The 103,562-nt window shown below is 37.1% G+C and overlaps 1 protein-coding gene across 2 annotated transcripts; it reads right to left on the reverse strand.

Moving 5' to 3' along the window:
• Window positions 1-10,380: 10,380 nt before the first annotated feature.
• Window positions 10,381-94,196, reverse strand: USP12 (ubiquitin specific peptidase 12). 2 transcript variants are annotated; one of them, XM_037527069.2, is made up of 9 exons: window positions 93,984-94,196; window positions 50,591-50,671; window positions 39,715-39,928; window positions 30,699-30,928; window positions 24,580-24,656; window positions 24,380-24,463; window positions 18,282-18,479; window positions 14,770-14,848; window positions 10,381-13,567 (listed from the first exon to the last, which is right to left on the reverse strand). In XM_037527069.2, the coding sequence occupies exons 1-9, from the start codon at window positions 94,029-94,031 to the stop codon at window positions 13,466-13,468; spliced, it is 1,113 nt and encodes a 370-aa protein (XP_037382966.1). In that variant the 5' UTR covers window positions 94,032-94,196; the 3' UTR covers window positions 10,381-13,465. The 2 variants fall into 2 exon arrangements, with proteins under 2 accessions (XP_037382966.1, XP_037382967.1); XM_037527070.2 differs by lacking the exon at window positions 24,380-24,463 and having other exon boundaries at window positions 93,984-94,099.
• Between the last annotated feature and the right edge of the window lie 9,366 nt (window positions 94,197-103,562).

Below are 103,562 nucleotides of genomic sequence, written 5' to 3' on the forward strand. Positions count from 1 at the left end.
TCCACATGTGAATGATGGGCCACGATGGAGCCAGAGAACGCTGTGGAAGGAGAGATCATTACTGGAGCAGGAAGGGGTTGAACAAGTTGTGCCAGACGCATCTGTGGAACATTTGGATGGAGCTTCCCAGGAGACACCTGGACATACAGGCTTGGAAATAAAGGGATCCGAACTAGAGATAAAGATTTGGTAGTCACTGTCATCAGGTGGTCATTTAAGCCATGGGAATGGCCAACGTTGCCCCAGTAGGGTGTGAGGAGTAAATGACTGGAACTAGAACACCAACATTTAGAGGTGGAGTGGAATCCTTCCTCATACCAACCCCCACAGCTAATTCTTCAGTATCTTGTGTTGCAACCCGCCTCCTTGACCCCAGGGCTGTCACAGGTAGTACCTGGGCTCTCTGCCCTTCTCAACTGGATCACTGCAATCTTATCACTGGTCTTCCTCTTCAATCAAGAAGGATCTACTTCCATACTGCTACCAAAATGATCTTCCCCAAACATCTGTGAAACCAGAAACCTTCAGAAGTTCCCTTTGTCCATTTCAGAAAAACCCAAACTCCTTAGCTTGATAGTTTAGACCTTGTGGAATCAGCAGTCTTTCTTGCCACATTTTGCCAAACACACAGTGCTGTAGCCATACTAAAGCCTACATGTCCCAAACATGGAACGCTTCTCTTCTATGTGCTGTCTGTGTCACATACTGTCATTTTTATACCTGGAATGCCTCCCTCTCTACCCATTCTTTAATCTAAACAATAAACTTCTCTTTGAAAGAGCCACTGTAGGGTAAATGAATTATTCAGGCTTTTTATGCCACTAGCCTCTGTAGTGTCAATGGCAGCCTTGATGTTGTTAACACAGAATGTGGGAATGTGGGTGTGGGGCATGTGTGCCTGACTGTGGACTCCTGGAGTATGGGTGTGCACACGTGCCTAAGTGTGCACGCCTCAGCCTAGACGCTGGGATAAAAGGGCAGTGTCACTGAGACAGAAGACAGCTAAGAAAGGAAGAGCAGTGTGACTACAGAAGAGGCAAAACCACAAGACCATGCACAAGAGAGAACACCAGAGAGAGCCTGGGGAAGAGTGTAAAGATCTGTGGGGGCTGAGAGCCTCGGGGGCCTGCCTGCCTCCCTGCCTGGTGTCTGGTGTGCTTGTGTACCTGGTTCACTGAGCGAGCAGTAAAGCCTGAAAAATCAACTGAGGGCTCTGGGACTCTCCTTTATCCATCTGCTGGAATTGATGGTGAGCCTGCCCTGTGTTTGCTGGCACGACAGCCACTCAGTGGCATTTCCTGTGGGAGGCCCATCCTCTGATTTAGATGCTCTTCCTTTGGGTTCCACACTATTTTATGTTCCCATTATGGCTTTCCACACTGTCACTGCAATTAATTATTGATTTTTCTGTTTCCTTCACGGAACTGTACATACAAAGTCTCTTTCAACTTAGTGTTCTTGGTAACTGGCACACAACAGGCACTCAATAAATATGTACTGAATATATAATTATTATTATCTATATTATCTATCGAGCACTTTCAATGTAATTCTCACTCCTGAATCCTTGTAACGCTATGAATTAATAGACATTCGCAGGATCTGTGACACAGACAAGGACCTGAAGCACAGGCATTTTACTCAAGCTCACAAATGGAGGGAGGGGTTGTGCAACCCATAATCTACAGGTTTCCTGGGTGATCTCATGTAAACGAATGGCTTCAAATGGCAATTATATAGACCACCACGTCCACCTCTCTCTCAATCCTCCTCCAAGTTCCAGAACCAGCACTCTTCAAGATACCATTAGGCCAACTCTACTAACTCAGTCTGAACCCATAGAAAATTTTATCATTTTGTCATTCTTTAAAAAATGAATTTCTACATTTAATACCTTGTAACAACTGATATTTTCCACATAATACCTATTCAATAAATATCTCAAAAATGTGTGTTGGGTTTCAGCGTGTTTCTAGACACTTTTTGAAGAACTGTTTTCATGAACTCTACTGGACTTGTTAAATATATCTCAATTCAGTTTCACATCGTTCCTACAAGTGTCACTTTTACCACTTACAGCTGAGGGCAGGGGGCCATGCAGCTTGCTCAGTCCCCAGGCCTTGAAGGGCTGGCTACAGAAAGGAGCGCACAATCAACATAGACACCAAGTGATCACCCATTCAGCTCTAGGGTGGTGCTAGGGAAGGTGCCAAGAGGCCTGTGTCAGAGAAACTTGACACACCGCCAGAGGTCTGACAACACAACTCCCCTGGAGAAGCTGGGAGCAAATCTGACACCAATGAGCCATTCCACAAGGGGTGGGACTGAAGACTGCAGTGGAGCCGTCCTACCTGTTGTGTGATTGCAACACCTGCCCCAAATAGAGCAGCCTCAAGCTCTGAGATGGTGTCATCAGATTTCATTAGGCTGTTTCCATCCATGTAGAAGTAAATTCGCTACACAAAATTTGTCAAGCTGCCCATCAACAGCAATTTTTTTCTTGTTCTAAAACCTCCCAGGGTTCTTAAAATGTATCATCTTTCCATAGATGAAAGGAAACTTATGCTTCAACAAATGACAGTTTCCAATTAAAACTCTCAAAAGGCACCCATCATTTTTTTCAACATGTGGGTGCTAACTTTGACTGTCAATTTGTCCTGGCTTTCTAAATGCTTCAAAATCATTTCAGATTCTGTGATAGTTTACAGGTACACAACACAGAGAAACCATCTTAGCAGGACTATAGTCATTTCAACTCTACCCTCAAGTTCTAATGTCAAAGCTTTGGCTGAGACACAGAGAAGATATGAATTCCGATTACCCACATGCTGTCATGGTGAGATGTCCCCCTACTGCCAGGCAATGTCAGTTTATTAAAAGCAAGTGCTTGTGAACAATTTGTGGTAAATAAAAGCCATGGAATACCGTAATCTACCCCTCACACCTGTTCCTTTTTGTGTCCTCAGCAAAAGGCATTTCTCTATGCAAGCTAGAGGAAACAGAGAGACACTCCTTGATGCCACTCTCCCTCAAACTGCTCTAACCAGCCCTGTCACCCAGAGGCCTCATCACACCTATTCTGACCCACTCCAAACCCTTCTCCAACCCATAACCCAAGATTTTTTTATAAATGTACAAATCTCCCCTTCCCTGCCTACTTTGGCATAGGATTATAACCTTCTCTCAGTCTGTTACTTTACATTTAATAAAGCAAATTATTTTTTTTTATAAATTTTATTTTTATATTCCCCATACAATTGCAACCCCCCATTCTGACCCCAGTCCCTCCCCTCCCGCCCCCCACCCCCCAAAAAGTGTCTCTGGTTCATAGTTTTTTGTTGATTTTGATTTTCACTTTCTTATAGATATTCATTTTCCTGGTCCCTTATTTAAGTTTTCTAGATTCCTGCTATGAGTGAGACCATCCGGTATTTTTCTTTTTCTTTCTGGTAAAGCAAATTATTTTCAAGCCAGTTCTAGTCAATAGTTCAATTCATAGTAAAATGTAATGTATAGAAATCCTGACATTGACCATAATTTGTGTTTACTAGATGAATTTCAAAAAGTACAACAAATGATACTTTTGGAGTAAATATATATAGTACTGGAAAAATATACAAAATGCTTACCTAGGGCCTCCCTGGTGATGCAAAGGGTTAAGTCGCAGCACTATGAAGCCATCAGCAGCCGCTGCAGCAAGAGTTCGATACCCAGCCAGGGAGCTGACCCACATGGTGCAGCAGACCTCTCCTGACTCTCCCGCTGCTCTTCTTTAGCAGTGTATTTCACTCAGTCTGCCAGTTCTGTTCCCCACTCTGTCTCTGGTGAATCCTCTCACCCCCCACACCTCTGGTCTGTACCCAGTTCTTGTATGCATAAATAAATCTTTAAAAAAATGCATACCTATTGCTTTCTGACATTAAATTACATCTAATAATCTAATCCACTGACAAACAATTTTTTAAGTCTACCTTCCTTACCATTCTATCACCAACTCTTTCTCTCAAAATAAATGCAAAACTCTGGAAGGTTATGAAAAAACAGCCTGTGAAAGTTGCGCCAAGAAAACATTCATTTTTATAGCTTCAAATAAAGACCATTTGGACAATGGTTTCTACTTGTAGAAGAAGTTATCAGCAAACAAAAATTTTTGTAAATTGGTTAAAAACAACAATCATTGCAATCATCATACAAATGACTGCACAGACACTATGTTTCTGGGCTTTGCAGTGGATGGACAAAGACTTGGTAATGACATGGCTAAGAACAGTAAGATAAAAATTTTATTTTTGTACAATCTTACTGTGACCGAACATGCACTTTCAAGGATTGCGGGAGAGAGTAATACTAATAGCACAATCATGTAAAGTGAGGTCAGCCCTCAGTTACTTTTTAATGCCTTCTAGTAAACTGGCCATACTTCAGAGGTTCCTAAACCTAAAGAACCTGAATGTCCTTGAAAGGGCCTTATCTGTGCAGGGCGGATTTACCCAAGGTTATCTTTCCTGTTCAAGTTTAAGAAAAACATAGACTCAAATTCTGCTGCCTTTGTAATCTAGAGATGGGTGTGATTTGTTCAGCCTGCCTCTTTTTAAAAATCAGGGACTTATGATGAGGTGCTTCCTATCCCATCAACGAGTAGCAGTTCAGATTCTTTCTACATTCAATTATTTGAAAGGACAAAAGGCAGTGTGATGTAGAAGTATGAATCCTTCAATAGGAAATATGGCTAGATAGATACCAGCTCTCCTGGTCTTCACTGGCTCATCTGGGAAGAAACTTAAGGTTATCCAGCACAACCTCCTAGCCTGCTGAAGAACTCTACTCAGAACAGTCAAAATGCATCAGCTTGATACTTCTCAGTTTGCCAGCTTAGCTCACTGCTGAACAAAAAGGCCTCTCTTTGTACTTGATATGGCTTCTCTGACCTTCAAATGCTGTGTATAAAGACAAGCGATTCAACCTTGTCCCCATACCCTCCTCATTTCTATTCTTTAATAATTTGGGTCTTTGACAAAAATCTCATCAGATCAACTCCAGATGGGCGGTGACCTTAAATCAATATCATATGCAACTTCAGATGAGTTTCAACCCAAGGGAGTCCCAACCTGGATTAGAATTATCTGGGAGCTTTTGACATCTAGATATTTCATCTTCAATGAACCAAAATCTTTGGGAATGGATGTCAGAACTTTGGATATTTTTCAAATTACCCCCATGATACCACTATTCATCCAAATTTGGGAATGACTCATCAAATCATTATACAGGATTACTTGTCTTGATCTTAAAAGTTTTGCTTATTTGACAACAATTATGAGGCATGAAGTTTTCTTAATTGGAATATATGAGCTTTCTTGATTAAATCAGAGTTTAATTACAGGGCAAATCACTGACAATGGGTGAGGACATTTAAGAAAGGAACCAATTACTAAGGTGAGTCTTGATAAATGGCATGTGGTATAGGAAAGAAAATCTTGACTTCTCAGGAATCAGGGATCCACAGTGGTTGCTTGAGTGAGAATGCTTGAGAGTAATTTAGTCTTTGATTACGGAAACAAGAATTTTGAAGCTGGCTTACAAATTCTATTACCAAACACTATCATGAGTTAACATTCTTTAATTCTTGTGATACTAAATATTCCCAGCCCCCTGTGACTGTTTTTGATCTCCAGATTCTCTTTGGGTCTGGGTCAATGACACCTGCCTATAGCTGATTTTCCTAGCAGCTTAATGTTTCCTTTGGATTCCTAAAGGACAAAGAATATGCCCTTGACATTCTTAATAATCACTTACAGTGAGCATACAAATAATAGTTATTTGCAAAATCTTCTGATATTCTCAAACTCTTCCTAAACAGCTGCAGAAGAGGGAACATTTCCTAACTCTTCTATGAGGCCCACATTACCCTGATATCAAAGCCTCAGACTGTAAGAAAACTACAGACCAGCAAATCCCTTTAACATATTCACACAAAAACCACCAATAAAGCAAATCCAGCAATTTTTTTAAAGGATTATCTGTACCATGGTGGAAAAATAATTATTCCCAGAATGTAAAGGTGAAAATATGAATCACTGTAATATACATTAAACAAACAAAAAAAAAAAGTCCACATGATCCTCTCAATAAAGAAAAGTGCTTGATAAAATAGAAACACTTTGATAAAAACAAGAGAGAGAGAAACTTCCTTAATATGATAAAGGTCATACATGAAAAATTCAGCTATCACATACTCAATGGTAAAAGACTGTTCTCTAACGTCAGGTTTAAGGAAAGGATGCCTGATTTAACCACTTTTATTCATATACTGTCAGAAGTTCTAGTCAGAATAATTAAGCAAGAAAAATAAAAGGTTTCTTGGGCCTCCCTGGGGGCACAAAGGGTTAAGCCTCAGCACTATCAAGCTACTGGCAGCCACTGCTGTCTGAGTAGGATTCCTGGCCAGGGAGTTAACTCATATGGCACAGCACACCTCTCCTGTCTTGCCTGCTGCTCCCTTCAGTAGTGTATTTCAGATTTCAGTCAATCCACCTGTTATGCTCCCCACTCTGTCTCTGGTGAATCTTCTCACAGTCCCCCACCCCTGGCCTACACCCCAGTTCTTGTATGCACAAATAAATATTTTTTAAAAAGTTTCTAAATTTGGAAAATAAGTTAAAATTATGTTTGCAAATGACAAGATCTTATATGCATAAAGTCCTAAAGATGCCAACAAAGACTACTAGAAAAAACTCAGCAAAATTGCAGGATACAAAATTAATATACAATCAGTTCCATTTATATATACTAACACCAACCAACCTGAAAATAAAATTAAGAAACCAATCCCATTTATAATAGCATTGGAAAGAATAAAACACTTAGAAAGGTCTCCCTGGTGGCCTAGGGGTTAAGTCTCAGTGCAATCACCCAGTAAGGCCTGAGTTTGACACTCCCCTGGGGAGCTAAACCACATATGGCACAGTAGACCTCTCCTGTCTCACCTGCTGCTCCACTTAGCAACGTATTTCAGTCACTCCACCTGTTCTGCTCCCCACTCTGTCTCAGTTGAGTCCACGCCCACAACTCTGGCCTACACCCCAGTTCTTCTATGCAAAAATAAAATTTAAAAATCTATAAAAAAGAATAAAACACTTTGGAATAACTTAAGCAAGGCAGTAAAAGACTGATATACCTACGACTAGAAAACATTGCTGATATAAGTAAACGACTACACACACCAAAAAAGGAAAGTCATTTCATGTTAATGGACTGGAAGAACCAATATGCTCAAAGGACACTACTCAAAGCAATCTACAGATGTGATGCAACCCCTATCAACAATCCAAAAAGCAATTTTTACATAAACTGAGAAACATTTTAAAATTCATATGGAACCTCAAAGGACCCTGAATAACCAAAACAATCTTAAAAAACGACAACAAAGTTAGAGGCTTCACACTTCCTGTTTTCAAAACTTACTACAAAGCTACAGTTTAGGGCCTTCCCTGGTGGTACAGCAATTGAGCGCTGGGCTGCGAAGCTGCCCGCAGCCTCTGCAGAGCCGGTTCAATCCCCGGCCGCCGGGTGAGGGTCCCACACGGCGCACAGACCTCTCCTGCCACGCCCGCTGCTCCCCTCAGCAGTGTCTTTGGTCCGCCTGCCTGTTCTGCTCCCCACTCTGGCTCTAGTGAATTCTCTCACCCTCCCGTGCTTCTGACGGTACCCAGTGCTTGTATAAATAAATAAATAAATCTAAAAAAATAAAACTAAGTGCACTAATCCATTTAAAAGAAATTAAGCTATATTTTTTAAAAAAGTGGCATTTGCATATGGACAGACATACTGATCAATGAAATAGAGCCCAAAACTAAATCTTGTTCACATGGCCAACTGATTTTTAACAAGGGTGCTGAGATCATTCAATAGGGAAAGAATAGTTTTTTCAACAGTGGTGCTAAAAAACTGGATATCCATATGCAAAAGAATGAAGTTGGACCCTTAACTACACAGCATTCCAAAATTAACCCAATGTTGGTCAAAGACCTAATAAAAGAGTTAAAACTATAAAACTTTTAGAAGAAAAATAAAGGAAAAGCTTCATGACATTGTATTTGGTGATGGTTTCTTGGATATGAAACCAAAGATATAAGCAATAAAAGATAAAATAATTTGGACTGCATCAAAATTAAAAACTTTCGTGCATCAAAGGATACTATCCATCTAATAGTTTAAAAGGCAACCCACAAAATGGGACAAATTACTTGCAAGTTGTGTCTCTGAACAGGGATTAATATCTAAACTGATAAAGAGAATCCCTAAAGCTCAACACCAACAAATCCAATTTTATAAATGGGCAGAAGAATATATAGTCATATCATCATCTCATACAAAAAGCACATAAAAGGTGCTAAGCTTCACTAAATCATTGGGGAAATGCAAATCAAAACCACAGCGAGATATCACATACCAATTGGGATGGCCACTATCAACAAAACAGCGGTGTAGGCAAAGCTGCAGAGAAACTGGAACCCTGGTGGTGCAGTAGGAACGTCAAATGGTGCCGCCTGTGTGGAAACAATAAAGATAGCTCCTAAAACAGTTAAACAGATCACCACCATGTGATCCAGCAATTCTTAGAATATACCTAAAAACTAAAATCAGGGGTTCAAACAGATACTGTTCACAGCAGCATTTTCTCAGTAAACAAAAAGTGAAAACAAAAACCAAAGTCCATCAAGAGACAGACAAAATATCTGTGTAATGGAATACTCAATCCTTAAAAGGAACTAAATTCAGTCATATGCTACAACATGCAAGAACCTTGCAAACATTATATTAAGTGAATTAAGTCAAACACAATAGGACAAATACATAATTCCACTTATATGTAGTACCTAAAGGAGTCAAATCCATAAGATATAAAAGAGGTTACTAGCGGCTGGGGAGTTTACTGCTTAATGCAGAATTTCTGTTTGGGAACATGAAAAAATTAAGGATAGTGTAGTGGAAGCTGTACAATATTGTGAATGTGTCACTAATTGTACACTTTAAAATGGTTAAAAATTTTATGTGTATTTCCCATAGTACATCTTTTGTTAATGACACCCATGGTTAAAACTGTATCTGCTACTTTCCAGTTGACTTTGGGAAAACTTCTGAAGAGTCCTGGTTTCCTCTCTTATAAATTATCACTGCCTCATTAAAGGCTGTCAAGTAAAAAGTCAAATATAAGGCATTCTACTATCAATTCAAAAATGATGGGCTGTTACTTTAGCAGTACTAAAGATGGAAATGCAAAAAGGTAGTAAGATGTCAGGAATATAGGGGAACCAAATAAGACATCAGTGTAAAAAAATAGTAACAGTACAAAGCACAATAAAGCAAAAACAGACAATTATAAATCAGAGACATCCTGCAGGGGAGGAGGAGGGAGAGGGATCATAGTGGGGGAGGGAGGAACACAAGGGACTGAGGTGATGGTGCACGGGTGCATTGGGGAAGGAAACTCTATGGGGACTACACCTGAGGGGGTGGGGGGAAGCAAATATCGCTTAAAAATGAATAATGATGTAAAAAATTTTTAAAAAATTAAAAAAATAAAAGTTAAAAAAAAGAGAGAGAGGTGGGAAAGCTTTAAAATAGCATGTGCAGGTACCAGGTAACAAGGGAACTTGAAATAGAGCAGTCTTGGGTTTTCAAGTTTATAAAAAAATCCTCTTGAATATAGAAAATTTCATTTATTAAAAATTCAGAATGAAGCATGTGATCCAGAAGCATTCTTTTCTAGAGAATACAGTCTTAGGCCCCCACTACCCATGACTGTGTTTATTCCAGGAATACTTTCAGAGATTAATGAATAAACAAGAGTGTCGGCAACACGACTAAGTAACTAAACAACAGGAGCACTCAGGTACAGGCTGATTTTAAGGGGGCACACTGGAAGGGAGAAGCGCTAGGAATAGTGACTTTCAGAGAATTTCCCCCTCTAAGATTTTAGGCATTCAGCAGGAAAGGGGAGGAGGAGGGATGAAGACAGGAGCAGGGAGAGCACGATGGACTATAACGAAGGCTATCAGAAAAGGAGTATAGTGGGATGGGAGTACAGGGGATGGGGGGATCCAATGGAGGAGGATTATAGGGGTTTTGGTGGTGGGTATGGTGAATAACACATCTGCAGAGGTATATATCGATACCCTGAGACGTGTACTGTGATGTAAACCAACATTACCTCAATAAATATACCTTAACCAAAAAAATTAATTGTTAAAAAGTGTTTAAAGGACAGTTTTTAAATTTTTGGATAACAAAAATAACCTTTGAGCAAAAGCTCTAAGACACTTCCAAAATGTACACTTCCAATTTCCAAATACATTTAGGCACAAAGGAAAAAACACACTTTAAAAACACACAAACACAAATAAACCAACTTTAATAGATATTATTTTGTATTTATATAGCGCCTTCTTCAAGAACCTTAGATGCTTTACAGACATTATATCTAATTAATCCCCACAACAACCCTGTGAGGTAGGTATTACTCCCATTTTACAAGATAGGGAGACTGAAGCACAGAGAGGTTAAGTGACTTGCCCAAGGTCACACAGTTAAATTCACCGAAGAGCCAGGACCTGAGCGCCTTAGCCTCCCAGCTCTCAGTTAAATACCTCGAGAGAATCTTTTAATGAAAAGTATCTTTAAAGAAAGTGTCAAGAGTAGTATGTTATGAAAATGAGGTCTTTCTACTGCCATCGAGGAAAGAAAAAAAAACCCTATGCTGATGGATAGAGGCAATAGGACCCATATATTACACATTTGCTTTTTTCCCTTTTCCTGAAGCCCATGGCCTCTGTCTTATGTAATCTTCTATAGGTGAAGTTTCCAAGACAGAAACTATATGACTTCAAAGTGAAATTTAACTTAGAATATTTACTTTCAGTTATGATCATTTATAGAAATTTGTATTCCAACAGACAAAACATGGGATAGCAATCTTAATACAGTTAGAGCACAATCAGTCACCATTTACAACTTAAGCCCGCCCCTCATTTCAACTCACATTCCACCAATAGACAACCTCACACTGCTTTCTATATGGGTCACTCTTCTTTCTTCCTTTATCTGCATTTCCCCCCACAATCCTAGCCCCTATGTTTTTAAAGTATACTGAGTTTCTGATACTCTTTGAAACATTTTACTTAGATGCCACTGCACTAAGAGTAAAAAAGTAAACTGAGAACCATCACCCCACAGTCCCTCCCTTGACAATCATACTATAAAACATGGTGTAGATATGAACAGTGTGTGACTACCATTAACTCAAAAGAATGCTATAACTTGCTTTAACATGAAATTCAACCTTGGCCTTTACTGTATTTTTTAAAATGCAAAATGTAAAATCACAACATAGTATTTCTAATGCTGTACCTTTATGCAAATGACTTCATCTACCTTTCTTATACATATTGTGGCCTAACTTGTGTAAAAACTGATTCAGCTTCATTTTACTTCTCTTCTTTGTACTGAAAGCTGCAGAAATATAGCTTTAAATTCCAAGACAATTTGGTTTAAGCCCTCATAATAAAAAGTATATCCACTTCCACTGCTGTGACCTTCTCCACATTCTTGGTTGTGATTCTCTGTGCAACGCTGGCAGGCTATATAATTTGTACAAAACAATTCCAGTCAGGGTAAGGCTTTAGAAACTATATCTTAAAAAGCAATTTGTCAAAATACATCATAATTTCCTCCCAGCACATCTGTTTAAACAGCCCAATTAGCTAAGTGACCCTGTTAAAGATCTGTTCAGACGAATAGGTGAAGTCATTTCCTGAGCTAAAAGATACAGATAATAAATGTTAATAATAGCAGCAGACAAAAACATTCTTTCAGTTGTTTGTTTTTCATATTCAACAATACTAAGTTTAGAAAATTACAGCAATTAAAAATAAAGATTACTGCCTGAAAAGATTTTCCATAAAGAATCCAAGGTCTGATTGCTATTATTCTGAACTTATATTCAATTATTTTCTGCAAGTTACATTCGGCCACTGTCAGACAACTTACTGTTGCATGGATAAGTGTCAACTGCAATGGTTTACATATATTACATATATTCTTAAAACTCCCAACAGAATGAAGTCTTAACAAACACAGAGTTTAACTTCTGAACACTCTTCCAATAAGATTTGTAAAGGTAGAAGGGGAGGAAAGGGAATTATGTTCTGTATTCCTGATCTAATTCATTAAATTTAATCTTCAATGGGTTTTTTAGCCAGCTATCCAGGCTGCTGGGGTTATACTGAATGGATCACATCTTTCCAAGGTAAAGAATGAAATATGAAAATAACATAACGGCTATAATTTCCCTAACAAACATGGTCTCAACTTGAAATCGTATTTAGAAATTCTAAAGATTGGTACATCACCTCTACACCAGAACTGTTTTTATCATTCCAACAACTACAGAGAATTTTTGATAATTTATTTTACTGAAATTAAACTTTAATAAAATAACTGACTTAAGACTATAAAAAAAGGACAAATATTTAGCCAGAGATATCAGTTCCTCCTGAAAAAAAAATTTCCTCCTCTCATTGCAATTTTTTAAGGTTTTTTACTGATTTAAAATAGTTTAAATTCAACGTAAAAACAGAAACAAACAAAAGGACTAGTTAAACTGACAAAAACTAATAAAAATATCCTTAAATTTCCGGACAGAATCATGGGCACTTCATACAATACTTAAACTCTACCAGTTTTAAGTAAAATAAATAAGGAAAAAAATTATAATTACAAAGCCAGTCTTTCCCCTTGGGGAAACAAAAAGCCACTTTTGACCAATTGTTCCCTACATATACATATATTGTATATTATTATAAGCTTCTTCAGAGAAGCAAAACATATTTGTCTTCCCGACACTGGATTCTAGTATCTGTTAGTTAGGTGTTTTTGTTTGTTTGCTTTTTGTTTTTAACACCAGGAAGGCAACTGCAAGTGTTGGGCCCAAAAGTATTTCTGGTTCATGCCTGAAAAGATCATTGATATTCTTGCTATAATATTCAACACAGACAAATTTACGCAGTGTGTTTAATATTATCTTCTTAAGTTATCAATACAACATAGCACAGATTCCTTATTCTTTCTACTGCACCCCCCAAGGAGTTCAAATGATTATTGGTGCAATTAATAAAGAGAAAATGCATGTTGATTACTGGAAGGCTGTTTTACAAGAGGAGCTGGTATCTCTGATTTCACTTCCTTGTACGGAACTGCACAGACAGCATGATACCTGAGCAAATAAATCAACTACCATGATAGGAAGAGCTTGTTAATCATAGTCTTTGCTTTATTGTGTGCAAAGTGTGCTACTGCCCCCTGAGCTTCCTGCATTTCTCTTTTCTTGAAAAATCAGTGCTTGATCCTTTCCAAAATAACCAGAGAAGAAATGAGGCAGAAAGTATCTCTTCATCACGGTTCTCCCTCAGTCCCGAGACTGATAGAAAAGGATGTAACCAGACTCAGAATTCTTTGAGATATCTGATGTCAACCCGTAGAACTCTTCAATAGCTTGTGCATCTATTTTCTGTGAAGCAAAATGTAAGTATCAGAAAATGCAAAATGTAAATGTAACATCAGAATATAAATGAACTCTCTGGATTTTTTAAATACAGCAAAATCTTCAACGTTTCTAAGAATTATGGCTTTTACTTTCTCATTTATAAAACAGCTCTCTGCACAACCAGAAAGGCTTAAGTTAAAAGGATCAATAATACAAAATACTGGTGAAAATACAGAACAACTACAATTCTCACACACAGCACAAGGAAATGTAAAATGGTACAGACACTTTGGGATATTGTTTAGCATCATTTTCTAAAACTAAATATAGAAGAATCCTTTGTTCCAGCCATTCTACTCCTACATACAGGTTTAACTAGATGAAACCATTAATTGTCAACCATTTGGGACCCATAAAAACAGCAATTTCATGTGATGCAACCTAAAATATACCACCTGAGAACAACAAGAGCATGTGCCCAGCAAGACTGGAACAAGGATAATGAAGGCAGTTTTAGTCATAAGTCAGTAATGGACAAAAAGCCAAGTTTCTAATTTGGTATATTCACACAATGGAAAATTACACAGCAATAAAAAAAAGAACCACAACTATGACAATAACAACGACTGTTGGAGACAAGAATAAATCTCACAGATACAAAGACTGAAAAAAAATCCAGAAAAAGAAGTCCTATTTGATAAGTTCCTCTGAATTCAAACATAAAACTAATTATTGTGATAAAAGTCAAAATAGCAAGTCTGAGGGGATGGTGGGTAGAATGAAGGAAAGCTATGGGTACTGACCAAGGAAATAAAGACACTTGTGGGGGTGCTAAAAATGTACTATTTTGATCTGGATGGTAGTTGCGTGTGCACTCAGAGACGCACATGTCAAAAGTCATTAAGTTACTTGCTGGTTAAGATAGTGTATACTTTATCTTATAGTTCATTTTTTTTTTTTTTAAAGAAGGCAAGGTACTTTTTCAACGAGCTCTCTTTTTGAAAGCTTTGCCTTGTTTTTTTTCTAAGTGTTATAAGGGTTAGCTGATCATTCAAACATTGGGACTGGCATTTTAGGGACTAAGAAGTAGGAATCAAATTATAATTCAAAGACTAGACATTTGGCTAATATCACCCTCATATATGAATGATATACTAAGAGAATAAAGTGAAAAGTAAATTACACAGACAATATTGAAGAAAACAAGAAGTTAACAAACTACTTACTTCTACAATGTCATCATCAAACAACAACCAAAAGTCATGACTCTTAACTATTGCAATATAATGTCCTCGATTGGGACCACTAAAACAAAAAGAAAGAAAAGTTAATCTTAGACAATGTTCATTAATATTACTCCTCTATGCCTTAAAGTTTATGTTCTATAAAGAATGAATTGGATCAAAATACTCTACCTATCCTTTCCCCAAGATGTTGAGCAACATTAATCTAATTAGCATTCAATTTTAATATCAAATAATATTCTACCTTGAAAGACAGCCAGTATTCTACTTATATAAAGGTAGGCTATTCAAATTCTTTATTATCTTTGTAATGATTTTTAAATTATTTTTTGGAAATAATTCTCAAATTTGCTTCTTTGGAAGATTTAAATAAATCTTCCTCGCGTTTTCTTAGGGAAAGAGAGAGAAGAGGTCACAGTCAGAACATACTCAACTAAACTGTGGCAAAGCATGTAGGATTATTTCTAAGTTTTACTCTTTAGCAACAGTTTGCTCTTGAGGATTAGACTATGTGTTCATTGAAAAGGCAAAGACATCAAATCTGTAGTTCTGAAATCAAGCTTGAACTTCATTAACTTCTTTAAACACAAATGCCATTTGGCCAATGGTTAGTACTATAAGGAGTGCTATCTTTAAGTATCTAATTTTTAGCATTATTATAATTATTTTAATTATCTCTTAATCTCATTTAAAACAAATCTAGAATACAGAAATCTAAGTATGTGTAAAAATGAAGGAGGGACTAGTTCTTTTGAAAGAATTTCTTGGCTTTATAAAGGACATGGCAAAGATTTTAACTCCTTTCAGTTTAAATATGATTCATTACATAAGCTTACATCCAATTTTTTATTAAATTGTAATTCTGTAATTTACATTAGAATTTGAAATAATTTTCCACAAATTTTTAAGGAAGTGAAAATAAGGGGAAAAAAATCACAAGAAAGGTTCAGAAACAGAGCCTGGAAAGGAAGGAGATAGGTGGGCTGAAGACTAGCAGATATGAGACTGAAAAGGTGTGGCAGCTTTTGCTTCTGTAAAGCTAGTTTGAAGAGTGGTAGACAATCCCAGAAACTAAAAATAAGGTGAAGGGCTGTGGCTAGTAAACCTGTATTTAGGGAAGTTGTTTATTATGGACTAGTATTGTAAACATAAAATATGCTCCATTCACTATGCATACATGCCTAAGGTACACAAATAACCAGTGCTGACTGCTGTGGGGACTAGAAAGGCTCCAAGAACTAACTACCCGGAAGGCACCACCAGTACAGTAGTGTAACTGCTTCAAAAAGAATATATTAATAGGATATAAAAGTGGGGCCACAAAGGTATAAAATACAGAATTCCTCAACCAGTGAATGGTCGGAGGAAAAGGGCTGAATAATCAAGAAAGACTGGTTGTGTAGCAGAGATGGGGTCTGAGATGGGCTTCAAGGATAATACTGAATAACTTAATAAACATTTATTGGAAATCTCTACACCAGCATTGAGGATAGAGAATAAGTTGAATTGGCACAGAAATACTGAACACGAGATTCCTTAACAGCCAAAGGTCACAGGCAAATGTAATCAAATCCTCTATATTCTCATTTGAACCTATGTAAAAATAAATCTAATAAATTTTAAAAGAACTAAAACTTTAAAATATGATTAGTCTTTTGTCGATAGACAAATTACTTCCTGTTTTAAGAAGCACACATTCTTGTTAGGGAAACAAACTGATAAGTAACACAAAGCAGTAAGTTATACAACGTGCATCTAGAAATATGAATACAGGGGCATGGAAGGAGACTGCAAGTGGCTAGAAGAACACCAGGGAAGACTTCCAGCATGGTTTAAAAGGCACAGGAGGGGACAGGAAAAAGGCGACAAGGTATGAGAAGAGGAAGAATAACAAACAGGTGGGGGAATTTGGAAGAACTGCTATGAAGAATTCAAGCAAGAATGAGTTTCCCACAACAAAGCAAAAACAGACAATTATAAGTCAGAGACATACTGCAAGCGAGGAGTAGAGAGAGGGATCAAAGGGAGGGAGGGAGGGAGGGAGGCGCACAGGGGACTTGAGGTGATGGTACACGGGTGCATTGGTGAAGGAAACTCTATGGGGACTACACCTGAGGGGGTGGGGGAAGCAAATATTGTTTAAAAATGAACAATGATGTAAAAAATTTAAAAAAAAAAAAAAAAGAAGAAGAAGAAGGAGTTTCCACTGCAGTCAGATATCCTGAGAGGGGAGGAAAGTCAATACACATCTCCAGGCAATTTTGTGCAACATTCTGACAGCTGGGATTGAAGAAACAGTGCATGTGAGTGAGAACATACTTTAAATAACTGATTGTAGTGATAAAGTTGGCAGAAACAGTGAGACCCAGGGTTTAAAAAAAAGTCAGGGACTAGAGGCTGTAAGCGGGGAGGGCAGCTGTATTTTAGAAACAGAATGAGTGGGGAAGTGATCCGGGTTATGATTAGAAATCTCGGAGTTCAATATGTGGTGATTAGAGCAATTCCAAAAGATCTAGTACAACTTAAGTAGAGGACAATTCTCAACTGAATTTGAAGCAGAATTAGGGTATTATAGTAGCAGTAGCTAAGTGATTTATATTTCCTTTTTAATCCCTTTTAAACAATATAGAAGTAGTTCATATTATTCACATTTGATTGAAAAGAAAACTAATAATCAGGGAGCTTATTATGAAATCACACTGGCCATAAAAGGCAGAAATAGAACTAAAATCTCAGTTTCTCTGACTGTAAAACTTCTCTGAATCACCACCCCAAGGTTCTCTGCAATCATTTTCCTCCTTCCAGATCTCATCCACTTAACATTGGAAAGAGAATGCACCAAAAATGGCAGAGGAGGATTATTTTTGACAATAAAATGCAGGAGCCAGGCAGACATGGGCAGTGGAGGTTGAAGACTGTTTTATAGAAGACTCACCCCCTCCCAAATGTCATTACATATCTGAGCAGAAAGCTGGAACTGTTTTAGTTGGACAAAACACGCTGTTCAAGTTTTAAGGGGGGGGGGGGACGAGTGCCCTGTTTTAGAACTGTAACAGGAAATTCTAAGTGTTCAAAATACACATTTTGATTATGTGATGCTCTTGTAGCTTGAGAATTTTTGGAACTATTTTATAACTTAAGAGTAAAATATCACACTAAAATGGCTAACTGGAAACAAACACAATGATTGGTAAAATCAGAAAAATGATCTTTGAAGATTTTTTACCAACAATAAAAAAAAAAAAAAGCCTTAAAGTGCTCTTAGATTAATAGTAAAGTAAAATCCAGATAATGATACAAGGTTTTAATATATGCAGTGTAAAGGAGGAAATAATAAAATGTATTACACCTGGAAAATTCATTTTGAATTAACTTATCTTGATACTTAGTCATGAGGGGTGAAGAACCTCTACAAGCTCTATATTCACATCACTCATGAACATGCTGAATGATCCAGTGACGGACTCACTTCCATGTCCCACAGATGCAATTACCTTCCACAGTGAACCACTACGGCAACAAGGTCGTACATTCGGTCAGGATTGGTTGCATCGCCTGAAGTGTTAAATAAACGAAGTTCTAAAGGAAAAACTACTCGGTAAGAAAGTTTTGTATATCGATGAAGTTGATCCATATATTTAAATCTCTTCAGATGTAGAGCTAGAATCATGGGCAGTTTTTTAACTTTCATCCTAATAAAAACAAAAATGAAAACAAATTCTATCAAAGACATTCATCATATCCTTAAAAGAACGATCAAGCTTTGATTCTACTAAGAAACAATGGTGAGCTTTCAGAGTTCAGCACTGCCCACTTTTGCATATTTCTAAAAATTATTTTTACATTGGCAAAGCAACCATCTGATATGTCAAGATTGCCCCACTCCATCCACCATCACCAAACCACATAACTTAACTCAACACAGTTCCAAAACAGATAGAATGACATCGGACCTTTGTTAAGATATCTATATTTCTGAAGTACAGCTCCCTGTGAAAAAGGGACCTATAACATGATGCCTGTAATTGGAGGAGAAAAAGTCATTTCCTGAAAGCTAATTCTTTTGGATGGCTGGAGACTGAAATCCATTTGCTCTATAAATAAATATATATTTATATAAAATAACAGATTGAGAATAAAAGGTAGTGAGAAAGGCTTTAAGACCAATCTACTAAAAGCCGAGATGATAACACCATGTTAAGAATAACAACTTACATGTATACTAGAAAGGGAACAAAATAATGTGAAAATTTGGGAGTTAAGTTTTCAATTGTGAAACACCAGCTAGTCTTCAAATTTAAATAATCTACATTATGCCTTTAAATGCTATTTCTCCCTGCGATTTCTTTGCACTCTAATTCACCTAACAACAGTCTATTCTTTGAAGGGCTTGGCTCAAATTTTATACCCACTGGTACATAAACGGTTTGCTTCAATCCTCCATGGCACTTTACAGATTCACTTGATATATTTACAGTTTATACAGCAGAAAATATTTAGATGACCATGGTCTTTCTCTTCTAGGGTGTAAACTCGGCAAGTAGAAACCATTTCTTTCATTTTATTTCTCTAGACACTTGACAAACACTGCAAAACTGAATTCTCAGTGAAGCAAAAATATTTTATAATTAAAAAATGAATTTTTATTAAGTATTGCATTGAAGTAAAAAATAAAACTGTAGTATAGCATTATAGTAAATCTGTATTCTAGCAATTTCAAATGTGGTGGGCAGCTTATGATTCCAGAAATGCTTACTTTTAACTAATCTAATCCTTTGAAAACCATTAGTGAAAATAAATGTAAATAAATACTTAATCATTCCTGGAAAGCAATCTAGCATTATGAATTAAGAGCCTTTTTGGTCTCTCCCTCCATAATACCATTTCTAATGAAATATATCATGTCAAATATATGACATAAGAGAAAAATTCAGTTCTCAAGTTACCTTATATGTCATGAAAAATAGGGACAATCCTAACTATTCAACAATAGGAAATGTTCAAATAAATTACAATAAAAACAGATTAGATAACCTCAGACAATGCTGATAGAAATTTCTAAAAGGCACGGGAAAATACTGTAAAATTGAGAAAGTCAAGATATAAAGTTAACACATAATAAACAACTATTAAACATCAGATATTTGATTAAATCCATGTAAAGTTGCTAAAACAAACTTTTTTCGAAACAATAAAGTACTCTGAAAATTTCAGTGGAGTATATAGATCCAGAAGAATTTTCTCAGTATTAAATGAATATTAATATAATAGATGGCAGTCAGTCAAAATTAGGAAGAAAAGACAAGACTTGGGCTGATACTTGGGAAAACTGTGCTTTAGGAAATTACGCAAGAACAGAGGGTTAAAAAAAAAAAAGTCCCAATGGAGAAAAGACCAAAAAATCTAAATACTAAAGCTAATAAAATATGTTCAATCAGACATAACATGAAGAATGTGAATCATGACAATCTCCTCCCAGAGGAGACACTGTCAGCTTTCACAAAGAAACCAAAAGCTCATGGGGATAAACATGATCAAGTCAAACATAAATATCTGCAAAGCTGTATTTTAGATGATGAGTCCAGCTTGCAAAATAGTCCTCATTTTAAAGTGGCTCAAGAAGAAAAAAAGAAGGCCTCCCTGGTGGCCTTGACAGATAGCTCTATCAAGATATCCCCACCACTATAGCATGAGTTCATTCCACCTGCCAGCTAGGGAGCAACCCACATGGTGCAGCAGACCTCTCCTGTCTTACACCCGCTGCTCCCTGCAGCAGTGTACTTCAGTTGATCCACCTGTTCTGCTCCCCATTCTGTCTCTGGTGAATCCTCTCACCCTCCACACCTCTGGCCTACACCCCAGCTCTTGTATCATAAATAAATAAATCTTTAAAAAAAAAAAGAAGAAAGAAAATTGCTTGGGCATACATGTAACATGTGTAAAATACATTATGTAAATTTTGCAGCAGAACTAAGAAAACAAAGTTGATTTTCTGCTCAAAACATCAATTCCACCAATACCCCAAAGAATTTGTAGGATTCTGGTTTTCCTTTCATTCAAAACTTGAGTGGAGAAAGGTTTAATTAGGGAGATCTCAATCTCATCATCATTTAAAATCAAACAAGAAAATTGTCTCAGCCATGTTTTCTTTCTTTCTTTCTTCTTTCTTTTTGTGGGAACCTCGCCAGCGGCCGGGGAACAAACCGGTGCTGCAGAGGCTCAACCACTGCGCCACTAGGGAAGGCCCTCAGCCATGTTTTCTTAAAAAAAAAAAAGTTGGAGAAAAACTAGAATAGAGAATTTTTTCCTTTTTAGTTATAAAGTTTTAATTAAACATTGATTTTATCATCTAAAAAGTGACATATTTTCTGTTTGAATTCTTTTATGAAATTTATTCACTACACAAACAACTATTAAAACTTGGGTGATTATAAATTTTCTTGTGTTTACATCTTAAAAACAAGAGGTGTACATCTTGCACACTAACTTAAGAGGTAATCATCTTTAAGGGGTATACATCTTTAATATTTATAATTCTAAACTATCAAAAAAAGAATAGAAAGATGGAAAAAGATAAGCATGTAAACACTAGTAAATTCAGTTGGCTTTGGCTGATAGTAGTAAATAAAGCAGACTTCAAAGCGAGGAATGTTACTGCAGATAAAGAATAACATCCCATAATAAAGAGGGGCTATTAATCAAGACACGATAATCTTTAAAGTACATATATCAAAGCTTCAAATTTAATAAATTAAGGAATAAACAGACAATGCATAAACAGTCATAACAGATTTCTCTGATTAATAAAAAGTTATAGGGAAGATATGAACAAATTATGGATCTAACTGATACTTATTTATGGAATGCTCCATCTCAAATAGCAAACAGTTTTTTTCAAGTACAACTGAGACATTCACAAATGTATTGAACAATGAATGAAAAAAGTCTCAATAAATTCCAAAAGACTGGAATCACAGAATATTTTATCTGACAAAAAAAGAGCAAACAAATACCTTGAAAACCCCTGAAGAATGGAAACTATGCAACATATTCTAAATAATTATGGAATTAAGGAAAGTCATAAGGGAAATTAGAAAATATTTTGAAATGGATGTTAATGAAAATTCATGTCAAAATTTGTGCAAACACAGCCATTAACTATTTAAAGGTAAATGTATAGCTTTAAACACTTCATTTAGAAAAGAAAAAGGACTTAAAATGGATACTCATTTAGATAGATCTTAGAATTATGCTGAGTGAAGAAAGTTGATCTCAAAAGGTCACATATTGCATGATCTCATTTACATAATATTCTCAAAATGACAAAATTATAGAGATGGAGGAAAGACTGGTGGCTGCAGGAGTTAGGAATAGCATCAACAGAGATGGGTATGGGTTTTCTGTGTGACTATACATTAAGGAGTACCACAAGGGAAATAAAGCATAGGGAAGTGGGACAACTCTGTATATTTACTGCTGTGGTGGTTACACGAATCTATGTACAATTACATGGAAATATACCCTTAAACACACACAAATGTGTAAATCTGAACAAAGGTATAGATTGTACCAAAGCTGTTTTCCTGACTTTGATCTTGGGGGAATTCTGAGTGAAGGTGGTACAAGAGACCTCTTCTTACCATTTCTGTTCTAATTTTACAACTTCCTTTGACTCAATATTCATTTGAAATTAAGTTAAAAAAATAAAAAGCAAAAAACATACGGGAACATGATAATATTACACAGAGACATCAGGACTACATCACTGCAGACTTCTCTTGACCACAGCCCAGAAGCTGGGCTTTCATACTCTTCACCACCTGTTCGTTATGGGTCAAGGACTTTGGTAGGTGAATAAATTCGCAGAAATTTCTTTCTGCAATAGCAACCATGCTAACTTTCTGCACATCTCTATGAGAGTCCTGCCCTATATATATATATATATATATATATATATATATATATATATATATATATAACCTGAACCTAATTATGAGAAAACATGAGACAAATCAAAAGAGAGACTTTCAACAAAAATAACAGCTACAATTTTCAAAAGGATCAAGATTATGTAAGTCAAGAAAAGCATAAGGAATTATTCAAATTTAAAATAATTAAAAAAGACATGTATATTAAATGTAATATGTGAATCTGAATGGAATCCTTTTCTCCATAAGGAACCATTACTGAACATCTGGATTCAAAAATAAGGTCAACAGTAACAGTAAATATATCAGTGTTACCTTCCTGATTTGGATGGATAAGATACACAGGAAAACCTCTTTGTTGATAGATAATAATTACATATCAGGGCCTTATTTTTTTTTTTTAATTTTTTTTTTTTTTATAGAGGCATGTGTTTTTTTTTTTTTTTTATTTATTTGTTTGTTTGTTTTGTTTATACATGCACTGGGTACAGTCAGAAGCGCGGGAGGGTGAGAGAATTCACCAGAGCCAGAGCGGGGAGCAGAGCAGGCAGAAGGACCGAAGTACACTGCTGAGGGGAGCAGCGGGCGGCAGGAGATTCTGCGCGCCATGCGGGACCCGCCTCCGGTGGCCGGGGAGCAGCCGGGGATTGAACCAGCGCTGCAGAGGCTGCGGGCAGCTTCGCAACCCAGCGCTCAACCGCTGCGCCACCGGGGAGGCTCAGGGCCTTATTTTTAAATCACTTAGGGTAATAAAAGCATTCTAAGAATTGTTCATACAACTTTTCCCTGAGTTTGAGACTGTTTCAAAATAAAAAAAAAAAAATTGTAAAAATGATGATTCCACTTCTTTTTTTTTTAAAGATTTACTTATCTTTAAAACAAGAACTGGGGTATAGTCAGAGGCGCGGGAGGGTGAGAGAATTCACCAGAGACAGAGTGGGGAACAGAATAGGCAGAAGAACCAAAATACACTGCTGAGGGGAGCAGCAGGCAAGAAAGGAGAGGTCTGCCACACCATGTGGGTCTCTCCCTGGCCGGCCGGGAATTGAACCATGCTGCAGAGGCTGCGGACAGCTCCACGGTGCGGCTCTCAACCCACTGCGCCACCGGGGAGGCCCTGATTCCACTTCTTAATAACAAAATCCAGTCTTTAGTACACTAAGAGAAGGCACAGAATCCTATGTAGGAAGAGCAGAAACTATGGTGGGGATAAGGAAAGTCCTTGAATATTATTTCATTATAATGTTGATAAGAATAAGATTCTGTCTGAAGCTGAACAATTCAGTGGGACCTGCTCAAATTTTATGTTGTTCTGCCTAAAGTCGCAATTTGCAAGTAACTATCCAGACAGCATTAAGTGAGGGCTACGGTCCTTTTTCCCTCACCAAGACAAAAGTTTACATAAATCAGGTAAGCTTCAAAACCAATATTTGTAGCATTAACCGTGCTAGTCTATGATTATTAAACGATAACAAAATGCAAAAAAATCACCTGATGGTACAGAGTTGAATATAGTTTATCTGGTAATTACTTAGTACGAGTGTTAATAAAATGAAGAATCTTTACTTGATGTCAATTTGCATAGATCACTTTCAGATCCAAAAGCCCATCTACAACATCTATTGCCAAAGAATCACTAAAATATTCAAAAGACACTAAATTACCGTTTGTGTGCTTCCTGTTTGCTGCGACATTCTTCACAGTAATATTTATATTCACTGCATAGAGTTTCTGTGTTGCTAAAACCCCTGTATAAAATTCAAAATAAATTTATTTTGTCTATACCAGAAAAATCACAGTCATTTAAAAAGATTCTACACCGAAGATATTCATTAAACTTCAAAATAAGCAACTCTACACTTACCTTAAACAGTGAGTAATTGATGTGTTTTGTTCCACATCAACAGAAAGATCTAAAAAATCTTCATCTTTGCTGCTTATCTGTAAAAATAGGGAGATATCTATGATATCTTCAAATATCAACAAACCGCTGTTCCAAAATCCACTGTATTTATTAGTAATAATTATATGCATAATTCTTTTTCTTAAAGTTCAAAAGAAAACTACCTTATTTGGATTGTTCAAAAGAATACTGAATAAATAACTCAGATGGACAGGCATAACATCAATGTTATGACTATCACTGACTCTTAACTGGTAACACCTAGTATGATGTGAAATTCCATTACTTCTCCAAATCTGGTGTTACTGTAAAATCTATACCATATATACTAATTCTTTTTTTTAAAAAAAAAGGCAAATACTGAATAAGAATGCTTGCAAAGGTCAAGCTATCGATCTTGTTCTAGCATTTAAGAAAATAATTTGATCCAAAATGAAAAATTATAATCATCATTTATGTCTACTTTCAATTCTCAAAAAAACATACAACAGAAAGTTCTGTGTGACTCAGGGTAAACCACCTTAACAAAAAAAATAATAATAATTAGGTTAGGTTACTCTATTCCCCTATGCCTCTCAACCAGGGGAGACTAAATACCCAGGAGAGTAGTACTTTCCTGTTTCAATATTGCATCCATGTTATAAGCTCAGCATCATTAAGTTGTGAAAAATTATGTGGTTAGACAGCTAGACATACACACAGAATATATATTATATAATGAAACAAATATGAGTAAATAGTACTGGGTATACAAGGTATAGTTACACTAAAAGATAACTCATCTGGATCTCAAGAGTCAATGAAAAAAGACAACTCAGAGAGGAGGAAAAAAATCCTAATGTGCTTAAAGAAAACAACCAGCCTAGTTTTCTAGAAAAGTGGGTAAGGTGACAACAGATAGTATAGTAGAAGTAAGCTAAAGCCTGAATTAGCTAGGGCTTTCTTCATATGTAGACTAGAGGGAAAAAAAAGATTAGTAAGTCTGATGTTTCTCAACCTATGATTAGTGATTCTAATACACTTCTCTCAGGGGTCTTCATTTTTAATTTTCATTTTTATAACAAAAAAAATTTAACCTAAAGATATTCTGGATTATCTGGATGTGCCTGAGTTACTATGTTTGTGTTTACAATTGTATTGGTATGAGGTGATCACTAAGTGGGGCAATACGTCGTTGCTGGACTGCCAAGTCCTAATGTCAGGTCACATCCAGTATCTAGGTGGTACAGGTGTAAAACTCAGTGAAAAAAGTATAGGCTAGAGATCTGCACTACTGAGTCATCAGCATAGGTGATAATAAAATGGAACAAGATCCTCCCAATGCAGGGAAGGAATGAAAACCTGGAACACATCCAAATTTCAAGAATAAATGGAAGAAGAAAAGCCAAGAAATGAGGCAAAGAAGGAAAACTCATATAACATAACAGAACACCAGAAGAGAGTCTTATTAATCAGTTTCCTACCAATTATTATATTAACAACTATATTACTAAAATCTGCTATACAAGCACTGTCTCATCCTCAAGCTTTTACAACCCTTCCTGCTCCCATCTGGATTAGGTCTACTATTTTCTGGTTCCCACGGCACCTTAAGTGTACCCACAGCATAACACATTTTACTAGTTTTAGAATTGCCTGACAATTTGCTTTTCAGTCTTCACCACTTTACAAGCATTTTGTGATCAGAAACTATGTCTTACTCATCTTTTTCTAACCTTTACCCATCTTCTTCTATCTGGCACAACTGGTACATAAATATTTTTGTAAAAGTAAGTGAAAACACAATACAAAGTTACTCTTGAGAAATTGTGAATTTTGTTCCTTTAGCTTAGTTTCACAAGGGTGTAGCACTAATGGTCATTTTCTGAATAAGCAAAATGATGGCTTAGATCTTAAAGAAATATTCTCAATTCACCCTCTTAATTCTTGTGATACTATCTGCAAATATATATTGCAGGTCACATGAAGACCTAATGACCAAATGACTGGGAAAAAAAAAAAAAGGCTCATTATCCATCCATTACAAAAGAAATAAATGTTTGAGTGCTAACAAAGATAGCTAATATCACTGTGTACTTCAGAAAGGTTTAATCTTTGTTCCCTATCATTCCCATCTGCAAAATAAACTTCAAAAGGTATTAACACAAAATCCCAAAGAACTCTAGATAGGGCCTCAAATCACCTTCCCCATTGCACCTATCACGTATTTCTCAACATGCTAAGGAAATTCAACTATTTTCTGTTTCACTGAAGGCCAAGTTATACGTGTATCTCCTAATAGAGACCTAATTCCATTATACCAAACATCAAGCAACTGCCAAATCCTGATTACATTTACTATTCCAGTAGAACAGTAACTAGAATTATTCTAATAATTGGGCAATGTCTCTGAAAGCTTGAGATTCAGTTATGATTTTTAAAAAAATTTTAAATAAATCATATCCAAAATACTCATCCTAAAATAACTGGAGTTGATTAGATTGAATTGAGATAAGTACTGAGTCTAATTCCCAACATCAAATATTACAAACTCGACCATTACTGCAATTAACTGACAACTGCAGCAAGGAACAAAGCACACACCAATAATTCAGAAACTTCTTCACAGGCTATTGTTTAATGTATTCAAGCATTCAATGATACCACTTTCACTGGATCTAAGAGAGGCTCATCAATAAAAATTTCTTTAGAAAAGGGAATTTTAATATTGTGTTCATTAATTAAAATTACACTATTGACAATGATAGCTCTGCAAATGCTTGGTTAACATTAAAAAGATCAAGGTATAATCAATAGTCTCAATGGTATGGGTTATCTGTACATTTATTTTTTTATTAATGGTTGAATCCAAAGGATCACCACTTGCTTAAAAAAAAAAAAGAGCGAGAGAAACACAGTACTATTTAAATTAGCACTTCCCACCCTAAAGACAGACTTAGGTATAAATCCAACAGACTATGTATGTAAAAGATTGATTTAAGGAAAACTACAAAACTCGAGTGAAAGAAATCAAGAAGATATAAATAAATGTATAGTCCACGTACTACATGGAATACTGTCAGCTGTCAGTTCTTCCCAACTAGGATCTATAGATTTAACATTATACCATTCAAGTTCACAGCACTTTATTTTATGGATAGTAATCAGCTTCTAAAGTTCTTATGATTTTAAATTTTACATAGGAAGGCAAAAGACCAGAATAACCAACACAGCATTAAAAAACAAAAAGAGACTGACACTATTTAATGTCAAGACTTACCATAATAAGCATCAGATATCAGAACAGTATAGTATTGGGGAAAAAATATACAACTAGGTCAATGGAACAGAACACAGAGCCCAGAGATACACCCAACAAATACAGTTCATTTATTTTTGACCAAAAAAAAAAAGGCAATTCAAAGAAAGGATAGTCTTGATTTGACAAATGGTGCTCGAAAAACGGGATATTCACGCCAAAAAAAAAAAAAAATTGAGACAGACTTTTGTATCTGATAGAGGACATCTAAAATATTCAAAGAACTCTTAAAATTAGACCCAAAAATGACTTTAAAAATGGACAAAAGATATGAACAGACACCTCACCAAAGAAGGTATACGGACAGCAAATAAGCATATAAAAAGATACTCAACATCATATGTCACTAAGGAATTTCAAATTAAAAAAAAGATCTACTTCACACACACTGGACTAGCTAACCACCAACAAAACACTGAGCACCATATGCAGAATGTAGATGTGGAGCAACAGAAACTTTCACTCATTGCTTGTGGGAATTCAAAATGGTAAGACAATTTTGAAAGACAATTTGACAGTTTCTTACAAAATTAAACATATTAATATCACATGATCCAGCAACTGCACTCCTCAGTATTAATCAAAGGAGTCAAAAAATTAGTCCACACAGAAACCTATACAGGGGTCCTTATAGAACCTTTATTCATAATTATCAAAACTTAGATGTAACATTGATGTCATTCAACAAATGAATGGGTAAACTGTGATAAATCCATCCAGTGGAATATAATCCAGTGATTAAAAAAAGAAATGAGGGCCTCCCCTGGTGGCGTAGCGGTTGAGCGCTGGGCTGTGAAGCTGCCCCGCAGCCTCTGCAGCACCTGTTCGATCCCCAGCTGCAGGCGAGGGTCCCACATGGCGCCCAGACCTCTCCTGCCACGCCCGCTGCTCCCCTCAGCAGTGTATTTCGTTGGTCTCCCTGTTCTGTTCCCCACTCTGGCTCTGGTGAATTCTCTCTCCCTCCCGTGCTTCTGACTGTTCCCAGTGCTTGTATAAATAAATAAATAAATCTTTTAAAAAATTAAATTAAATTAAAAAAAAAAAAAACAATTCACAAGAAAGTTAAAAAAAAAAAAATGAGCTATCATGCTTTGAAAAGACCTGGAGAAACATTACTAACATTATATATTACTAAGTGAAAGAAGGCAATCTGAAAGGCTACATACATATCTGATTACAACTATACAACATTCTGGAAAAGGCAAAACTATGGAGACAGTGAAAAGATCATTGGTTCCCAGAGTGCTGAGGAAGAAGGATGAAAACCTGGATCACAGGATCTTCAGGACAGTGAAACTACTCTGCATTATATTGAAATGGCATATACAGTTGTCAAAACAGAGCCAGAGAAAGAACAGACAACACTAAGAGTGAACCCTAATGTCAATCATAGGTTTTGGTTTATAATAAATAATGTATCAATATCAGCCCATCAATCACAACAAATATACTTCACTACAGGAAGATGTTAATTATAGCGGAATGCAGTCAGGAAGAAGTATTTGGGAATTCACTATACTTCCTACTCCATTTTTCTAAGGTCAATTAATAAAAAAATAATAATTAACTATTAGGCTCTGCCAGTGTTAAGTTTATCAGATTTAATCATCCAAGTTGACTACATTATTCCAACTAACAAACATAAAATGCTTCTCTTTTCTTGCTTGTGGACTCTCTTGCTAATAAGAATGACGCTACTTTCCTATGCTATTAAAAATTACTAGAACCATGTAAATAAAGACTGATAAGGCAAAAATCATCAAAGGATGTTTAATCTTGGGGGAAATTTTTATGTGCCCCCCACATACTGCCTACTAATCACAAGAGCATAAAAACCAAATCATCATAATACTGTGAAATGGAACATCTTGAATGGAAGAAAAAATTAATTTCACCAATGAGGGGCAGATGGATGCTGTGTGACTATATGCCATATCCTGAGATCGATCCATTAACAATGAACTGTTCCAGCCAAGAATATGTAACCTAAATCTAACTGGAAGAACATCAGACAAACTCGATATAAGGAATGTTGGATTTAAAAATAAAAAAATTAGGAAGGGACATGTTCTTCAAAAATGTAAACATCATAAAAGATAGAAAACTCTGAAAATGCTCTAGTTTATAAAGGAGGGGAAAGTAAACATGACCACATGCCAAGTCCAACATCTAACGTGGATTCTGTATTGAAGGCGAGAAAAGTCCCTAACAGGTATTATTTGTGAAATTGGATAATGGATGTTTAAGAGTTTGAGCTTTCATTTCATGTGTGAGCAATCAGGTAACAAGGTAAGACTATAACAGTATCTGATCCTATGTGCAATCAATTTTAAGCTTCTCCCCTACTGTTCATCTTTACAAAGTACACACAGGTGAATATTTTCCTCTCCTTGAGTATATACAGTATGTTTTTAAATGAATCATGAAAAATAAAAATAATCGAAGGAAAATAGAATGAAAAATTTAATATACCTCTCCGACCTATAGGTGCATTAATATTCACTATTAATTATTTTAACTAAGAAATATAATTTTAGAACATGATAGTCTCTTATATTGAAACAAAACCAATCTGCAGTAAGTTCTTTCTCAGTCAGTATACATTGTTAATAAGCAGCATTATGAAACCATGTAGATGGTTACCTTTCAACTGACAACTTTTAACTTAAGATCTTTATTATACCTATGCATTACAACTTTCAAGTTCACCTCCTTTACTAGTTCTCCACAAACTTTTAATATATTCACATTTTTTTCTATGAAAAATTGTATATATACTTACAGTTTCACAAGTAAGACATCTGGTTTCATTAGTCAATGTTCCCTGAAAAATCTCATGAACCCATGTTGGGTCTGGTGTGCTGTTATTATTTTCACTGTCAATATTACCATTAGGTAAACGGCCGTTTTGTTTTTCCTGTTTTCTCTCTTCTTGTAAAATATCAGCAATTGTATTTAGTAGATAATTTAAGAATTCATGGGCATCTTGTTGCATGTAGTTGTCAAAAAGTTCTAAAAATAAAAATATATTAGAGAATTATTCCAGAAATAATAACACCATTAAAAAAATAAACTTAAAAAGAATATCTATGCTACAGTACTAAGTTTAAATGTTTGTTATTGTTAGCAATATTATTATATTGTTAATAGTTTTCATAGGTGGCTATCTTTCACACATAAAAATTATGATTGAATTTGGGGAAAATAAAGTTGAGATGAATGAGAATCATTTTTTTAAAATAAAATCAATTCTGATTCATGAGAAAAGGGCAAAGCCTATCCTCATACATTTACATAATGGAAAGGTAAGAAATGAGCCTTTTTTTATTAGATGATCTGACCTATTACCCCACAAACATTACAATTTAACAAGATTTTTGCATATATAGTCATTTTTGTTATAATTCATAAATACATTAGAAATTGACATCTCTAATGAGACCATCTAGGTTCTCACAGGCTTCTGCTTTCCTTTCTTTCAGTTATGTAATGAGAAAATCCAGTTTTCTTGAGAATGGTTTTAAAAAAAGTCAAGTAAAATCTTATCAACATTATGACAAGTTTTTACACTACTGGCACTCTGGAAAACTCCCCCAGGTCTCCCAGATCAAAGGGCCACATGATCTTATGAGATCTGCCCATATCTAGTGTCTCCTAAAATTCCTTAGAAATTTCAACAAACACATGGCCAACAAAACATTCTATTATTCTATATGCTAAGGTGCAGCCCTGGAACGACGCAGAATAACGTGCATTTTAAGTTCTTTTCCCCCTCTGGTTTTTGCTGAAGGGCAGTTTTTAATAGGAGTCAAATGTTCCTGATCTTTCAAACCAACAATATGACATGTTTTATTTTATTTTATTTTTTTAATACGACATGTTTTAAAGCAGATGTTGGGCAACCTTTTGCCAATGCCAAGTGAAATACATAAGGCCCACACAGAAAGTTTATTAAAATTATACATTACTGGGCCATATATCCTAGAAATTCTAATTTAGTAAATCAGAGATAATGTCTACAACCTGGAACTTTTTAAATCTCCTCCACATGACTCTGTATGCAGTCAGGATTAGGAAATAATGGTATTAGGAATTATCTATTTAACCCAGGTCCCGTCCAAATGTGAGACTTTATAACTTCAAGAAATACTGTAAGTTAAACATATTAGTAAATACAGTAGAAAACACTAAGCACTTTCCCCTCTACTTGGCATTGTTCGCCCTAAGGTAGCAGAGTAAGGCATTTGGAGGTAGTATCTCATTTGATTATCAGAACCACCTTGTGATACCATTATTGACTTATTTTAAATGAGGAGATGGGATCAGAGAGGGTAAAGTCACACTATTAAGAAACAGTAGGGTCAGGATTCCAATCAGGCTGTTCAACTCACCAAGCTGTATAAAAAGTACCACGCCAGTGTAGACCTAGCCCCACAAACATGTAGCTAGGGCTTAGTCAACAAAACATTCTCAGAAAAACTACCTAATTAGGAAATTAAACTTTTAGATCCTCAACGCACGTTTAATAAATTCCAGAAAGATTACAGTTTACATTTTTCAAGTGAAAGCACACAAACTTAGAAGAAAATTTAGGTGAAGTCAGATAAAAGGAGTAAGAAAAGCACATTTTAGCTACTGATAGAACTGCATAAAATTAAGTCCTAATGTATCACCAAAAACTGTTCAAAAACAGTTAAACCTGAAAATTAACATCTTCAGCATGCAGTTTATATAAAAGAAAAAATACAAAGGGAGCAAAGAACTTGAAATCAACAATTTATAGAAACAGAATTCATCAATGGCAGAAACATGAGAAAAAGTTCAACACCTTGATAATCAAAGGGCCTTGCTTCAGTTTGTAAAATGGAATACCCTCCATCTTTGCAAATTGTCAGAAAAAGTAAAGCTTTTTGGAGTTATTGACAATGGGGAGGTATGTTAAAAGGAAATAAAGAATGGTTTCAATCTTGATATGAAAAGAAGTATCCCATTTAGGGAGCAGCTGCTAAAGCAATACTGAATTCTTTTTATGGTTATATCTCTAACTGTATATATGTCACAGGTATGTCACTCTCTGATCTCAAATCAATAAGATTGTAACTACATACATATGTTACTTCTCTACTATGCTTGTCCTGGGAGATTTTATTAGTCTTAAACTCCTTTATGTTTTTTTTTATTTAAATATTTTATTTTATATAATTCTTACATCTTTTTTAATCTTCGCACAATGTATGCATTTTCATTTTGGTTATATTCCCCATACAATTGCCCCCCCCCCCACTATTTTGCCGCTAATCTTTCCTTTCCCTGTGCGCCCCCCACCTCCCGCCCCGGGTAGTGTGTCTCTAGTTTATAGATGCTTGTTGATTTTGATTTTTACTTTGTATTGATTAGTCTTTTTCCTGGTTTCTTATTTAGGTTTTCTAAATTCCTGCTATGAGTGAGACCACCCGGTATTTTTCTTTTTCTTTCTGACTTATTTTGCTGAGCATGATCCCTTCTAGCTCCATCCATGTTGCTACAAACTGCATGTGTTTATCTTTTTTGATTGCTGAGTAATATTCCATTATGTATATGTACCACATCTTCTTGATCCAGTCATTTATTTTTGGGCATTTGGGTTGTTTCCATAGCTTAGCTAGTGTAAATAGTGCTGCTATAAACATAGGCATGCAGGTGCCCTTTGGAATTACTGTTTCTGTGTCCTTTGGGTAAATACCTAGGAGTGGAATTGCTGGATCATATGGAAGCTCTGTTTAGGAGGTCAAGAAATCTCCACACAGCTCTCCATAGTGGCTGGACCAGTGTGCACTCCCACCAGCAGTGCAGGAGAGTTCCTTTTTCTCCACAACCTCGCCAACATTTGTTGTTGCTAGTTTCTTTAATATGTGCCATTCTCACTGGTGTGAGATGGTATCTCATTGTAGTTTTGATTTGCATTTCCCTGATGACAAGTGATGTTGAACATTTTTTCATATGCCTGTTGGCCATTTGCATTTCTTCTTCAGAGAAGTTTCTTTTTAGCTCTTCTGCCCATTTTTTGACTGGATTATTTTCTTTGTTTTTGTTGAAACTCCTTTATGTTATTTTTAAGACCAACAAAAGCCCTGCATTCTAAGAGTTACTGCATTAACCTGCCCGGACTTAACATCTCACTGCACTTGAATTTGCTATGCTGTGTCCACTGATTTCTGGCTATGGGAGATAGTAGATTCAAAGCACTGTGACACCATTCTCCATATCCCTGACACTGTGAGATAAACTGAACACCTCCTGGCCATCCATCCACTCTGTCTCTCTGAGTCCATGTCAAGTAATACTTACAACCCTCAGATGGTTCCACCACAGGAGCAATCTATATCTAAGCTGAGATATCTAAAGTTAATTTACTTTTACTCTTGCCTTCCCAGCACAATATCCCCAAGCCTGAAAATAATACTCCTTCCCTTAACCCTACATTCCTATCCTATACTACTCTCATTCATTTATTGTACCTTATTTCTTTCTTGTCCTTCATATTTTCCTGACTCTTCCTACTGTTCCAAGAACCACTTTCTGTTCTCAACTTTCTATTTCTTCAACCTCAGGGAGCATTTTCTAACTCCTTGCTGCTAATTTTCAACCATTACTTTTACTTATATATAAAAACTTACCCTCAATCAAAAAATCTCTGAAGATCTAGTCATACTAACTGTAGTTCTCCTTTCTGTGACAAATATGTCAAGCTCCCCTGACCCACTACCTGATTTACTGTTTCTCTCTCCACCCAAACTCCTAGACATTTTTAGTATCTAGGCAAGTTCCTTAAGTGCATGAAGAACCCCTTAAAAATTAAGGGTTTCATCTCTCATTCACTCACCCTCCCCAGGTGAAAAATCTAGAACCATCCAACTTCAGGAGGGACAAGAGAGGAATTGGAAAATAATTATAGTAGAGTTGATTAGAGGGCTTAAGAAAAATGAAAACAAATGGGGAAAGTTATGGAGAAAACTAAAAAGAATGACAATGGGAGAAGACTCATCAAAAGATTTTATAAACACTGCCAAAGGTGTAGTTGAGAGACGAACAATTCACCACAGTGGACAGCCCCATGATGGCTCAATGCCACAATCTAAAGTAGCCTCATTTTCCATTAAAAAAAATTATTCCAGTATATATGCATTTTCTTAAAGTTAAAATATGTGCATGTTTTTGTTTAAAAAACTGAAATACCTTTTTTGAGATGGTCATTTAACACAGAACAATTTCTTACTGGCAGAAATACCTCAAATTGATTTGAATGCTCTAGAAATGAGATGCAAAATAACCAAAGGAAATACTCTTGTATTTTACTGAAATATTTAAAATAATATATAGTTCAAGTTCTATGCAATACAGTATACTGAACATGCTAGAGTTCTGCAGTGCCTAGAAGCAACTACTACAGGTTTTAAAACAACAACTAGGAATGCATAAACACTGAGAAAACACTGACTAAATGACCTCAAGACAGCCCCATAAGCTGTTTAACATCTGATTTTTTAAATCTTGGTTTTCTTATGCTTTACTTGTGTCTATGCTAAGTAGCATAATGGGAAAGGTGGACTTCTAACTTGTTCTGGAAAATTAAACAAATCCATTCACTCACTCACTCAACAAATATTTAGATTAAGCACCTACTATGTGCCAGGAACTGGATTATGTGCTGGGACTACAATGGTGAGCAAAAACAAATAGGTTCCCTCCATCATGGAACTGACAGTCTAGTGGGAGAGAGACAATTTCATTATTAAATAAATGTATGAGCTACTACAGTCTTGATACAGTAGCAGTATTAATGCAGAAAAAAATGAAAACTTAATCACTGCTTAAAAATAGGTTGTTTTCCTCATAATTCAGAAATAGCTACTGACTTTCAGTACACAAAGTATCTTTCATGCTTTTGGAGAAAAATCACTGAAGTGAATATGGAAAATCACTCACTCAAATCTATTTAAGAGGTGTTAATAGGTGAAAAAGACAAATACTTAAAAATATGTCTTTTTTAATTTGTATTTATATTTACTTTTATATCTCTCCACAGTATCTGAAACATTGCTGTAACATACAGGTTCCTTGAGAACAAGGGTGCTTTCTATCTCATTCAGCGCTGTATCCCCAGCACTTATAACAGTGCCTGCCACGTACCAGATGTACTTGACATTTATGAATTAATGAACGAATGAAAAAATTGGGGACTGAAACTGCTAAGATGACATATGAAGAGTAAATGTGACCCAAACAACAACTGAACTATGGCCACTAAGATTCGGTGAGTGTCAGGGCCCACAGAGCCACAGATGTCAGCTGATCAAACTTCAAGCCCATCTAAAATGATCCCAATTGTATGGGGAATATAAAAATAAAATTTATTATTTAAAAAAGAAAAAAAAAATGATCCCAGGCTCTCTAATTGAGTTACATAATTAGATCACCAGCCTGTGTTTTGTTACTCTAAAATAATAGAGAGTTTACAGGAAATTGCAATAAATGACATCATTTCTTACCTACATTACTAAACTAGCCTCCTATATGGTTTCCTGGTTTTAACTCAAGCTGCACATGCAATTTACCCATGTCCTCCATGCCACTCTGCCTAGTACCCAAAGGGACCTTTTCCCGATCAGTCCAGAACATGCCACCCACCTGCTCACAATCCTCCAATGACAGCTTCCCATTGCTTTCAAAATAAAACAAAGCTCTAACTTCTTGCCTTTCTAACTTTCTCTTGATCTTACCACACTTTTGCCACACTCATTTTCTTGTTGGCCTTCAAGCACTCAGGGCAACTGTAATTTCTGTCCTGTTTGAGACAATTTTGCCTGTGATCTTCAAACAGTTTGTTTTTCACTTCAAATCTCTGACCTAACATCACTCATGGAGACATTAATTACCTATATATCTAGCTCTAAACTAGCAACTGACTCTTTAGCCCATTTCCCTGTTTCATTTTTATTCAAAGCAATGATTATATTACGTTAAGTGTGTGGTTATCTTCTGTACTAGAATGTCAGCCTCCAGAAGGCAGAGACTTTTTGATATCTCTATGCCTAGTTTCTGCATACTAAACAGCACACAGTAGAAACTAAATATATAACTAATCAACTCAAACATACAGCTCGTTTCCCATCATCAAAGGTAATACATTATGGAGCAAGCAAGTATTATCATACTATAGAAGAGCAAAGAAGAGCAATGTACTAGAGTTCTCTTATGCTATGATTAAGTAACACAAATTAAACTTTAAAAACAAAAATTCATTACTAAATAGAAATTAAAATAGGTTCCCTCCAAGGGATATCAAAATGATTAGTAATACAAAACAAGAGTGGTTAAAACAATATGAAGCTAATATCTATTGAGAATATATAGAACATGAAGCTTCTTTTTCAGATGGAATGGAAAGAAATGGGTTTAAGAACAGTCCCACAGTAAAAGTTAATGGAATACTGAAATGGGTATTTTCCAGAGATTTAACATAAACCAGGAAACAAAGTCTCTGAAGGAGAGAAACTAACCTATTAAATCTTTGATTTCTATGCCCTACATAATCATTGGGAAAAAAATTCTAAACTCAAAGATGTATTTCAAAACATACTTTAAAATGCCAGAACCAACAAATAATAAAAATGCTTTTCTATTAAATATTGAAGTATAGAAAAATGAAATGAAAGTTATGAGAAGATTGGTATGGAATATTCATTCTGGAATCAGTCTCATTCGATAAAGTATTTAAGAAAGCTACTATGCATCAAATAGCCCCGCCTAAATACACAAAAATTTCAGAAAACATTGAACTATTGGTAAAAATATCTCAGCCTTGACAAATAAACTTACAAAGCCACTGGTATTTATTTTTTTTGTCACTGGTATTTAACCACACAGAACCTGAAACACAGTAACTTGAGCTCTGTGTTTAGCATGAGAGCCAACCTAAGTATTTTTAAAAAGCACTACACCTTAAAGATCATATTATGGACTGTATATACCCCCCCCTACATACAAAATTCATATGTGAAACCCTAATCCCCAAGTAATGCTATTTGGAGATGGCATCTTTGTTGGGTAATTTAGGTCTTGAGGGCTTATAAAAGGGACATAAGAAAGCTGGCTTTTCTTTCTCTTTCCACCATGCAGGAGAACAGCAAGAAGGAGGCCCTCATCATACAATGAATCTGCTGGCACCTTAACCTCAGAATTCTCAATCTCCAGAACTAAATGATTATTGTTTAAGTCACCTAGTCTGTTACTTTATTACAGCAGCCCAATCTAAAATAAAGCACATACATCATACTGAAGGTGGTCAAGATAAACTATTAAATGAAAAGGGGAATAGTATGTATTCTATGCAAAGTTTATGTTTCTGGTGTTGAATGCTTCTAAAACATTAATAAAATTGCTGAGAAAGGCTAGCACGCTCAATTTCTCTATAAACAAATTTTCTACCAGGACAAAATGTTTAGTTTCATATCATACAGACAAAAATAATGAGAAGACTTGAATCACTCAATTCACAGTGTAACAGAGTTGTATTTGGCTTTTTTTTTCCTTAAAGTTTTTAATTTTCTTACATCAGTGTTCATTTTTATACAGTTTCTCTCCTCAGGTGTAGTATTTAGCTTTCTTATAAACAGAAAATATTTAAAGATCTGTAATCTAAGAACGTAAACATGTTTTAGCTTTCATCAGGAGAAACAAAAAACATGTGTTTTTGCATGCAATTAATGCTCTATATTTGTACGTGGATGAAAAGAACAAATTTTTTAATGTGTGTTAAAGAAAAATAGCCTGTAATCATATTATTATGTTTGACGAAACGTGATCTGACCCAACAATGTCAACCGAGTTAAGGGAAGGACTGCCTTTCAGTGTATTTAATAACGAATCTTAAAAACTGCTCAAATCACAGGTCTGTGGCTATCCTTACTTTCTGCCTGATAAATAAGCAAACTAAAACTACCACTCAGTATTTTTTTACATAATGTTTGAAATGCTTACATTAAATGAAACTCAGAACTCTACATGTTATTAAAATCCCATTTCATTTTTACTGAGGTAGCATATATTATATTAGCGAGAACACTGGGCTTAGTTGTCTGGGAAAAAGAAATGTGGTATCCTCACTTCTCTGTTTCCTCAAGGAAAGTGAAGTAATATGTTCCAAAGCTAAGAGTTTGCTATGAAAATTAAATGGAAAATAATTTCAGAAAAAAAAAGTAAAGTCAGGCTTTCTTAATCACTGTTTTTAAAAGTGTAGGTGGGAATTAAAATTACCTACTCTAAGTCAGAAGGTTTGATTGTCTCTTCCCTTTCCCTAGGGTGTGACTCCTATAAGTCTTTGAGTTTCCCATTTTTCCCCCCAACGGCAAAAATGGGGGAAATAACACACTCTTTACGTGAGGTTATTATAATGATCAAATGAGTTACTATACATAAATGTATTATAAAAATAACAAATGAAAAATAATGTGGGAAAAAACTTCATTTTTGATACGAAAACCACATAAGCCATAAAAGAGTTCTCTTGTCCTGACAGAACTTGATCTTTGTACACCATACTTCAAACATGAATTACAGCTCATATTAATTACTGTTTAAGTACCTCCCCACTAAAGTAGCATTTTCTGAAAGACAAGAACATCGTCTTTGGTTTTACAATGATTAACATACTATCAGGCATAAAGAAGATGCTCAGTCAATGCTTCCTGAATTGTAGTATACTGTAATATTTAACCTTCCTCTTATGTAAGCAATACAGTAAGTAGTAGACAATTTACCATTTTCTTTCCGTAATCTTGTTATGAACTTCTTGGGAGGTATTACTCCAACTTTTTTCTTCTGAGTGGCTATGCTATGGAAGAGATCTGCTAAGCATGTAAGAAGGTTCTCCTTCTTCCTAGGTTGACTCTTGTATGCTAGAACTTTTTCCCGAAATGGACGACAAAAATAAAGTGCTTGAAGAACTGAATTGCAGTAGCACGTATTCCCAAACTAGAATAGAAAAAAAATGTTTTTGGTTAAATTTGGGGCAACACATTTTCAAGAGAAAGAATTTCCATGTGTATACTTGAGAGAACAGAAAGAGAAAAATTTTTATAATTCTCATAAATTGAAGGGTGTCTGAGTGTAGAAATAATTATTTTCACACTTAAATGGATACTTTAGGTATCAGTTTTAGGCTAAAATTGAAAGAAAATGTTTGCAGTAAATTTGGCCTTTATGAAAACTGATGCAAAGAACAATAAAGTATAGTTTGAATAGCAAGAGTACCTAAGATCCAGGATTCTGGATAATTTGTTCTTTTTAAATTCTCTCTCTTATTACAGTACAAGTTACACACTAAACATTCTATATATTTTAACAAATATTCATTTTAAAATATAGCTCAGTATAATTTTTTAAAAAGACAAAGGTGAATTTTTCTATCAGGTTTTTAGATACCATAAAGAAGGAGGGAAAATATCTTCTGAAATGTTAAATTAAAAACCATCAATGTGACAGCATTTCAGTGATTAAAAAATTGTGAAATGCCAGATCACATTATTCTTGATCTATTAGAAAGACAAAGACTTCAGCTACAGAGTTAGAACCTTCTCTCTTACTGGCCATGTGATCTAGAACTTAAAAAGCCTTTCTCTAAGAAGAGGAATAGAACAATGTCCACTTTCACTTATTTTATTCAACATAGTATCAGAAGATCTAGTTAGAGCAATCACACAAGAATAATAATAAAAGGCATACAAATTGAAAAGAAAAAATGTCACTAATTACTGATGACAAAATTTATATACAGAAAACCCTAAAAGATTCCACCAAAAACAATCAGAATAAGTGGATTCAATGAAGCCTAAAGATACACAGTCTAAAAATCTGCAGCATTTTTATACATCGATGACAATCAGAAAGAAATTAAAATAATTCTATTTATAATTGAATCAAAAGGCGTGAAATACGCAGGAATAAATATTAACCAAGGAGGCAAAAGACCTGTACACAAAAAATTACAAGACACTATTGAAAGAAACTGAAGACATAAGAAATGGAGAGATATTCCTTACGTAAGGTTTGAAGGGATTATTGGAACAAAGCAATCTACAGATTCAATGCAATCACTATCAAAATTTCAATGACATTTTTCACAGAAATAGAACAATTCTAAAATTTGTATGGAAGCACAAAAGACCCTGAATAGCCAAATCAATCTTAAGAAAGAACAATGGAGGGCCTCCACAGTGGCACAGTGGGCTGAGAGCTGCGCCATGAAGCTGTCTGCAGCCTCTGTAGTGCAGGTTCGATTCCCAGCCTCCTGGCCGGCCAGGGAGCAACCCACATGGCACCGCAGACCTCTCCTGCCTTGCCCGCTGCTCCCCTCAGCAGTGTCTTTGGTCCGCCTGCCTGTTCTCTTCCCCACTCTGTCTCTGGTGAATTCTCTCACCCTCCTGTACCTCTGGCCTGTACCCCAGTACTTGTATAAATAAATAAATCTTTAAAAAAAAAAAGAACAATGGAGGCATTATGCTCCCTGGCTTCAAACTATATTACAAAGTTAGAGTAATCAAAAGATATGGTATTGGCATAAAAGCAGATACAAAGATCAACAGAACAAAGTCCATAAATAAACCTATGCACATGTGGTCAATTAATTTTTGACAAAGGAGTCAAGAATATACAATGAGGAAAGGGAAAGCAAAAATAAAGAAGTGGAACTACATCAAATTAAAAACCTGCTGCACAAAAGAATACGCAATGTAACACGGACAGTTTGCTCAATAAATGGTGCTGGGAAAACTGGACCATCACATACAAAAAAATGAAACTAGACCACTACCTCTTGCTGTGCACAAAAATCAGCTCAAAATGGATAAAAGAACTGGACGTAAGACCTGAAACCATAAAATATATAGAAGAAAATACAGATAAAACACTATAAGACATACATCGCAATAACATCTTTAGACTTATCACCCAAAGCAAAAAAAGTCAAGGAAAAGATAAACACCTCGGATTACATACAGCAAAAGAGACATTAACCAAAACAGAGAGACACCCCACTGATGGGGAAAAAAATCTTTGCACTGCAGTCAACTGATAAGGGACTGATCACAAAGATATACAAAGAACTCAAATGACTCAACAAAAAACAAAATAAACAATCCAGTCAAGAAATGGGCAGAAGAATTTAAGACATTTCTCCAAAGAGGAAATGCAAATGGCCAACAGGCATATGAAAAAATGTTCACCATCCCTTATAATCAGGGAAATGCAAATCAAAACCACACTGAGATACCACCTTACATCAGTAAGAATGGCACATATCAAAAAAACAAGAAACGACAAATGTTGGCGAGAATGTGGTGAAAAAGGAACTTTCCTACATTGCTGGTGGGAGTGCAAACTGATCCAACCACTATGGAAAGCTGTCTGGAGGTTCCTCTGTCTACTAAAAACGGAGCTACCATATGACCCGGCAATTCCACTCCTGGGGATCTACCCAAAGGACACAAAAACACTAATTCAAAAGAACACCTGTACACCTATGTTTATTGCAGCACTATTCACAATAGGTAAAACCTGGAAACAACCCAAATGCCCAAAAATAGATGACTGGATCAAGATGTGGTATATACATACAATGGAGTATTATTCAGCAATCAAAAAAGATAAATTCATGCCATTCGCAGCAACATGGATGGAACTAAAAGGAATTATGCTCAGTGAAATAAGCCAGAAGGAAAAAAGAAAAATATCGGATGGTTTCACTTACAGCAGGTATGCAGGGGAACCAAATAAGACATCTGTGTAAAAAAATAACAGTACAAAATACAACAAAGCAAAACTAGACAATTATAAATCAGAGACATACTGCAGGGGAGAAGGAGGGAGAGGGATCAGAGGGAAGGAAGGAGGAGCACAGGGGACTGAGGTGATGGTGCACGGGTATGGCATTGGTGAAGGAAACTCTATGGGGACTACACCTTGGGGGGTGGGAAGCAAGTATTATTTAAAAATGAATAATGTGGTCTCACTCATAGCAGGAATCTAGAAAACTTAAATAGCAGGAATCTAGAAATCTTAACTAGCAGGAATCTAGAAATCTTAAATCTTAAATCAGGAATCTTAAATAAGGGACCAAGAAAATGAATAACTATAAGAAAGTGAAAATCAAAATCAACAAACAACCATGAACCAGAGACACTCTATGAGGGGTGGGGAGCAGGGAGGGGAGGGATTGGGGTCAGAATAAGGGGATTGCAATTGTATGGGGAATATAAAAATAAAATTCATAATAAAAAATGAATAATTTAAAAATTAAAAAAAATAAAATGAAAAGCTTAAAAAAATAAAAAGCTTTTGTACAGTAAGGGAAATCAACAAAATGAAAAGGCAACTTAAAAATGGGGAAAATATTTGCAAATGATATAACTGACAAAGAATTAACATCCAAAATATATTAAGAACTCATATAGTTCAAGTGCAAAAACCAAACAATCCAATTTAAAAGTGGGTAAACAATCTGAACAGACATTTTCACAAAGACACATGGCCAAGAGGTACATGAAAAGATGTTCATCACTAACCATCTAAGAAATAAGCATCAAAACCATGTGATATCATCTCACACCTGTTTGGATGATTATTATCAAAACAACAAGAAATTTCATGTTTTGGTGAGGCTATGGAAAAAAAGGGAATCTTTATGTTTTGTTGGTAGGAATGTAAACTGGTGCAGTAACCATGAAAAACACTTTGATTCCACAAAAGTTAAAAACAGAACTACCCATTTTACTTGTGCATAGTTATATCCCTATTTTTTTGTTTTCGCTGAAAAATACTAATATTTAGATGAGTGTAATGAGACTGACTACACCCATCTGCAAACTGTGGGTTATAGATGGAATATAGTGATGTGACACGCTGATTTCTCTTCAGTTATTTGGAGATGTGGTTCTAATAAAAATCAAAGATGTAAAAGACAGTTTTCACAAAGATCCAGATATAGGTCCAAGTGAAAAGTAAAGACAGTCTTTACTTGTTAATTATGGTATTAAGATTATGATCCTTTCTACCCTGTTTGAAGTCACTTAGGAAATTCCTGCCTTGAGAGCAGCACAGCATGGTAACTAAGCATATATCGTCTAAAGCCACACTGTATAGTTCAAAATCTGGTGGTTCAGCTGACTGACATTGGGGAAGTATTGAATCAATCTGTTCATGAGTCTCCTCACCTATAAAACGGGGTTTGTGATAACCCTACCTCTTAGAATCATGTAAAGATTTAACTGAATAATCTGTATGAAGCACTTAGATAGTAAATTATCACTACGTAGTTATTTCTGAAACAATCTTTTAAAATTATTTGTCCACTGAAGAATAAGATTAATTGAAATTAGATGAAATAATCTCTAAATCTACATTTAAATTTTAATAGTTTGCAATAGCATAAATGAATAAAAGAGGATGATAATATCAACTCTTTAGAACTGTGGAACTTGAAGTAACATAGGCCCATTTCACCCATTCAGAGAGTATGGGTGCCAGTATTACCCATTTATTAAGAATGAGCAAAGCTTAATCTAAAATGAAAGCTGTCTTTCATTTTAGATTAGAAAAACACTAGAAATTCTATTATTTTCTTCTCCTAATACCCCAATGGATTATCTTACATATTTCATTCTGAGACTACAGATTTTAACGACCATTATGTCAACAGTTTTGCCTCTTAAAAATGTTTCAAAATACTTAAATACTAGTGCCCTATGTTTCAAAATACTTAAATATTTTGTACCACTACCACAGTTCCTTATCCAATGAATCTCCTCTCCCAAAAGAAGGTCCTTCTCCCCTGACCACAGTTTCTGTTTAGATGGCCCTGTTTAACTACACTGTATTCCACATTACCTATGCCCACCACCCTCACTACAGCAATGTAAACCTAATAAAAAAGCATCCTTCCATTTTTCTACTGGACATCCATTCCTGACCCCATGCCCTTACTCAAACTGCCTGATGCTTCCTTACAGGAAATGACTTCTCTATTACACAAATTCTATAGGATAGTCAATCACAAGACCTTTATATAAGTGGCAACCAAGTCAGAGAGTACATGAGACAGTTATTTTATCAGATTTAATGTGGAAATTCTCTGGGACCTCTGATAATGTAAACCTCAACTAACCTATGGCCATTGGGTTGAGAGAAACTACATGAGAATGAAATAAATGCAAAAGAAAATAGAACCAAGAGATATTTTTATAGTTAACTTTACAACCACAAATGAAGTTTCATTTTTATATCTTTCTCCTCCATAATGGTGCCTGAATCCAGAATTCCAACTAATAAATGCTGGCAATTCATGCTAAACAGTTTTTTTATAAGATGTTCTAGGAACACAATACTAATTTTATAATGAAGATTTTGAGACAATTCACATTCCATAGTAGCCTCACAAATATATATTGAATCCAACATACTGTGTGTTGGGGTTTATATTATAAATTTAATATAGAACCACACAATGAAAAAGGGAAAAGGCTATTAAGAGTATAGGCTGCACAAAAAAAGTAGCAAAAAGATACTACTAGTTTAAATCACTCTCTATTATCAAGTTTAATAATATAAGTACTCATTAGCGCAATATAAAGGAGAAAGGCAATCTGGTTTATCAGATTAAAACAATTTGTTTTTAAAGAATCTAGGTGACTATGAACAACTAACATGTACGTGGGATATTTTACAGCAAAAGCTTCAAAAACCCCACTGCCTGCTCGAGATGGTCTCCAAAAAACTACACCATGTTAGTATTGCTCTGACTTTTATAACATCAAGAATATTAATGGGCCCACAGGAGATAAACCAATAGGCAATCCCCCACTCTACATACTAAACAAATTATAGTAATGGACACCAAAATTATCATTCATTAAGAATAAACTGCCATAAAAGCTATCATTTGTGATACTATTTTTCCAAGATAAAAATATCTGCAACTGAAAATAATGGAAAATAGATTGCCATTAGCAATGCTGAGTCACCACTCTGTTGAATTTCCTGCTAGGTTAATTAAACTGTGGTTATTTTTCTTTTCTCCATTAAAAAAAATAAAAGGCTTATTTTCTAGTCCCTCAAACACATGTATTATTTCCCAATGGCAAGTGCTATCGAGTGATTGTACCACTCAATGGTCGGAAAAAGGGATTCAATCAGGCAGGTCTAACAGGAACTCTTTTCAGCATGTACTTTTCGTAATGAACCTGGAAATGCATACTTAGCTAAGAACAGATTGGTGAAAAAACACAAAATCCAACTGTTTGAAAAAAATAACACAAAGTTTCTGAGAGAAACTTTCATTATTTCATACATTCCAGGGTTGTTTACAACATTTCTTGGCAGACAGGTAGAGGGAAGGAGGAAAAAGTTAAAACGCTGATATGTAAGCGACATTCTCCCACCTCAAAAAGTTCCCACCTTAATTTTTAAGGGATTACTATAGTGTGCTAACTCCACAAATAAACAAAGAGCTGAGGGAAATGAAACAGAAGAGTAGTAATTTAAGAGTTGAGCAACAGGACTTACAGAAAAGGTTAAGGTATAGAACACAGTTACAAAACAGCCTGAGAGTATACATCACAGAAAAAGTTAATTACTGTACTAGTTCTGCTACATCTACTCTGAGCACCAATTCATTTCTGAGTGCAATTCCAGATGTTCAATCATCCAGAGTCCTGGTTACTTTAGAGACTGCAATTCTTTATCAAAATAACTAGGCAAAGAGTCCAGAAACTCTTGTTTCTGTTAAACAAATGAATCTTTAGCTAGGGCAAAGACAAAACTTCCTCTGAAAGTTTCTTCCTAACTTTTCTCCCTCCTGCTTCTCTTGACTTTAAATTTCTGTTACTCAGCTTCAAGGAGAAGCACAAATACTACCCTCTTGATTTTAGACTGATCTACACAGTACTAAAAATGGTATCTTCTCAGAAACCCTTGTTTTTTTAGCACAATTGACATGATATTTTGACACTGACATCAGGGTTAAGTTAGAAACAACATGACAATAGACAAAATATTTTAGAGCTTTAGAAGTAATTTTATATGATTTTATCTAAGACAATATTTTTTATTTGTTCAGACGCTATCTACAAAAAAATTAACACACAAAAAAGGAGAGACTGGAATATTTACACTGGAGAAGGTTAAAGGTAAAATAGTTCTAATAGTTCTAAAAAATACTTTTGTTTTAAAGAAAATAAGCTCTTCTGGGATATCATCAAGTATGCAAAACTTCACTAAAGACACATATCAACCTTTGGAGTTCTGCTCCTAAGAGTGGTAGCCACAGGGAAGCAATAATGAGACTGAAGAAACAGGTTTTGCCATCTTCGGAATTCAAATGAGGCCAAAGATCCTAAACATTCTGTATGAAAGTAGACTATTTTTGATATTAGGAGTGCAAGCCAAACATCTCATTAAGCAAGAGAAAACTGAATATATTAATTTAACTCAACTCCCCATGAAACCTCAATAAAAGGACAGTGAAAGAACAGATTATGGATAAACTCAAAAGGCCAAAGACAACAACCACAGACTTAGATGACAGTGAATTTATAGAAGAGGACAGATGGAGAAAAAGAACAAGCCCATGTGCCTATAAGGAACGGATAACTGACAAAGAAACTGACTCACCTTTGAAGGCTCTGGATTTTTTTGTCTGCTTTTGAGGTCAGGGTGGAGAAGAGAACATCTAAAAACACAAGTCTGATAACAAATTTTTGAAAGGACCCTAGGCACTTAACTTGTCTTCATTCCCTATCAGAGAAGTTCAACAGCAGACTGACACAGCATTGAGGCACTGAGCAGGAACAGACTGGAGGAGTCCACCAGAAAATAAAGAGCCCAGAGAAAATGTTATAACTACTGAAAGTTTGCCCCCCCCCACCCCACACACTTTTTTTTTTTTTAAGCCTGTTTTGCCAGAGGACCAAGCCTAAAGTGAAACCCAAGGCAGACAAGCTTCTCCCATAATATAAGAAGCCCTAATCAGTTTTCAGACCTTCACTTTTATTTATGAATGAAATTTAAGGAAATTTCCACTAGGAAAGACAAAAGTTTAAAACTGGGGAGAGAAATGACCTAAGTCATAATAACAATCCAGTAAACACAAGAAAATCTCAGAACAATGAAATTATAAATAATATTTAAAGGAAAAAGAAGCAGCAAGCATTGGTGCCTCCACGAAACAAGATCAAAAAAATAAAAGTAATATTCTGAAATAAAAGGTACAAAGCACTGGACAAAAAAAGTTGAATAATCTAAAATGTAAAATAAAAATGCACATGATAAAAGTGGGAGAAGAAAAAGAGAAATCAATCTAAGTGTTTCAAAGTGCAACTAATAGTGTCTCAAGAAAGACAAAATAGAGAAATCATTTTGATAGTAAGGAAATTATCCAAAAAATAGTATCAGAAATGCTCAAGAACTGAAAGAAGTAAATCATCAATCTGAATAGACCATAATACTCAAATTAATAGCAGAAGGGAGACCAAGACACATCATGAAATTTCAGAGCATTGTTGAAAGAGAATATTCTAAAATTTCCCCCAAATTTTTCTGTTTTGTTTTGGAGGAGGCACATACAGATCCAGAGATCAAGAATCAGAACTGGGGCCTCCCTGGTGGGGCAGAGGTTAAGTCTCAGCACTGTCACCTTTATAGCCGGAGTTTGATCCCTGGCCAGGGAGCTAACCCATATACAGTGCAGCAGACCTCTCCTGTCTCACCCACTGATCCCCTTGCAACGTATTTCAGTTGATCTGCCAGTTGTGTTCCCCACTCTGTCTCTGGTGAAACCACTCATCCCCCTGCACCTCTGGCCTACACCCCAGTTCTTATATGCATAAATAAATAAATCTAAAAAAAAAAGATATCAGTCCTCTCAACAGCAAAAGAAGATGAAGGAATGCTAGGATATGTATCTAGTCATAACGCGACCAAAACTTTTTTTAATTTTTTTTTTTTCATAGAAGAACTAGGATGTAGGCCAGAGGTGCAGGGGTTAAGAGGATTCACCAGAGATAAAATTCAGAGTAGAACAGGCAGATTTACTGAAATACACTGCTGAGGGGAGCAGTAGACGAGAGAGGAGAGGTCTGCTCTGCCATGTGGGTTAGCTCAGTGACCAGGGATCAAACTCAGTTGTGATGGGCTGAGCCTTACCCGTAGGCCAGCAGGGAGGCCCATAACCAAGACACAGGTTGTCAAAGTTTTTGCCCCATGCACACTTCCTACAGAAATTATAGAATGTGTTCCACAAAGCAAAGGAGAAAACCAAGAAAGTAGATAGGACCTAGAGAAAGAGAAAAGTCAAAGGAATCTTCAGGGTGATGGGGGTGTCAGTGGGGAGAGTACGGCCACCAGCAAAGGCTGACGAACAGGAGACAGACTCCAGAGGGCACAGGGATGGGAAAGGAGGGTTAAAGGGGATGACACAGTGGAAACTGAGAAGCTCATCTTAGGTGTTTTTGTTTTGATTTTTCCTTTTGTAAGTTCTGTTGAAGACTTTTGGGAAGAACAAATTAAAATTAAGGACATAGAAAAATAGACATGATTAAGTCCATATTGGGAAAATGGGGAAAAGTGAAATTGGGGGGATGTTTGACAGGGATGGTGGTAGAAGGGAGCTAAATTTCTTCTCTACTGTAACTGTAACAGACTCTCAGTAGATTTATTTTTAATACCATTACAGCATTTTATAAGAGTAATTCCAGAAAAGATAGCCAGGGTAGTAATAAATGTAGTCTTCTCTGGGGAAGGGCAGAACAGGGCAGAGTCTGCTGATTCTATGTTAGAAATGTAGTATACTTACAGAGAAGATTCCTAAGCTAGGAAAATATATACACACTAACTGCTTTCCTCAAATCACATAAGAAATCTCATACATCATAATTACACACTAGTACTTAGTGACATCAAATTGTTCAATAGCATATACAAGTATGCTATCACCAATATTTTAAAACACTCGCCATGGACTCACCTTAGCAATACAGTACAACAGCACGAAACTAAACTACCATGACAATTATATCATGCAAATTTGTGTTGTTTTCGGATGACTGAGAAAAGAGTTAAAAATTCTAAAGAAAATCTTCCAAAGCTTTAATAATCTACAATTATGAAAATTATTTCCACAAGATTGGGACTTTTGTGTATGTGTGATGTTTTATCCTTTTTATCTCTACTACCAGAAAAATGACTGAAGTAAATTGACAAAGACTCCAGAGACACAAGGAGGCAGTAACAAAACTGTACATACACCTATCTGCACATCTAGAACACTTATATTTAGACATTTAAATAGTTCTCAAAGAAAAGAAGATATGTGGTATAGGCCATGTGAAATTCAGATTATGAGAAAAGGCTGACACACAAAAGAAAACAATCAGGCTGACAAATTAGAAACTATTCTGAGACTCTTAAGACTTCAGACAACTTTGTTTCCATTAAAGATAATTCTAAAATTCCAAATCAAAGTTTTTTGGCATTAAGTCTACTGTTACAAATAAACAACTTTCCTTTAATAAGTTACAAAATGCATTCATCATCTTTAAAACTACTTTCAACCTTAACTTTGATAGCTAAGTATCAATATATACTTACATTGACTAATCCAAAATAGTGCTCATTGACTGGAAACTGTTCTGGACCAATCTCTTTCTCTAATGCCGAGGCATTGGCGCCCTATAAAATGAAAAACAAAAATTTCAGTATTTATAGTACTTTCATAATGTTGTCACATTCACATTTATACACATACCACAGAGACATCCGCTAAAAAACTATGTTTTAAATAGCACATAGTGTATATAAAATATCACATTGCAAATGGGGTGGAAGAATGTACATTACACATACTGGAATCCAGACTGGGAGAGAGCTAGGATATGGAATTGGGGGTGAAAGATTAAAAGGATAAAGTAAAATGTAATCCCATGAAAAAGGGTCTTGTGCAGACTATAATCATGGTCATGGTCTCAGAAACAAGATCAACTCAGGTCTGTGCATCTGACAAAAGTGAGGGGGAACCAAAACTTTTGAGGACCATAACACAGACACTACTAAATGGCCTCTGAAACAGTTTGAATGGGAATGAGAGCAAATTTGAAGGCATGGTAATGTTGCATATGTTTACTTGAAAATCTCCCTAAAAACATACTACCAGATAATAACTTATACATTATAAAATACCCAAACACCACCTTGAATACTACTTTGCAGAACCAGATACAAGACAGCGAACAAACACTACCACCATAGGCACACTGGCCATACCACCTTGGTGTGCAGATGCCCCTCCTGCTGTTCTGACTGAGCTCCATTCCTGAACCTAGGAAGCCCAGAACCTGACAAGATACTACACCCTCAACTTCCTAATGAGTCCAACCTGAAAAACGTTGATTAAAGGGTGGGATCAGTGGTCAAGTTCCACAAATACAAGGCCATTTCTTCTAATACCCTCCAGTCATCCAGCACTGTATAATACACTATACTGTCTTTATTTAGGAACTAATTTTAGGCTTAATAGAAAATCTTGATATAATCACTGATTCACAGATGCTATTTATTTCTAAATTTGGCTATCAATTAACTCTTTTATAACAACATCAAATTATAGCAACAGCAAGTTCCAGTGAACAAAACTATCTTGGTGGAAATGTTACAAGTCCCACTCCCCATCTCCATCAACTCAAGTACTTTGTTACAAAAGCTCCTCAAATATATTGAAAACTAGCCATAAGTCCAGATACTGGTTTACTCAAATGACTACAACCACTTCCTGACAAATAAAGAAAAAGTGTTGTAATCCAAAATGTAACATTTATGTGAAACAACAAAATGTGAATAAAGCTTTCTGGCCCTTCCTGTTACAGAGGCATCTCCACAAAAGGGGGAGGTGCATCTCAGCACAGTAGGGCACCATCTGTCCTGCCCCCACTTACATGCAGCAACCATGGACAAGTCCAGATATGCCACACAGTGAAGCTACTGGGATCTAGGGCAAGAGCTGAGCAGCCACCACACAAGAAGGCAGGCAGAGACCTCTACTTCTGAAAACCCAACTTCCACCCAGGTACAGCTGGGAAGGAGAGTCTTGGAAGAGAGACACATGGGGAGGCAGGTAATGGTTATCTTGATTTGTACTTCAATTTTGTCCCTTTGGTCCCAGATTTGTCTAGCCTCTTTCGCCCCTTCCCTGTGTTTCTCTGCCAGAAGGTGCATTAGACTTGTGGTAAGCTTTCAGGCCCCAGTGGTCCCACTTAGAGCCAACACTATGGCTAGATATTTACCCACAGGGGGATAGGTAATTTGGGATGTTTCATTGGGAAACTATTACTCTCTTCCCTCTCTAGGCACAATAAAGATCTTTTCACACTAAGATTCTGCTTTGCCTTTGTGTATATGGATAGCCAGAACCCTTCAGAGCTTGCAATTTGGGGGGTCTATGAGTATCCCTCAGCCTCACACTAATATCATGATGAATAAGAACAGAACAACATGAATGTTCTCGCTCTCCAGTGTAATACAAGCACATGCCACATGCACACACTGTATTTTAAACACATCTCGCCATAGCCTGCTTGTCCCCATCTACTTTCATGTATTGCTTAGAAAGCTATTCCCCCACCCCTTGTCCTATTGTAGTTTTGACTGTGGGTCACTGGCTTCAAAGTTAGTAGCTTCTCTGTGCCTCAGTTTCCTAATTGTAAAAGGAAATGTCACCAACTACTGTACAGTGTAGATACATGAGTTTAAACTTTTGCAAAAGTATCATGTGGTGTCTTGGTCATAAGCAGGCATCCATAAATATTGTTTCTCTTTTCCCCTTCCCAACAATCCCAAAAAGCTGCTCTCATGAGCCAGGAAGTCTCCTCCAGCTCCAAGTTTACCTGTTGAGTTTTCAAGTTAAGTCTTTACACAAATTAAAGTTTTCATGGCTAGGGCCCTCTCTGATGATGCAAGGGGTTAAGCAGAGCACTATGAAGCAATCCACAGCCTCTGCAGCATGAGTTCAATCCCCGGCTGACCAGGGAGCAACCCACATGGCACAGACCTCTCCTGTCTTGTCCGCCGCCCCCCTCAGCAGTGTATTTCATCAGTCTGCCTGTTCTGTTCCCCACCATGTCTCTGGTGAATCCTCTCACCCTCCCACATCTCTGGCCTGTACCCCAGCTCTTGTATGCATAAATAATCTTAAAAAATAAAAATAAATAAAGTTTTCATGGCTAAATATGTTTAGGAAACTGAAAGCCTAGGTAATTTCTAAAGTCTTTTCTAAATCAACATTCTATTATTTCCAATCACTTTATCAACACTTCTAAGGACATGACTACATTAACGTAAAATTCCAGGAAATTCAAGCCAACCAATATATGCCAAGCAAAACAATTTAACATGGAGATAATTATTGTGATAGATGGAGTAAAGGTAACATAGGGAAACAGAAATTACAAAGGAAGAATGGAATTTACTTTATGATAGCTTCAGTTAAAGTGCAACATAGTAGCTTACACCTTACCACAGGTAGTTCTGCTATGCAGCAGATTCTATGAATGCAAGAGGATACTTTTAGGGCATTCAAGATTTTCTCTGAAGAAATGATCAAAGCACATCCCTATCTCGCTAAATGCACACTACAAAAGCAAAGAGTATCTGCTATGCAAATCCAGTTTCTGGTGAGTGGGTTTTTTAATGTGTTTTTAAAAATCACAGTTAGATGTAAGTGGTGAAAACCAACTACCAAGCTAAGATTTTGCTGTACGATTTCTAGTTTCTTTAGGAGACTGCTCAGACATTAAACCTTGAATTTTTTTTGTCCAAGTCTAACAAACTATTATATCATGTCTAACAAACTACTATATCATGTCAGCGATCAATCAAGTACCCCAAGATTTAAATTAAAACTTAAGCCAAAATCCAAGCATAATTGTTCTAAACAATTTTACATTCCTACATTTAAGAAATATGATGGGGGGGCATTAGGGAGGGGTGGGAAGAAGAAGAACAAGAGTCAAAATAAGGGAGGGATGCAATTGTATGGGCAATATAACTAAAATGAAAATGCATACATTGTACAAAGATGAAAAATGATGTAAGAATTATATAAAATAAAATATTAAAAAAGGAAAAAAAATATGATCTGTTATAATTAATAATGGTTTCTGAAATTAGTGATTATAAAGGGGAGGAATTGTGCTCAGTTAAGAATTTTTGCTCAAAAGCTTTCAGCGGTATCAGGATTCATTTGTTTTGTCTGATTACATAACATGCACAATACATTTTTTTCTGTTTTGCCTTAATTTTTTAACTTAAATTAACAATTAGATCATTGCCTACTAATACAGAATTCATTATGAAAAGAAATTACTCATGGCCCCACCCCTTGAAAAAACAAACAAAAGATATAAGAATTTTAAATTTAAAAATTAATAGTTTACTGGGTTTTTAGAGAAAATAGAGTCTGCAAAAACAAACAAAAGTAATGGTGGAATGGCAAATGTCAAAGACGGATTTCACTTAAAAGTATTTGCCAACACTAGTGAGTGACCTTTAGACTCTCATTCTGACAACTGAATGAAATGGAGAACAGGAAAAACCAGAGCTAAAACATAGGGTCCAGCCAAGAAAGAAACACCTACAGAAGACATTGATGCTAGGATCTGGAAGGAACTATATCTTCAGTCAAAGGGAGAATTAAAAAAAAAAAACCTGTACCACAGGAAACTTGCCTGTCTTACCCTTAGCACTGGGGCAGAGGGTAGAAATAAATATCTCCCTAAAATTCATAATCACAAGTTGGCCCTCGTCAAGTTTGTGACCCAGATTCACACAAGTTACATGATTTTTTAAAAATCCACCTCAAGCAGGGAATTTAACTCAAAGAGATTCAAGTTGATAGTGCCCTCTCCTCTTCCACCCCACAAGTGGCAGGATTACAAATTTGCCAGGGGAAAGAAAAAAAACAGCTTTTGCCCACCCCACAATTAAATGCCAAAAATAAAATTTCAACACATTTGAGTTCATAGTGTAAATATCATATACATACACAAAAACAACAGGAAAACAAAGTGTCATGAATAGAAGCACAGACAGCAGAATTAGACTCTTAAATATCACAACTATTTCAGGTATAATACAAAAGAAATGTTTAATATGTGCCAAGAAATAACAAATGCTTGATTATAAAAACAAAGACTCTAAGGCCTTAAGGCTTAAGCTGAATTTCTAAAGAACCTAATAAATTTCCAAATATAAAAATTATAAAATTTACAACAAATAAAATCAGACAGGGCTTCCCCGGTGACGCAGTGGTTGAGCGCTGGGTTGCGAAGCTGCCCACAGCCTCTGCATCGCCAGTTCGATCCCCGGCCAGCTGGCGAGGGTCCCACATGGCACGCAGACCTCTCCTGCCGCCCGCTGCTCCCCTCAGCAGTGTATTTCATCAGTCTGCCTGCTCTGCTCTCCACTCTGGCTCTGGTGAATTCTCTCACCCTCCCGTGCTTCTGACTGTACCCAGAGCTTGTATAAATAAATAAATAAAAATCTTAAAAAAAAAAAAAAATCAGACACTTGGGGGCCTTCCTGGTAGCCTAGGGGTTAAATCTCAGGGCTATCACCACAAAAGCCCATGGCAACACCCTGAGTTCAATCCCCAACCAGCAAGCTAACCCACATATAGTGCATCAGACCTCTCCTGTCTTACCTGCTGCTCCCCTTAGCAATGTATTTCAGTAAATCCATCTATTCTGCTCCCCACTCTGTCTCTGGTGAAACCTCTCACCCCCCACCTCCGCACCTAGGCCTACACCAGAGTTCGACGCAGAAATAAAATCTTTAAACAAAAAAAAAAGACACTCAATGGTTAACTATAGTTAAAAAAAAAATCAGTGCATGCCAAGAAGCTGGGAAGAGGGTGAAACAGGATTAGGATTTTCATAGTATCTGTGAAAATACAGATACTATACTGACAGATACATTTCATTATACATTTGCCCAAATCCACAGAGTGTACAACACTAAGAATAAACTGTAATGTACATTTTGGGCTTTGGGTAATTATGATGTGGAAATGATCATAACGGGGATGGCTCTGCCTGTGTAGGGAAAAAGGATGTATAGGAAATCTCTGTACATTTCCCTCAATTTTATAAACCTAAAGAACTCTAAAAAAATTGTTAATAAAGATAATAAATCAAAGGAAAAAAAGAAAATAACTAAATAGTTATATTTAATAAGAAGCATGGTTAAGGGCTTCCCCGGTGGCACAGCGGTTGAGCACTGGGTTGCAAAGCTGCCCGCAGCCTCTGCAGCACCGGTTCAATCCCTGGCTGCTCCCCAGCCACCGAAGGAGGGTCCCACATGGGGCGCAGACCTCTCCTGCCACCCGCTGCTCCCCTCAGCAGTGTACTTAGGTCCTTCTGCCTGCTCTGCTCCCCGCTCTGGCTCTGGTGAATTCTCTCACCCTCCCGCGCTTCTGACTGTACCCAGTGCTTGTATAAATAAATAAATAGATCTTTAAAAAAAAAAAAAAGAAACATGGTTAATATTGGTTAAGACTTTTCTAGTCAATATTCCTGTCAATTGAAACCGAAATTTTATTAAAAATAGTAAATGTTGGGCCTCCCCGGTGGCGCAGCGGTTGAGCGCTGGGTTGCGAAGCTGCCGGCGACCTCTGCGGCGCCGGTTCGATCCCCGGCTGCTCCCCGGCCACCAGAGGAGGGTCCCACATGGCGCGCAGACCTCTCCTGCCGCTCGCTGCTCCCCTCAGCAGTGTACTTCAGTCCTTCTGCCTGCTCTGCTCCCCACTCTGGCTCTGGTGAATTCTCTCACCCTCCCGTGCTTCTGACTGTACCCAGTGCATGTATCAAAAAAACAAAACAAATAAATAAATAAAAACATGCCTCTATAAAAAAAAAAAAAAAAAAAATAGTAAATGTTTTGGGCCTCCATGGTGGCACAAGGGTTAAGGCCTGCACTATGAAGCAATCCGCAGCCTCTGCAGCATGAGTTTGATCCCTAGCCAGCCAGGGAGCTACCCACATGGTGCAACAGACCTCTCCTGTCTCGCCCGCTGCTCCCCTCAGCAGTGTACTTTAGTCAGTTTGCCTGTTCTCTTCCCCACTCTAACTCTGGTGAATCCTCTCACTGCCCCTTGCCCCCATATCTCTAGCCTGTAACCCAGCTCTTGTATGCATAAATAAATAAATCTTTAAAAAAAAATAGTAAATGTTTTATAGAAAAGAATTCATAGAATAGATCTATTACGGAACAACCAAGATGTAGAAAGACCAAGACATACTAAAAATTGCACTGAGCTAGCAAGATTAGTGTCCTCACTATGCCACCAACTAGCTGTAGTAACTTGAGACAAAAATGTTTCTCTCTCTGGACCTCAGTTATCTCATATACACAATCTTGATGTCTATAATACCTTCCATTCCCCACATTTCTAGCAACACGTAAATGTACTGATTGGCCAGATCAATCTTATTAAAACATTAAGCACAAAAAGACAGTCAAAAGTTAGATGTTAACAAAGTTCTGAATAAAGGTGAGGATATATCACATACCCTCAGAAATATTCACTTATAATAAGAATTTGTAGTCTGTGAAGCAAGTGCCTTCTTAAGCCTGCCTAGCATGAATTCTTAGAAAACTGAGGAATGCTTTGTTTTCATGCCAAAAAATATATATAATAACCATCCAAGGAAGACTAAATTGAAACTACAAGGATAACATTAATATATTATTCTAAAAATATCATCTACAAATAGGAAAAAGAAATGACCTGGAACTTCCCGTTACAAAATATACCCAGGTGATTTAATACACAGCATAATGACTACAGTAATAATACTGTACTGAATGTACAAAAATTGCTAATACAGCAGATCTTGGAAGTCCTCATCACAAGAAAAAACAAAAAAATTAATTGTATGTGGACAAATGCTAAATAGACTTACTATGGTTGTAATTTCACAAAGTATACTAAGATCAAAACATGCTGTACACCTGAAACTAAAATGAGGTCATAGGGCAATCACACCTCAACAATATTAAAAAATGTTTAGAAACCATTCTGAACATCCAGAGGAAGGAAGGGGTGGAGAGAGGACCAGCTGACCAGGATGCATCCACTTTAAATAATTTTTACATAGTTAACAAAGGAAAACAAATCTGGCCTGCCCTTCATTCTGCCATTTTGAAAAATATACAAATTATACAAAAGCAAACTGACAAAAATGTTTTCAATAAAGTAATTTAAGAAAATTTCCTGGCACACATTACCTACCTCTAAAGCTAGAACACAGTGCACCTACAACAAAAAAATATCTATGAAGATATGTCATTTTGAAAAATTAATTATGTTTGGTATATATTATTTTTTTTAAATTGAGCTCATAATACATTTTAGCAAGAAATAAAAATTAATGAAAACGTGGAAGGGCAAACATCTACTCTCTAGAAAGGGTACTTATCAAGAATATTTCTTTTTTACAGTAAACAATTATGACAATTCATTCCCAAGCAACTTCATTTTTGTTTAATACAAATGAGAACACACAATATATTTTTCCCACTTGCCTGTCTGAAATCCTATCTTTGAAGTCAGTGTTTGGCATTCTAAGTTTAAAGTTAAAAAGGGTCAGATAAGATCAGTACCCAAATGAGAACTCGAAAAAGCAAGCAAGAAAGGCTTCCCAAAGATAAAAGAAACAAGTGGCCTTGATAAGCTAAGAAACGTTCTGTAGGCAAGGAAAGGCCCATGTGGACACAGCAAAGAGGATATGAGTGTGAGCAGTAAAAAGATGAGTCCAAAGTACAGAAGACAAAAGAAGTAAGTTTCTAACTCTTAAACAAGAGAATAGAGAAAAAAACAGAAGGATAGAAGTCCTACATGTTCTCCCAGAAAACATGTGTTCCCTGAAACTAAAGACAATAAAAATTGTTATGGAAGAACAAATCATTTCCATATCCTAAGCTTCAGGCATCTAAAAATGATCTCAAAGGAGTAGTCCTTCAGAAAAGGTGAAATTCAGGAAATAGCTAAATATAAATACACACTTTCTACCTGTCCCTATGCTGTAAGATATAGAACATGATTTTCAAACTGTAGCACTCATTTTGTGAGTGGATGGTGAGATCACTTTATCAGATCATATCTACTATTTTCTTTTTCAGTAAAACAGAAAAAAAAAAAATCACAGCACATCTACCCTACTAAAAGTAAACAAAAGTTTGTGGAAACTTTTATTACAATATTTTAAGGCTTATATACTAGGTCTAAATGTAAAACCTACTTCTCTTTGTGGGTTAAATCAAAAAAATTTTGATATGTCACAGTATAAAGGATACAAAAGAAAAAGGTTGTAAAAGTCAATATCCAATTGCACAATTCATGGAGTGAATAAAAATATAGTTTTTCATGACACAAAAGTACAAAACTTTAAATAAATTTAAAGTTATGGAGGGAGGATAAGTATCAAACTATGCTACAACACAGCATGTATTACTGTCAGGACAGAAATAACATTAAGAACTAGAGAATGTGGGAAAAGCTTCAGAAACATATGGAAAGGAGCCAGGCAGTGAATTTTTCCTTCCAAGGTTATTTTAATTATAGTTTTCCTGTTGGTATGATGAAAGCCCTGAAGAACATGAGTAGGCACTTAAACATTACAACTGCAGGCTACACAAATCAGGGGATGCATTCCTGGCACAGTTCTAATGTGAACCACCTAAAAAACAGTATCACCTTCCACAAATCCTTCTGCCTCAGTTTCTAAGGAGCAATGTGGGAAATTCTGACCCAAATTATGGCATCTACAACAAATATTACATGGCATAATTCTAAAATAGTTAGCAACAATATAAAGTCACAACATTTCAATGTAAGACAAGATATCTCACCTCTCTGAGTTCCAATTTCCTAATCTATCAATACAATCTACAGAACAGTCTTTGCTCCTTCCATCTCCTGCCTCTAAAGGAAATGAAATTCCCCAATTAACTGAGAAAGTATTTGGGGGTCCCAACTACACTGATGGCAGCAGTCATTATAAGACTCTTGGTCTAGACCCCTCTACAGTGGCCTCCCCTAGTTAAAAAGATCTCCACAGAAAGTGGAGCACCAACGAAGGCACCCTTAATCAGATAGGATATGGTTCCAATGACACCAAACACATTAGAGAAGTACAATCTCCAACACTCATGGAGAAGTCAAAACATCTTCCTATCTCTGAAAGAAATGACCTACTATACAACCATTTATCAAGCTCTGATAATCTCATTTCTGAAGGGTTTATGCCTATTTCTGACAGGTCTTCTGAAAGACCTGTGTGCTCCAGGAAGAAAGATAAATCATATAAATTTGTTTTCCAGTGATACATGTACACATGTTCATGTATATATCCCACCCACCCTTCTATTCTCCATACTGCCCCTAAAATATCCTCAAACCAATAGGGAAGACTTTTGGCAAGTTTTCAAAAATAGAATACCTCCCAGAAGAAATTAAAGTAGCTTACTTGCTCCTTTAATTGCCACCACAAGAGCACATATAACATAAGAGCACATATAATTGCCACTATAAGAGCACATATAACATAAGAGTACATATAACATTTGTAAGATTCCTCATCTTAGCAAGTCAGGAAAGTTCAATTCTATGATTAACACTGGTCAAATAATTGCAAATTTAAATGTACTCATAAGACTGCACTTATGTAATCCTCTCTCTCTCTCTCTCTCTCTCTCTCTCTCTCGCTCTCATACACACACCCCCCCCATATTTACACACACAAAAACATATAATGAACAGAAGCTAAGTGATATACTTCTAAATCATTATTATAACAGTGATAAAATAACCAAATCAAAACTATGCATATAATTTTAACTTCCAAAAGTTCAAATTTACATGAGAAACTCAATGTCCCTATCAGATGTGTGTTAAAAGCTATGAAATTCAAATTATTTGATCTAATATCATCAATGAGAGTCTTGGTTATGAAATGCATAGTTAAATGTGTTGCTTAAAGGGAAAATTTGTATGTTCAGAATAAAGTAGATAGATTCACTTTGAATCTTTTAACTCAATCAAGAAACAAAGAGCTACTGGTGGGTGGGGGGATCTTGTTAATTTTGTCAGAAGTAACAGTAGTGACATGGAGCTTAGCAAGAATTATCCTGCCAAATCTTCACATTTAGCTGAACAATAACATCAAAATGAAAATCCTCAAACATGACCAAAACTTAACATGACATACTTAAAAGATTGATTTTGCACAATGAAATTCTACAAATCCTACTCTTCCAATACAAAAAAAAAAACCTTTTTTAAAAAAAAAAAGCTAAATATTTAAAACATAAAAATATACAAATTTCATCAGTGGCAAAAAAAGGGGGGGGCAAGATTTGGTGTTCACAGCCTCTGCATTGCCTTCAATGCAGATTCAGCTACTTTGGTGAACAAATTACAAGGAATGTTTCATCATTAATTTCTTTCTACCATATTCTTGACAGTTTTCATATTTTATTTTACCAAGTAATGCTGTTGCAGCTATAAAAAACAAGGGACTGGTACCAGGCCAACCCTTCAAACATCTGACCTGGATTACTGATTTGTGTGATGATGCTCAATCAGAAAACATGTGTTCAATGCTTTTCCACTTATAAAAACACCAACACTTCTATTTTCCCCAAATCTAACATTATAATATAATGAGCTATTTATAAAGTCCCTCACATCTCTGTGGAGAAAATCACTACACAGATGAAAAGCAATATTAATTTTAAGAGATATCAAAACTGACAATGTGAATTATTAGGTGACAATTATACTGCTACGTAATTCATACTCCAGATTCCAGTGTACTCCAGTTCACCATAATAAAAAAAAAAAAAAATCAGCAAATAGTCTTGTCAAACTTAAGAAGGAATTGGTTACAAATAGCACCAGGACAGTCACATCCAAAAATTAAGCAAGGGTAGAATGACGTGACAGAAAATGGTAGCGTAGGGAGCTTCAGTACCTACACCAAAACCATTAAACTAAAAAATCCACCAGAATAACTAGTTCAGAACACTTACAACAGCTAGATGAATGATAATGGAGAGGCAGCAAACACTGTGTTTAAGAGGTGTATATAACCAGTTCCCATTCTCCTCCCTCAACCTCATAGCAGAAGAGGCAAAGGACCCATGTATTTAGAAGTTCTGGTTGGTGCCAGAGTGGGCAATGGCAAACTTTGGGGCTGCACACCTTGGTCAGCAGTAATAGCCTAGCAGTACAGCACCAACAACTACATTGTCTCCACCCTGATGGGCTGCATCAACTTCTTTCTGAGGATTTGGGAAGCAAAGAGGGAATCCAGATGTTTAAGTAAATACCTACTAAATCACAAGCTGACAGAGATAACAGACCAGAAACAACAAAGAATAAAGACTATACAAAATTAGCTGGAAAAGTCACTATACAAATGCATGGCTGTAATCCTCAAAAGTAATCACTGAGGAGAAGATGATTCCCAATATTACCACATTATAAGACACAAGCTGCCCATTTTCAACAAAACAACAAAGCATACAAAGAAATACAGCACTTCTGGAGGACAGAATGACAGAAACTGTCTCTAAAGAATTCCAAACACTAGAATTACTAGTCAAAGGTGTTAGATCACTGTCTTAAATATGCTGAAAGAAATGAAACAATCAACAAGGAAATAAAAGAAATCAGGAAACCATATAGAGAATAGCAATAAATATAGAAATTTTAATGAAAAAGAAACCAAACAGAATTTTGCACCATCACATACATTAGCTGAAATTCTATGGGGACTACAACTGAGGGGGAAAAAAAAAAAAAACACAGTTTAAAAATGAACAATGATTGTAAAATATAAATAAAAAATAAATAAGAAATTCACTTTAAGGGTTCTATAACAGACTGCAGCATGCGAGAGAGGGGAAAAAAAATCAATGAATTTGAAAATAAGGCAATTGAAATTATCCAAGACAAGTTTCATGCTGTTGATGAATACAATGAAAACAGAATTTAGGAAAAAATAAAGGTCTTGGGAGACCTTGGGATCCCATCAAATATACCAACATTATGGATCATGAGCATTCCAGGAAGAGAGAAGTGAAATAGCATGAAAAATAGCTGACAAAATGACCTCAAATGGCCCCAGTTTTACGAAATGCATGAATATACACATAGTGGTTCAACGTACTTCATGCAGAAAAAAATTTCAGTGATTCACACATCATAGTCAAAGAGTAAAAAGAAAGAGCAAATCCTGAAATCAGCAAAAGTAACTCATCGCATATAAGGATCTGTTGTAAGATTAAGAGTTTTCATCAGAAACCCTAGATGTCAGAAGGGAGAGGGAAGATGTATTTAAAATGCTGAAAGAGAAAACCTGTCAAGCAATTCTATAACCAGCAAAATTATCATTCAGTAATAAAGAAGAAATTAAGACATTCCAAGATAACCCTAAAGGGATTCATTACAAGCACAACTACTCTATGAGAAATGTTAAATCAAGTCCTTCAGATCAAATGAAGCACACACAGCAATAACTCAAAAGTCATGTGAAGAAATAAAAACACAAAAAGAACAGTCAGTATTATTATTTTGGTTTTTAACTCCCCCCTTTTCATATGTGATGTAAAAGGCAAACATACTGAAGAAAAATTATAATCTGTGTTGACTGTTACAAAATGTATGGAGCTGTATTCTTTGACAATATAAAGGTGGAGGGACTGATGTGCATAGGAACAGTACTGTGGAAATTAAACTGGTATTACTCAAAGTAAGTGTTATAAAATTAAGATGTTAATTGTAATCCCTAAGAAAATAACAAACAGGAAAGGTAAGAAGGGGATCAAAATGGTGTATTACCAAAAGATGAAGTAAATACAAAACAGTCACTAACAGAAAAATTGAAGAACAAAGAATTATAAGAAACACAGAAAACAAATAGTTAAATGCAAAAAGAAGTTCTTCCTTATCAATAATTATTTCAAATGTAAATGGATTTGGCTCTTAACCAAAAGGTGGAGATTGGCAAAATGGATTTAAAAAAAAAAAGGTCCAACTGTAGATGTCTACAATACTCATTTTAGATACAAAGACATAAAAAGGTTGAAAGTAAAAAGATATTCCAAGCAAATAGTAACTAAAAGAGCTGGAGGAGGAGGGACAGGTATTATTATATTATTATCAGAGAAGATACATTTTAATTAAAAAGAAAAAGGTCCTGATACTATATTACATACTTGAAAGTTGTCTAGAATAGATATTAAATGTTAACACCAGAAACACCAAAAAAAGAGGAGGGAAAAAAAAGGTAACTGTGTGAGTGGCTGGAGATGTTAATTAACTTTATGGAGGTAATCAATTTGCAACATATACCTGTATCAAGTCATCTCTCCTTACACCTTAAACTTAGATACATTATATGTCAATAAATCTCAAAAAGCTGGGAGTGGAGAGTTAGGAGACAAAGAAAAACATTATGTCCATTTATAAATAAAATGAAATTTTAATTTATCAATCAGTTATAGTAATTATAATCATACAAGCACAAACCAAAAGAACTTTAAAATTTATCAATGAAAAACTGAAAAATTTGAAGCGACAACTCTATAACAGTTGGATACTTCAGTATCCACTTTCTTAAAAGTGGATTTATGCACACAAGAACTGGGGTCTAGACCAGAGGTGGGGGGGTGGTGAGAGGATCCACCAGAGACAGAATGGGGAGCAGAACAGGAGGAGTGACTGAAATACACTGCCGAGAGGAGCAGCGGGAGAGCCAGGAGAGGTCTGCTGCACCATGTGGGTCAGCTCCTTCGCTGGGGATCAAACTCCTGCTGCAGTGGCTGGCAACTGCTTCATAGCGCTGAGACTTTAACCCCTGCACCGCCAGGGAGGCCCTTCAATATCCACTTTCAATGAAGAATAAAAATAACTACACAGAATCTCAATAAGGAAATACAGGACTTAAACCATGTAACAGACATAAACATAATACTCAACAACAACATATAAACATCTCAAGTGCATTTGGGACATTCTCCAGAATAGATTATAAATAAGATCACAAAACAAGTCTTAATAAATGTTAAAGGATTCCAAAACTAACAAATCATCTTTTCTGACGCACACAGCTTATGAAGCTACAAACTGGTAACAGAAGGAAAACTCACAAATATGTGAAAATTATACAACACACTCTTAAGACAACCAGTAGGTAAAGAAGAAACCTGGGGCATCCCTGGGGGTGCAAGGGGTTAAGTACCGTACTATGAAGCAATCCGAAGCCTCTGCAGCACTAGTTCTATTCCTGGCAACCCACATGGCTCCGCAGACCTCTCCTGCCTCACCCACTACTCCCCTTAGCAGTGTGTTTCAGCCAGCCTGCCTGTACAGTTCCCCACTCTGTCTCTGGGGAATCCTCTCACCACCCACACTCTGGCCTGCACCGCAGCTCTTGTATCCATAAATAAATAAATCTTAAAAAAAAAAAAAAAGAAACCTGAAGGAAAACTTAAAAATACCTTAATGAAAACAAAAACACAATATATCAAAAGTGTATGGAATAGAGCAAAAGCAGTGCTCACTAAAATTTATAGTAGCAAAAGCCTACATTAAAAAATGAAAACAGAAATCAATTAAATTACATACTATAAGAAGCCAAAACAGAAGCACAATCTAACCCAAACCCAGCAGCAAAAAGAAGAAAATAACAAAGATACAAGTGGATATAGAGAAAAAGCTACGAAACCAAAACCTGCTTTTTGTGGTGACAAACTTTTAAATCAATTAACCTTTGTTAAAAGTTAAAAAAGAAAAATGACATAGATTAATAAAGTCAAAAAAGTGGAAACATTACTACCAACTCTATAGAAATAAAAGTTTCTAAGAAAATACTGTGAACTACCATCTATATGGCAACAAATTGGAAAGTCTAAATGAAACAGAAATTACTAGGAAACACAAAGCTATCACAAATGACTCAACAAGAAACAAAAAATCTTGAGACTTAAAGCAAGTGAGGAGATGAATCAGTTAATAAAAAGAAACTCCCAACAAAGAAAATCCAGGACCATGTCTTGTGGTGAATTTTACCAAACCAGAATTAAAACAATTAATATCAGCCTTTCAAAAACTGTTCCTTAGAACTGAAGAGGAAACACTTCTGATTCATTTTATAAGGCTACCAATACCCTGACACTGAAGTCAGTGGAAGACACTGTGAGAAACTATAGACCAATATTCCTTATGAATATTGATGCAAAATCCTCAACAAAATACTAGCAAACTAAATTAGCAACATATTAAAAAGTATTACTGACCATGACCAAATGGGATCAATATCCAGAATATATAAAGAATGCCTACAACTCAAAAAGACTATCCAATTTAAAAATGGGCAAAAGAATAGTCATTTCTCCAAAGAAGGTAAACAAGTGTCAAGTTAAGTACAGGAAAAGATATTCAGCAGAGAAATCAAAATTAAAATCACAAGCATAGGGTAAATGAAATTATCAGTATCTTCCACCCTCCCACCATTAGCATCTATGATTGACAACTGTGGTCTTATACATGTGCCTGGTAGTCGTACCTGGAGTGTGGTGTAGGTGTGCATAATGGGACACCTGAGCCGAGAGGCTGAGCATGTAAGTGCAGCAGAGGACTATGTGGAAGAGTGCAGTGGAAAGATGGCAGAGCCACAGCTACTAAAGAGCCCAGAAAGAGTGAAGATTCGTGGGGCCTGGGAGGTCTGCCAGCCCACCCTCCTCTCGCCTCCCCTGCACCTGGTTGCCTCACTGCAAATGGTATGGAAAGATAAAAGCCTGAAAAAGCCACTGAGGGCTCCAGGACTCTCCTTTACCCATCTGCCTGAATCAAGAGAAGCTGCACTATGCCTTGCTGGCGTAACAACAAGGTACCACTTCCTACCCATCAGGATGACTTAAAAAAGAAAATAACATATTTTGGGGACTATGGAGAAATCTGGCAGTTCTCCAAATATGTTTATGATTAAATATGGAATTATATTACTAGCTTGACAGTTAAATATGGAATTAGATTACTAGCCTGACAATTTCACTCTGAAGTAGATATCAAAAAAATTCTAAACAGTAAGTCAAACAGATATACAACAATTTTCATAGCAGCATTATTTATAATAACCAAAAGGTAGAAACAACTCAAAGTATCAAGAGATGAATGAACAAAATGTGAAATAATAAAATGAATATTGTGTCATTTTTCAGCCATACACAGAAATGAATGTATACTATAACATGGATGAACCTTGAAAACATCATGCTAAAGTGAATACTGAAAACTTAAGTCAGACACAAAAGGACAATACTGTGATTCCATTTACATGAAGTATCTATAATTAGGCAAAATCAGAGAAAACACAAAGTGCATTAGAGCTATGGAGATCCAAGCTATGGAAAGAGAGAGAAATGACTACAGAGTTTCTGTTTGAGATGAAAAAGTTTTGGAATTAGACATTGGTGACACAGTTGTACAACATGGTGAACGTAATTAATGCCAGTGAAATGCACACTTAAAAATTAATGGAAATGGTAAACTGGGCCAAGGTGTAACATGGGATTCCCAAGACAAGAGCTAAATATGCTTATTTCCCTAACAATGTTGTTTTTCTGGAGGGCAAATCATTTGTTGACATCAATCTTTCTTGGGTGAAAAGCTTAACTGCAGGGTTTAGCTAAAGACAGTTGCTGCTAATCAAGGTCAAAAACAGTAAGTTAATTCTTAAAGTAAACATTTAAATTCCACTGCTTTGATTCAGCAAGCCACAACAATACAAAATATGGATTAAAAAAAAATGTGATAGGTATCTATGTCTGAGAAAAGATCAGCACAGCAAAGCAAGGAATAAGGGATGTCCAGCTGCAAAAATAACAAGCTGAATGATACCCAATGATACCCAATGTTTAAATTCCTCTTAAACACAGGTATAAATACATTAAACACAATTAGAATACAAATTTCAGAATGCAGAAAGAAATAAATGTCAGAGGTTGAGTTTAGGTTGTATTACCAGAGAACAAGAGAAGCTAAGCAGGAGCACAATCATTACAGAAGTAATGGGGCAAGCAGTGAGTTGAAATCAAGTTATCTGTCTCTATTTTATATGCCATATGACCTTGGGCAAGACAATTGGCCTTAATAACCTCACCTTGCAATAAACACACATATATCTATGCTGCTTACTCTAGGGCTGTTGTTGTGGAAATCAAATAATGAATGTGAATGTTCTCTATAGCATTAAAGCACTTGTTAAGCATTATTAAAAGCATCAGTCATTTAAATTTTTCCAATGATGTCTCTGATACCAACTGAGCAACACAATGGTAAATTCTGATAAAAGATAATGAAGTACTTTGCTTAAGTGCATTTTGTTTTGAAAGTTATTGTGTAGATAAAAGGAAAACACAACAATTTTTAATCTATTCAAAAATCTGAATTTAGTTCCCTATGAAAAGTCATCACAAACACTAGAAAAAGCATCAAATTCCTTTTGTAATGCTTTGTTTAAAACTTCGATACTCAAAGCAAACCATGAAGAAGGTATAAAATAAAAACATGAAAGTATTATTTACCACTACTTCTCTCAAGTTCATTCCCCTGATAATTTATAAAAATTTGCTTAAAATAATAATCACACATTAAGACTGAAATGTGTGACCACGCTAGAAATGAAAAGGACAACTGAAGCCTTCTATATAGTCACTAAGGACCAAAAGGAGAGAATTTGGAGAGAGGCAACATATAGGGAAATATTGTGATCAAAAGCAATTCAATTTCTTTTTTATTTTTTAAAGTATTTTTATATAATTCTTACATCATTTTTCATTTTTGCACAATGTATGCATTTTCATTTTGGTTATAGTCCCCATTCGGTTGCATTCCCCCCTTATTTTGACCCTACTCTTTCCTCTCCCCACCCCTTCCCCCCGTAGTGTGTCTGGTTTATAGTTGCTTTTTGATTTTGATTTTTACTTTGTATTAATTAGTCTTTTTCCTGGTCCCTTATTTAGGTTTTCTAAATTCCTAAAAGCAACTCAATTTCTAAAGGTTCTTTATCAATAAGTGACAGTTTTAAATGTCTTTAGAGAAGAAAAAACAAAGTGTGAACGCATTAATAATTCCCTGAGATATGATTTCAGATGGATGCTACTGTCCAATAAATAAGCCTTTCAGAATTACTTTTATAAAAGTAGAGAACAGCTCAGCAATCAGTGATACATTATGTAGGAATATTAGCAAAGAAAAAGATTAAGAATGATCAGTATTACATAAACTGAAATGCTATACCTAGCCACAGATGCCACCAAAAATAAATTTAAAGTGCTATACAGGGCCTCCCCGGTGGCGCAGCGGTTGAGCGCTGGGTTGCGAAGCTGCCCACAGCCTCTGCAGCGCCAGTTCGATCCCCGGCTGCTCCCCGGCCACCGGAGGAGGGTCCCACATGGCATGCAGACCTCTCCTGCCGCCCGCTGCTCCCCTCAGCAGTGTACTTCGGTCCTTCTGCCTGCTCTGCTCCCTGCTCTGGCTCTGGTGAATTCTCTCACCCTCCCGCACTTCTGACTGTACCCAGTGCTTGTATAAATAAACAAATAAATAAATAAATCTTTAAAAAATAAAAAAATAAAAAATAAATTAAAGTGCTATACATAGGTATACACTTAAATAATGACTGACATGCTATAACAAACTATACTAGATAATGCAAAAATAATTAAAGACACTGATACTGGAGATATCTGTGAACAATTTAATATGAATTTTCAAATTGTATCATAAAATTAAAACATTGAAATTTTTATCTCAAATCTGTGACAAAATTTATAAATATAAATAATCCTTTATTACATTAGCTGAACCTAAACATTTATATACTGATACACTTAAATGCTGAAGGTCTATGAAATATATAATCATTAGATATGTTTTTTATAATTTTTTAAAATATTTATTTATTTATTTATTTATTTATGCAAACACTGGGGTACAGGCCAGATGCGCAGGAGGGTGAGAGGATTCACCAGAGACAGAGCAGGGAACAGAACAGGCAGACTGATGAAATACACTGCTGAGGGGAGCCGTGGGCACGACAGGAGAGGTCTGCTGCGCCATGTAGGACCCTCGCCGGCCGGCCGGGATAAAACCAGCGCTGCAGAGGCTGTGGACAGCTTCACAGTGCTGCGCTCAACCGCCTGCCTCACGAGGTAGGCACTGCTTTTTATAATTATATAACATTTACTGCCAGAAGTAAAATGAAGAAAGGAAGAGTGAGAGGTGGCAAAGGAAAACATGCTCTTCCTCACTTACCAAGAAGGGTAAGAATATCCCATGCCAAATCATGAACTTTGTTTTCATGGGACTCACTGTGTCCTTGTCAAGCAGCAACAGTTCCTTTCACTACCCATTTTTTCCCAAAGAAACCTGAGTTATTACTGAGCTATCAAAGCTCAACTGTGAAAATGCAATTAGAGAGAGCAGTCAAAGTTCCCCAATGCCACAAGATTCTGAAATGATTCCTGCCCTTAAATACAAAGTAGTACGTTAAGCAAAGCCTTAATTTTCTGCCACACTGCTGTGAGTAGGAGAGTTAGGGTGATTATATTAAACAGCTTTCCAAGTTCTATTTGACCTACTGCCTTCATTTTAAAAAACTGTGACTGCTAAAGAAGCACCAAAATCCAAGCTTCTAAGTCCAAGTATTAATAACTAGAATGAAAGACACTTTAATAGACCCTTTAGTTATAGTTTAATAAAATAAAATCATCCTGCAATAGAGAGAATAAATTAGGTGAGTAACTTACCCCTAGGTTGTTTTATAGAATCAATTCAAATTAGAGCATAAAAAACTGACTTCTCAGAATATACACATGTGTAGCTTTCCAAATTACATACTGACTACCCACAAGGCACTAGGACAAAACAACAAATGGAATATGTGGTTCACATGTAAAGGTACATACAAGTATAAAAAAGGAGAGCCTAACAGCTAACTCACCCAATATTTAAATAATGAACTGATATCTGGAATTTACCTCAAAATAAGTAGGAAGGTTTAGAATAGCTAAGAATAAAGATGACACAAAATTGGTTTAAAAAAAAGATGTTTTTTGCTGCAACTACTTGATAGGTATGTGGTAGTACCTAATAATATTTTGTCTACCTTAACATAAGTTTTTCTATAATAAAAAAGATCAGGCTCAGTTAAAACAAAATGTGATACATGATTAACTGCCTGATAAGCTTTACAGACAAGAAGTGCATTAATTTAGAAAGAGACATCCCTCACATTAAAATAATCACATGATATTTACCACAAAGAAGATTAAGCCTCAGTGAATGGTGACTTCTCACTGACAGGCTATTATCAATGCATCAGAGTGCTGAGCAGAAACTGAAGTGTTCGCCTTGAATGTGGGTAGACCCTGTGACTTGCTTCTAATGAACAGAATAAGACAAAGATGATGGGACTTCACTTTTGTGGTATGATACATCACAGAAGACTCCATTATTGCTCACAGGCTTGTTGCGACTCTCTTCTGGCTTTGAAGAAGCAACCTGCCTAGACAATGGGCCAGTGGATGAAAGGGAACTGTAGGTCCCCCTGCAAAGCTGAAGGCTACCTCCAGCTGACAGCCTGCAAGAAGCCAAGATCCTCATTCAATCTTAAAATAAATTTTTCAACATCCGAAGTGAGTTTGGAAGATCCACTGCCACTTGAGACTTCAGATGAAGATAGCCAACTAAATGCAGTCTTGCAGCTGCTTACCACAGCTTACCATAGAAACTATGACACAATAAATGTGTGCTGGCCTAACCCACTAAATTTGTGATATTTCATTACATAGCATAGAAAAATACTAGTCGCCTATTAACTTTCTTTTATATTTCCAATTTTAAAGTGCCGCATATGCCATGTTATATGTAATATTTAGTTGTGCTACTGCTACTTTTGAGTTTAAGGAAATCTAGGATGCAACAAAAAAATCCACGTTCACCTTATGACAGCCCAGATGCTCCAGTTACCTGAAAACATATCTACCAGTTGTCATGGCATAATTAAGCAGATCATTTCAATGCCCCAGTTTAGACAATAAATGATATTCAGTCTTATGATCACATCCTATCTATTAATCATTTCTCTTTTCAGGTAAGATTATCTTATTCTTTTCATTTGCTCCTAATACATACACTTCATACCTCTATCAAAACAGCTAAGATTCTGCTGGATTCTTTCCATACTGATGATCTGAACACAGCATGTAAAAGCAGAACAAAAGAGGACATAACAGAAAGACTTTAAAATAACAATATTAAAATTTGAATGGAAGTCAGTCAAATGCCAATAGGCAAGTATAGGATCTTAGAAAGGAAATCCTAGAACAAGAAAATGTCTTCACTTAACAGAGTGAAGACATTAAAAGAACACAAAACGAAACTCTGAATGACAAGTTTAGAAAGTGTTTTAAATAGAATTAAGGTGCCAGAAGAGCAAATTTCAGAAATAGAAGATTCAAATGTACAAATACTTAACAAAGTAGGACAGAAAAGCAAGATTTAGGAAAAATAAAGAAACTCCACAAGAAATATCATACTCAATTAGAAGATGAAACATAGGGTAACGGGTATTCCAGAAGGTAAAGAGAGAATGGATAAAGAAATTGTGGAACTCAAACTCAATAAACCACCAGCTATTAAAAAAAAGATAAAAGAGCCTTTTGGAAATAAATGGAAGGACCTTGAGGTGATGATGCTAAGTGAGGTAAGTCAAAAGTGAGAGAGAGAGATATTGGATGGTTTCCCTTATCTGTGGAATGGAACTAACCAAAAAGCATAGTGGTTACCAGAGGGAACAAGAAAGAGGAAAGAGGACATAGGGCAAAGTATACGATAGAGCATTGGCATGGGGGGTTTGGAGAAGGGTGAGTGAAGTGTGTGCTCACATGGAGGAGTAAAAACATAACCTTAAAGGTATACAGATATAGAAACAACTGACAAATATATTTTGAGAGAGAGAAAGAGAAAGCAGGTTAAAACCACAATAGGTTACCATCTCATACCTGTGAGAATGACACAGATTAAAAAGACCCTAAACAAAGGCTGGAGAAGATGCAGAGAGAGGATCCGTTACACTGTTGGTGGGAATGTAAACTGGTGACGCCCTTATGGAAAGCAATCAGTATTCATCTTTAAAAAAAAAAAAAAAGGAAATACTATCCAACCCACCCAACAATCACACTCTTGGACATCTACCCAAAGAAAGTGAAACCATCCATGCAAAAAACTATATGCTCTAACATGTTCATTGTAGTACTATTTATTTACAAAGCTAGGCGAAGGAAGAAACCTAAAAGTCCATCAACAGGCCACTAGAGCAAGAGATACGGGACGTCCACACTAAGGAATACTATTCACCATATAGAAAAAAAAAGACAGTCACTACAGCAAAATGGATGGAATGTGAGACAATTATGAGTAGTAATGCAAGTCAGAATGACAAAAAAATGCTGGATATTTACATAATAATGTGGCAAAATAAAATACAAAAATATTTTAATAAATGACACTAATAAGTGCATGAGGGGCTCTGAGGTTTCAAGAGAGGGGAGAGAGAAAAAAGGACAGGAGGAAACAGAAAGGGACAGTGCTAGGGAAACAATTGAAAATAAAAAAATTTAAATGTCCTCGCTAAGTCCACCTAAGGAGACTCATACCATAACACCCAGTAGCAATGAACACAGCTAGAGGCCACAACATGGTTTCTAAATAACATTCTCCACTAAAAGCAATCCTTTTAAGAAATGACTGGCTACATGGCTGGGGAAAGTACAACATGCATCTAGAAATTGTTCCAGACAGTTAGGATGTTTCAAAGAATGGTGAAGACATGACAAAGGGAAAAGTTAGCTTCAAGTCCACTGGCCAAGTCAGGGACAATCAAAATTAATTACAAAGGTAAAGGATCATAATCTACTGAGTAAAATGAAAGTCTATACTGATATAGGGCCTCCCCGGTGGCGCAGCAGTTGAGCGCTGGGTTGCGAAGCTGCTCCGCGGCCTCTGTGGAGCCAGTTCGATCCCCGGCTGCTCCCCGGCCACCAGAGGAGGGTCCCACATGGCGCGCAGACCTCTCCTGCCGCCCGCTGCTCCCCTCAGCAGTGTACTTCAGTCCTTCTGCCTGCTCTGCTCCCTGCTCTGGCTCTGGTGAATTCTCTCACCCTCCTGCGCTTCTGACTGTACCCAGTGCTTGTATAAACAAAACAAACAAACAAACCAGCAAACAAATAAATAAAGCATGCCTCTATTTAAAAAAAAAAAAAAAGAAAGTCTATACTGATATAAATACAAGGGAGGGAAACTTCTTTATTACAGTAAAATGGTAACTTACACATTTAGAAGAAATGAGTCCTAAATCTAGCTAGTAAAATTTGATAAAGAGCAGTTTATATACTTAGTCTGAAAACTATCTCCCCCAAAATTAATAACAAGGTAGAATAGTAATTTGATAGTGGGGAAACCTGGTGGAAAACCATAACCAAATTATCAAAGTTAACATGACCAATTTTTAGAGCAAATGATTATCATTACGACTCCTGAATAGGACACATCATTTCTGTGGTATTCCTGCTTAAAAAAAAACAAAAACACATAACTTGAATCCAATCATGAAGAAATACCAGCAAAACACAAGCAGAGGAACAGTATATAAAACAAGGGGGCTTGAACTCCTCAAAAATATCAAGTTTATTAAAAGCAAAGACAGACTGAGAAACAGCTATTAAAAAGACATACAAATGTCAAGTAGACTTCATGATAATCTTTATTTTGATAAAGGATATCATGGGACAGCTGACTAAATTTAAAGATGAACTATAGATTAAATAGTAGAATTGATTCTTTATACTGTTTTTTAGAAAAGAAAATATCCTCTTCCTTAGGAAACACATGCTGAAAAAATTCAAAATAAAGTGGCACAATACTCCAATTTATCCTCAAATGGTTCAAAATTATGAGTGTGGGTATGTATATACACACAAACACAGTGCACATTTGTCAAGCAAATTTAGCAAAATGTGACTAGGAGAATTTAATGGATATATGGGAGTTCCTTGTACTATTCTTAGAAATTTTCTGTAAATCCAAAATTATACCCAAAAAGTCCTAATAACAGCCAGTGAGGGGTTCTCACTAACAAAACCTAGAACAAGCTGAGCATCAAAAAGATTACAATAACTATGCAATCAACTATAAATGACTGTAAAACAATGAATAAAAATCCACTGTGGAACTCAAAAGAGAAAAAGAGTAAAAGAATGATAAAGGAGAAAAAATTCATTTACAGCACTAACAGGTAGTATCATACTGATTCCTCATTCTAAAAACTGATCACTGAGGTTAAAGCATTTACTCTTTTTAGGAAGAACTATACCTGAACTCCAGCTACTATGAGAAAAAATTTTGCAGAATTTACAGAAAAATATAGAAAAATTATTTATAACAAACATGGGGGAAAAACAGGATTGGAAAAACACCATTTTGTAAAACCCAAAGAAAGAATTAAAACTAATCATCACTGGGCACATTAGGGAATGGGGTGTTAACAAAGCGCCAAGTACTTCAGATCACTTGGTAGTAATAAAGTGAAATATTTCACTTATAATGAAGAGAGCTGGTTAATTTCCACCTTAATAGAAATATAAAACTCAGCATCACACTACTAGTGATACAAGGGCCACCATGTTCCACATGACAAGCTGCAATATGAAGTACACAGCATCACATAAGATTCTTATCAAAGACTGTTTCATCTCAGCCTAATAAAGTATTAAGAGTTAATATCTACTTTATGGGAAATATGAGGGCAGAGGAATAAATTAAAAGATACAGGAAATGTTCTGACAAATCCAGACAGGGTCATTCTATGAGACCACTTGAATTGCTCGTTTAAAAAGTCAGTATTTTAGGGCCTCCCCTGGTGGCGCAGCGGTTGAGCGCTGGGTTGCGAGTCTGCCCGCAGCCTCTGCAGTGCCAGTTCGATCCCCGGCCACCGGCGAGGGTCCCACCAAAAAAATAAATAAAAAGTCAGTATTTCAGAAAACAAAAACGAATTTGGGAGACTGTTCCAGATTTAAAAAGACTACAGAGACCTAACACCAAAAGTAAAGCATGAACCTTGACTAGACTGTTGTTCAGAAACAACAAAAGACCACAGAAGACATTTTTTAAACAACTGGGGTGACTGAAACATGGTCTATATTTTAGATGATACTGAAAGATCACCATTCCTTTCCTTGGGTGAGAAAATGGAGCTGCTGTGCAGAAGTATGCCTTTATTTTTTAGGTAATTCATCTAGAGTCTGCCTACTTGATCACTTCTTTGAATTCAACTCCCTCAACAAGTGTCTGTGACTTTTAATCTAAAAGGTAACATATAACCTAAATTAAGAAAGGGATAAGTATAATTCAAAACTACAAGGAAGAGGCTCAGGGGTTTCCAGTCACTGACTATCACTGACATCAAGTGATAGCGTCACTGTATTGGTCAGATCTTTCCCCATGCTTCTCCCTTTCCCATTCCACTCACCCTGACACTGCCCTAACATCTGGGATGATTTTCACCTGCAGTAAGAATGTATAGACAAATAAAGAGAAGTAATATGTTATGAAAACTTATGTTGCTGATATGAGGAAGTCATAATTTGTGATTATAGTACACTGCCAGTCACGAGAACACCAGGACTCCTAGTAGTCACTAAAGATTTGAAAACAGGAACTTTAATGAACTGGACATGTGACATACACTATCTTATTACCCTTCCCAATAACCCTTAAAATCTGTATTTTTTAATAAGCAATTGATCAAGATGGTTATAAACAGAGTCAGAATCCCAACTTCAGAGATTCTAATCCCAGCTCTGACTGAATCACTATATGACACTGGGAAAATTCCTTAAGCTAGTTGTGGCTCAGTTTTCTTATCCATAAAAAATAACAGTCCCAACCTCATAGAGGTGCCGTGGGAATTGTATGATTTCTTTAAACCTACTACATTATTCATTTAGAATAACATCAAGCACATGGTAAGTGCTACTTTATAGTTATACACATTAATTTGGTCCATTTTGTAGATAAGATTAGCTCAAGAGGTTAAGGTAATCTGTGTGCATAGTTATAACAAATAAATGGCAGAAGGGAAACCTGAAGACAGGCCAAATGCATGAAGACATGTCAAATGCAGAATCCACTCTTCCTTACATTTATCTCCCTTCCTCCCCATATGTGAGGTTCTTCTCAATTACAAAACTGTAAGCACTCTTCCCAGAGAGTCTCCTTCTCTAGAGAAACAGGTGGCAAAAGACAAAATTCTGAGGCTAACGTATTTGCATGTGGCAATGGTAGCCCCTATGAATGAGCTATTTCTTCCAATATGCTGCTGAACCATAGGACAACAGAACTAAAACACACCTTGTTCATTTGGCTAAGGAATTTAATTTATACACTGTTTCTATGTGGAAATCCAATCAAATCCTGACTTTTAAAAGAATCTTAGGAAATCAACTTGTTAGTGGAAGACTTCTTGCAAAACCATTTTCTGCCAAAGCTTGTTATTCCTGTTTGGTAGCTTTTCAGAAGGAAGGACAAATTAATAGTAATGTAAACTAGCTCCCACATAACTTCAATCTAAATTACTATGTCTAAGGAGTTCATTTAGAATCTGTTCATCACTCTGAAATACTATGACCTCAGATTTAGTTCCCCTATAACACTTGTCACTATACGGAGACTAGTCCTAAAGTCCCTTTTAACTCCAAAAATCTTAATCCTGTAATACCAAACTTCTGTCTGTGGTCAATAAAGTGAGAAACAACAAAAATAAAAAGCCATGTGTCACTTAACAAGAGGGATGTACTCTGAGAAACGCCTCATTAGGCGATTTGGTCAAAAGGATTTTTTAATTTATAGCCTGCGAAAGTGCCTCCAAGCAAGACTGTTACTGTCTTAAAAGTCTATAAGCCTGGCATTGCTTTGCCATCTTTATGGACGAAAGTCTTTTCAGGCATTCATTTCCAGAATAGAAAGGTTTCATCCACAGTGAAGATTTGCTGTGGCAAGTAATTTTCCTCCACAATCAACTTAACAGTTTCCAAAAATTTTTCAGCTGCCTTTATGTCAGCATTAGCAGACTCAACATTCATTTTTCCATTTATGACTAAGAAACCCATCCTTGAACTGTTTACAGTGCCCAGAGCTAGCAGCAAATTCAACATCATAAGCAGATTCAGCCTTTTCTTTAAATATTGCAAACAAATTTCTTGCTTTGGTTGCAATTGTTATGATGCCGAGAAAAGATTCACTTCTGTTCAGTTGTCAATACAGGTCTTAGAAGTTTCTCCATGTAATATAAATCCTTCTCCAATTTTTGTTAGTCTGTAAAAGAGATTTGCTTTCAGTAGAAACTTTGTTACAGTATGCTCTCTACTGATGCTGGGCAACAGTAAAGAGTCAGCAATTTTTTACTCAGTATTTTCAATTTATGATGGGTTTGTTATAACCCCATCATTAGATAAGGAAGATCTGAACCCACTTTTCTGATACTGGTCTCTAACTGAGGTGAATTTAAGTCTCATCTTCCCAGTAAAACCATTATCTTCCTCAAGTAACCCCTGATACCAACCGGTTCACCTAGCACAATATTAAACATATATATTACTGCCTTTATCTCTATTTTAACATGCCTCTTCTTAATTTCTCATGTTCTCTTGATTTTCTTCTAGACTTCATAAGCAAAATGAGAAAAATTAAGTCCAGGTTTTCTGTTTCAACCTGTTTCTTTTAAGTTTACTAAATTAACAAACTTAATTTGGTAATCCTTAAATTAAGAGTTTCTGCTAATATTATCTTCAAGCATCAAAAAGATATCTCATATCCGTATCTTTCTGCTTTGCATAAGAAAAATATTAGGTATCCTTTCCTAGCCTTTCCTTCCTGAAGAGGCACAGTCTTTTCTAAGCTTCTTTGTAAACCTTAAAGATAATCTTTTAATAAAATCCAACCATCATTCAGATTATTATAAATATAAGGGCTTGGTCAAATATTAAATTCCTAAATGCTATTTCTATATATTTTCTGTTAAGCAAGGCCATATAGTATAGGTTTTGTCCACTTTATCCATTTTCAGGACCACTCATGCTTCAAAGCCTGTAATACTAACTTATCAAAAGTTACTAAAGTATTGGTAGCTAGTTTTCCTTAACACTCAGTGCATCTTTATTTTCTCTTGCTGAGACTGATGACATGCTAACTGTACAGGCAGGCAGAAGAGTCAATGTAAGATGTAGTGCGAAAAAGGCTGACCAGTGATTGGAAGCTTTGTAAGGTGGAAAAGGGGCCATATTCAAGCGCCAGAAAAAGGCAAGGAAACAAACTTACCCCTGAACAAAGGAATGTAATTGACTGACACCTTGATTTTTGCCACGGTGATCCATTTCAAACTTTTGACCTCCAAATTTATGTTAAATCACTAAATTTGTGGTACTGTTACAACAGTAATAGAAAACTAATATACATAAATTTCTGCTTCATTTTAAGCATTACAAACAGAAATAAATGTATCCTAATAATCCTAAAATTTAAAAAAAGTGATTGTATATGGTCAGTTTATCTCGTTTTCTAAACCATATGCTTATAAGTTGAAATTGTTTTAACAAGAGTAATAAAAATGACTATGAAATGGAACTTATTTATTTATGCATACAAGAGCTGGGGTACAGGACAGAGATGTGGGGGTTGGGGGGGTGATAGGATTCACCAAAGACAAAGCGGGGAGCAGAACAGGCAGATTGACTTAAATACACTGCTGAGGGGAGCAGCGTGCAAGACAGGAGAGGTCTGCTTCGCCATATGGGTTTCTCTCTGGCAGGCTGGGGATCGAACTCGTGCTGCAGTCTGTGGATTGCTTCATAGTATGCTGCTTAACCCCTGTGCTACCAGGGAGGCCCAGGAACTTATTTTTTTTTAAGGGAACTAGCCTAATTAATTATATCTTAAATTCAAGAATTTTCATTAGAATCCTATGCACTTATTCATTTGTAGTATCACAAAATTATGTATAGGTATGAAAAAAGTTAACACTCGACTGTAAAGCTTAGTGTGACTAAATTTATCAATTTGGGAATACAATTAGAAAAATATTCTACATAGATGAGAAAGTTTACACCTAAATAACCTTAAACACAACATAAAGAATAAACCTACATTCTCTCTAAATGTTTTTCACACTTTTTAAAAAATGTATATAAGCAGTGAAAACTCTTATTATGAACCCCTAATTAAATGATGGTTCTAGACAAAGATAATCAATACTTGCTTAAAGAAAAAATGATGTGAAAAGCTGCTGGGACACTGCACAACAGAAGAGTCTACTAACACTTAAATTGACATTCATCCTTAAACATGTGCCTCCTAACATGACGTTATAGGAATACACATCAAGGATATTTTTTAAGGATTTTTTTTTTTTTTTTTTACCACCACCCATCTACTTACTCATCCCATTCCTATAAAAAGTGGTGGTGGTGGGGGGGGTCTACCACAACAGCAAGTCTCTAAATCTACCACAATAAAGTGGGTGGACAAATAATGCTGAACACCACTAAGAGCTTGCAAACAGCAAATGCAGAAAATGAGAAAAGCAATGAACAACCTGATTTCTTCAACAGCTAACTAAATTAATAAAAGGTTAGGAGACCCATACTTAAGAGATCTATAAGAAAACCAAATGCCATGTATGGAGTCCAGCTACATAAAACCACCTGAGACCAGCAAATTCAACAGTGATTAAGGGTATTAAGAAAATGGGTAAGGGAGGTAAGGACTGTGACAGTTAATTATACTGTGGTCATATCATTTATTAAGGGGGGAGCAGAGCATTCGCTAAAACATTATTAGTAGTATGATCCAGTGGCAAAGGCACTAGGCAGAATTTAGACATCTTAAAGTAACAATCTGCCCCCTGACATTTCCAGATTCCACCATCTTGACACTGAAGGGATCTCAGGCACTGAAAACCATGACTCCCAGCATGCCATGAAACTGACTTCGTGAGTAGTGGGCTGCTAAGAACTATGGGCCGAGTTAAGAGGCCACTCTTGGTTTATAACTGAACAGGTATACTCAGACTCTCTTGCTTCTGTGGCTCTGACTTGCACCCAGGGACTTGGAGGGGAACCGAAGGAGACATACAGACATGTAGACAATGTAGAAACACTTGGAAAAGAGACGTAGGCAACATATATGTAGGGAGACTGATCCTGGTCCTTAGCATAGATGATGAGAGCCAAAATCTTCACCTCATGTTGGATTATGTGAAACATTTTGAATTTTGAGTCTCTCCTGTTCCAGCTCTCCAGGACCTGTCTAACCCCTTTCATGTGGTTCCCTGGCAGAAGGTACCTTAGATTTGTGGCAAACTTTTAGGTCTCAACACCCCACTTCTGGTCAAGTCTATTTAGCTGCACATTTGCTTATGAGGGGTTAGGTAATTTGGGGAGTTTTACTGGAAAATTATTACTTGAAATTTTCTTTCTCTCTCTCCCTCTCCTTCCATACCAATTCTACTCAAAATATTTCACATTAAGAAATGTGAAATGGGGGCCTCCCCGGTGGCGCAGCGGTTGAGCGCTGGGTTGCGAAGCTGCCCGCAGCCTCTGCGGCGCCGGTTCGATCCCCGGCTGCTCCCCGGCCACCGGAGGAGGGTCCCACATGGCGCACAGAGCTCTCCTGCCACCTGCTGCTCCCCTCAGCAGTGTACTTCCGTCCTTCTGCCTGCTCTGCTCCCCGCTGTGGCTCTGGTGAATTCTCTCACCCTCCCGTGCTTCTGACTGTACCCAGTACTTGTATGTATGTATGTATAAATCAATCAATCAATCAATAAATCTTTAAAAAAAGAAATGTGAAATGAAGATGGCCAGACTCCTTTTATAATTTGTACTCCTTAGCAGTTTGGGGCCCCTGGGTACCTCTTAGTTACATATAAATAATCTCAGGAAGAATCCCAATCTCAAATCACTGATACAGAACTATAGTCTAAAGTAACCTAATTTTCTTATCTGTGAAAAATAATACTACTATTGGCCTATTTTATAGATTTTTATAGTTATTGCTCAGACAAAAAGAAATAATGGACCAATGGAAGACTCTGGGAATGACAGAGACAGGAGCTTTCTTTTTGTTGAGGACATACTTAGTGAAACATTAAATTACTTAAGCATAAGTAATTTTAATCATTAAATTTTTATTTACTTGTTTTCATTCACATTCTCACCTCCTCACCAAAGTTCTTTCCCCCTTGCCTTCTAATTTCTTTCAAATACCACCAAAGTCCTGTCTCTGCCATTCCCAAAGTCTTATTCCATTGGCCCAATCTTCATTCCAAAGGTCAGTCATCATTCAAACTCAGCGGATCAAGTTTTGTATCACTGTTTACATTGCTACCTAATTGGTCCTCCCAACCCAACTTACATACTTGGAGGACAAAGACTGAAACTTTAACACCTTTGCATCTCTAGTGTCTAGTATAACATAAATTTATAATATACAATATAATATACATTAATATACACTTATTGACACTGACTGTAAAAATGGACATGATTTCTCCATTAGTGTTAAAGGATTGTGTCCTCCCATAGATATTTGAAGTCCCTTAACTCTAGCATCTCAGAATGTGACCTTATTTGGAAATAAGGCCTTCAAAGAGATAATCCTATTAAATAAATTCAACTGGTGATGTCCTTATAAAATGGAGAAATTTGGACTCAGAGACAGAGGAAAGACATGTGAAGAGAAACAAAAGGGAGAAATAAAGATGAAGGCAGAGATTGGAGTAACATCTCTCCATATCAAAGCCTGCCAGCAACACCAGAAGCTAGGAGAAAGGCAGAAAACAGACTCTCCTTAGCACTCTGCCCACTCCTTGATTTTTAACTTCTAGCCTCCAGAACTGAGACAATAACTTTGTTATTTTAAACCACACAGTTTTGGGTACTTGTTTTGGCAGCCCTATGAAAATAATTCAATTGACGTTTAAGAAAATAAGAAGTGGGGGACTCCCTGGTGGCGCAAGGGGTTAAGACACAACCTACAAAGCTATCCGCAGCCACTGCAGCACAAGTTCGATTCCCAGCCAGGAAGCTACCCACATGGCGCAGCAGACCTCTCCTAACTCACCTGCTGCTCCCCTCAATAGTGTATTTCAGTCAGACTGCTTGTTCTGCTCCCCACTCTGTCTCTGTGAATCTTCTCACCCCCTAACCTCTGTGAATCCATTCTGTGAATCCTCTCACCCCCTAACCTCTGGCCTACACCCCAGTTCTTTTATGCATAAATAAATAAAATAGTTTTTAAAAAATGAAACCAATCAAACTAAATAGAAAAAAAAATGTAGACTAAAATATTTAAATAACAAAAAAATAATTAAATTTGCCTAGGAGAATAAAGCACAATCTTTTTTGTTTTGTTTTTGACTCATTATATAGAGTTTCCAGGATTTGACATTTCAAAAATGTTTCAACTTCTGTTCACTCTAATTACCATCAATCTGGGGAAATCATCAAATACTCTTAAGTCCTTGAAATGATGAATAGTCAAAATACTTAATTTATATTCCTCACCTGTTCCTAAATGAATCAAAGCTTCATCATCCAGGCAACCACGTCTAAAACCCTCCAAACCTATTTTGTAGAAATAAGAAAGACCTTCTTCCAGACATCTTCCTCCCATAAACTTCAAAATACGGATCACCACCACCCTCAGCCCCACCTGCCCCCCCCATAAAGTACCACCATAATCATATGCATATGATTATCTTCATAAAGCAAATTAAACAACAAATCTTTCTGACATCAGCCAAATTTAAAAAAAAAAAAAAACCTGGAAAAATATTCTCAAAAAAAGATAGCTTCTTCAAAGTTATAATGGCTAGATTTTTCAAAGTTATAATGGCTGAGATGATCACTTATGAAAATGGAATAAATGTTTTTACCTACAGGTTCTTGTATTATAAGCATATTTTCCATTCCAAAGAACAGAAGGCTTTTATTTTATTCTCTCCTAGCTAAAAAGACTTGCTTAACGATTTACTTTACTTGTGCCCAGCTGGGCTCCATGATCCTAATTTGAAATAATTACAAAAGTGCTCTTTTTCAGATTCCTGAAAAACCCTGGTAGACCAATATTGTAAAAAATTCACAGTTACTCACTATAATTTTAGACCTAAGAAAAAGGTCACCAGAAGGGAATTACAGGAAGCTAACACAATTTACCCCACTATAATTTTAGACCTTAAAAAAAAAATGTTACTAGAAGGGAATTACAGGAAGTTTGCTGACATCAGAACTTAACTGCTTCCTCACAGCACAATTTGGCCAAGAATGAGACCCAAACCCATTGATATCTATTAGGGGGGGAAAGAAATCTATGAACCATAGTTTCTCACTTTATAATGATCTTTTTAAAAAGTAATTCAAATTTTGCTTCATAGAATACATGAGTATTCTAAGACCAGAATCACTAAAATGCTCATTTTCAAACCTTGACATGACTACACTTTGTCAAAGGTAAGATGTGAGCCCTGTTATGTCCCATGACACTGAATGCACCTCTATCCCTTTTCTTATTAAGACAAGGATTCCTACCAATAATGATACAAATAATTTTAATTTATACTTACAGCACAAGACTTTCACACATATCTCACTTAACAAATACCCTCTTCTCACTTGCTCTAATGAAAAATTATACACCATTTCATAGCTGAAATCATGTAAGTGGTGTGTCTATCCAACATACAAAATGGAAGTAAAATGGGACTCATGTACACACAAAAGCTTAGAAGCTAGAAATTGTTTAAAAGGGAAGAAAAACAATTTTGTCTCATTCATGAAAACTATAACATTCTGGCTCAGAGAAATCATCATAGATTGGAAATCAAGCAATCTGGACCTCACCCCTTATCTATGTATAGATGACTGGAGCTTGTTTTTCCAATCTGTGAGGCAGATGACAGATATGAAAAAAAGTGTGAGACCAACAAAAAAGGACCTAGAGATCTTGAAATATCTCAAAGAGCAATCTACATAATGTTGTTTTTCTTAGGTGTTACTACAATGTAGTTACTGTTGCATACATTGTCCTTTGGTTTTCAGCACAATTTCTTGTTAAGCAAGTTTCTTATCCAGTCTGATAGTTCCTTCACTATAATACAGATAAACTTAATCTATTTAGATTTATTGTAATTAATGAAATAGTTTGCTTATTTATTTATTTATTTATTTAACTTTCTTTTGGCTGTTTCTTTTTTTTAACATGGGTTTGTTTTTTTTTTTCCTTTCAGCCCTCAGAGCTCTGAGTTACAAAATTTAGATTCTCTTGATCTGAAAGAAAATTCATTTCTTGTGTGGGTGTGTATTTATCCTTAAGTTGTTTGTTTGTTTTTTAAGATTTATTTATTTATGTATACAAGCATTGGGTACAGTCAGAAGAGAGGGGGGGTGAGAGAATTCACCAGAGTCAGAGCAGAGAGCAGAGCAGGCAGACGACAGATGAAGTACACTGCTGAGGGGAGCAGTGGGCAGCAGGAGAGGTCTGCATGCCATGTGGGATCCTCGCCCAGCGGCCGGGGATCGAACCAGCACTGCAGAGCCTGTGTCCTTAAGTTTTAACAAGCATACGTAACTTTAAATTTTCTAATATTGGGGGTTTTGTCAGACAAGACCTTTAATAGGTTTTAACTACCCACTAACAGTCCTCCCACCACCATTTTATTATTGTCATTATTTAAAAAAAAAAACTTAACCAAATTTTTATCAATTCCATTGTTTCTTTATCCCCCCCCAACTTTACTCTGAACTTATATTTTCTCAGGCAAAATACATATTTTAGTAAGTCTCTTGGTACATGATCTAGTTGGCCCCTTCTTCAGCCTTTTTCCAAGACGCCTTCTATGTCAAACCACCTTCTGTAAGTTAAAACTTACAGAATCTGAAATTAGCACATTATTCCAAGACTCTCTGCCTTTGCTCACTTCTGAAATCTCATCTCTTCCTGTCTATACAATACATGACCTGATTTCAGAAGGTTCAAATCTCTTCTATGAAGTTTTTTCCCTGAAGTCCTCTTTACCAAAGAGAAATAACCACTTTCTCTTTCACCTATATTCACCATTACTTATATTAACAGAAAAACCATCTCATAGCATTCATTGTTTTGTCTATCCTTCCCAACCTTTTTTTTATCAAGTAAATATAGAAAACAGTATCAGTAGAGCAGACAAGAATACATAAATAAAACAGTTCTTACCTAAATGTTACTGGCCAAGGGTCTCTATCCAATCCAGATACCTCCTGTCTGCCCAGGGGCCAGGAGGATTACTTTCTCAACACAACTATTGATATAACCCATTCAGGAACACTAACTGTAAGACCAGAGCTTAGGACAGTCATCTTTGCATTCTCAAATCCCATATACACTCTCCATGAAAACCTCCTTAAAGTACTTACTGAAAAAAAGGCACTTTATTATGCCTCTCTCCCCCCCAGCCAAAAGCATACTATTAGCTTAAAAAAATAAACCCTCCCTCTTCTCCCATGAAAAACACTTTTTCACTATCAGGCAGAAGGCTAATTATTAATTCACTAAAATTAAAACAACAACAACAATATTCTTTCACTCCACCAAAAGATACTATGATTTAAACCACTATTCACAAGTAGGAAATTAATGTATGGGTGGTTCCTGCACCAAGAGTTTCAGTAAGAACATCTGGCAGTTATCACTGAAATAAACACGACTTTTAGTTTTAAATTGGAAATAAAATTTTACTGGCACACAGCTTTTTGATGTGGATTAGATGTGGATTAGATGAAGGACCCTAAGCAAACTTTTGCATTCCTCTGTAGACACTACACAATGTTTAGGAAACGCTTTCTTGTAGCTAGAAAAGCAAGAGAAAAGTGTTAAATCATTGAGCATAAAGGATTATGAAAAGGCAGCTCTCACAATCATGTTCTTTATTAAATATCTTGTATTTACACTATCACAAAATTCTTCCCAATCTACTACTTTCATGAACGCAAAACCTTAAGAGTTTTCTTCCAAAACAAATTGTCTCATTTCATATTAATACAAATTCTATATATAAAATTTTAAGTGATCAAATCTTAGATACAGGTACTTTCAACAATACTCAGTATCTGACAGTTTTCAATCTACTTTTTCTTTCAACACATTAAAAGCACTTTGCAGATATCTAAGTAATCATCTTCCAGTCCTGAGCTGGGGAGAGAATAGGTTTTAGACAAGAAAGCTACACATAGACTGGGTTACCTCATTGTTGGCCAATGAGTTATGTTATTCTAGTAAAGGACCTATAGATGTAAGGGAATTAAGTGCAATAAAATGGCCCCAGTAAACAGCGAGAAAATGTGAAAGAAAATAAGGTCTGCAGTTGACTTTAATACACATATATTGTTCTAACAATGACCAAAAGTTGGTGTGTGCTTTTTTAAAGAAGCACAAAAATTAAATTTTTCTCCTAAAAGAAATACTTGCAATTTAAACTTCTAAAACTTACTTGAAAAAGTCTAACCTGGCTCATTTTTACTTACACACAGCAGTAATAAAACCTCTTTCCACAAATTATTCAAAATAGACAAAGAAGACAATCTACATTCTTAATTGGTAATATTTTAATATAATCCACTAACTACAAAATAAATTTGTGCTTTCTCAGAGGTATACGCCTAAGAAACTAACATTTCTTCTGATGAAAATGAACTAAGTGCATTTCAGAAAATCATTCCTAGTATTTGTTATAGTAACATTAATATCAATGCCAACAAGTCCCTCTTACCACACACCAAAGAGATCAATCACTTTAGAAGAATAATCACCACCACCACTACAGAGTGTTACCCGGTACTATTCTACAATCCTGTGAACTATAACAGATAGTACTTCACTTACTAGATATTACTTTATCCCCATGTTATGATAAAGAAACTGCATGGCACAGAGAAGTGACTTGTCCAAGATTATACTCAGCTAGAGAAATATATGTGAAAACTCAATTTTTTTTTGGTGGAATTGGAAAAGAAAACCTGTCCAAGTGAGTAACAGCTATGTGAGTTGGCCGGCTGGTGAATCAACTGATGACATCATTAACCTCCACTAAATGCTTTTAAAGGAAGAAAAATTTACTTTATACTGTAATTTTCCATAAATTTTATAACATTAAAAAAGAATGAGAAATGAGGCATAATTTATAAATATGTGCAATTCCATAGTCATTATATTATCTAAAAGGCAACCAGAGTTCTCGAAATGATGATGTGAAGAGCCATTCATAAACTCTCAAAGGATCAGAATATTATGTTTTGGGTAAAGACACAAACAATGTAAGGATATTTATTAAAGACTAGTCTAATCCCTTTACAAATGAGACAAATTAATTCAAAAACTTTTTAAAGAGCTATGATACATACAGATCTAAATGTCAAAATCTGGACTAGAATTTACCTTCTGGTCCAATTGCTCTTTTTAATATACCTTGTTATAAGATACATAAAAAAATTAGGTTTCTGAAATTGGGCCTCTGAAGGAGAAATCAAATCAAAATTAGATTCTTTAAATCTGAAGGATGAAGGTCTCTGGAAAGGAATTAATGCTAAGTAAACAAATCTGTAAATAATCTTTCCTGAGACGGCAGAAGTTTCAGGAGAGGGAGAATTAATACGACATTAAAAGCAAAAAGGAAGAAATTTGTAAGTAACAAAATGGAGGTGAACCCAATGTGGGGGCTTGGTCAAAAGCCTAGATCAATAAGACATGTTGTAATAAAGTCTGGCTGAAACTAGCCACATGGATCATTGTAGGGTAGATTATTAACCCACTTTGAGATCAATTATAAAAAGATTAGTAGGAAATGAAAAGAGAAAACCATCAGAAGGTAAGGAAAGCCAAATGATATAAAATAAGACCAATCTTTATATACAATCCACATAACCAATTATGGTATCTGAAAATATATATTATAAGCATATTGAAAGTTTCAAGTCCCAATGGTCTTACCTTTATTTGTGATAATAAGTACCTAAGATTAGAATAAACCCACCATATCTTATAAAACATCCTTTCGACTAAATATATAGCTTTATTAATCATTAAAGAACCTGTCAGAGAAGGCCTAATACCCTCTGCCTTACTGGGTTAACAATCTTGCCTCATTATCATTTTGAAACCTTAAACTCACTATGCTTTTCCTGAAATTATACAAATTTTTAAAAAAAGACATTTTGGGAGAAACCTAAAATGCAAATAGTATCTACAATATAAGTTCAATTTTTTTTTTAAAAGACATAAAATATGCTCTAGAAGGTAAAGTTATTTTCTTTTTGCCTCCTTAATAGCTTTCAAACTCTTACTTAAAGAACATTTTCCAAATTTTTTGCAATGAGAATATATCATTTTTAATGTCCAAAATATATTTTAGCCAAATTTGAAAGATCAAAAGACATGAGTAAAACTTTCATAATCTTATTCTAAATGTTCTCTCTCCAGTAAGCCTCCTTATGCTTAAACATTCCTGATCAGTATCTAAACACTTATACAAGACTTCATTTTTGAAGTTTTATTCCCTCTAAATACACTAAAAACAGCAAAAATTAGGTAAGTGAAACAAGGGTAACTCTTTGAATGTTCCCATCATAGGAGCACTATTTTACAAATAAAATGATCATTAAAAAATAAGAATTTTATTAATAAAAGAATTATATTCACCCTATTTCTTGAGAAGGAATAAGGAATTTTATTATTTAATATATTATTCTCACTACTTGAAAAGGAGACAATACCCTACTCCTATCAATAAGACATGGGTTTTGATGCTTTTTCTCCCTTTCCTTTTTTATTGGAGTGATGATAAATTGCATTGACCATACACACACCTCACTCTTATTGAGTGACCCTAGTGAGACTCAAACAGTAAGAAAAGACAAATACCAGCTTGATCTCTGACTACTTCAATAAAGTAGTTTGAAGTGTACCACATGCAGGGTACTATGCTGTCATGGGTTTTCTCCAAGTAAATCTGTCCAACCCATAAAGCAATATGGCTTTGGCTTCACTGACACCATGTTCTTAAGAATCTGCCTCACCCCACGACTGGATAAAAAGGCCAATGCCAGCCCATAACCTATACCATCTACCTCCTACAGCAACTCTTCATTCAATTTCACTCAACAATCCCTGCTCAACAATGACTCCTTCAACCCAAAAAAAGATAATGATCACAAAACATTTATGGAGGCCCTTCTGGTGTGCAACAGTAAGAAGCACCTGCACCCGGAGAACAGCCAAGATCCTTACTACCACTTTCTTTTTTTTTTTAAAGATTTATTATTTATACAAGCACTGGGTACAGTCAGAAGCGCGGGAGGGTGAGAGAATTCACCAGAGCCAGAGCAGGGAACAGAACAGGCAGACTGACAAAATACACTGCTGAGGGGAGCAGCGGGCGCGGCAGGAGGTCTGTCGTGCCATGTGGGACCCTCGCCAGCGGCTGGGGATCCAACCGGCACTGCAGAGGCTGCAGGCAGCTTCGCAGCCCAGCGCACAACAGCTGCGCCGCCACCGGGGAGGCCCACTAACACTTTCTATTAAGAAGCCACCAAAAGCTGCTCCACAACTTCCTTCAAAACAAAGGTTCTTCTATGTATATGAGGCCATTTTTCCCCATTATGTCACAATTACTAATTATAATGTTAAATATGAGTAACTATTCTGCCAGTCCCTGAAGTCTAAAACATATATCTTATGAAATTAAAAACATTATTTCATGGACATATATGAAGAGGAGGCATTCAATAGTTACTTTTCAAATTTATTCATTGCAATCTAAACATTACCACTCATTTGGGTCAGGCCATAATACTAACTTAAAAACAAACATTACTACTTTTCTTACATACACAGAACAGAAGAAAAGACTATCTTAAGAAATTTGTTTTTTAAATGGTAATTAAGGGCCTCCGCTGGTGGGCAGGCAGTTGAGTGCCGCACTGTGAAGCTGTCCGCAGCCTGCAGCCCCGGTTCGATCACGGCCTGCCGCGAGGGTCCCACAAGGCATGGCAGACCTCTCCTGTCGCACACGCTGCTCCCCTCAGCAGTGTATTTCGTCAGTCTGCCTGTTCTGTTCCCCGCTCTTTCTCTGGTGTATCCTCTCACCCACCCACACCTCTGGCCTGTACCCCGGTTCTTGTATAAAATAAATAATCTTTAAAAATAAAATAAAATAAAATGGCAATTAAGATATTGCCAATTTGCCCAAGCACCTTATGTCAGTAGACAAATGGAAAATTTGTGTACAATACTTTATGGAATAAAATTTCAATTCAAAAATGTTTTCTCAGAGCTGTTGCTACTCTGAGAAGTATCATTATATTTAGGCTCAGTTTCTCTTCTCTCCACTAGTCCACGTACACCTTCAATTTCATCCAACCCACTTTCCCCTAAGACAGTAGGAGAAATTAAGGACTCCAAAACTTTTTATTGCATGCAGAAGTTAGAGCTCCACCAAATTGCAGAAATAAAATGATAATCTATGCCCTTAAGGCTTTCACAATCTAATATAGTTAGAAAAAAATTTACAATCCAGTATGCTCCTGAGAAAAGGAGGGGGCAGTGTTCAAACCCTCACAAAAAAGCATCTACAAAGGCACTGAGATTTGTAAAAGTTTGCTTTTCCTGATTGTCAATGTTGTAACTCTCAGAAGATGGGTTGCAATTTTCTTTAAATAACATCGCAGATTACACTGAGATATTTAGCATTACTCTGGGAGAGCATCAAAACTTATTCAAGTATGAATATAAACACACCTAATTTTAATACTACTTTTGGAACTATTTCATTTGGCCTGGCACAGACCTTTCTGTATTTGCCAAGAATAAACACATAGCACATGCAACTAAACTATCTCAGTGGAAGACCTAGAAAGAGCTTTGGAGCCTGATATTCAGATCAGAATCCCACTAACTCAATGTTTGACTTGGCAAATCTTTCTGTGTCTCATTTCCCTGATCTGATTATAACACATATTACTTTTATTAACGTGTTTATTTGAATATTGTTTCCCTCAACTAGAATGTAAACACTTTGAAAGCAGGGTTTGCTTTGATCACTACTGTACCCACAGCACGCAACATTTAATAGGTGCTAACTATATGAGGTACTGGAGTGAATGATACCTAAAGTGAATAAAACCTTAGACTTTGACAATGAACTGTGAACTGACAATCTATGTAGCTCAGCAATCTGGCATGATCGTCATTTTCAAAGGCTTAATTATCACTTTCATTTGAAATTGAGTAAGATAATAATTGCCATATCCAAAAATAATTAATCCAAATGACCCTCGGAAATCGTTTTAATATAGTCCCTTTAATGTCAAAAACCCCTTCCTAAAAATGTACATTATGAGAAAGAATAAACATCCATTTGGGGAAATGGACTCTTCAGTAATTCATTATTCAACAAGATCTTTTCAATATAGCAGATTTTAATCCCACCTGACTTGAGCTATTTTTTACACTCTGCCTTAAGGTGTAGTATAGGGTCTGCTTCTAAAGCATCTTTCCAGTCTGATTCACCACTCCTTAAAGGTATAGATAATGGACGACCCTTCGATTGAAGATTGCTTTGTGAGCTCCTACAAGCGATGGGGTTAAGACTTAACACAGAAGAGAAGGAAAAATTCCAGGAGCCTTTCCTAACATCATCACTAGGCCTACGTTGCGAAGAATAACTTTTTTCCAGCGATGGCTTATATCTATAAATCCTAGATGGAAACTCCTAAGCAGCAAGTGAAATAAATTTGCCCCGGTCGTGTGGAAAACCATGATCCTTCCAGACAAGAACGAAAACATCAGATTTCAACGCACCCAAGTTCTGCTTAATTCGGGACTTTTCAATAGGCATTAGCACTTTTCCCTTAAAGCCGACTTAAAAGTCGCAAAACAAAACAAAAACAACAACAACAAACAAAAAAAACACACACACACAAAATAACCCTTGCTGTCAGTACCTGCACAGAAACACTTCAAGCCACACACCGATGTGTCTGGTGTGTTAAAGTAAACAAGCGACAGGAAAGCTTTAAGCTGCTTTTCAAGATTCTCGTAGCTTCCCAGACAAGACTGCCACCTGGACCCACGGCCAGAAAAGGGAGAGGAGGAGAAAATGGGGAACCCTCCGGCAGCGCTCGTCTGAAGTTTCCACCTTCACACACACCCCCTTCCCTCAGCACGGTGCCGAGCCCGCCTCGCCGGCGGTGCGGGGAGGAAATCGCCGCCGACTTCCGTCCTCCGCCGGGCAGGAATGAGACCTGCCTTCCAGCGGGGGGACCCCCACCCGCGCCGGGGACACCTCCCCGCTCCGCCGGACGGAAGTGGGGCGCGTGCGGCCCCGAGGGCTCCCCGCCGGGGCCGACCCCAGCCGGGGGCCGCGCTCGGGCCCGAGCGCCACAGCCCGGGGCGCGCCTCGCCGCTCCACCCCGGCGCCGCGGGCGGACCCGAGCGGCTCAGCCCGGGGCGACGAGCCCCGCGGCCGCTCCCGCCCCGTCCAACACGGCCGCCCGCCGGCCGGCCACCCCCGCGCGCCCCGGCGCCTCCCCGCGGCGCGGGCCGCTAATCCCTCGCGCGGCCCGCCGGCCGCCGGCCAACCGCCCGCCGCCCCCCGCCCGGCGCGGCCCCGCGCTAGGCCCCGCGGGCGGCCGGGTGAGGGGCGGGGACCGGCGTCGCGCCGCCCGGCCGCCCGAGGGGGCCCCCGCAGCCCCCGCCGCCCGCCCGCCGCCCGCCCGCCGCACCTACCATGGTACAGATGGAGGCGAATTTGGAGACTGTCATTAGGATTTCCATCCGCCCAGCGCCATCTTCCACCCAATCACAGCGGCGGCGCGGCGGGCGGGGAGGAGGGGAGCCCGGCCGCCCGCTCGCACCGCAGCCCGCGGGCGGACCCCGAGCCGCCGCGGACTCACGCGCCGAGCCTGCTCGCTGCTGCCTCCGTCGCGGCCGCCGGCGCCCCCGCACTCACCCGCCTCGGGCCCCAGCCCCGCCTGCCGGCCGCCCGCCCGCCCCCGGCTCCTCCCCAGCGAAGGGCGCAGCCGCTGCCTCGGGGCCCGCGCCTGCCCGCGAAGCCGCCCGCCGCACACCCCGCCCTGCGCGCCGGGGAGCGGGCTCCGCCGAGGCCCTAATGCCCGGCCTGCCCGGCAGCTGCGCGGCCCTGCGGCGCGCCCCGCCCACCCGCTGCGCGCCGGGCCGCCCCGCCCACCCCGCGCACGCCTCCCGGGGCCTGGAGCGCGCGAGCCGGGGAACTCCGGCACCGGCCCTACCGCGCTCGGCCGGGGGCGGGGGCGGGGCGGGGGCGGGGACTGGGCTGGCCCCGCCCCCCGCCTCCCGCCTCCCGCCCGCTGCTCTCGCGGTCCTAGCGCGCGCTCTATTCCAGCCCCCGGCGCCTAGTGGGGCGCTGGGTGCTACCGGGGCTGCAGGACGACCTGGGTAAATCCTGGAAGGGTCTGACCCACAGTCTGTACCAAGGGCCAGGAGACAGCTGATCCCTACATTCCCAGACAGAAAACGAGGGGACGACCTGGATAATTCCGGGTGGGGTGGAAGGAAATATGCTTCTGTGTAATTAAAATAACCTGAGTAACCCAACGTGGCCAAGCACTTAATAAAAATGTAAGGCGGTGTGTTTCCTATTGCATATATCAGAGGAATGCCCTGGGTCTTTCAAAACACAGTAACTTAGGAAAAGGCAGATTAGTTAAACAAAAATGAAAGGCAAAAAAGAAACTAGATATGTTTCAGGCTTTGAATTAAGAAAGGTAAGGAGTGGGGAAGAAGGCAAAGCTGCTTTCCCCTCTGCCTGTTGGCCTTAAATTTAGAATATGTTTATAAATACCGTATCTAAATATATTTGTTCCAAAAACTGAACTGCGAAATAGGGAAGATCTCAACCCAGCAGGGCTGCTGATGTTCCAGAGACAAGCAGTTTCACAAGTGAGAAAAATGTCCTGTGAGAAAGAGTTTTACCTAGTGGGATAGTTCCTCTTTTCTACTTGTATAAAATTCCTCATTGTACCCTATTCTTAGTGTCAGCAGCTCAGTTTTATTTCTTCCTTCTTGAGAAAATAGTTCAAGTTAGTTGAATAACTTTGTAAGTTATCATTTTAGAAACCTTGTAATATTTTTTGATTGGTGCATTTTAGTGATGGGGGGGCCCTCATTTCAGTGGGACTGAGGACCTGTGTTGAGACGAAATTCTGAAATCACATTCTTTACCTAAGAGGTTCAAAGCACTCAAAAAACAAAGCATTCAAACAAAAAGATTCCTGGTACACGAATGCTGTTTCCATAGTGATTTTCATTATAAGCTAGCTTAGGGGGAAAAATTGCAAATAGAATATAGCCAAGTCCCACAGTAACTGGCCTGGTTTTCCAGGCACCTGCCTCCATGGAAGTGGGGCCGCTCTTTTTGCCTTAATACCCAAACCACAGGTTAGTACCCTGTTTTTCATCTCCAGGCATTCAGGTGAGTGCTGGGCCTATCTTCCGGTTTCCCTGTCTAGAGTGAGAAGTATCACTCACCTGATGCGATATTCCATCCTGCTTAGGAACTCTCCCTTCCCTCAGAGTCTCCTGGGCCTCATCCCATGTCACCATGTTCCTGGACCTCATCTGTTCCCACCTATTTGATTTGTCTCACCACCTCTTTGATAAATGTCTATTGTCCTTCCCACTTGCTAGTCTATTCCAGCCAACAGGTGTAATGTGTAAGAACTTGAGCTCTACCGCCACTCACACTGCCCACCAGCATGCCTCCCTATCCATAAACACTAAAACATCATAGGAAAAGAGGCCTCTAGCTTTACACATAAGTTTATGTGAAAACAAGACTTCTTTTCCATGATTTCTGATAGAATTATCTGGAGTTGCGGCTAGTTGAAATGAGAGTGGCCTGAATTGACAGGTGATAGACATAGATCCTAATGCAGAATGTCATCAGTCATTATCTGATCAGAGAGAAGTTGATCAGAGAGAAATTCTTCTGTGTGTTCAGCACTGTGCTGGAATGTTTTGGGCCATATCTAATGCAATTAAAGAGATTTGGCTAAAACACCACACATTTCCATCTAGAGCTTGCAAAGAGTGATGTAGGCTTAGAAAACAGTTGTTACCTACAGCTGCATCAACTTTATAAAGAGCTTCAATGTGTCTGCGGAAAGATGGGTTTTTGGACAATTGACTTCTTTTGAGCCTTCCTGGGTGGGTAAGGTACAAAATACACCCAGATAACTTCAGGAACCCAGCAAGCAAACAAATGAAGGCCAAGCTTAATCTATTTAGCTAACATGGTGTTTTCCTTTTTTTTACATATATATGCTTTTACACAATCCTGTACTGTTTGCTTCATTCCAACCACTTCATGTTTTCTGTTACTCACCCTGTCTCCAATTAACCATGAGTCACTTCATAAGGTTCTGCCATCTCTCTTCTGCCCGAAGCCATTTCATTTTGCACCAACTAACATAAATGAGTGAAAATGCCTGCGATTGGGATGGGAAAGAAAGTGTTGGAGAGAGGGATAAAGAGAGAGTGTAAGATATCCATAATTACAGGTAGTGTTTATCAAGAGCTTATCTGTGTACTAGACATTATAGCAAATCTTCATAACAACCCAGTGAAGTACTATTATCTCCATTTTCTAGATGAGGAAACTGAAGTCCAGAGATAAAATTTCCTAAAGTTGCATAACTAATAAGTGATTTGAACAAAATTTGAACAGACTCCAGAATTTGAACATGACTCCAGAGGTCATACTTCCGTCCACTCTGCTGTACCAACTCATGTAAATGACTCATTTTATTTCTGGGAGTTTAAGATTGAAAGGCAAAGAGTCCTTTGAAACCCACTGCAAGTTTTAGTCACAAAATTACTCATAGATACTTCTTTTTTTTTTTTAAGATTTATTTATTTATGCATACAAGAGATGGGGTACAGGCCAGTGTGGGAGGTGAGAAGATCCACCAGAGACAAAGTGGGGAACAGATCAGGCAAATTGACCGAAATATGTGGGTTGCTCCCTATCAGGCCAGGGGATCGAACTCGTGCAGCAGAGGCTGCGGACAGCTTCATAGGCTTCGTCCTAAACCCTTGTACCACCAAGGAGGCCCTCAAATAGATATTTCTTTCTGTCACTTTCCTTGAAAATAAGGGTAATTATTTTGCCTACCTCAGAAGGGTGTAATGAGGATGAAACACAGTGATATCGAGTTAGTGCTCGGCACTCAACACAAACTGGAGAGCTTGGAGTGGCCATTCACAGTCAACATTTTAAAGTCAGGTTGGGTAAATACTGCCCTCTGACTTGCCAGTTTCCACTCTCAGATTTAATGAGCCACTGCTATGTTTTACGTACCTAATTCATATTTTAGATGCATTTTTCTAATGTGACTCAATGCCTTTGGAACTTAATTATTCCCTGCTCATTTTGCCACATTCACCACAGCATTGCCCAGCCAAACAGAGCCAGAGATCACACCCAGACCCTCTGATTTGAAAAATCATGAACTCTCCCCTTCTTTCCCTGTCCATTGACATTTGAATGAATTAGTCCCTCTTGGTAGCTTTAATTAACATCATCCAGCTGTCAGGGGTAGATGATAATCAAAACAATGATGTCCTTTTGTTGTTTTGAATCAATAAATCAGTGACATATTTCACAGTTGGCTTCTAGTTGAGAGGAGTAAGTGAAGTTATCTGCACGATGAATATATGAATGATTTGCTGGGCAGGATGGCATTTAGTTAAAATAGCTTAAACTTTCTCATTATTTAAATCTAGGTTTAAAAGAAGAGGGCCAAAGACACAGCCTATTATACTCCATTTAAAACTGAAACGTGAGTTCAATTTATTAAAACAAAAATTTATCAATTGTCTACTGATGAATAAGAGAAATCTTCACCTTCAGGAAACACACAGTTCATTGGGGTAGACAAATAATTTTTATGGGAAATGAGTGGAGAGAATGAAGAATCTGTGCTACCAGCTTCAAGGAGGTAGGAGTAGCTCAGCCTGCTGGAGGGACAAGCTAAGGACTGCTTCAGAATCTGAATGAATAAGATGAATAGTAGGACAGAGGAGAAGGCAGTGGTCTCCAGGGCAGAGGGAAAGTCGAATGCACAGACCCCATAAGAGCTTGGGGGTATGTCTAAGGCTGTCACATGGGCGTATTATAGGGAGTTTGTAGAGATGAGTGTGTAATGTCAAAGGGACAATCTGAACACAGTGACATTAGCAAAGGTATGGTCACTGGGCTCTCTACTGTCATACCCATCAATAATAAGTGGTAGGATGAGCTTACCTTGAAACCTGTTGCTCCTTTACAATGTCAGTTTTGATTCCCAGTACTTCAATTCGTTGAGACTACACAAGGCAGGGAATTTCAAGGAGACATTAAACTAATAGGCCTATAATTGGGAGGAAAACCTTGACCTCTTGTGACCACAGTAGTGAATCAGAATATTTTCAGAATATTCGTACACTTAGCTCCTCATTAAGACTATCCAGATGCCGGAGAGGATGGCGCCATCATTCCAGTTGTTGAGAACAAGTCCAGAAGTTGCTGAACTTAACTTGAGAGGGGATACCTTTACAAACACTGTATTTCACCTCCCCTTTCTTCTGTGGAAAGAGAACAGAGTGTAATAAAACGTAGACTAGGGCCTCCCCGGTGGCGCAGCGGTTGAGCGCTGGGTTGCGAAGCTGCCCGCGGCCTCTGCGGCGCCGGTTCGATCCCCGGCTGCTCCCCGGCCACCAGAGGAGGGTCCCACATGGCGTGCAGACCTCTCCTGCCGCCCGCTGCTCCCCTCAGCAGTGTACTTCGGTCCTTCTGCCTGCTCTGCTCCCCGCTCTGGCTCTGGTGAATTCTCTCACCCTCCCGCGCTTCTGACTGTACCCAGTGCATGTATAAACAAAAAAACAAACAAACAAACCAGCAAACAAATAAATAAAGCATGCCTCTATAAAAAAAAAAAAAAAAAAAAAAAAATAAAACGTAGACTATACTCAGAACCTTGGTTGCAAGTATGACCCAGTGTCAAAACTATTCAGCAATATATAGATGAATTGCATTTATTTAGCCCATATCTTATTGCATTGCTCCTACTTTGGATGTTCATAATCGACACTTATAGAACAAAAGACCTGCCTTCAAAAGTTTGCTATCTAGTTGAAAGAGAAGAGGTCATAAATAATTTTAAATTAGACAAGTCCATTTGTGTGGTTTATGTTACTACATAGTTCATAGAAGAGAGTGGTAGTTTCTTCCTAAGGCATCCAAAAATGCTACTTCATACTAAAGAGTCCAGTTACCAGATACAAAGGGAAAAGTTGGGAAATCTCAAAGACTAACAGTCACATATTTGAAGTTATTGTAAGTAAAAATTTATTCATATGTCATGGGTATATTATTATCTACCTCGGTAAGTAAAATAATTAATATGTATAAAGTGCCTAAAAGGATCTGCAGTTCTCTCCTTTTCCTCCTTAGTTCTCTCCCTCCTCCATCTTACATCCTCCATCCACCTCCCCGTCTTTCCAGCTTTATTTTTTACTCCTTCCCCTTCATTCCCTATATTCCTCTCACACTTGCCTCCATGTTGTTACTCCAACACCACAAGCTCCAAGCCACTTCCAAGCACAGGTACACTCTCCTCCTCCATAAGGTCACCTCGCAAGGAGGCCTGTCCTGACACAGGATCCCCTCCCCTCAGTGTAAGTTCCCCAGAGCTCTGCCCCCAAAGCCTGGGAAAGAACAGTAAGTGCTCAAAAAAATACTTGTTGCTCATTGAACTGAAACTGATAAAACACCTTCACTGTAAGCAAGTCCAATCCCAGAGCAAATAAAAACAAAACAATTCTGATATACAGAGATGTTTGATCGTCTCTAATCAACACAATCAACTTGAAGGCTCCTCAGCAGGACAGGCGCTGCATTTCTCAGGGTCTTCTTCAGGTTGGCGTTTCCCATTTTCCCCTCAGAATTTGCTTGGTTCTCATTAGGAAAGTTCATGAGGAAAACAGAAAGAGAGAGAAGAAGGGAGGAGGGGAGGGAGGGCGGGAGGGAGGTGTTTCCTCCTCCAGACTCCAAAAAGTTTCAAGCACTGTGTCTAACCTCTCCTGTCATAACTTTGATTTCCTTAGTGTGCCTTAGTTTTTTTCCTGTGGAGACAGCATCTTCCTTCATGCCCCCTTCTCCCTACTACCTATTTCTGACATTTTTCAGTGTTTTTTTAATTTGTGCTCTACAGAGTTTAGCCATGTATTTGGAGTTTATATTGTAAAAGTTTGACTCTAATTTGTGATTTGCATTTTAGCTCCCACCTGGCCTCCTTGCCACTTGACCTTAGTCAGTCAGAGGAGGGACCTACACAGGGGCAGTGCCTGACATCAGTGGAGAGAAACCATCATGGCTTCCACTTCTTCTTTTCTTAAAAAAAAAAAAAAAGAACCACCAAAAAACCCTAATAAAATAGCCTAGCAGAGCAATGTTAAGCTGAAGCAAAATTTCCAAAATATATTTAACATAAAGTTCTGTCAGATTCATAAGAAGAACTGCAAACGGTGATTTCCTGGGATATAGGAAGTGAGAATGGGTGGGTTGGGGACAGGATGGAAGAGAGCGTGCTTACTGAATACTTTTTTACACCTTTTTGAATTTTGAACCACTCAAATGTGTAACTATTTCAAAAGTTAGGTATATTAAATATTTATAAAGTATAAATAAAAGACATGTAGATGACAATATCTTTAAATGACTAGGCACGATCTGATTTTTTTTTTTTAAGTCACTTATCAGTGGGAGCCTGGCTGAATTCTAGACCCTCTCTTTCTAAAGTAGAAGCACTTGAACTCTGACACTTCCTCCCTTAGGACTCTCTCATGGCTTTTATCTTTTGCCTTCATTGGCTCACACTCTCTTAGTTAGAAAGACAACATTCTTTACACGTGATTTAAAGAGCAAGATTTATTTGCCTGCTTGAGGAGGGCCATCCAAGGTTTTGCTTTTTTTTTTTCCTGCTCTGTCAAAAGGAAGAAGTTGTAAGGGGAATAAGAGTTGGGAAGAAGAGACGTACGCCCAGAAATTCCTCTGTTCTCATGTGCCTGAAGCTCCAGCCTCAAGTCCCAAACAGAAAAAGGACACATTGGGCTTATCCTATCCTTGTCTGATTTTTTTTTGCAGGATTTTTCTACGTTAGCTTTCCCAAATTTCCTCTAATGAGTTCTGCCACGTACGACATACACTGGAATTGACTTCTTTATTTTTAACAACCCTAAAACACAGGAACAGATATATATATCTGCTTTCTGGCACAAATCTTGAGGATACACAGGTAACAAATCATACCAAAATTTATTTTAATAAGTCTTCCAGGTAATAGGGAAATGCACACCTAACTCTGCAAGGCTCAAGCCCGGGCTGCTTCTCCTGACAATCTGAGCATACCACCTCTCCAGAGCCATTTCCTACTTTGCTTTGGAGCAAGAAGTTTTCATTTTAAAAATTCCATTGTTAATTATTATTAGGAAATAGGAAATAAACAACAAATATAACACTGAATGTCATATTGTGTAAAGCTTTATGGGAGTAGTGGTTTATCCTTGAAATATTTGAAGGGTTCAAATGAAGAATCAGATGGCTTGCTTGAACCCCTTTCTTCCCCTTCACCCGCCATGTCCAGTTGTGATCCTGAACAAGTTCTTAACCTTCTAAGCTCCCTTTCATACAAAGGGAACACCCTGACTTCATCAGGTTGCTGGAATGAAGCGCCTGCTAACATAAATGATGTCCAACCTCATTTCATCATAAGGCTGATGAGGAAATAAAAACAAAAACTCCTGCCCCAGCACTGAATGAGTGACTTTATTCCAGGAACTGATCTGGTTATATATTGTTTCATTTGAAGTCAATTTCCAAGAATCTATCTAGATGTTAAGTGAGGTCTTTACTGTCCTGGGAACCACAGCAGAGGATCCTCAGGACAGATGAGGTCAAAGGAGCTGTAGTCACTCTCCTCACCTCAACAAGAGAATTCAGTCAAAATACTGTATGATTTGCTTGATTCAAAATATAATAAATTCACAATAACCAAAAGTGGAAATAACCCCAATGGCCAGTGACAGATTGATGAGTAAACAAAAGGCGATCGATACATACGATGGAATACTTTCAGCCTGAAAAAGGAATGCAATTCTGTCACATGCCACAGTTTGGAAGAACCTTGCAGCCATTATGCTAAGTGAAACAAGTCAGTGGCAAAAGGACAAACACTGATTTCACTTAGATGAGGTGCCTAGAGCTGTCAAATTCATAGAGAAAAAAATAGGATCGCGGTTGACAGGGCCTAGGAGGGGAGGAGGACAGACAGTGCTTATTGGGGATAGAATTTCTGTGAGGATGATGATAATACGTTGGATATCAATCGTGGTAATGATTGCACAACATTAATGTACTTAATGCCAATAAACTGTACACTCAAAAGGGCCAAAATGGCACATTTTATGTTATATGCATACATTACATAATATATATACATATTTTACACAATAAAAAATAACAATAAAAAAAAAACCTCACCAAGGACTTGTAGACACCACAGAACGCTGAGTATTAATTTATACTGAGTGCCCTTCTTCTCTGGGCACCAGAGCATTGATCACTCTTATTATTCTCACTCCCTTGTAGACTCAGGCTTGACGACCCAGTCCTCTTCTCCACCCCAGGGGGATGCCTTCTTTGTTCTTCTGTGGATCTGCCCAGGCAGCCCCTGCTGCATTCTGAATAAGAGCAGGAGGTGCAACAGGCACGCCTGCAACTCAACATAAATCAGATCTCGGATACCTGTTTCCCTGCCCATCTGCTTCAATACCTCTCCTACATGGGCTTCCCTGGTCCCCAAGAGGCACCTTGACTCCTTGTTTTCCATCTGTGCTCACCCCTTTTGGATTTAGTGACTCAGATTTCAAACTGACCACTCGGCGCCTAGAAGATTCAGCTTCCTGTATCTGCTCCTCAGTTTTCAGTCTACCAAACAGCTGAGGTCATGCTCTACTTGGCACCACCCTGTGGGAAAGGAGAGCAGGAGACACCAGTCACCCAGGCTGAACCCTTTAGCATCATCTGTTTCTTCTTCCCCTCACCTTCTGCCTATCAGTGCCACTCAGCCAACTCCACCTCAGAGATCCCTGATGTACTTACTCCCGTCCGAACCCGTCCTCCATGCTCTTTGAGACCAGGAGGTCCAGCATCCCCTAATGAGCTTCTGCCCCAACTTCCTGTTTAGTCTCCCTCCTCTGATCAGCGCCCTTCCTCCACCCAGTCCTTTC

Source organism: Talpa occidentalis, unplaced genomic scaffold (assembly GCF_014898055.3).
Source record: "Talpa occidentalis isolate TD23 unplaced genomic scaffold, MPIMG_talOcc4v2.1 talOcc4.5, whole genome shotgun sequence".
Taxonomy (NCBI): domain Eukaryota; kingdom Metazoa; phylum Chordata; class Mammalia; order Eulipotyphla; family Talpidae; genus Talpa; species Talpa occidentalis.

Coding starts and splice junctions, on each gene's coding strand:
- USP12 (XM_037527069.2), bottom strand. CDS start 94,031: ATGGAAATCCTAATGACAGTCTCCAAATTCGCCTCCATCTGTACCATG. Junction 24,464..24,579: donor TCAATTACTCACTGTTTAAG/GTAAGTGTAGAG, acceptor AATTTTATACAG/GGGTTTTAGCAACACAGAAA. Junction 14,849..18,281: donor GTAGTGGTTCACTGTGGAAG/GTAATTGCATCT, acceptor TTTTTGTTTTAG/TGGTCCCAATCGAGGACATT.